Source organism: Macrotis lagotis, chromosome 2, assembly GCF_037893015.1.
Source record: "Macrotis lagotis isolate mMagLag1 chromosome 2, bilby.v1.9.chrom.fasta, whole genome shotgun sequence".
In the NCBI taxonomy this organism is placed as follows: Eukaryota; Metazoa; Chordata; class Mammalia; order Peramelemorphia; family Peramelidae; genus Macrotis; species Macrotis lagotis.
This window is the reverse complement of record NC_133659.1, coordinates 154,120,230-154,252,729: the sequence shown is the minus strand read 5'-3', so window position 1 is coordinate 154,252,729 and position 132,500 is coordinate 154,120,230. Positions and strand designations below refer to the sequence as shown.

General features: G+C 36.9%; 2 protein-coding genes, 1 long non-coding RNA gene and 3 pseudogenes across 15 annotated transcripts; 2 read left to right on the top strand and 4 right to left on the bottom strand.

The window, feature by feature from the left end:
• Window positions 1–7,753: 7,753 nt before the first annotated feature.
• On the bottom strand, window positions 7,754–8,259 carry LOC141511215 (large ribosomal subunit protein bL32m pseudogene; annotated as a pseudogene).
• Window positions 8,260–18,365: 10,106 nt separating this feature from the next.
• Window positions 18,366–20,492, bottom strand: LOC141511214 (transcription initiation factor TFIID subunit 9-like; annotated as a pseudogene).
• A 14,000-nt stretch (window positions 20,493–34,492) lies between these two features.
• LOC141511213 (creatine kinase B-type pseudogene) lies at window positions 34,493–35,926 on the top strand (annotated as a pseudogene).
• A 13,904-nt stretch (window positions 35,927–49,830) lies between these two features.
• On the bottom strand, window positions 49,831–71,026 carry LOC141513314 (uncharacterized). 4 transcript variants are annotated; one of them, XR_012475762.1, is made up of 4 exons: window positions 69,534–71,026; window positions 69,268–69,422; window positions 57,396–57,454; window positions 49,831–52,558 (listed from the first exon to the last, which is right to left on the bottom strand). It is a non-coding gene; the product is annotated as an uncharacterized LOC141513314 (long non-coding RNA). The 4 variants fall into 4 exon arrangements; XR_012475764.1 differs by having other exon boundaries at window positions 69,268–69,419; XR_012475761.1 differs by having other exon boundaries at window positions 69,268–71,026.
• CCSAP (centriole, cilia and spindle associated protein) lies at window positions 55,596–94,481 on the top strand. Of its 10 annotated transcripts, none has more exons than XR_012475760.1 (7): window positions 55,596–55,852; window positions 58,321–58,626; window positions 67,845–68,018; window positions 68,676–69,111; window positions 76,762–77,039; window positions 81,108–81,354; window positions 93,836–94,481. XR_012475760.1 is itself a non-coding variant. In XM_074223023.1 (7 exons), exons 5-7 carry the CDS (start codon window positions 68,748–68,750, stop codon window positions 81,282–81,284), a joined length of 819 nt encoding a protein of 272 aa, XP_074079124.1. In that variant the 5' UTR covers window positions 55,596–55,852; window positions 58,321–58,435; window positions 58,581–58,626; window positions 67,895–68,018; window positions 68,676–68,747; the 3' UTR covers window positions 81,285–85,210. The 10 variants fall into 10 exon arrangements, 9 of the variants coding, with proteins under 9 accessions (XP_074079124.1, XP_074079122.1, XP_074079119.1 ...); XM_074223023.1 differs by lacking the exon at window positions 93,836–94,481 and having other exon boundaries at window positions 58,321–58,435; window positions 58,581–58,626; window positions 67,895–68,018; window positions 81,108–85,210; XM_074223021.1 differs by lacking the exon at window positions 93,836–94,481 and having other exon boundaries at window positions 58,321–58,435; window positions 58,581–58,626; window positions 81,108–85,210.
• A 5,883-nt stretch (window positions 94,482–100,364) lies between these two features.
• On the bottom strand, window positions 100,365–112,420 carry RAB4A (RAB4A, member RAS oncogene family; the record flags this gene model as incomplete). Its single annotated transcript, XM_074220920.1, has 7 exons — window positions 100,365–100,996; window positions 101,754–101,895; window positions 104,356–104,451; window positions 105,732–105,886; window positions 107,001–107,063; window positions 110,725–110,839; window positions 112,318–112,420. Coding segments are annotated over 6 exons (648 nt in total), but the record flags the coding sequence as incomplete, so codon positions are not given.
• Window positions 112,421–132,500: the final 20,080 nt, after the last annotated feature.

Sequence of the window (132,500 nt, the reverse complement as noted above, 5' to 3'; positions counted from 1 at the left end):
TCCAGATTCATTTTCAGCTCTTCTCCCCTTTCTTTTATAATATATATAATATAATTGCTCTCAAGGGTAAAATTCTTTAAATATTATACAGAGAACTGAGTCATATTTTTAAAACACAAAGCCATTCCCCAATTGACAAATGGTCAGAGGATATACAAAGGTAATTTACAGATGAGGAAATCAAAGCTATCCATAGCCATATGAAAAATTGCTCATTAATTATTAGAGAAATGCAAATTAAAGCTTCTCTGAGGTACCACCCCATACCTCTCAGATTGGCCAATATGACCAGAAAGGATAATGATCATTGTTGGAAGGGTTGTGGGAAATCTGGGACACTATTACACTGTTGGTGGACCTGTGAACTCATCCAGCCCTTCTGGAGAGCTATTTGGAACTATGCCCAAAGGGCAATAAAAATGTGCATACCCTTTGATCCAGCAATACCACTACTGGGTCTATACCCTGAAGAGATGATGAAAAAGGGTAAAAACATCACTTGTACAAAAATATTCATAGCATCCCTGTTTGTGGTGGCAAAGAATTGGAAATTAAGTGAATTCCCTTCAATTGGGAAATGGCTTAACAAAGTGTGGTATATGTATGTCATGGAACACTATTATTCTATTAGAAACCAGGAGGGATTTGCATGAACTGATGCTGAGTGAGATGAGCAGAACTAGAAAAACATTGTACACCCCAACAGCAATATGGGGGTGATGATCAACCTTGATGGACTTGCTCATTCCATTGTGCAACAATCAGGGAAAATTTTGGGGTATCTGTGATGGAGAATACCATCTATATCCAGAGAAAGAATTGTGGAGTTTGATCAAAGACTATTACCTTCAATTTTGGGGGGGGGGGGACTATTATCTTATTATGTAATTTTGCTCTCTCTTATACTTTATTTTTCTTCCTTAAGGTTATAATTTCTCTCTCATCATACTCAACTTAGATAAATGTATACCATGCAAACAATGTAAAGACTAATAGACTGCTTTCTGTGGGTGGTGGTGGGAGGGGAAACAAGAGTAAGGGAAAAATTGCGAAACTCAAATAAAATCTTTTTATAAAAAAATAATAAAAAATGAATGTTACCTTCTCTCTCCACTAGGGTCCCCTGATGTTTCATTGTAATGTGAAGGTAACTGAGTTATTGAAAATTATACTTGCAAAGGGTAAGGTCTTGCAGATCCTTATAAGGTGGAAATGTTTTGCGTATGGGCCTATTGATATCCAAACTAGACTCAGAGAGAATCATTACCAGTTTGTTCATAGCCAATAAAACCAGAGATCTTCAAAGTATTCCTTTTTAAGACTTTGGTAATACCATTCCTACTGACTCTCAGAGCCTCCACACAAATGATGGAGGTCCCTTTGGCAATTCCCAGACCCCCCCATTATAGGAATACTAGAACTAAGTTCAGTTTCCTTAAAGACATTTAGGGAAATTCACAGTTTTATACAATCAAGGGATTTAGAACTAAGAGTGGTGTTAGCTGTATTGTCATTTCCCTGATATATCCCATACTTACCCTTAACTTCATCTTATACTTATATTGTCCCTGACACATCACAACTTTCCCCATTGTGGCTTCAATATAGCTTGGATTTTCATGAGAAGTTAAATGAGAATTGGGGGGGGGGTTTGAGGAGGTCACAGATGATATGCTAAGGTTAGCAGATGACACAGAATCTAAAAGCAAATACTTAACCCAGCTTTTACAATAAACACTAGTTATTTACTGTAAATACGTCATAAAAGAAAATTCAGAATATTTCTCAGTATGGGAATTTTATGTGGATTTTCCAGATCTCAGGGGAACTCCTAGCCCCTGTGAAATGGAAATAATAACTGTATTTTAGTTCTTTCCCCTTTTTTAACAGATAAACTCAGACATTGAGATCCAAAAATAAATTATTTTTCCAAAGTTATATGAGTAATCAAGGGGCTGAATGAGAATTTGGAATCAGTTCTTTTGATTCTAAATCCAAGGGTCTTTCCATTATCTCTTCTTGGGACTTTTGCCATCTTGCCTCAGTTACTAGAACTTTCCTCAGTGCCTGAGTCTTCCTCACACCAGAATGTTTATCTTCCCTCTGCATACTTTTTATTCTGGGGCATCCCTCCACCATGCCAACTCCTTTCTTCCACTGGTAAGTTTCTCTTAGAATCTTCATTTTGGAAAGGGACCCAAGCTGGCCCCAATCATTCTCTCCCTTGCTCTGCTTCTGACTCTGGATTTTGTCACCATGCCTGCTCTTCCCTCCTTGCTACCCCCTTTTTTGTTTCCCCTTTGTGTGTTGCCTTCTCTTATTGGAAAATAAATTTCATGAGGACATGAACAACAGTTCATTTTGTTTGTATCTGTAGCCCCAGAACTTAGCACAATGCCTGGCTCACGGAGAGTATAATGAATGCCTGACTACTCTCTTTTGGCTATAAATAAACAGTATAAGATGAAGTTAAGGGTAAGTATGGGATATACCAGGGAAATGTCAATGAGATGCTCAATCCCTTAATTAGATTTGGTCTGGAATTGGTCTACTTGATAGGATATCAATTTTCTTTGCTTTTAGGGATCCCTTGACCCATTGATAATACATTAAAGGTGATTTACTTCTAATTTTAGAGTATCTAGGCTCTATCCTTAGAGATGGAGACATGAGAAATATGAGAGAATTATAACTAAGGCAGGAAGGAAAGGTCAGTTTGACAGACCAAGGCTCCAGCTCTCTGGATTTTTTTAAAAAGGTTTTTGCAAGGAAAATGGGGTTAAATGGCTTGCCCAAGGCCACACAGCTAAGTAATTATTAAGTGTCTGAGATCGGATTTGAACCCAGGTACTCCTGACTCCAGGGTCAGTGCTCTATCCACTGTGCCACCTAGCCTCCCTGTCTCCAGCTCTCTGGAGGAAAGCTGGCAAAAGTCCCATGTATGCTCTCTAGAGAACCATGGTATCAGTGAACCAGGTCACTCCAGAAGAGTAAGGTTTTAGAGGGGAAGGCCCCAGAAATGGAAGCAGATAGAGAATAGCAAATAGGAGAAAAATGCTGCACAACTGAGAGTGAGCATGGTCCTTTTGAAGGAAAGCCTGCACAGCTAGGCAGCATCCTAGGCCCAGAGATAACTACAGAAGTAGAACTGTTGGGAAGATGTGAGTCCAGATCCCACCTCAGATACTTATTAGTTGTATGACCCTGGAAAAGGTCACTTAGCTTTTCTCTGCTTCATTTTTCTCAACTATAAAAGGGGAATAATAATAGCAACTACTTTTCAGGGATATTGTGAGGATAAAATGAGCTAACACATGTAAAATGTTTTGCAGTCCTTATAGTATTAAATACTGTTTATTATTATTATTATTATTATTATGGATAGTCATAACCATGAACAATGAGGATGAGAGCTATTACATAGAGAGGCAAACTTAGACTTTCCTCTTCATTGGTACTATGGAATAGAGAAAAGAAGGGTTATATGCACAGAGAACAGATAACATGTCTCTGGGAGGACAGGGGTGGGGGTGGGGTGAAGCTAACACATCTATTCAGCTTCTCTGAGGAAGCAGTTGGGCCCATGGAGAGTACACTCCTACAGTCCTCTATAAAATGGAGAAAATAATTCTAGTTTATTCTTACTATTATCACCATCCAATATTTTCTAAAAGTATTCAAATCCTGATACTTAATACCTATATGAATTTGAACCAGTCACTTAGCTTCCCAGGTCCTCATATATAAAATAGCAATGGCAGTGGGGTTGGGGGAGTTTAGATTACATGACCTCTAAGGTTTTATGTAGTGCTAGATCTAGGGTCCAATGTGTTATATAGTTTTGGAAGCAAATTAGTTTTCCTTTACTTTTATTATCTCTCCTTGTTCATTTCTTTCACTTTAAAGGAGTGTGAATTTGTCATTGGTTTTCAAAGCCTTCTCATTTCCTGAATGTCATGAGGATAAAAATATTCTCAAGATAATTTACCAACAGATTTATTTTCACACATCATGTTTCCTCTCTAATTGAAAAACATATCTAGATAGAAAATCATCTTTCTTGAAGTGATTATGATATGGGTATATGGGTATGATTTCATAGCTCCCTCTAGAAATAGATCAATGAATCTTCATGAAATTGAAGTAAAATCTTTAAAAATTCTATTGTTTCATATTTCGCAGTTGGTTCAGACCATAGGATTGGAAGAAAATAGCCATCTGTATCAATAACTACAATACTATTCTGATAGCAAACTCAGAATAATAGGGCTTGTGGGAAAAATAGAATGGAAGAGTGAAAGATTTTCTTTTTTTTTGAGAGGAATAGGATTGACTTTGGAAAGAATTATGATATGCATGAAAATTGGTTAGGAGAGTTTCCCAGGAGCCCCTTTCCTCTTTTAGGTCCTTCTGCTTCTCCTCAACCACTCAGCATCCTCATGGAATCTCCACTTCCATCAGCTCCTAGGAAAGCTGATAATCACTCCCATTAAGAGACATGTGATCAATACAGTTTAGTGTGTTAACCCCTTCCCCCTCATTATTTTCATTTTAATCCTTGACAAAGGAATAAATATCAGTAGCTCACATTTCTATAGCATCTGGGGCAACTCTGGAAGGAACCATTGAGTTAAGTAGTGCAAGCTATATAGTCTTTATTCATATGGGAAAAATTAATTCTAATTGTGGAATCTTAGGCATCAGTAAGTAGTTGAAGAATGTATCTGAGGATGCAAGGAGAGCACGATTCTCTCCAATTTTATGAAATCACATCCTGTGGTCTGCAAACCTGTGTCACTGATATAAGAGGAAGGGAGAGGGAGATAGGGGAAATATATACTAGTTTGTTCAATCGACTGATAAACATTCATGGAACCTGTACACTGTACTGAATTTTGGGGAGATAAAAAGGGAAATTGTAAATACAGTCTCTTTATTTTAGGAGCTTTTAATCAGAAAAAAAGACACTTCCTCAGAGTGCTTCATATCCCAAAAATTACTTCTTTTTCCAGCAGCCAAAATCCTGATACCCTATTAGGCAATCCAGTAATCTGATAGAAAGAATTCGCAGGAGGATATGAAAACTTTAGGATTTTGAATTTCTGAACTGGCAATTACCTCAAGGATCAGTTTGACTTTCTCACTTGCAAATTAGGAAACTGATAACAATCTAGATCTTAGTGGATGTTACCTAACAACCACTGGGGCATTTGCTTTCCTCTCTCAATTAGTTCAGTATCTGACCATATTCATCAGAAATGAGATGGGAAATTTCTAGCTGTGAGCTCTCATTATAGCCTGATCTCAGTATTGCCAGAGAGGGTGATTAGGTACCAAGAATGAATATGAGACTGATTTTGTTGGACAGAGGATGGTAGAAGAAAGCATTAAGTAGGGAATAATTACCAAAAAAAAAAAACCTTCTGGATCTACTGTGTAGAACTTGGAAAGGCCCCTGTCAATTTTGAATTTTTTTTTTTTAGGTTTTTGCAAGGCAAATGGGGTTAAGTGGCTTGCCCAAGGCTACACAGCTAGATAATTATTAAGTGTCTGAGGTTGAATTTGAACTCAGGACTCCAGGGCCAGTGCTCTATCCACTGTACCACCTAGCCACCCCAATTTTTAATTTTTAAAGAAAATCTTATTCCTTTTCAGGAATTGTGGTATTTTGATTTTCTGGGCTTGGTTTTTTTCATTTTTATTTTTTGTAACAAGATCTTTCTACTATAGACTTGCTCCCTTTTCTTCCTCCTTCAATTATCTTTCATCTCTTTTTTCTCTATAATCTATAATCTGAGAATCTACCTTACTTCTTTCAGCTAATTATTTAACACTTTTTAGTTAATTGGTATTTTCTGCCTATGACACCAGAGGGTGAAAATTAAATAGATATACCTAGGTAGTCAGCCTGGCTTTCTTGAATATCAGAGAGTGATTCAGTTAAGTCTGATGAATCAGACAATCTGCACTGTCAGATCTGGAGGGTGCCCCTTGATGGTTCATCAATCTTCTTCCCCTTGAAAATTATTATACCCAAAGTCTGGAGCCTATGAATTTAGATTTTTTTCCTCATCCAGACTTTATCCTTGTTTCTCAAGATACCAAGATTCCAAAATAACCTTATCCTCTCTTCAATCTCTTCTCAATCCACTACGTCCTCGTTCCTTTGGATCATAGAATAATAGAATCATAGCTCTAGAGATAGAAGGGACTTCAAAAATCATCTAAACCAGTCCTTTCATTTTACAGAAGAGAAAACTGAAGTCCAGGGATAGAATTCATGCACTATAATCACCTCAGTGGTGATTAGTCCATTGTGAGACAAATTAACTATACTATAGTATTACAAAGTTGTCACCCAAAATCACCACACTGGTGTCATGCCAGGCATTTCTGGACTCCTGTGATGTCTTTTGAATATGGGAGGGCAACCACATCCATGAGGTCAAGGATTCCTGCAGCATTCAGACTTCACCAGAAGCCCTGTTTCCTAGCAAATCAGGCCATGGGGTGAAACAGTTCTGGAAAAGGTAGTAAGAAAGCTGCCTTTGCACAACATTCCCCTCACTACTATAAACATAATGTGCAAGTCATGTCATCATGTATATGATGATATGGTCCTCTTTGAACATGAAGGACAACAACCTTTAAGATATGCACTACATCTCACAGAGTTGATATGAGAAAAGTACTTTGTAAACCTTTTCCTGCTATATAAATATTATTATTAATAAGCAGCATAAAAACTAGATTAAATTATGGAGTGTTTTAGCTGAAATGGCAGGGTATTTGCCATGGGGAAAAATCCTAATTTTTTTTCATTCAAGATATATTAGTTTGTATTTAATCACATTTAGAATACAGCCCTATGGTCTTTATTTAATCTTAGCTTCTGGATAGAAGACTAATCTAGGGTTCAAAGGATCTTTCACCAACATTCATTTGCTAAACAAACATTTATTTATTTAGTGCCTACTGTGCTGAGCCCTACTATTTTCTGGACACCACTAGAGATGTAAAGCTCTCCAGTGTCTTATAACTTGTTTATTCTTCATTCTTTAAAAAAAACTATGACATCAGGGAGGTGATGTCATGACAAGTATGTGAATTGGATTTGAGTGAAAGGGTACTGTGCTAAGTCACTAACCTCACTTTCTCCTTATGGATATAAGACTCAATCCCATATAACTACAATATACAATGTTACTGGACAAAAAGAGCATCCTGGAGAGCTATAGTCCCTTTTCAAGATGGCATCTTCCATCATCAAGAGAGGAGGTCAGCTTTAGAATTAGAGAACTTGGGATGGAACATAGTTACACAAAATGTATCTTTCTCACTTTTCCTCTTCAAGTTGCAACCTGCAAGTCAGGCTAGGTCCCTTGGTTTCCTCATATGTAAGATGAGGCATTTGAATTAGATGCTATGATTTAAATGCCTGAGAAGTTGCAAAAAATGGCAAACAAAACCTTGGATTATCTGTATGCAGCACCATCTCAAATACAATAAGGTAAAGTGAACAAGAGTCTCCGCTAAGATCTTAGTTACCCTTTGAACTCTTCTGATCTTTGAACTCTTCTGATCGATCCTTCAGCTTTTACTGAGGTGTTTCTTCTACACAATCTGTTTTCCATTATCTCCCTTATCAATTCATTTACCAATTATTTTCTATTAGAAGTCCAAGTTGGTTCTTTTTTTTTCCGGAGTCACGTTTTAATGAGAAATGACCTCTTTGGACCCTCCCCCCATGGCATCAATCCCTGACAAACCAGGACAGTCTCTTCCTCTCGCGTTCGATGATTCTTTTGCCCTGATCTCCTGCCGAGGGAATTTCTCCCTGGTATAATACCACAGTTTCAACAGTTTCCCCATCTGCCTCCTGATCTCAGCAGTCTCGTTGCGAACTTTCTGGTAGCAATAACCACAGAGGACATGCTTTTGTTTCAGATGGCCACATTCTGGGCACACATCTATATTATTCTTAATTTTAATTAGCTTGTTAACTTCAATTGTCCGTCTGTTCTTGGCGGCTGCCATCCAAACGATGCCATCTAAGAGGCCGGGAGCCTCGGCCCCCCTGCTGGGGTCCGGTGTCGGCCGCAGGAGCACAGCCGGACACTGCAGCACCAATGCCGGTCCCCAGGCAGCGAGGTCCGAGGGAAGCTTCTCCAGCCGGGCCCGGCAGTTCCGCAGCAGGCGAACGGCGGCCGCGGGCCACGAGGGCAGGGTGACCTGCAAGCGGGCTAAGGCCAGGGCCATGGCAGCCCTGAGAAAGGAGGGATCCAAGTTAGTTCTTCAGTTTTATTGTACTCCCTTGATTAAGATAAATATTTCTTGAGGTCTACTTTATCAAACAGAAAAGTAGCTGAGTGATAATTCAGGAACAAATCTTTATAACCTCAGTATGCATTCTTCTTTTCTATGAAAATTGCAATGGCTGTGCTAGTGAGGAAAACTGAGACTCTTTGACCTCTGTCCCACTTCCTCTCATTTGGACCGGACAATCTGGACTCTCCTAAACCCTTGACACATATGATGTCTCCTTTTATGCATATCTTCTACTTTGATTCCAAAATGGGATTTTATGACAAGACTGCGTTCTTCTGCAGCCTGAATTCTTGGATAGATCCTATCTCCCACTGCACATCAGTAGAAGGTTAGGTCTCATCTCCATTGTGGTCTTTGGTTTTATTTTTTTTTAAAGCAATATTGTTCTAGGTATTTCTGCTATATACTCATGCTGGCAAAATCTGTATATTAAAAATATTATGGGGGATTTGGGGATCAATAAAATGCTTTGAAGTTTCTTGAAGGCATCCATTCAGTTCTATTCCTCCTTTTCAGCCAATTGTTCATCTGTATTACCTAGTCAAGATTTATAGACTGTAGGACAAGTTCTATAAAGTATCAATTCAGATGCATGTTGAAATCTGGACAATAAAGATTCATTAGCTATTTTGTTTTTCCTATGTGGGCGGACAGGCCAAACTGCCTTTTGTGACTAGAGAGCTCTTTTTGGATGCACTCCAGTGTCTTAGGGACTTGACATAGTCAATACAATGTCCTCTGTAAAAAAGGAGATTTTGGAACATCTCATAATTAATCTCTAGGGAAGTCTTCCTCAACTGGACCTCCTCTCTCTGACAGTGAAAAATGCTTTGAGTGACTCTCCATATTTTAAGCCTCTCTTAATGTTTATTAGAGTCACTGGTTAATCTTCAAGTTATTCCTGCGGTTACATCTACAGGGAATACTGAATGATCTTCCTATATGGATGGGGGGATATTTTGTTATAAAAGAACTTATAGCACAGTGTTTTCTTCTACTGAGTAAAAAATTTCTGTGATCAACAAGTGGGTGACACAATGGGATCTTATATTCTCTATATCTTTCAGTCAATTGTGATATAATAAAGATTTAGATTGCTCAATATAATTTATGGAACCTGCATATTCTTTACTAATACTTTTACTGAGGATGCCTTCAGTTTATCTATATGACTTTCATAAAATTTGTATCAGTGAGATGATAAGTGTATAGAATAGTAGCTGTTGATATTCTTTTTGGATACTTTTTTGTTGTTATTATCAAAGAGATTTTTTGTTATCATGAGATTTTTTTTTACCCATGACTTTTACATCTCTTCCCTCTTTTAGAAACAACTTATTATAATAAGATTATACAAAGTAACAGAAATGAAACTAATTCAACTTAATTCAGCAAGTATTTATTAAGCAGTAGACCAGTCAATTAACAAACATTTGTTTAGTGCTATGTGCTAGTCACTGTGCTAAACTCTGTAGATACAAAAAAAGGGCAAAAATAGAGTTTCCAAAGAGATTGCATTTCAAGGAGAGACAACTTGCAAATTATTATGTATGTAGAAGGTATATACAGTATAAACAGGAAATCATCTAACTTTGTCCCCATATATGTCCAAAATGCTGTACTCTGTGTCAAGAATACAAGATATAAAATAATTTCAGCCATCAAAGAGTTTATAATTTACTGGGGTAAATACAACAGAAGTTAAGGGTTGAAAAGTGAATATATAATAACAAAGTTGAGATAGTGATTGTTGATTATCATTAAAAAAATAAGAATATGGCAGTAAAAGGGAGAAAGAAGATAAAATGATAGTTTGAGGAAATGGCAGGGTGAAGTGAAAGGTTTTTTTTTTAGAACGGGAAAAATCTGAGCATATTTATGGATAAGGAAGAGTGGGCAGAGGAAGATTGATGATGAGAGAAGAAACAACTAAGAAAGAAAGGAGGAAGAGAAAGAAAGGAAAGAAGGAAGAAAAAAGAAAAAGGAAGACAGACATGACTGAATAACAACAAAACTAATTCTGAGGCTATATCTATTATGCTATACTGCTTCTTTCTATATACTGGTGCTATTATCAAAAAAAGTAATTTTATGTCTTTTTTAAAAACAAAAAAATATTTTAATGTGGAGAAAATTAAATAATACAAACATTTTTCATGATAAAATATGAATCAAGAATTACAATTGGGGTGGAGAGAAATCATCATTATGGCCACTTTTTAGTGGCACAAGTAAACTCTGGCTTTCTGGGGTCAAGTAGACTATCCTTGCCCTCAGTAATCCAATGAAATTCAACTAATTTTTAAAACATCCATTATGCTTATTATATTGAATTCTGTGCAAAGCTTAGGTAAGACAGTGAAGTGAATAGGAGGTCCTGTCTTCATTAGACTTGACAGTCTTCTATGGGGGATAATACACATATATGTACACATGTACACATATACACACATACACATATATTACAAAGTTGAGCAAAATAAGTACATAAGACAGAAGTACAAAGTGGTATAAAAATTGTGAAATAATTGTTGCCATTCTTTCCAGCTCATCTTTTTACATCTTCTCTTCTACTTACCTTTTCAACACTGTTTCCTCTTCCCTATGACATTCCTGGTCCCTCCTATTCCCATCAAAACTTAAGCTGTTGGCCCTGTTCTTGCTAAGGGACAATGGTTATATCTATAGCTATGGTCTAAGATTCATCAGCAGCTAAACAATTTGCCACTGATAATCCCCTCCAGACTTAACTAGTCTATTTCTCAGAGAGCAGACCCAGTATGTCACTGGAACCTAAATCAATGCATCACAAGCATAGTAGAAACTAACTGGTTGCACTCTGCTGGTATAACCTTTGAGAATTGGCTCCCTTCTATATGTAAATGGGACAGACTTAGGTTTCCCAGTGATATAGTAGAGAGAGAATTGAACTCAGTTCAAGAAAGAAACCTGAATTTGAATCTCAGCTCAGCCACTCATTAGCTATGTGACTTCAGGGAAAAATCTCATAATACCACTGAGCCTTAGTTTCCTTATCTGTAAAATAGTTTTAACAATATTTGTGATATCTTATTTCATCTGGGGCAGTGAGGTGACATAAAGAATGGGGTACTGGGGCTAGAGTCAGAAAGTGTTGATGTTTGATTTTTTTAGTCATATTCAACTCTTCTGACCCTATTTGGAGTTTTCTAGGCAAAGATACAGAAGTAATTTGTCATTTCTTTCTCCTACTCATTTTACAAATGAGGAAACTGAGGCAAACCGAGTTGAGTGACTTGCCTAGTCTAACCCTGGATTTCAATTCACATCTTCCTGATTCTAGACTCAGTGCTCTGTCCACTGTTCCACAAAGCTGCCCAACTCAGTCAAAAAGACCTGAGTTCAAATTCAATGTCAGACTCTAGGCAAGTCACTTAACCTCTTTTTGTTTCAGTTTCCTCAACAGTAAAGTTTGGTTAATAACAGCAACTACCTGGCTGGACTATTTAGAGGAAAGTGTTTAATATAGTGCCTGGCATATAGTAGGCACCATATAAATGATTATTCTCTTTTCCTTCTATCTCCCATGAGATCTTGTCCCTTAATCATTTCTTTTCACACATCTTCATTATTTCCTAATTTACTAGGTCCTTTTCTGCTACCTACAAACATGCCTATGGGTTTACCCAATCATTAAAAAAATCTTTCCTTGACCCTGAAGCCATCTCAAGTTATTATTTCATATTTCCTAGGAAGCAGCATCTGTTTTCATGGCAATGATTTCCTCCCTTTCCACCCTCTTCACTCCTGTCTTAACTCCTTAACAGTGTTCCCTCTTCCCAATTGTTCATCTGAAACTACTGTCTCCAAGGTTACCAATGCTCTCTTAAGTACTAAATATAATGGCTTTTTATATCATTCCTCATCCTACTTGCTCTCTCTGCAGTGTTTGAAACAGTCAACCATCCCCTTTTCCTGGACACTTTCTACCCTCCCACATGACTTCCACAGTAACATTCTCTTTCTAAGAGTGAGACCATTTCTTCTCAGTCCTCTTTTAGATCATTATCTTTTTCCTATCCATTAAGTGTGAATATCACCATCTTCTCTATATTTTTTTTTTGGTGTGATTTCATCAGATCACTTTCCTCCCACCATAGGTACAATTACCAGTTTGAAGCAATTCCTGAATCCCAAATTTCTATATTCAATCCTAATTTCTCTCCAGAATTCCAATTCCACATTAATAAACCAGCTGATGGACTTCACTATCTAGATGCTCTATAGATTTCTAAATTTCAAGATATTCAAAATGGAGTGTATCACATTTTCCCCAAATTCTAACCATCTTCCAAACTCCCCTATTGCTCATCACCAATCTTCTGTTTACCCAAATCCAGAAAGTCAGATTCTTTATTAGCTCTACCTTCTCCCTCACCTTTCCATATCCATTCAGCTGCTAAGTTTTAATATTTCCATAATATTATCTCTTCTTTTTCTTTCTTTTTAAAATTCTTCTTGCTCTTTCTTCTCTTCCTTCTATTCTTTTTCTTTCTTCTTCTTCTTCTCCTCTTCCTCCTTCCCTTCCCCTTCCTCCTTCTTGAATATAATATATACACATAAAATCTCAGAAAAGGGAGGCCAAAGGACACACAGGAAACACCTGGCTTTGGAATTAGACCATTTTGAGTCTGCCAAATATATCTTCATGCAAATCACTTAACATCAGTTGCAACATCTATAAAATGAATTGAATATGATAACCTCCAAAGATCCCTTCTAGTTTTTAATCTGTGATACTATGGAATCTAACCTTAGAAAAAATTGCACTCATAGCTAAGGGGGCAGGATGGGGACTTGAAAGATTTCCTGCCATAGGTGGTTATTAAGCTTTGTTTATGGGCAATTCCTGCCTCACAGGGTTGTTTGGGGGGGAAAATTTACAAACTGTAAATGTGAGCTGGTAAAGATTTAATCAGCTGAATTTATATAACTAAGATACCTAATGGGTAATTTTTCTTGGGCAACAATGCCTTAGTCCTTAAGACAGGTCTAATTCTAGAAATTTCATGTGCAGGAGGGAGATTACTTTTATCAAGGAAAGTTTGGGGAGTGAGTCTCAGGTTACTATCTAGTCAATTTTTTTTTATTTCTGGACTGGGCTCTACAACCAGCAAATCTTGCTGAGTTTTTCAGGCATCCTTCATGCATTTATGGACCAATCTGTCACTCAGAGGTGAAAAGAGCAGAGTCCAAAAGCCCCCGTCTATGGAAGCGACTGAAGGCCCACAGCCACCATTTTTTTAAAACTTTTGAAATTTTTTTTAATTAGGAACTTAAGCAACAATACAGAAGGGGGGGGGGGCAGAGCCAAGATGGTGACAAGAAGGGATCCAGTCTTAGGCGCTCTCTGATAAAACTTGAAACTAAGGACTCTAAATAACTTTGGAGAGACAGAATGCACAGAGGGACCCAGTGAGGCAGTTCTCCTACTCAAGGTAACCTGGAAAAGAGTAGAAAGGCTCTGCTCCCCAGGGTCGGAGGGGCGGCCTACCAGAGGAGTGGCCCACCAGAGGGAAAGAACTTCAGCCTCCCAGAGGCAGCCCCAGGGCTCTGGGAGCCGCAGCTCACAGCAGCGGGGGGGAGTCCCCTGAGCCACCCAGGGAGCACAGGGAACAACGGGAGAACAGCGGGGGACCTCTGCCAGAGAGAGCAGGTGGAGCCCAGCCCTCAGGGCACACAGCAAGCAACTTGGTCTTTCTGTAGTCCAGACCCTGAAACAAAAACAGAAGTAGGCGGAGCCGGTAAGCAGGAGCCCCCAGGGCATGAGCCCATTGAGCAGAGGGAGGGGAGTGAAGAGAGACTGCAGAGCTCTGTCCTCTGCCCCTGGAACAGGACTCTGGGGTTCTGACCACATTCAGATCCTGATCTCAGTCTAGGCCCCCCCATAGAACAGCAGGGGCCCCCCCCTCAGCCCTGTGGCAGAGGGGGGGCCACTTATGGTCATTCACAGACCAGGAGGGAGGACAGAGCCTCACACATTGAGACCCTTGTGGGAGTGTCCCAAAAGCTCAGGAAGAACCCCAAAACCAGGCCCAGGCTGGGAAAATGAGCAAGCAGAGAAACAAGAGGAAGACCATTGAGAAATATTTTGTGCATGAGCCCAAGAAGGATCAAAATACTCAGTCTGAAGATGAGGAAGCACAAGCTCCTGCATCTAAAGACTCCAAGCAAAACAGAAATTGGGTTCAGGCTATGACAGAGCTCAAAAAAGACTTTGAAAATCAAATGAGGGGGTTGGAAGAAAAACTGGGAAAAGAAAGGAGAGAGATGAAGGAAAAACATGAAAATGAAGTCAGCAGCCTTAGTCACGGAAATCCAAAAAAATGCTGAAGAAAATAGCATGCTAAAAACCAGCTTAGGTCAAAAGGATAAAACATTTCAAAAAAGTTATTGAGGAGAAGAATGCCTTAAAAAGCAAAATTGGCCAGATGGAAAAAGAGATAAGAAAATTCTCTGAGGAGAACAAATCCTTCAGAGAAAGAATAGAATTCAGGGAGATTGATGAATTTACCAGAAATCAGGAATCAATACTTCAAAACCAAAAAAATGAAAAATTAGAAGAAAATGTGAAACATCTCATTGAAAAAACAACTGATATGGAAAACAGACTTAGGAAAGATAATTTAAAAATTATTAGAATACCTGAAAGTCATGATCAGGAAAAGAGCCTTGACATCATTTTCAAAGAATTACTACAGGAAAATTGCCCTGATATCCTAGAAGCAGAGGGCAAAATAGAAATGGAGAGAATCCACCGATCCCCCCGAGAAAGAGATCCCAAAAAACCAACCCCTAGGAATACTATAGCCAAGTTCCAGAACTCCCAAATCAAAGAGAAAATATTGCAAGCAGCCAGGACACAATTCAAATATCATGTAGCTGCAGTCAGGATCACACAGGACTTAGCAGCAACTGCATTGGAAGCTCGTAGGGCTTGGAATATAATATACTGGAAGGCAAAAGAGCTTAGAATGCAGCCAAGAATGAACTACCCAGCAAGGCTGAATGTCCTCTTCCAGGGAAAAAGATGGACTTTCAATGAACCAGGGGAATTTCAAATGTTCCTTTTGGAATGGCCAGAGCTGAACAGAAGGTTTGATCTTCAGATACAGGACTCAGGTGAAGCATGGAGATTGGAGGAGAGGGGGAAAATATGAGGGACTTAATGACAATGAACTGCATGTATTCCTGCATAGAAAAATGACACTGATAATACTCATATGAACCTTCTCAGTTAATAGAGCAGGGAGAGGAAGCTTTTATAGTTGAAGCACAGGAGAAAGCTGAATTCGAAGATAAAATATGGTGTAAAAATGGAGTCAATAGAAAAAAAGGGAAATGGAATGGGAGAAAGAAAAAGGAGAGGGGGAATAGGCCAAGATATTTCATATAATAAGATTTTTTTTATTACAATGAGCTATTGCAATGATATGGAAGGGGGGGAGGCAAGGGGGAATGAGGGAACCTTTGCTCTCGTCAGAGGTGGCTAGGAGAAGAAACAGCATATATACTCAATGGGGTATAGGCATCTGGAGTAAGAAGGAGGGGGGGAGCAGGGGGAAGGGGTGGGGATGTGAATAAAGGAGGAGAGGATGGACTATGGGGGAAGAGTGGTCAGATATAACACATTTTCTTTTTTACTTCTTGCAAGGGCCTGGGATTGGAAGGCCTGTCCATGACCATAGGGCCAGGTGGATTCTGGGCCTAAGGGGTGGTATGGGGGCTCAGGGCCTCTTGGTCCCAGGACCAGGGATCTGTCTACTGTGCCACTCAGCTACCCTACAGCAGAGTCAGAGTAAAAGGAGAGAGAAAATACAGTACATGGTAGTGGAGAAATAAGAAAGGAGGGAGTTGCGATCAGCAATGGCAACGTTGGAAAAATATGGAAGTAACTTTTGCTATGGTCTAACCATAAAGAATGCGATCCACCCATGACAGAGTTGTTGGTGTTGGAACAAAGACTGAAGCACATTTTTTATTATTATTATTATTTGGGGGAGGGTGCAGGGCAAATGGGGCTGGGTGACCTGCCTGGGGCCCATAGCAGGGTGATCTTTGGGTGTCTGAGGCTTGATTTGGACCAGGGTGCTCCTGGCTCAAGGGCCAATGCCACCCAGCCACCCCTACTATTATTACTATTTTATTTTATTTTGGGTTTTTTTTTTCTTCTTTTTGGTTTTTGCAGGGCAGTGGGGATCGGGTGGCTTGCACGTCACATGGCTGGGTGATTGTTGGTTCTACGGGGCTGGATGTGGGCTTGGGTTCTTGTGGCTCCAGGGCTGGTGCTTCATCCATTGTGCCACCTGGCCATACCTACAATTATTACTATTATTTTTTTATTTTAATTTTTTTTCTCTCCCCTTTACTTTATCACCCAAACAAGTCTACGTTCATGGGGGGGGGCGTATTTTGTTTACTCTTAAACAAGAATATTATATTAATGTAAAAAAATTGTACAAAAGGAGAATTAAAAAATTAAATTAAATTAAAAAAATACAGAAGAGAATGAACATGCTGTCTTCATCCTTCCATATTTCTTTCTTTTCCACCGTTGTAAATCTATGTACATTTTTGGAGAGCTGTAGCTTGTGTTTTTTAACTTAACATTTCACATACACCATTTGCATGTTTCAATATACCATACATATTTCATAATGGATTAAATACTGGATTTAAAGATCTTGGAGCTCCAGATCTGATAATAACTAGTAGTATGACCAAAGGCAAGTCATTTAATGTCTGTAAACCTGTTTGTTCACCTGTAAAATAGGGTAACAATCCACTTCCTGTGTCACTAAGCTAACTGTTAAAGTGCCCTATAAAGTGCAATATAAATGCAAACTATTGGCATATTAGTATCCATAATCTATTGAGCCATTCCCCTATTGTTGATTACTGGGGTTGTTTCCAATTTTATAAACCTTGCCATGACAACTATTGTAAAATAACTTTTTTTAGCTATTGGAGTATATTACTTGAAAGACTTATTTCACAAAATCTGTGCAGTTTTAGTTTTTGCTTTTAACAATTCTCTTCTCCTTTATGCCTAAAATTCAGATTCTCAACCTGCAGTGACTTTCCCTTTCCCTAGCTGGGGGAGGAGACAGAGAGTTCTAAAGCCACATCCCACAGAATGACTTTCCTTGTTGCCTTTGGGTACATGATGAAACAAACTCCACCCCAGGAAGCTGTGAACCAGCCTTCCATTTAACCAACTTCATGCCGTCTGGCCTACATTTGTAATACTATACCCATGAATATTTCAGTTCTTCCAGTATTATTAGTTGGTAAACAAAGATTGCAGGCTTAAAATAACAGTTAAATTGTTTAAATATCAAGTCTTAAAAGTGTTCCTTTCTGTCACTATCACTATGGATGTTATATATCTGTTGTACAAGACAGAGGAACATTTTATATTTTTATGACAATCCTCTTTTGCACTTAGGTGGGAAGGTCCTCAGATAGCAGGTAATGTTTATTTCTGAGGACATACTTGAAACCTTCCCAGGTTGGAAATACCTGCCAGAATATATGTTTATTCATTGCTTTAAAAAACTGAGGGTCACCTCCTTACCATCATGAAGCATCTCTTTCAAAATTGGACTGCTGTTGTTTTTGCTTAGATTTTGTATTAATTTCACTGCACTCAGAACATGATGTGGTTGCCTGTGAAAAGGAGCATTTGAAGAAGTTCATTTGGATCATGGTGACCTAGTTTTGAGAAGAGGGATGCTTGTTTTTCAAATGAGAAAATGTGTGGGGTAGGAAAGAAGGCAAAAGAAATTGAATCTTCTTTTCCAAAGAAAACACTTACAGGAAGCGTCAGTAATATCAGTAATTCTGTTGGAAGCTGGGTTTCCAGCTGAAGGATACTGAGCAGGATGGTTGTCCACAGAACATGATGGTGAAGGGTCTTGAATCCATGTCATATGAGGATAGTTGAATGAACTGGAGACGTTTGGCCTTGGATGTTCCCCAGGTCCGGCTTCGGCCCTTTACAAATTGTCGTAGTCGTCATCCTCTTCGTGCTTCCTTTTCAACGAGTTGGACGACTCGGCTGGGGTGCTCTGGGACGAGGAGGAGGAGGAAGAGGAGGAGGGGAGGAGGAGGAGGAGGAGACCATGTTGGTGGTTATGAGGGTGTTCTTGGAGCCGATGAGGGAGGGGTTGATGAGGACGTTCTGCACGGCGGGGGTGACGGGCATGGCAGCTTTGACGGCGGGGCCCTGCGAGGCCGGGATCTGCACCGTGACCCTCTGGCCGGCCAGCGACAGCGGCGTGGCGACGTTGGCGGCCACGGCCACAGCCACGGCCACGGCCACGGCCACGGCGGGCGCGGAGGAGGGCGCGCCCAGGGTTGGGGTGCCGGGCCTGCTGCTGACGGCGCCCACGCTCAGCCGGGGCACCGTGACTCTGCCCGCCGGGGCTGACACCTTCTTTGGGCAGGGACTTCAGGCGGTAGCTGGGCGCCGTCAGGCAGCAGCAGCCGGGGCCCGAGGAGAGCTTGATCAGCGGCAGCGGCGCCTGGTTCTTCTGCCGGGAGATGTCCAGCAGGCAGTCCCTGGGCGGCGGCGCCGTGAAGGACTGGGCGGCCCTGCCCTGGACGCCAGCCGCACGTCGTCCGCATCCACCGCGGCTTCTCGGCGTGGCTCGAGTACATCTTGGCGTCGCCCAGGATGGTGGTGACGTAGCGGAAGGCGAACTCCAGCATCTGGCTGATGACCCTGGGCTCGTACTCCGTGATGCCCATGTCTTTCGGGATCTGGGCCATCACTTGCGCGTCTTTGGGCGAGGTCTCGGGGCTCGCCATCTTGCCGGCTCTATGATTTCCGCTCCCCCGAGCCACCGTTGTTTAAGAATTGCTATATAGTCATTTGAAGAGATGATTTTTCTTATACAGCAAGTGAGTTTTCTAGTTAAGCTTCCGCTTCCTTGATGCTATTAGTTTGTCTCAAGCTGGATAAACGAGTGCCTTGAATTTTACACAGTAACAGTTCCGTTTGAAGAAACATCTACTTAACAAAGCAAACTTAGAGCCCATGGTTTGAGGGTGAGGGAAAGGATTGGAATGGCTTGGGAAGACATTTAATCATCATGCCAAAGACTGAGGCAGTTCCGGGGCCATAGATGGTATTCAATAAATACTAGTTGCTTAGAATTTTTAAAAATCTACCCATTCACAATATAGAGAATACGAATTTCTCTTCTTATGTTTAAGGACAGCTCATTTTTTCCCCAAGTTTCACATTTCACATTTTAAGCTACTTGTTCTAGGTTCTATAGCTGAGTGATATGCTGATGACTGGGAAATGATTTAGGAAGACTTCTAAGAAGACTGAAGGAGGAATCTGTATCATCTGTGAAAGAAAATAAGAAAGCAAGCAAGAAAGCAGGAAAGGAAGGAAGAAAGAAAGGAGGGAAGGAGGAAAGGAAGGACAGTCAAGACTTCCATTTATTTAGAGCTCATAAAAATCTAGTAAATACCTCCCCCATCAGAAGTTTCTTATCCCCTCAGCAAAACAAAGGGGATAAGCTATTGTCTTACTTATCTTTACATTTAACTCCTCTGAGCTTGTTTCCCAGAAAATAAAATTCGATTCACACTTACACTATCTCCCACCTTAAATGAATTAATGTATGCAAAACTTCAAACTTTAAAGTTATAAGTCATTTTAAAAAATTATTATAACAGAAAGACTGGGCTAATCTGGGATCCAAGGAAGAAAGACAAGATAATAAAATTGTGAGGTCCAAAATGATCTAATATGCAAAGAAAAAACCCACCAAGGAAGAGCTCTCAGTCAATAATCATTTATTAAAGGGATTGGACCCTTTCATTGAATGGGACCTCAGATCTTCCTCATGGTCTCATATGCCCCTTTCCCCCTAGAGTCTTATTTTTATAGCACTTTATACCTAGACACACAGAAGAGGCCATGTAAACTACTGAGTCTCACTGGTAGATAGACCTTGATCTTGAACCTCTAGGAGGGTTAGAAATGGTGCTTTGGTATGAGTTGTTCACAGGATGAGCAAGGAAAGTCATCATAAAATGGGCTTCTCCTTCTGTTGGCCAGGAGAGGGTGATCCAGAGATACAAATATAAATTGGGGGACTTTCCATATCACATCAAAACAACTCACCCAAGCTGGATTTGGTCGACAACAATCTTGTGATTAGGCAAGTGAACTTTATAACAGGGCAGTGAAGAGTGAATTTATAGTTTATGGTTTAAAGTTTGGAGCCTAATATAAGAAAGGGTCTATCTAATCTTATCTAACTATTCTGCTATGGTGAACAAATTCCTGCATTCTTACTCTTCCAGATCCAGTGATATTATAAACTACTCTCCTTTCCAAACTCCAGTTCTTGACTAATCCCCACCAACCTAAAATTTACCTCTCCAATATCCTACTTCAGATTTACCCTTGTGTCCTCTTCTGCTGATACAATTCTATTTGGGATTAGACCTTAGGCACTCCCCTCTGAGGGGAGAAAGGAGGATATGTCACCCATGAATATGAATTTCTGTTCCTTGTTCTTTTTCGTATGTTTTTCTTATTTTAGTTAAGCAAATTGGAAATAACTAAAACCTTGTGATCTGTGAATGACCAAGGGAGCAAATCACCAGAGTTCTGAAGCTAGAATTCATGTCAGATTTTGCAGCCAGCCAAACACCCAGGGCCCCAAGGAATGACCTTTGGGCTCAGTCAGTCATAATTGAGGTGCAATTTCACATTTTTATGTGAACTTGGTGGGACCAATACTATTTCAAGACTCCACTGTCTGAATCTACTTTCTTCAAGGCCCAAAATGGCATGGGGAGAGTGTGCCCCAGGTATTTGGGGGGGGGAGTTTTTATACTTTGAAGATATAGCAAAAAAAGAAGCACAATCATCCCTCCTCCCATAGCTGGGGGCACACCCTCCTCTAAACCACTTCAGTACCCTCATAAATGTTAATCATTGATACTTGGTTAGCATTGGTTGGAATTAGCCTCACAGGAGGATCACTGTGGAGAGAACCTACCAAAATGGAGACTTGAACCAATTGCTTTAGAGACAAGCACCACAAGCCCTCAGCAATCCCCCTATAACCGTAAAGGAGATATATAGCCAGTCCTGCCTTGGAAGAGGAAGTATTTATTGTTCTGTAACTACTAGGTACAGAACAGTGGAGAAGGTAAAATTTCAAACCAGATTTCTTTCTTGGTTAAAAAGTGTGCACAGGTAACTAGAGGACTTTCATGGTGAGGAGTAAATGATTCATATTGAAAAATGTTAATATTCAGCATTTCACTAGGATGAATATTATAGTCTTCCCTTAAATTATCCTGGCATCTCCCTTTATCCATTTCTCTTATTAATCTGTTCAATAATTTTTTTCTTCTCTTTTAATTACTTTAAATTTAATGAGTATTAAGTGCCAACTACGTAACCAGACTCTGTACTAGGTATTAGGGTTACAAAGACAAAAAATGAAGTAGTCCCTGCCCTCAAGGAGCTTACTTTCCAGTGAATTCTTTAAACTGGTTTAGGAATTCATAGAATTTGACTTCAATATTCTGATGGATCTATGATCTTACCAATGTGAATACTCTCCCTGACAAAGTAGATCAGAGCTTGTCTGCCCATTCTGTGCAGTTCTTGGGTATGTCTTCTCATAAATCTTCTATAGGAAGGTTGGGGATCCTAGGACACTTAGGTTGTTTCACTATTTTGCTCATTCAAGGGAAGCCTCAAACTATCTAGGTTCTAGAACTGCTAGGTCCAGATTGATTCTACATTTGAGGGTCTTGGGGAAGGGATATGGGAGAATGATAGGCTTGATTACACAACACAAGGAATAGATCGATTACAATAACATCCAATATAGCAGATAATACATAAAAGACAAAGGGTTAGTAATACTATGATCAAAGTAGAAGAAAAAGATAAAGACATCACCAATTTGGGGGAGCACCAACTCTGACCAGTCTGTGGCTGGGGGAACCTCGAGTTCTTTTCAGCAGCCTTGAGTCCCAACTGGGAAGGAAAGAAAGAAAGAGAGAGAGAAAGAAAGAAAGCTCCATGCAGAAAATATTCTTTTTTTTTTTAGGTTTTTTGCAAGGTAAATGGGGTTAAGTGGCTTGCCCAAGGCCACACAGCTAGGTAATTATTAAGTATCTGAGACTGGATTTGAACCCAGGTACTCCTGACTCCAGGGCTGGTGCTTTATCCACTACTCCACCTAGCCACCCCCAGAAAATATTCTCCCTGGGTGAGATTCCCCGAATGATAGGCTTGAAATATCTTTGAATATGTTTATCTTTGAATATGCGTTATCTCCTTGTGGCAGCTAGGAGGAGGAGTACCTGGCCTGAAGTCAGTAAGTCAGTAAGATCCCAGTTCCAATCCAGCCTCAGACACTTAGCAGTTATGTTACCCTGGACAAGTCATTTAACCCTGTTTGCCTCAGTTTCCTTATCTGAAAATGAGCTGCAGAAGGAAAAGACAAACCACTCCAATATCTTTGCCAAGAAAACTCCAGATGGGGTCACAAAGAATTGGACATTATTAAAATGAAACAGCAATTCCATTATTCCTAGGTCACCCTTTGAAATGTAAGAGGTAAGGTTAGCCTGTTGGTAGGGGCTCAGAGCTAAAGGTTTAAAAATATATTTTTTTAATTTTATTGATATCTTTTGTGTTAATATCACCTTCATTTAACATAATCTCCTTCTTTTCTGAGAAATTGAGCCTATTCATTATAACAAGGAATAAGAAGACATTAATACTTTTAGCAAAACTAACCAACACATCAATTGAGAGCTAAATATATGCAGTCTTCTATACCTAGAGTCTTCTCAGAGTTAAGTTTTAATTGATAGAAACACACAAATTCACATATTCTAAGGCAATCAGTTCCCCTACCCTGTAGTAAAAGGTGGAGCTAAGGGATAAACAGGCAAGGACTCCCTAGTAACCACACAGAAGATAGCTCTTACTAAGTATATTTGTCTCAAGGGAGCAACACAAACTACTACACTGAATATGAGATTCCCTAGTGGTTTAATTGGCTAAACTTGATTCACATTTACTATATGCTTCTCTATTTTATAGCACAAATTCTCTACATTTTTCTAGCAGTGTTCCTTGACTGAAGTCTTAAATAGGATAACAACAGAAAATTCTCCTCACCAATAACCCTATTGTCCCTATCCCCCATCATTAATGAATAATCACTTCACCCACATGCTTAATTGTTTTGGTCAATAGTTCCTAATCTTTTTGATTCAGTAATGTTCTTAACTGAATTTTTATTATATTAATTATAAAGGTACCTACATATGTTAAAAAAAAAAACCCAGTAATACAGTTATGGGTGAGACAGTCTACAGACAATATGTTTGCTTATTTATGACATTGAAGTACTGAATGAGACAGTGACTTGAGTTTTTCAATATTGGAAGTCTACTTGAAACCATGAATTTCAACCTTAGATATGAATCTATGTATGGATATTTGGAAATCAGTGGAAGCCTTTCTTATTCTTTTTAATTTCCAAGTGTACCAGGAAGTCTGTAAAGGCATTACAGGCAGCATAATTCCTGTTCCCAAAGACACAAGTCAGATGATATTTTTTTTTTGCCTCTGGAGACATATAGCTGATCTTCTATATTATTCTTTAATCTCTGAGGAGCAGCCCCATTTTTCTACCAATACATTTTTAAGTTCAACCCTAGGTAAATTTCTGCCTAATTTGGAATTGGTGTTATCTTTCTCAGTGGTGTACTCTATCACTTACCTTGGTTATTCTGGCACCCACCCCAGATGCTGCCCATTACCTAGGCCTTTCCTATGTACCCTAATGCCATTATAGTAGACCCTCCCTGCCTCCCTTTTCTCCAGGGAGGGTTAACAATGCTTTAGTAAAATCTCTGCTAATGGAAATGGGTTGGAGTAGGCTCTTCTTCCCCTACTCTCAAATACTAGGGATATACTCTCCCTTTCTAAGAAACATATTCATGTTGCAATCTCCCTCCTATGTTGCCTAACCCACTGAGAGGTCTTCTATGGAAAGGATTTCAGATGAGTTGGTGGGGAATGTGGAACAAATGGTAGTCAGTGGGAAAATTGCTTCTATATGAGTTACCACTCAAATGGAAGCATATAGGTGGTTTCCTTATTTCACTTCTTAGCAGGGCTTGCCCTGTATATTTAGACACATGCATGTACACACTCTTTCTTCATCTAACTTGTTCAATGTCAGCCCACTCCCAGTCTGTTGCCTAAGAATTCGCCTTTTGTGATTACAGAAACTGCACACTTCAGAAGTACTGCTTAGCTCCGCATGATTGTTATAAATAGCCACCTGGTAAGGCATCAATGCTGTATTGCTAATGAGTGGTCCATGACTTTCAAACACTACATGGAGATGGGGGAAGGGAAAACAGATGCTCTCTCCTTGGTTATTGACTAAAAACAGCTCTGTGCTCTGGAGCCAGAAATGAAGAATGTCTCTTCCCAGTTTGGTTTCTCCATTCCAAGAGTTGGCTCTTTTCACAGTTATCCCAACACAACAGACTGTCAATCAAGACAGGGTCTTGAAATTTTGCCAGTCCCCCTGTTCCTCTCTGGTTGAGAAAACAGAATCTCAGTATTTTTGTTAAGAATTCCAGGGGAGATGGGAACTCTAATTATCTGCACAAAGCTGTCCCAGGGAGATGACAGCATCTAAAAGCTATTCATCTTGGGGAACAATCATCTGCTGTTTCTATAATTAAGGACTGCAAGAGCAGAGTTGTAGATCTAGAGTCTACAATGTTTAGAAATTTCAGGAACAATTAGTCCTGGTTTTCAGAAACCTCATAGGATTCCTGGATGAAGAGAGCAGGATTTGCATGATGTATTAGTGATCAACGAGCACTCAACTGGGAGGCAGTAATTCTTGGCATAATAATAATGACAGTAATAAGCATGCTGATGAATCACATTTTTATAATGCTTTATATTTTACAAATCGTTTTACTCACAAGCCTATGAGGTGGGTGGTGGTGGAAGGATGACTGAAGGAGCCCCATTCCTGCAAAATGACTGCATATTATGAGAAAGACCACCCTCTCCTCATATCCTCTACTGAGTGGAATGAAAGGGGAAATCTCCATTTGATGGAAAAAAATCTGACCAGGTTCACAGTACTTGGCATGGAACAACTGATCAATAAATGTTACCAATTTTCTTATTTATACTGTTCTCAGAAATTCTAAAAGATGAGATGAATTGCCTGTAAATTATATAGCTATTAGATATCAAAGCTTCATAATTAGTATGTGACAGGGCTGAAACTTGAACCCAAGTCTCAAGACTAGTGTCCAATGCTATTTCCATGACATCACTGCCGACTTCCTAAAATAAGGTTTCTCTTTTGTCTGCCCAGTGGGTATATCCAAGTATGGTCCTTGATTCTTGTTTATAGCATTAATGAAATCACTAAAGTATGAAGTCCTTATTACATGAGTTAAGATTTTTTTTCTGGCATTGATGATGCCTCTTTGATGAGGTATATTGCTTTGACTTTTTTCGTCTACTGATCTCATATTTATAACAATTGTTTGATGACTGATAACTGATTCATAGCTTGTTACTATACCATTGGACTTAGTCTTTAAAAATGGACACAGAGAGTTACCCATGGATGCTAGAGCCTAGGAAACTGATATAATATAGGAGACATCAACTAGAGCAAAAATATATGGACTCAGACTCAAATTTTCTGGAGGGAGCAGTGTGGTTATTTGTGACTCCTTCAAGGATTCAAATGCATTGAAAAACTGGCACCAGAAGAGGGAGCCCAAACGGAAGAGCTCCTGGCCCAAGTAGTAAGAGGCCCTGGACAAGGTAGAGAAGAGTACTCAGACTAAGTTCTTGGTCCATGTATGCTAGTGGATTCAAGAAACATCCAAAGGCAGCTCTACAATGTTATCTTCATCCAGAGAACAACGTGTATGGATGATGAGAGACAAAGGACTCTTACAAAGAGCAAGTTTCTTTAAATCAGAGGTTCTTGATCTACTATTCACAAACAGCAAAAAGATTCATGGATAGATTTCAATGAAATTAGTTTCCTTTTAATTTAATGTATCTCATTTTATGGGTAGCTAGAGGGTTCAATGGATAGAGTGCCAGACCTGGAGTCAGGAACACTCATCGTCCTGATTTCAAATCTGGCCCCAGAGACTTACTAGATCTTAGGAAAGTCACTTAACCCTGTATGCCTCAGTTTCCTCTTCCAAAATGAGTTGGAGAAGGAAATGGAAAAATCGCTCCAATACTTTCTTTGCCAGGAAAATTCTAAATGGGGTCATGAGGAGTTGGACAAGACTGAAACAACTGAACAACGACAACATCCCAAAGCAAAGGACCACCATTCTGCTTTTTGACAGTGATCAGTGCCTAATGTATGAGGGTAGGGATAGAAGGGAGCAGTGTTTCATTGGTCAAACCTCTCTTATTACATCCTTATTTCAATTGAAGGTGGAATAGAATGGAATGGTTGCATCACAGGCATAGGTAATTTTTTTCTGAAAAACAAAAAGATAGTCTTAGGTCTCCTGAGGGCATCCCATTTCCATTGGGGTATAACTCACAATGACCCCTCCTCTACCACTCCCTGTTCTATGCCTTGGTTTCAAATTCTGTAGAACAGAAAATAACTAAATGTAACTAGAACAGAACTAGACTCTTTTGTTTTTTTAGAATTCCACTTCTATTTCTACAACTATCTCCCATTGACCAAGGTTTGCCTCAGGATTCCTATCAAAATGCATGTATTATGGATCAGTTTCAGTCTTTTAGCTTATCAAATTTTGGTTTGTGGTTTTGGGATTTTGTTTTGTTTTGTTTTTGTTTGTCTTTTTCTTTTTTGAGATTGGGTCTTCTTACCTCACCCAGATTGAGAGTCAGTGATCACTCTCAATCAGACCCCATTACTGATCATCACAGGAACCAATTTGACTGGACCAGTTTTTTACTGAACTTAGTTCAAACATTCAATCGGTTTAGCTCACTGCAGTTCAGAATGCTAAAACTCAAATATTTGTCTTCCCTAAAACAGGTCACCATGCCTAACATGAAATCTTATTAAAGGGTCCCTTTTAGGAATCACTGAAAATAAAAACGAACCAAGGGGAGCATTTGGAGGTGAATTGGATTCTTTGGGGGAGAAGTCAAGTAATTTGCCAAAACCTTGCTTTATTTCAGGGATCATACAATCCATTCACAGCATGAGGCAAATAATAATAACTCCACCTGGGAGAAAGCAGATGGAGAATGCAATGATGTTGATCCTAGGACTAAGGATAGGAACCTTGAAATATCATTCTGTGAAAAAAGTCAGGTAGGCCAAAGGATAAATCTCTACAGATATGTTAAGCATTTCATGACTTTTTCAGGTTAATTTCAATCATCTCTGATTGCCATCACTTTTCTAGATTCACAGATTTTAGATCTTCAGGGAACTAAGGCTAAATATAGAATGTAGCTCTCGTGTCCTAGCATTTGGTGTGATATTCAGCTGTGAGATTAATCCTGTACATGTTTAATCTTGAGTGCTAGAAAATGAAATGACAAGCTATTTTTTTCAGGTAGAATTCCACCCTCCTCCTCCATTCCCCCCCCCCCCCCATGAATAATTGAGCAGATGGTCTAGTTCCCCTGACACTCACACATGGTGTTTACAGAAACCCTAGAAAGTGGTATAATTAGAAAAATAAAACCCTTTTTCTTTTGACAGATATGAAATTCTACCCTCCCCTCCCAAAATGGTTTTGATTTTTACTTTTCAATAAAACTTTGTCTGAATGTACAGCATGAATATCAGAGTTAAACTTTTGATGAAACTGACAAAAATTATAAAAATAATAGTGATACTTAGATCCAATGGAAAGAGTGCTGGACCTGGCGTCAGATGCATAGAATTCAAATCTCAGCTTGGCCATTTGTTACTTAGGTGAATTTGGACAATTCATTTTCTTCAGGTCCCAATTTTCTTAATGCTAAAAGAAGGAATGTGAATTAAATCAGGGGCTTTTACTTTTTCCTCTGTCATAGACCCTTTTAATGGTTTGGCAAAACCTGTGAACCCCATCTCAGAATAATGTTTTTAAATGCATAAAACACACAATGTTTAAAAAATTTTTAAATACAGTCATCTAATTATATTGAAAAGATAAATTTATAACAGTAATATAGTTAGTGGCAGGTCTAATATTTGGCAATTTCTTTGTAGTGATGAGTGTAAATGATATTTTGAGATATCTGCGGTAACTGCAATGTGATACGAAAATGTTTGTGATAAACAAAAAATAAATAAAATTTGATTTAAAATAAAGAAAGTACAGACAAGCAACCAGAATTGAAAGTAACTTGTAGATGTGTTCATTTCAGCAGTACAATAATCAAAGACAATTCTAAAAGACATGATGGAAAATTTCATCCTTATCCAGAGCAGCATCTGTGGAGTTTAATGAAGACCAGAATTTACTATCTTTAATTTTTAAAAGTTGTCTTATATATATGTTTTGTCTTTCTATAGTTTTTTCTTTATTTTGATTTGTTTCTTCTCTCACAACATAAATAACATGGATCTATGTTTAAGCAGAATTATACATGTATGGACTATGTTGGATTGCTTTCTGTCAGGGGGAGGGGGGAGGAGAAAAATATAAAACTCAAAGTCTTGCCCAAAAAATGATGTTGAAAACTACCATTCTATGTAGTTGGAAAAATAAATAAATGAAAAATTTTTTAAAAAAGTAAAATATAGAATTTATTGCATACTTAAAAAATTAAATAGCACAAAATGGAGACTCAGTTGCATATACAATCCTCTTTTTGTGTTCTGTTTTGTGAATGGAAATGTTCTTTTTGGTATGTAAGTTCAGATTTTTTAAAAAATAAAATGCATAAAGAAAAAAAGAAAAATCTATGCTAGTTTACTACTGATGATAAAAATCACAGCTGCTGCTTATGCTACTTTGTTGCACATATTCATAATTAAATGATCTTACTATGATACTTCTCTGCAATAAGAATAATATGTTTAGAGAGTGTGGCTTAGAGATCTCAAACAACCTAAAGATAAAGAATGAGGTCTTTTGGCAGGACTTTTATTATGTCTCCTGGGTAGGTGCCCCCCTAGGTTGGTGGAAATAAAAATGTGAGTTTTTTTCTAATCCAAGTTCATGGAGCACCTGAACTCTATGTACAGACCCTTGAGAAGTCTATGAACCCCAAATCAAGAACCCTCTGACCTAGAGGATTCCTTCTATCTCGAAATCTATGATCCTATTACAATGAATGAGTGATCATAACTCTTCCATGATTCTATGCAATACCTTCATGTCTTTCTGCCAAATTTTCATGAAGGGTACACCCAAAGTACATTTATCTTATCATTGAATAATAGCTTTAGAGCTGAACTGAACCTCAGAGGCCATCCAGTCTATTCTCCTCATTTTACAGTGGAAGAAACTGTTCTAGAAAAGTTAAATGACTTTGTTCAAGGTCACATTGGTAGTGTCCGAAGTGGTATTCAATAGTTTACATTTATTTAGCACCTACTTCATGTGATTTAGGGTCAACAATGAAGTATCTCTTCTATTACCTCACCATCACCATCACACCATTACCACCAACAAATTTTTTCTCCAATCCACTGTTTACAATATTCTTCTAAGAAAGATTTTATTCCTTTGGACTTTGAAATGTCTTCTTTTGGGGCAGCTAGGTGGCACAGTAGATAGAGCACTGGCCTTGGAGTCAGGAGTACCTGAGTTCAAATCTGACCTCAGACAATAATTACTTAGCTGTGTGGCCTTGGGCAAGCCACTTAACCCCATTTGCCTTGCAAAAACCTAAAAAAAAATCTTCTTTTAAAATACAAATATCTTTGGAGGAAAAGAGGAGTGCTATTGGAAACTATTCATAAATTTGTATGAATCATTGCATAAGCTTAATTTTCCTTGACTGCTAGCTGCTAGGATAAGGGCAGTGAAGGAAAAGAAATTTAGGTTAAGGAGAATTTTAGTATGTAGAGTGACTTGTTGAGTAGAGTGGACCTGGGTTTTCTGTGATGAGAGGGTCATTAGGAGAAAAAGGTAAAGTAAAGGGGGACAGGTTAATGAAAGGAAGTCTATTTCCCTATTTTGTTGCTGTTGAGTCATTTCAGTTGTGTCCAATTCTCTGTGGCAAAATCTTGGCAAAGATTGTAGAGTGTTTTTCCTCCTTCCTTCTCCAGGTCATTTTGCAGATGAGGAAACTGAGGCAAATAGGATGAAGTGATTTGTATAAGGTCACATAGTGTCTAAAGGCAAATCTGAATTCACGTCCTCCTGACTCTAAGATCTGCACTCTATCCATTGGACACCTAGCTGTCCATTTTCCTCTTATTGTATAATAATATACTGTGCTGAATTAATTACTCTAAAATTGTTTAAATCTGTCATTCCTGTTTTATCTGTTAGACTGTGAGTATCCTGAGGGATGAGATCCTATCTTATACTTCTCTTTCATCTGTCACAGTATTGGACATATGGTAGTTATTGAAGAAATCCTGGTTGATTAAATGATTAATTGTTCAAAGAAGTAGATTTGACTCTTACATTTGGCAGACTGAGTTTGTGAGAGTCAGTCTGATGGGGAGAGAAAGTTTCAGAGTCATGAAGACCTCAGTTCAAATTCTATCTCTGCCACATCCAGGGGCAAGTTATTTGACCTCTCATTGCCCCAGTCAACTCTTTAAGACTTTTAAGTTGCAGACAATATTCTTTTTTTAAAATTTAATTTAACGCAAAGAATAGTTTTCAACATTCATTTTTTCCCCCTAAGCTTTTGAGTTCCACATTTTTCTATCTCCCTTCCTTCTGCTTACTTCACTCAGCATCAGTTCAGGAAAGTTTTTACCTATTTTTCTGGAGTCCATCCATTCATGATTTCTTACAGAACAATAGGACTCCATCACATTCATATGCCATAACTTGTTCAGCCATTCCTCAATTGATGGGATCCCCTCAATTTCCAATTCTTTGCCACCTCAAAAAGAGTTGCTCTGAATATTTTTGTACATATGGGTCTTCTGAGAATAGGAATTGCTTGATTTTTTTTTTACTTTGCTCCTAGATGAAGGAAAACAGGATGTGGGTGGGGTGAGTGGAGTGGAACTACTCCCTTCACTTAGTCTATTCACATTCACATCCAACTTGCACCACACACAAAGTTTCATGGTCCCTACAAGATCTCTTAGAAGAAAAAGGAAAACCAGCAAGCATAAATTAGCAGAACAAAGAAGAGTTTCCATTGCATGGGAACATGGATGGGTGACTTTATGATATGTGATTGGTAAACCAGATGATGTGACAGGTGGGCACAGGCTCAGCATAGGAGGGATGGGAGGGTTCTGTGATGGGTGTCTGTTTCTTCTTCACTAAATATTGATCAGAGGTGACAGAGCTCCACTCTAGAAGAGAGGAAAGAGTTAGTTCTTCCTCTCCCCCTGATCCAAGTGAAATAAAATCATGTTCATATTTGATGTCCTTTCATCTCCTCTTTCTGAATCTCACTTCCACCATTTTTATTCTCCTTACCCTCAAACCCTCTCATCTTACTGAATTTAAATCTGACCTTAGACACTTCATTAGCAGTGTGACCCTGGGCAAGTCACTTCACACTACTGGCCTCCATTTCCTCATCTATAAAATGAGTTGGAGAAAGAAATGGCAGATTACTCCGATATGTTTGCCAAGAAAACCCTAATTAGGTCCACACAAAAATTAGACTACAGAAAAACAACTAAATATCCTCTAAGTGAGATCATTTGGGTCTTCATGTGAGCATCTGGCTAAGTGAAGTTTCTCATAGAGGTATGGCATCCACACCTATCATCCCCAGATGATAAATCTAGCTTCCAAATAACTACTTGATTCATTCTCTTGCTGACTTCAATTAGCTGTCACTGAAGAAAGTGGGCAGAATAAACTAGTTTATACTGCCTGGTGTTTAGAACAACTGGGTCAACTTAATGCCCATTGAGCACCTTTCTGACTCCTGAGGGAGGAATCAAGGCTTAATTAGATACCCTCTCAGCAAAATTTGCATTTGAAGATAAATTACCTCTGTTGTCCAGATTTCAAAAAGTCTTTTGGAGGTGTTAGATCTGTGGGCAGTTGGTTAAAGAACTAGGATCATTATCTCTTTTTAGGCAAGCTGCCCTAGGGTAAGTCGCTTGTCATCACTGCAGGGTCCAAGAGATCTTGTTACAGTACCTCAGTTAGTAACCAGAGCCATTAGATGTGAAGGTGGGACAGGGTCATTTCACTGGGTCTATCAAGGTCATGACTAAGTAGCAATTTATATTTCTAATTATAACAACAAAGGAATGGGAGATAAAAAAGGCTGTATCTAAATGAAACCTTATTCATGATCCAGTTTGCTTCCCATTATTCCATTGCCTCATTAGCAGAATATTCTGGCTAATAAAGAGATAGCAATCTATAATTTTTGTCTGCAGGAAAGCAATTTTAGGAATTTATTAATTAAAAAAACCACCTTCTCTAGCTTTCGAACATTTCCCAAACCCTCAGAGACCAGAGTTAAATATTCCATAACATTGATTTAGCATTGTTGCCAATGGATTGATAAGGTCAAATCTGGTCAGACTGTCTATGCCCTCCCTTCTCCAATTCTAGTAACTCAGTGCTTTACCACTCCATCTGAAAGAGTTCAGAAACTCTTTGAAGCCCCTCTTCTATGTGACTTCTCCAATTCTATTTTATAGCCTAACATTCAAGTGTCAGACCAGATTAAAGTTCAAGTGAATCAGTTCTCATCATCAGAGTTCAGCTGAGAATCCCACTCTTACCCAATGCTGAGAAGGGTAAATTCTCAATCAAGATTTATCCACTGTTTCCTTCTCCATTCCTTCATGGGACTATGTTTCTACTTCACATATGCACCTATCACATTCTACTTTTTATAAATTAATTTGTGTACTTTAAAAAAATCCAGATCTGTGACCTGGAATAGGGAATTCCCTAGTGAGGAAATTCTGTAATTATCTTATAATTTATAATCTTAGGAGTTGCCTAAAATACTGAGAGGTGAGATATTTTGGAGGTCAAACAGCCATGAGCATTAAGAAGTCAGAATTTGGACTTACTGAACTCAGAGTCTGGATCTTCACTATGCAATCGTTCCTCTCTGTACATATCTTATATCCTTGATTATATCATAAGCTCATTGTGAGCAGGAATTGGGTAGGACTTAACTGCTTCTCCATCTAGCACAGTGCCTGCCTCAAGGTAAGCTCCTTAATGTTTTTTTGAATTTTGAATAAATATGTGTAAGGGTAGGTATTCCACTTCTGCCTCAGTTAATCTAATCACAGAATTCTGAGACATTTTAATTCAATCAATTGAATGTCTTTATTCATAGAATCTCTCATATCCTTCTCTCTACTCACACAACTTCAAATTTAATTCAGGCTCTTATCATTCCTTACCCAGATTATCAATAAATGAAGAAATATTTATTAAGGGGCTACTGTGTGCCAGAACTATGCTATTTCTTTTCTTTCTTTCTTTTCTTTTTTTTTTTTTTTGGTTTTTGTAAGAAAATGGGATTAAGAGACTTGCCCAGGGGCAGCTAGGTGGTGCGGTGAATAGAGCACCGGCCCTGGAGTCAGGAATACCTGAGTTCACTTAATAATTACCTAGCTGTGTGGCCTTATGAAAGCCACTTAACCCCAATGCCTTGCAAAAACCTAAAAAAAAAACAAAAACAAAAACAAAAACAAAAACAAAAGAGACTTGCTCAATGTCACACAGCCAGGCAATTACCAAGTGCCCAATCTGGATTTAAACTCAGAACCTCCAGGGCTCTATCCCTTGTGCAAACTAGCTGCCCATCAGCACTATGCTATTTCAATAGCTTTTTAAACCAGTCCCTCTGCTTCAAGTCTTTCCCCACTCCAATCCATTCTTCACTTACCTGCTAAAGATGATTTTTTGAAAAGTGCAGGTATGGTCACATCACTCCCTTGCTCAATGGGTTCCAGTAGTTTCCTAATACTTCCAGGACCAGGGTGACTGCGCCGGAGCTGAGCTGGCCCGGGCCCCGCAGCAGCATCCCGCAGCCCCCGCAGCGCCCGGCCTCCCGCCGCCATGCCCTTCTCCAACAGCCACAACATGTTCAAGTCGCGCTACCCCGCCGAGGAGGAGTACCCCGACCTGTCCTCGCACAACAACCACATGGCCAAGGTGCTGACGCTCGAGCTCTACGAAAAGCTCCGGGACAAGGCCACGTCCAGCGGCTTCACTCTGGACGATGTCATCCAGACCGGCGTGGACAACCCAGAACACCCATTCATCATGACTGTGGGCTCTGTAGCTGGAGATGAAGAGTCCTATGAAGTGTTCAAGGAACTGTTTGATCCTATCATTGAGGACCGACATGGAGGCTACAAGCCTTCCGATGAGCATAAGACTGATCTTAACCCTGACAATCTGCAGGGTGGTGATGACCTGGATCCCAACTATGTGCTGAGCTTTCGTGTTCGAACTGGCCGGAGCATCCGAGGATTCTGCCTGCCCCCACATTGTAGCCGGGGCGAGCGCCGGGCCATAGAGAAGCTCTCTGTGGAAGCCCTGGCTAGCCTGGAAGGTGACCTGAATGGGAAGTACTATGCTTTGAAGAATATGACCGAGCAGGAACAGCAGCAGCTGATTGATGACCACTTCCTTTTCGACAAGCCTGTCTCCCCACTCTTTTTGGCCTCAGGCATGGCCTGAGACTGGCCTGATGGCAGGGGCATTTGGCACAATGACAACAAGACCTTTTTAGTTTGGATCAATGAGGAAGATTACCTGAGGGTCATCTCTATGCAGAAGGGGGGAACATGAAGGAGGTGTTCACACGCTTATGCAATGACTCAACCAGATTGAAACCCTTTTTAAGACCAAGAACTACGAGTTCATGTGGAATCCTCATCTAGGTTATATCCTGACATGCCTCTCCAACCTGGGTACAGGCCTACGAGCAGGTGTGCATATCAAACTTCCTCACCTGGGCAAGTATGAGAAGTTTGGTGAGGTGTTGAAGCAGCTGAGGCTGCAGAAGAGGGGGACAGGGGGTGTGGACACAGCTGCTGTGGGTGGAGTCTTTGATGTCTCCAATGCTGACTGACTGGGCTTCTCTGAAGTGGAGCTGGTACAGATGGTGGTGGATGGTGTGAAGTTGCTCATTGAGATGGAGAAGCGTTTGGAGCAGGGGCAGTCCATCGATGACCTTATGCCAGCCCAGAAATGAGCAGTTGCACCCTTCCCCCACAATTCTGCGCTTCCTAATTTATTGGATGAATGAATAACCATCCTTTCCCCCCGTGGCACCCTGGGGGGCTCTGGATGCAGCCCACCTAATCATGCTGTAGAGAAGTCTTCCTTCCATCCTTTGGTGTTAGAGTTTTATTTTTGATGGCTGAGATGTTGCTGAATGCAGAAATAATAAACTATTGTTTTGGCCTGAAAAAAAAATACTTCCAGGACCAAATTTAGACATCTGTTCAGCAAGCAAAGCTCTTCGTAATTGGTTCCTTTCTTCCTTTTGATTCTTCTTGGACTATACTATCCTCCATGTAATCTAGGATCCAGCTACACTGCCCAACTTGCTATTCCTCGATTGCACCTGCCATCTTCCATGTCAATGCTTTTGTACTGGTTGTCCCCTCACCTCTGTCCCTTACTTTTCCTGGTTTCCTTCATGTCTCCCTTCAAGTTACATCTTCTGGAGACTTTTCCTGATTTCCTTATCTGCTAATGCTTTCTGCTCTCAGATTACCTCCCATTTATACTATATACTTACACACTGTATCCTTCTCTGACTACTTGGTTATATACAAATTGTCTTTCCATTAGAATAGAAACTCCTTGAGAGCAGGGACTAGGGATTTGCTATTCTTTGTCAACCCAGCACCTACTAGGTGACTTGGGCATTAGAGGTACTCATTAAATGTCTTCGTTGGAGTGAGTGGGTGGGGATGGGGGAAGTAGGATGTGTGGGAAATGCTGGTGCCAACTTTGAGTAGCTCTGAAGAAGCCAACTGTTAAACTTTCAGTGTGAGCATCTACACCTTGGAAATCAGCAAAGGCTACAAATAAAGGCTTGATTTACTATTTTGTTTATTGTCATGGCCTTGATCTCAAACTAAGACCACTAACCCCTAAAGGAGAATGCTTGCAGAAAGTCACATATTAACAGTATTTATACTTTATTCTATTTTCATCTATTTAAAAAATATTTCCCAATTAGATTTTAACTTGTTTTTTTGCCACTGTGTTTGATATCTGTGCTTTAGACATAAGAAATGCAGATTTAATGCAGATTAATCTTTACAAATGTGTCATATATATATATTTTGGGGGAACAGCTCATTGTTAAAACATTTACCAACACATACATCCTGGGCCCTGGCTATCCTTGAAAGAATTAAAAAAGAGCCTGAACTCTAAAAGAGCTCCTGCCTTTCCTCTTTCCACTAGTGTATAAGCAAAAATCCAGTAGCAATTCAAAAGGTTTTTAGTCCTTTATAATCTTTAAAATGATTGGAGGTCCCCCAAAGAACTTTTTATTTATGTGAGTTAAATTTAACAATATTTACCATATTAGAAATTAGAGCATCTTAGCATTATTATGAAAATAGTTTTGATTTCATGTACACCCCTGAAAGGGTTTTGGGGACTCCCAGGGTTTCATGAATGGAACTGAAAATTGGCAAAGGAAGACTAAAGTTTCAAGAGCATTATCTAAAGCACAAAAAGTGGAAATAAGTACAAAGAAATAGCAGCATTACTGACTTTGCCTCCCTTCTGTTCACATAGAATCATACTCTTAACTATAGGTGTTCTGCCCAAAGGAATGTTACTGAAACCTGAAAAGATATCTTGATGTTTGCAGGCTAGATTTCTATCTTAACAACCATGTCCTCTTGGAGCCTTTTGTTCACATATTTAATTCTGGTGTTCACAGACAATTAAGATGTTTTTTCTTTTAAGCAGACAGGAAAACAGTTACATCACACCAGTACATACCCTGAGAACCATGGCCTTGGTTTAAATGTTGTATTGCTACCTCTTGTTGTCACATTAGAGTCATTACGTATAGTAGTTTCTTAATTCTTAGTTCACTGTGTATCAGTACATCTAAGACTTCCATTATTTCTCTGAATTTTTTATATTTATTGTTTTTTTGCTATACAATAATATTCCATCAAATTTCTATGCCATAGTTCACTGGACCATTATCCATTTGATTGGAAATAACATTATTTCTAATTCTAGCACAGAAAGTGCTGCTATGAGTATTTAGGCATTTTTGGGACTGTCATTGACTATAGAGGTATATATCCAATAGTGGAATCATCAAGTCAAAGAGGACAGACAACTTAGTAAATTTTCTAATACAATTAAATTCTTTCCCAAAAAGCTTTATCAATTGCCAGTTTCATGAAACTTGTATCAGTGTACTTGTCTTCTCATAAATCCTCCTTTAATGATTATTTCAAACTTTCAACATCATTATCTTTGCTAATTTACAAAATATAAGGCAAAACTTCAGAGTTGTTTTGATATTTTCTTCCAATATTAGTGATTTAGAGCATTTAAAAATAATGGTTGTTGATCTTTTGTAATTCTTTTAAAAAACTATTCCTCTTTTGATTGTGTATCTATTGGAGTTTAGTCCCTATTGTACTTTAAATGAAGTACATGTGCTTTAATGTTTTAAGGAATTTTTATATACATTTTTTTTCAAAAGTGTTTTACATTTTGATTCTTTGGATTTTGACATCCTCCTTCCCCATTGCTGAAGTTGCATGTTACTAAGAAGCAAAGGAGTCATCACTGAGAAGACTGGAGAATAGAAGAAATTTCTTTTTAGAGTCACTTACACTTCTCCCAAATTTTTCTATACCCCTCTAAAGTTAAAGTTAAATTTTTTTCCCTTTAATACCTAAACCCTTAAATATAGTGTCTATTTAAATCAATCAAATCTATCATTCAGTATTGCTGACTGACTTTTCAGAGAAATTGGTATCACAAAACCCCAAACTTTTAATCTTCCCTCCAAAGTGCATCTGGAAATGTATTTTCATGTTATGTAGACTAAGTACCTGAAAAAGACAAACTCAGATAATTATTTCCCATCTTATTTTACAATTGCGTGTTGCACTCTGAAGTGTGCCTACCATACACAGATGTTTAATCTATTTATAAACATGATAAATGATGTCCTGATGGCCTTGCTAGGTAGATAATACACTACTATAAATTCAGTGAAAAGGAAACAGATACCCAGTTCTGGTCCTACTGCCCAGTATAGGTATCATTTACACCATAATCCCATTGGGCCAACAGCCCAAAACACTCCTTCTGAAGCAAAATGGAACCAGACATGATGTGAGTAGGGAAATTAAGTCCCTGAGGACCCCAACTGGATGAATTTGGAAACACCTGAGACTTTGTAGTGTCTTATTAATGGAGAGAGGGACAGAGATATTGACAGAGACAGAGAAACACAGAGAGAAATATTTCTGTTTTCTGTTTTCTTTGCATATTATATTTTTCTCCCCAAAGAAGACTATGTATTTCATTTTGGAAAATAGTGATAAAATCGAGCTTGCATTCTTATGATCATTTTATACTTTTGGTATAATTAAGAGACTAAGGAAACAAGACAGGGAACCATCCCACTCTTAGGTCAGAGGAGGAGACGTTTATAATCATGAGATCTTAATAATAACAGCAAAAAAAGATAAATTTTTGGCACAAAAAGTAAAAACAGAGAAAGGCTAGATCTGCTGCTTGGAGAAGTTTTGTTTCTTTCTATGAAGCCTCAAGCAAGTCACAGCTTTTCTTGGCCTTAGTTTCCTTAAGTATAAAACAAAGAGATTATTTAGACTATCTTAAACTCTCCATTTATCTTTAAATCTATGATTCTAGGATATTATATATATATAAAACTCCAATTTGTGTATGGGAGGCTCATTGGCAGTTAGTTCTCCACTGGCAAATGCAAAAGATTTTTGATGACCATCATTCTCTTGGTTTTAAACTGCTCCAAGCTTTCTAGGATGTCCCAGAAAAGTCTGCATAAGACAATACTGCTGCAAGTGTGGGACAACATGTCAAATTTTGCTTCTTTCTGATCCTGTATCCTTGAGTGAGATCATTGAGAGAGTTAGGGAGAGCAGCATAGATCTTCCCAAATTTATGCTGGTAATTGTTCAATCCTAGAAAAGTCCATAATTCTTCTGGGTGCTTTCAATGTGGCCAGCAGAAGAGTATGTTGATCTTTGAATTGGTGCTTATTCTTTGCTGAAATACTATGTGATCCACAGACTTGAAAGAGGCTCTGAAAAACTGGCAGCTATTAGTATCAGACTAGCTTATTTTAATCTGTTATCCTTCCAAAGGCAATTATGTCTTGTAGGTAGAGCAGCACTTTCATGGGATTCATACTGCTAACTCCATTCTCCATAAACTGTTGAAAAATAGCACATGCCTCTGAAATGTCTTGAGGCATATGCATAAACTAGAAAAAGCCTCCTGAGCAGATGATTTCTATTTTCTCTTTTTCAGTCAATAAATATTAAGTACCTACTGTGTGTCAGACAGTAAGAGAAATGCCACTATCAGAATTCCAAGGTAACCACTGCATAAACCCAAAACAAAATCTAGCCATTCAATACTGACTAGGAAGATAATCCAAGGTCTCTTGGATTTCTGGCTTTCCACTTCAGTTCTCTTGTTCAAAGCCCAGAAATCTACCTTCTCATGTGTTATTTGATATTACTAGCTGTGTGATATTGGGAAAGTAACTTAACCCCCTGGCCCCACAAAAACCAAATAAATGACTTACTACTACTTACTACTATTTGATAAACCCAAAGACCCCAATTTCTGGGATAAGAATCCACTATTTTACAAAGACTTCTGGGAAGACTAAGGAATAGTATGGCAGAAACTTAGACACAGACATTTTATATGCTATGTCGAGATAAGATTGAAATGGGTACAGGATTTAGACATAAAGGTTGATACTATAACCCAATTAGAAGAACAAGGAATGGTTTTTGTATCAGATATATGGAGGGGGGGGGATTTATGACAAAATCAGAGATAGAGAACATTATAAAATACAAAATGAATAATTTTGATTATATTAAATTAAAAAAGTTTTGCACAAATAAAACCAGTACAACCATGATTAGAAAGAATGCAGAAAGATGGGAAGCAATTTTCAGTTAGTGTTTCTGATAAAGATCTCATTTCTAAAATTTATAGAGAACTGAGCCAAATTTATAAGAATTCTTCAATTGTTAAAAAGTCAAAGGATATGAAAAGGCAGTTTTCAGATGAAGAAATTAAAGCTATCTATAGCCATATGAGAAAATGCTCTAAACCATTATTGATTAGAGAGTATCATATCACCCTATCAGATTGGCTAAAATGACAAAAAAAAGGAAATTAATCAATATTGGAGGGGATGTTGGAAAGCTGGGGCACTAATGCCCTGTTGGTGGGGTTGCTAACTGATCCAATCATTCTGGAGAGCAATTTGGAACTCTGCCCAATTGACAGAAATAAATAAAACTGTGCAAAGCCCTTGATCCAGCAATACCACTACTAGGTCTCTATTCCCAAAGAGGCAATAAAAAGGGTAAAAGATCCACATGCACAAAAATATTTATAGCAGCAATTTTTATTATGGAAAGAATTGGAAATTAAGGGGATGCCCATCAATTCAAATCCGACCTCAGACACTTAATAATTACCTAGCTGTGTGGCCATGGGCAAGCCACTTAACCCCATTGCCTTGCAAAAACCTAAAAAAAAAAAAGAAATCATGAATGGGAGGACTTCAATAAAGCCTGAAAAGCTTTGCATGAGCTGATGCTAAGTGAAGTGAACTGAACCAGGAGAAAATTGCCCACATTAACAGGAACTTTGTGTGATGATCAACTATGATGGACTTAGTTCCCCTCTCAGCAGTTCAGTGATCACTGACAATTCTAAACAATGTGATGGAAAATGCCATGCACATCTAGAAGAAAAGAAATTATGGAATCTGAATGCAGACCAAAGCAAATGATTTTCACATTTTTTTTTTAGGTTTTTGCAAGGCAAATGGGGTTAAGTGGCTTGCCCAAGGCCACACAGCTAGGTAATTATTAAATGTCGCAGACCGGATTTGAAGTCAGGTACTCCTGACTCCAGGGCCAGTGCTCTATCCACTGCGCCACCTAGCTGCCCCGGTTTTCACATTTTAAAATTTATTTTATGTTTTTTTTCTTTCTTATGAATTTCTTCCCCATTAGTTATAATTCTTTTTTATAACAGACTAATATGGAATCTGTTATATGATTATATGCATAATAATGATAATAATAACGCTTGTCCTTCATTCTCAAAGAAGACCATGACATTAGAGAAGTGATGTCATGACAAGCACATGAATTGGGTTTGAGTAAGGGAGTGCTGTGCTAAGCCACCAGCCTCACTTTCTCCTCCAAAGTCATCTGGGTCTAATGATCAGATAGGAATCAGTTCACTATTATGGAGAGGAGGCATGGAAGGGAGAGTAGTAGAAAACAGAGGAATTCAAAAGCTTAAAAAAAAGATGAATGTTGAAAACTATCTTTGCATATAATTGGAAAACACAAAATAAAATAGTATTTAAAAAAGAAATAAAATTTTCATCAGCACAAGCAAAAATAGACACTTTCTTGAATTATTTATGCTTCAGAGGTTCAAAAGATTTTGCTACAGGAAATGAATGAATGAAATTTGGTGTCTAGCCATAAAGATTGTATCAAAAGAAAGTAAAGAAGAAGGATGGAAAGAAAAGAAAAGCAGTTACTCCTATTTTCAAGGGCATTTTTATGTAGTTAATGTTCAAATTCTTGATCTTGGTGTTCTGCCAGGTGGGACTAGTAACCAGTTAACAGAGTATGCTTTCTATTCATTAAATGCCTCAGACTTGTTGGTATAATTGCCTATCAACTGATAACTTGAATACTAATTTCAGTGATTCAAAGCAAATTTCTTTTAGAAAATGTTGAATACTAGCAGGATATTGGTGGGAGTCAGACACACATTTGCAACAGCTGTATTAATCATTCATTGAATGTTCTTTCAGTTAATGTGGGAGTTATAAAAAAATTTTTTTCAAGGGGCAGCTAGGTGGCGCAGTGGATAGAGCACTGGTCCTAGAGTCAGGAGGACCTGAGTTCAAATTTGGTCTCAGATACATAATAATTGCCTGGCTGTATGACCTTGGGCAAGTCACTTAACCCTACTGTCTTGTAAAAACTAAAAAAATTTTTTCTTCAATTTTTTATCACATTTATCTGGTATGAGAAGACAGACAAATTATTTATGTCATCATAGAAAAATACAGCCACATTCTGTTGTAATGAAACACAGGATTTGTGAAACCGATGCCTGCTCTTTGAAGACTATATTCATGTTTCAAATTGTGCTATCAACTTTAAAAACTTTACTGATATATTTTGTTCTTATATCACTTTCATTTGTGAATATTTCAATCCTCTCTTCCCCTCCCAAGGAGTCATCCCTTAAAATAAAGAATAAAAAGGAAAGAGAAAAGAGCATTTCAGCATAACTAAAATATCAACCAGAACCCATACTATGTTCCATGTTGATAGCTCCCATCTCTAAAAGGAAAAGTCAGAACTACATTCTTCTAGTTTTTCCTTGGTGACAAGGATAGTAATTATAATAACATAGCATTCAATTTTGGTTTTATTTATTATTGTTCTTTCCATTTATACTATTGTAGTCATTTGTATTTTTTGTTCATGGTTCTACTTAATTTATTCTGTATCAGTTCAAATAAATCTTCCCAAGCTTCTCTGAATTTTTTGTTGTTTCTTAAGATACCATAATATTCCATCATATTCATATTATTGTCTGACTCTGTGTAGCCCCATTTAGGATTTCATGGCAAAGATACTAAATTAACTTGCCATTTCCTATTCCAGCTTATTTTACAGATGAGAAAATTAAGGCAAACAGGGTTAAGTGACCTGCCTAAAGTCACCACTAGTAGGCGTCTGAGGCTAGATTTGAGTATTCCTGATTCCAGACTGGGTGCTTTATCCTCTGGGCCACCTAGCTGCCCTTATCACATTAATATACCATGAATCATTTAGTCATTCTTCACTTAATATGAATCTCCCTTTCCCCAAGTTCTTCACTCCTATGTCAGTGTGGCTATAAATATTTTAGTGTATCTGGGAACTTTTTATTATCAACATCCTTAGTATATGCATTGCATGAGATCTCCAGGTCAAATGGTCTTAGTATTATTCCAAATTGCTTTCTAGAGGGGGTTCTATTTGGGGAAATTTAGTGTATTAGTATGCTTGTCTTTCCACATTGCCTCCAACACTGACTATTCCAATTTTTTGTTCTTTTTGCCAATTTGTAAGGTGTGAGATGAAACTTCAGAGTTATTTTTCTTTCCATTTTGTTTATTGTTGATGATTCAGAATAATCTTTTAGATATAGGTTGACAATTATATAATTGAAGTTGCTACTGTTATTTTTATTGACACATTTTATTTCAACAGAGCAGACAAATATGAACAAACTTACAAATCAGAAACAAATTATATTCTTCTAAGAATTGTTAAAATAAAATAGTCTCAAAAAGGTGATTCTGAATGATCAAATAATCACATATTTCTCTAATTTATCCTTTTCTAAAAGAAAGGCTGTATGCATTTACTTCAACTAATACCGATTCATGTTATTAAATTTGTTTGGTTGCCACTTTATATAGTCTTGATTTACATTAATATATTCATTTTATGTACATATGTATATACTTTCTTCACTCTGCACCACTTCAAATATCTTTTCACCTTTATCTGAGTTCTTTATAATTGTCATTCTTTATTGCAAGAATGTATTCCATATAGTCACCAAACTTTTAAAGGTTCACCATGTACTGTGCTAATGCTAGAGATACAAAAGGAGATATGTAAACAATCAGTCACATTCAAGATATATGTGGGATATTTGGAAGGTAGTTTCCAGGGAAGGAACTAGCAGTGGGCAGTGTAAGTGGGAGAAAGGCCTGCTGCAGAAGATGAATTTTTGAAATATGTCTTGAAGGAAGCCAGGGAAGCTAAGAGGCAGAAGTAAGGGAGAGCCATCATTCCAGGCATGGGGGACAGCCAGCTAGCACCCAAGTGGGAGATGGGAGAAGGAGTTTTGTGTGAGGAAGATAAAGTAGACTGAATACATGGAGGAGTATAAAATGTAAAAGGAATGGAAAGGTAGGAGGGACTGGGTTATAAAGGGCTTTAAAAACTTGCTACCTTCTATCATTTAACCTGGAATCTCTGGGAGGTGTGTTTGTGGGGGTGGGGTGGGAATGGAATTATTTGGAGAGGACTTGGAATCTTTTTTGAAAGCACTCTTTTTACTTTGTACTATAATATTCTTTTTTTTTTAGGTTTTTTGGTTTTTTTAGGTTTTTGCAAGGCAAATGGAGTTAAGTGGCTTGCCCAAGGCCACACAGCTAGGTACTTATTAAGTGTCTGAGACTGGATTTGAACCCAGGTACTTCTGACTCCAGGGTTGGTGTTTTATCCACTGTGCCACCTAGCCACCCCCAATATAATATTCTTTTTAGTGACTTTTACGTTTAAATTCTGCCTCAGACATTACTAGTTGTGTGTCCTTGGTCAAGTCACTAAACCCTAGTGCCTCAGTTTCCTCCTCTGTAAAATGAGGTGAAAAAGGAAATAGCAAATCACTCCAGCAGCTTTGCAAAGAAAACCCCAAATGAAGTCACAGAGTTAGACATGATTGAAACAAGTGAAAAACACCGAGTTCTTAAATCACCGAAAAAGGAAAGATGGCTAACCAAATGAGACATTTTGAAAATATCTGAAAGTATTTCTTTTGCTAGGTCTGTATTCTTTGAAAGATTTGCATTCCATGCATTTTGAAGATTTGACTATGCAAAATGACAACATTGTCAAAGAGATGAGTGTGTCAGCAGAAGCCACTCCAAAATCCACCATCTAGTGATTTTTTTTTTTTTTGGAACTGGGAGTTTTAGAATTTCTTTCTAAAAACTTCAAGGAGAAAGATGCTGAAAGGAATGGAGCCAAGTTAAAAGTTGGAGTGAGGGAGATGTTTTCTATCTTTATACCAGGTAGATAGGTATTGATTTATCTGGTAGTTTGGTCTCCCAACTTTCTCCTTCAAAAGAAACAAAACCTTTGGTCACTATTGCTGTTATGGCAGTGATGAGGTTTTTTTTTTGTTTGTTTGTTTGATTTTGCTACATTGATATGGCCATATCCCCATCAGAGTCAATTTCTAACAGTGGCCCTGAAAGTCTGGAAAGTGAGTTTTTCCAATTCCTGAGAGTAATTCTTTTGAACTGCTTGGTAGAATTTTCCTTCCCTCGGAGTGGAGCAGGGTAGGGCTAGAAATCTAAAGCAGGAACAGCCAGTTTCTACTACTGGTTTGCCAGACTCTGGGCTAATAGAATAAAATAGGAACTGTCCCTCCCTCTTTTGCTCTCTAATTCTCCCTTTTTTCATCATTTATTTCATTCTTTATATAAACAAACTAGCAACCACTAATCTTAAATACATGGTTATTATTAGCAATGTGGATTGAGGTTTGGGGAAATAGATAGGTCTAGGTAAGGCTACTAGGTGGTTCAGTGGATAGAGTGCTATACCTTGGATTAGGAAGACTTGTTTTTCTGAGTTCAAATCTGACCTTAGACACTAAACTGCTTTGTGAACCTTTGCCTCAATCTCTTCATCTGTCAAATGAGCTGGAAAAGGAAATGACAAAGCACAGGAATTTAGGTATTAAGTGAGAGAGAGAAATTCTTCTACATGACAATAAGACAAAGGTAATATCTGACTGAAGTTACAAACCAAGGCAATTTGTGATAGTGTTCTTATACCAGCTCAAATTGATAAACCGGTGTAATTCTAAGCAGAGATAAAATAATATAAGGTGAGTCAAAACATCTAGATGTGGAATAAATATGTTAAGACAATTCTGACCTAGGTCAGGGAGGTAGATTATAGTGTGTAACATGTAGAACCATTTTGGGTTCTTTGCAAGTGTTTACTGGCAAACTCTCCCTTTTTTGAATATAATATCCAGGTATTATTAACCTTATTTCAGGCATTAATAACTGAGGGGAGGGCCGCTATTACTCTGGCAGTGCAGATGAGGATTTACACAAGGAACATCACAGATCACCAAGGATAAACTTTAGGTGTCCCCAGACATTGTGAGCTTAATAGAGTAGTTCTTCAACCTTGTTTGTTTGGTTGGATTTTGCAAGGAAATGGGGTTAAGTGACTTGCCCAAGGTCACAAGTTCTTTAACCTTGTACAGGACATCTCTACCACCTCCACATCTCCTCACTCATCACAAACATTCATCCCATATGACTCATCACATATATTAACATGCTGTCATTAGATTTTTACGTATCAGTGCTATGCTCAAGGCAGTTGTGAACAGCAATTCTGTCTGTAATAATGCTTCAGTTTTATTACATTTTATTTGTTGAATCCTCATGAATATTTTGAAGATTTATATTTGTAGCATGAGAATTTGTCACTTTTTAGTTTAGAAAGGACAGATAGCTGACACAGTGGATAAAGTGCTGGGGCCTGAAGTCAGAAAGACTCATCTTCATTAGTTCAAATCCAGCCTCAGACATTTACTGGTAAGTCACTTTAACCCCATTTGTCTTGGTTTCCTCCTCTGTAAAATGAGCTAGAGAACGAAATGGCAAATCTTTTCAGCATCTTTGCCAAGAAAACCCCAAATGGAGTCATAAAGAGTCTGTTATAACTGGCCAAAGCTTAGAAAGGATAATGAGTTTCTGATTTGTAAATCTAATCAAATAGGTTGTAGATATCTAGATATTAAATAGATACTGGGGTAGCTAGATGGCGCTTTCTAGCTGTGTGACCTTGGGCAAGTTACTTAACTCTGCTTGCCTAGCATCCAGGAACATCTCTAGTCATCCTAATTCATTTCTGGTCATTGAACCCAGATAGCTCTGAAGAAGAAAGTGAGGCTGATTATTTAGCACAGCCCTGTATCACTCAAATCCAATCCATGTGCTTGTCATGGCATCACCCCTGATTTCATGGTCTTCTTCAAGAATGAAGTCAAACATCATCATTAAGTAGATGCTAAATTTTTGCAATCACTAGTAATATGTTGCACAATTTCTGCCACTTCATTACACAATCTTCATTAAATAAGTTCAGACTTGTTAAAGGTTTATCTTTCTGTAATTTCTGGCAGCAATGATCTTAAATTAATCCTTCTATTTCTTGAAACAAATTTGAACAATCCAGTCATTTATTCATTACTACTTTGTCAATGTATCATTTTTTGTTTGAGTTCATGTAAATATTGCTCATGAAGTATCCTTTATTTCTACTCCTGAATTTTGCCTGTTTCATAGTCTCCATCCGGAGGTGAACCATGCTTGGTGGCATTCAGCAACTACTGTGGCATATGCCTGTTGTCAGGGTTTAGGATTTCTTTGTGAAATGAGTTCTCTTTATTGAAAAACTAATTCTAGAAATTTTTTACCTTTTGATTGTTTGGTCTAAGAAAATCTATCATTCCTCTTCTTTTTTGGTAAAGGATAGCATGTTAATCTTTCCTTAGTTGCTAAGGGATGATGTACCTTATATTTCATTAACACTGTAAGGGATTCCCCCCTGCTGATTTTGATTTTACTATGCTAAAAAGTATATATCATGTCTAATACTAGACAGATACAAATTGCTTTAAATGTGTTTTTCCTGTTGTGCTGGGACCTCAGGGGCCTAGTTTGTCTCTTAACAAACACAACCTCAACTTGTTTCTTGCTAGTTTTCAGGATGTATGTGTCTTTGGTCTGAAGATTACCAAGACATTTTTATCATTTCCATTCATTCATTCAGTCTGACCTCAATAATTAAGTTCAATGTCTTCAGCCTATATCCTTTCTGGGTGACCATTAAGAATTTTATACTTATGAGGTTTAAATCTCATTTTGATATTGTTGGAGAAAATTAGCTGTCAAGTAGCTGTTTGATGTGATTTTCAGTGAAGCTTAAAATCTGATGTCCAATTAGAACAAATGATTACTATGTTACAGGGGCATTGCTCTCTTAGTCACTGTTGTCAAGATTTTTGCCAAAGTCCTCCTTAACAGGAGAAACTTTTACCTGGAAAATGATCATCTACCTGAGAGTCAATGTAACTTCAGAAAGAGCTGAGGGATGGTCAATATGGTATTTGCTGCCCAACAATTCTGGGAGGAATGCAAAGGGCAACAGCTCATAGCTCTGTATACAATGTTTATAGATCTGACCAATGATAATGTCAGTCATTAGGGTTTATGGAAAATTATGTCAAAGTTTGGTTGCTTGGAGAAGTTCATTGTATTGTGTTTCACTTTCATGCTTGCCCAGGTTCTGGATAACAGACAATGCTCTTGTACTTTCCCAGGCACCAATGGAGAGAAACCATTGCATGCTCCTCTACTTTTTAGTATAATGTATTCAGCCATGCCATGCTTTCAAATGCCCTCAATGAAGACAAACACGGCATCCAGGTCAGGTACTGCACTGATGAAAAAATTCCTCATCTGAAAAAGATTGCAAGCCAAGAGCAAGCCAAGACAAAAACGGAGGGAGTGTTGGATCACAATTTTCTGTTTGCAGGTGGTTAAGTAGTCAATGTAGCCTCTGAAGTTGAGATGCAACAAAGTATTCTCTACTGTTTGTACTAATTTTGACCTCACAGCTAACACCAAGAAGACACAGCTACTACATCTGCCAGCACCATACCATTCATTGGTTATAGCAAATGAAGAAGTTTTGAATGCTGTGGATAAGTTCACTCACCTTGGAAGTTTACTGTCCAGGGATGTACATATTGATAATGAGTTTGACACACTCATTGCCAAAGTTAGCCCAGTATTTGGGAGGCTCTGAAGGAAAGTGTAGGAGAGAAGAGGTATTAGACTGACAACCAAACTGAAGATCTACAGAGCCATATATTGGCCTCATTGCTGTATGTCTGTGAAATCTGGACAGCATGCCAGCACCATGCCAGGAAACGGAATAACTTCTAGTTGAATTGTCTTAGGAAGATTCTGAATCATCTGGCAGGAGAAGATATTAGACACTGAAGTCCTTTCTCAAGCTAAACTGCCAAGCATTCAAACTCTACTATAGAGAATGAAACTCTAATAGGTTGGCCATATTGTTCAAGTCAAACATATACTTGCCAAAAAGACTATTTTAGAGTGAACTCAAATATAGCAAGTGTTCACATGGTGGTCAGAAAAAGTGATACAAGGGCACTCTCAGATCTCTCTTAACTTTGGAATTGATTGCATGACATGGGGGATACTGGTACAGGACAACGCAACATGTGTGAAGAGAAGGTGCTGTGTTCTGTGAGCAAAGCAGAATTGAAGTAGCTCAAAAGAAATGAGAGATGTGCAGATTTAGAGAAACTAACCCAAATGTTCGCATGGTCTATTTGTGCCCAAACTATGGTAGAGCATTTCAAACTCATATTGGTCTGATCAGTCACAACTGAATTGAGTGTAACATGCTTGACTCTAATATAGTGATCTCATTTTGGTCTTTTTCAAGAATGAAGCTCACATACACCCACATATACACATATACTTGCTTTTCAGTCAATAAATCATCTTGGAGAGGACCACAGTTACTGAGTGTTAGTCAGAAGAGTTCCCTATAGTCTTTCAGCAAAGCAACAGTGTGTATACTACCTTTCATAAGAATGTATCCCTTGGACAATTTTGGGGTATCTACGATGGAGAATATCATATGTATCCAGAGAAAGAAGTGCGGAGTTTGAACAAAGACCAAAGACTATTACTTTTAATTTTAAAAAAATTATCTCATATAATTTTGCTATCTCTTATATTTCATTTTTTCCCCTTAAGCATATGATTTCTCTCTCAACACATTCAACTTCGATCAATGTATAGCATGGAAACAATGTAAAGACCAACAGACTGCCTTCTGTGGGGGGTAGGGGAAGGGAAGTGAGATTAGAGGAAAAAATTTAAAAAATCAAAATAAATTAAAATAATAATAATAATAATAATAATAATAATAATAATAATAATAATGATGATGATAATGAAGGTATCCCTTGGACATTTCCAAACAAAAGTTCATACTCATAATCTCATCAAACTTATCTCACATGATTAATCCTCCTCCTTACAAATAGTAAACCTAAACCCTTATAAGCTGCCTTATTTTCAGAAAGGTGCTTTATATGAAAACTTCAAAGCATGTTCCCTTAGGCACTTTGTTCAACAGGGTTCATCTCTCACTATAATACAAAAAGTCCATAAGACAAATGTTATCTCTGGGTTAAGCATCAGACTAATAGTTTAATAAATCAGTACTGAATTGAATTTAACCACATTTTCCCTTTCCCATACTAGTTCTAAATTGAAATTCTATTATATTGTATTTGTTCCACTTTAAGAAGACTAATCATCAACCAAATGATCATTTAATCTTCATTCTCCTGTCTCCTGCAGAGAGATTACATAGAAGCAGAGACTCTTCTGGAACAACACAGCTCTGCAGTGGAAGATAATGGAAAATAAAAGATTGGCATTTGTCCAGTTTTTATGATTCATCAGCAGCCCTCAAGGTTGCACACTTGCCATCATTTCAACATTTCTCTACTTGGTATCAGCACCATTTCCATTGAATGATTTTGTTGGATTATCTTGCTCTCCTCCTCCCTGCCATGGTTTTATAGGTTCATTGGAACACATAATTCCTGGTTAATGAAACTTTTTTATGCAAAAAGATATTTTTGAAACTCATATATGTATGCATATGTATACACATTGTATATATGAATCTTATAGATTCACACATATACACATGCATGTATTGTGAACATATAACACATGTATAGAGACAAGAGAGTGGAGGGCTCTCTTTATGTATGTGTGTGATATATATGTGTATGATATATATGTGTGTGTTTATGTGTGTGTGTATGTGCGTTGTGTATGTGGAGTGTAGTAAGACCCACCTGTGGTTAATGTATGCCCCTGAAACCTGTAAGAGATGCTATCTGTGTGTGTGTGTGTGTGTGTGTGTTGTGTGTGTGTGTGGCACTCTAAGGAAGCAGAAGAGACATCTTTAATCTGTTTTTCCTCTACCTTTCTTCCAAGTATATTATTATTCCTATCAGGTCAAGAAGCAGTCATTGCTGGTTAGATTCTTGTCAAAGTCCTTCACAATAGGCTGATCCTTCACTTGAAAGATGGTCACCCTCCTAAGATCCAGTGCGACTTCATAAAGGGTCAAGGAACAGTTGATACAGTGTTTGCTGCCTGACAACTCCAGGAAAATTGTCAGGAACAGAAGAGGTCTAAATACAACACTTATAGATCTGATCAAGTCCTTTGATACCATCAGTGGTGAGATCTCAAGGAAAATTATGTCAAAATTTGCTTTGCTGGATAAATTCATTTGTATTACATGTCAGTTTCATGTTTGTCAGGGTTCTAGAGATTTCCCAGTCACCAATGGAGTGAAACAAGGATGTGTCCTTGCTCCCATGCTTTTTAGCATGACATTACCAAATGCCTTCATCGAGTCTGAACACAGTATCAAGGTCGGTTAACACACTGATGGTTAATTCTTCAATTTGAAAAGGCTACAAGCCATGACCAAAGTGGAGGGAGCGTTGGTGCATGATCTTCTGTTTGCAGATGGTTTGTACACTCAATGTAGCCTCTGAAGCTGAGATGCGACAAAGTTTGGATCAATTCTCTGCTGCTTGTGCTAATTTTGGCCTAACAATCAACACCAAGGAAACAGGTGCTCCATCAACAAGCACCACACCATTCATTTGTGCAACCATAGATTACAGAAAATGGGGAAGTTTTGAATACTGTGGATAAATTCACTTAACTTGGCAGTGTACTTTCCAGGGAAGTACACATTGATAATGAGGTTGACACCCACATTGCCAGAGCTAGGTCAGTATTTGGGAGGATCTGAAAGAAAATGTGGGAGAGAAGAGATATTAGACTGACTACCAAATTGAAAGTCTACAGAGCCATTGTGCTGATCTCATTGTTGTATGCCTGTGAAACCTGAAGTATCTACTGGTGCCATGCCAGGAAACTGAATCACTTCCATTTCATTTGTCTTACAAAGATACTGAAGATCACCTGGTAGAAGATACCTGATGCTAACTTTCTTGAGCTAAACTGCCAAATATTCAAACATTACTATAGAGAGTGCAACTACATGAGCTGGCCATGTTAGAATGCCAGACATACACTTGCCAAAAAAACTATCTTATGGAGAACTCACAAAGGGCAGACGCTCACAAAGGGTCAGAAGAAGTGATACTTTGACACCCTGAAGAGCTCTCTAAAGAAATGTAGAATTGATTGCAGCATGAGACACTGGCACAGGACCATCCAGCAGAGCATGTCCTTATCAGAGAGGGTGCTGTGTTCTATGAGCAAAATAGAATTAAAGCTGCTCAAAGGAAAAGTGAAATACAGAAGTATAAAGTAAACGCCTCAAGATTTCATGTGGTCTATTTGTACCCGATCTGTGAGAAAGAGCATTTTTTTCAATACAGAGTTCATATTGTTCTGATCAGCCACAATTGGACACACTGTAATTTATCTCTAGCATAGTGATATCATTTTGGTCTTCTCTGATAGTGAAGGACAAGAACCAACTAGGATAGAATATTATATTGTATTTGTTCCACTTTTAAGAAGACCAACTGATCATCAACCAACTGATCATTTAATCTTCATTCTCTCTTTTCCTGCAGAGAGATTACATAAAAGTAGAGACTCTTCTGGGACAACTCCCTTAAATATTGTTCATTTAAGGAATATGATCAGATTCTAATTTTATCTTTTGGAGAGAAAAGAGGACAATTTGCTCTAGAACCAACATTTGACCCTTTCTCCATCTATTACCAGTTCCACAATGAAAACACAAAGTGAATAGTTAAAAAAAATCAATTTTTTTCAGATCATAGCAAATCAGAAATTAGAAAAGGAAAAATAGGAGAATGGGCAGCTAGGTGATACAGTAGATAGAATGCTGGGCCTACAGTCAGGATGACACATCTTTCTGAGTTCAAATCTGACCTTGGACACATACTATCAGTGTGACTCTGGACAAGTCACTTACCCCTGTTGTTCCTCTTCTGTAAAATAAGCTGGAAAAGGAAATGACAAGCCTCTCCAGTATCTCTGTCAAGAAAACCCTAAATGGGGGCAGCTAGGTGGCATAGTGGATAAAGCACCAGCCCTGGAATCAGTAGTACCTGGGTTCAAATCTGGTCTCAGACACTTAATAATTACCTAGCTGTGTGGCCTTGGGCAAGCCACTTAACCCCATTTGCCTTACAAAAAACCTAAAAAAAACCCTAAATGGAGTTACAAAGAGTTGGACAGGACTGAAATGAATGAATAACAGTAGCAAAAAAATATATAGGAGAATATATACCAGACAACATAGAATGAAAGAACTTTCCCTTTAGGAGATGATGACCCAACTCAGTCCAGTTGAATATGCCCCTCAGTCCATTCATGCAGCTCCATGTTACATTTTATTATTATACTCAATGGTTATATGGGTTATACTGTAGTCATAAATAAATATTAAATTCTATGTGTGGCCCTTGATAAGGTTTTGTTGGCCAATTCAGTCCAGAAGAGCTAAAAGGTTAGACACCATTGGTCTAGAGTCATAAACTGATATTAGGGACATGATGGAAACTACTGGCTCTTCACATGTCATCCCAGAATATTTTTCTTTAGCAACCTTAAGTATGGTTGGCTTCATCCATCTTCTCTTTCAAAACTGAGAACCAACTCAATAGTTAAAGGACACTTGAAGGCTGACCAGTTCCAAAGGAAAGACTGGCCCCAAAGAGTCCCCTCCCCTAAAAGGAGACTAGCTGAGACCCTAAGCTCTAGCCTTTCAAGAACTCTACTCCACTGTACTCATAAGGTAGGATCTATATCTCCAACAGTAAGGAGTAAGTCCCATAATAATGGGCTTTAGGGAAAGAGATTAGGGACTTAAAGCCTTGAAATGACTTAACCACATTAAGGTAGCACCAAATTTAGGTCTTACTGAGTTAATGATAATAAAGGACATAAGGCTCATTTTAAAGCTTGTAAAGTGCTATACACATTAATTTATGTGAGCCTCTCAACAACCTTGAGCAGTCAGTAGTATTTTCCTCATTTTACAGGTTAGCAAACTGATGTTCAGAAAGGCTGTGATAGTCTGTATGGAATAAAGTATCAGAGAAGGGATCTGAAACTAGGCTTTTCTTACTCTTGGTATTGGATCTAGGCCTGAGTTTCATTCTTGCCCAGTAGAACTCCATTGATTATCCTTTCCTGAGGACACAAATCCTAACCTCCATAAAAACCCAAACAACTCCCAATCATACCTTGGTGACCCCCAAACAAAGCATATCCTCCATGAAAACCTCAAATAGCTCCCAATCCCTATAGAAACCATACCACTCTGACTCCTATATCCTATAAAAAGACTTGTCCTTCACATTATCACTGCTCAGATCCAGCCTGTTTACTTTCCCTCAATAAACAGCTTTGCATTCACTTCTATTTCTAGCCCCATATTCCTTTTACCCAGGGTTCACCTTTTGACTTTTCACATAGTACAACACATTTTCCACTAACACACTTTTCACTTTGTCATGATAATATATTATTAAAGAGTCGTCTACTGAATTTTCTCTGTGAGCCATTATTTTTTGAGACCTTTTGCATATCAGAACAGTTTCTTCTTTCTCTTCCGGGGAGAACCTGAAGGCACTGAATTTTGTAAATGTGAATCACAGAATAACAGAATTTCACAAAGAATCAGAGAGAATTTGAAGATTAACCCTTAAAAACAGCTATATTGCTGAGGACCATGGGTTTGGGGGGAGGGGCAGTTTTTCACACAGGCATGTCTATTGGTTACCTATTTCTGATGTCACAAGCAAAAAGGTTACAGGGACACAATCTAACCAGACTCTCTAGGGAGACCTCATGGGGTTAGAAGTTTCAATATGAATTATTATATGAAAAGTTCCAGGAGGGAAGATTTCAGAAAAGGGCCAGGGAGGGTAAGCCAGGTAGATGAACAGACTTAATCATTTATGAATCTTATGGGTATCAGAGAAGCCCCCCAAGCCAGAGGTTTTTGAGTCTACCACAACTTGTGTGTGAGATGTGAGTCTGCAAACATCATTCAGGCCATGTATACCTGGAGAAGAAGGTATACATAAAAAGGTATATAGTCAAGAAGTGAGACCAGGGGACAATGGATGGACAGACAAAGCTGTGCTGGAAGCACTTTCAGAAATTAAAGGAAGGGCCTCCAAGATGTTGGGGGAATCCACTACTGGCATTTACAGAAAGACATGGTAAATAACCCCAAATGAAATTATTATGATCTATTCAAACAAAGGGAGAATCCAGACTGATGAGTTCATAAGACTTCAGTCTACTCTTTCAATCTGTTGAAATCTTATTGGATGTTACTAAGTAATAAAAAGAATAGTTAGGGAACAATGACCAAAAGAGGATAGTATGGAGATAGCTAGGTGGCTCAGTGGATAGAGCCTGGACCTGGAGACAGGAAAACCTGAGTTTAAATTCAGCTTCAGATACTTAATCTTTGTGTGACCCTGGGAAGTCACTAAACCTTATTTACCTCAATTTCCTCATCTGCCAAACAGGTAGGAGAAGATCATGGTAAACCATTCCAATATTTTTGCCGAGAAAAAAAAAAACAAAATGAGATAAAAAAGAATTATGCATGACTAAACACAACTCATTATCATCTAGTTCTCATCACCATATCTTGTTCATCAAAATATCATGGGAGGGGGCGGCTAGGTGGTATAGTGGATAAAGCGCCGGCCTTGGAGTCAGGAGTACCTGGGTTCAAATCCGGTCTCAGACACTTAATAATTACCTAGCTGTGTGGCCTTGGGCAAGCCACTTAACCCCATTTGCCTTGCAAAAAAAACCCCCTAAAAATATCATGGGAGACTTTTGCCAAATATCTTACTGAATTCTAAATATTACTAGTTATGGCATTTCCCTCCATTAATCTAGTGATGTTAAAAAAAAAAGGGATGTGAGCTCCTTAGCACTTATCTATCATTGCTAGATGGAAATGAAGTATAATGTTCCAACAACCTCTGAATTATGGGGAAGTCCTGAAAAAGTCCTCTGTTGTAGATCTTTGTATACTGCATTCATAAAATATAAAGGTCCCTTTTTAAAAGTGTTATTTGAGACCCCAGAATTAAAAGTTATACCATTGATTTAAAGGTCTAGGTGTTACTTGCTCTACCTTTGTAGTCTTGGTCAAAACTGGCAGTGTGTTTTATTGAAAAGAACACTGGATTTGGAATCAGGGTTTTAGGTGAAAAGCCCTGGATTTGTTATTTGCATCTGTGATCTTGAATAAATTAATCTCTTTGAGCTTCAGTTACCTCACCTATAAAATGACTGGATTAGAGTAGATTATTTCTTCCAGTTCTAAAATTATGACCTTATGCTGTTAAGCAGGGAAGAGAAGGCAACAAGCAAGCTAGTCATTGTGCTAAGAACTTTACAAACATCAATCTCATTTGATCAGGACAGTTCTTATAGCTACTAGTGTTCTCAAAAATACCTGTTGAGAATTAAAAAAAAGTTTTCTTTCTTAATTGTGGTTGACTCATCATCAACAAATCCATATTAAGTACATACTGTGCTTGACAAGTTTCTGAGATTAATTTTTGACATGTTCTATAGATTAAACCTGATAAAAATGACTTACACTTTGTCATTCTTGTAGAATTTGATGGGGAGTGGTCCATAATTGGTAGATACCAGCACCTATAATAGAATATATAAATATATATATATTATAATATTACCTAATACAGTGAAGATTAGTGGGGGGATTGTTGCTATTCAAAGGCTGAAAAGTTATGCTGAGTTCTAGGTCTGCATTGGTCTCATCTTGACCAAAGTCTAATTCATTATAGGAATACTCAATCCTATGTTCCTTGTAGGAAAGCATCTTGCAACTTTCTGAACATTTTTAGTGATAGGGAGCTTATTATTTATAAAGAAGCCAATTCTATTGTTTGATGGTAGTAGAATATACTTTTTCATCAAAAATTCTTCTGTCCCTCTGACATTTTAATGCCTACTGTACTATGCAGTAGGCATTAATGTTTTGTATGAGGAGAAGTAGAATTTGGGGAGTTATAAAGTTTAGATACAATACTGCTTTTTAACTTGTAACCAAAACAATATTATCTCATTTTTCAATGCTACACCAAGAAATCATGGTGGATTATGGTAGGATAGGAGAGACAAGAGAAACACATTCTGATAATTGTAATACATAAATTTCTGTTAATTAATTGATATGAAATTTGCAAAACAGAACTATTTTTAGTTTAGTTTAAAAGACAAAGTGGGTTAGAGGTTAGAAAGGAAAGAATCCAAGCTTAGGGAACAGAATGAGCAAAGGTAAAGAGGTGGGAAACTGAAGGGTGCAAACCCAAAACCAATTATTTCGGTCAGAGGTACTACCTTTTATCTAGGCTCCCACATTTGATGTGAACAACTATTAATCATGATGGAGTGCAGAATATGTAGCATAATAATAGCTAAAATTTGTGTAGTGCTTTAAAATTTACAAAACACTTCACATATATTATCTTATTTGATCCTCACAATAACCATTCAAGGCAGATGCTGTTATCATCCTCTTTTTGTTGGCAACAATATGGAAGATGAATTGAAGATTGAGAGGCTATGAAGATGGGAAGACTTGGAAGAACATTATTGAAATAGTCTCTCTGGGTATTAAAGTTTATTTGACACTAGTGAGAAGAAGGAGGACTCTGATGCAAGAGATAATGCAAAAGGAGAATTGACAGGAATGGTCACAGATTTAGTATGAAAGGTAGAAGGGAGAACTATTATAGCTAATACCAAGTTGTTTTAGAAGGCAGAAAGAACCAAGAGTAATGGGTGGCGGTTACCAAAAAAAGGTAAGTTTAAGCTTATTTGCAAGTCTCTTAACAATTAGAACTATACCAAAATAGAATTGGTTGCTTTTTTGGAGAAAATGATTTCCTCATCCTGGTCTTCCAGCAGAGTCTAGATGATTACTTATGTATATTACAGAGGCAATTCCTTTTCAGGAATTGTTTGGAGGAGACAGACACTTAAGTCACTTACAATATTGAAATTCTGTAATTATGATGTCAAATTGTGGTGCCAATGATAGAAATAATGAAATTAAGAGGAACAAGTTTCAGGGGAAAGACAGGATTTAGAAAGTTGAATCTGGGTTGGTAGTGAAGTGCCAAGCTGTCAAAGCTCCAGCAAAAAAAAAAAAGTAATGCTTCCTTACTTCTCTCTCTCTCTCTCTCTCTCTCTCTCTCTCTCTCTCTCTCTCTCTCTCTCTCTCTCTCATGTCTGTGCATTTGTGTGTATGTGTGTGTGTGTGATGTTGTAGTGGGTGGCAGTGGCAGTGATCAGCAGTGTCAACTACTACACAGAGAATGAGGACTGTAAAAAAAAGATACTGAATTTTCTGATTAGGAGGTCATTAATAATAATAAAAATGGAATAATAATGGAAAATAGGAAATAGAATAGGTGAATGCTGATGAGTAGAAGCTGGATTGAAGAGGCTGAGTAAAGAGTGGGTGGTAGGGGGAGTAGGGGATTTCTTCTGGTTGAATCATTAAGATGATCCCATTTCCTACAGACTCTTTCAGGCATTATATAGGTGGCTGGGGTGGGGGGAGGGAAGGGAAGTAGCAGTTAAATTAGTAGAAATGTAAAAAAGGATTTATGACAGTTTTTGAGAAAGATATATAAAAATATTATAGAAAGGTCAGTTATCATGACCATTTTTTAAAAATTATTTTGCTCTTTTCATATTGTTCTAGTGAAGTAGGCTTTTATCTGCTGCAAGTATGGTAGAGGTAGAATTCAGGGTGACAGGGAAGAGAAATAATTGGAATAGTCTCTGTAGGGAATGAAATAGGGAGTCAATAAGGAAGAGCAGAAAAAATGTTGAGTAGCCAGGAATCAGCTGAATTTACAGACCATATATTTGTAGCTAATAAGAATAACTTACATATACATATACATACACACACACACACAGATGTTTAAGGTAATAACTATAAGGTAGATTGTATAATAATTAGCCACATTGTTCAGATGTATTTCAGACATTAAAAGACTTGATCACAGTTAGTAAGTTTGGATGCTGGGTTTTGAATCTTGCTTCAGGTTTAAGACTCAAAAATTGTATTTTAACTCTATGCTGCTAAATACAGTCTTATGGTACAGTGGAAATAAGACTAGATTTGGAATTAGAGGATCTTGGTTCAAATCATAGCTTTTCTACTACTACTATCTGCATGACCTGGGTAAGTCACTTAGCTGTTTGAGTCTCAGTTTCCTCATTTGTAAATTGACAGTTTGATTAGATGACCTAGAAAGGTCTATCCCATCTCTAAATCTATAATCCTATGAATTTTTGTCAATTGCCACCTTCCTCTTTTGTACTACTGTTTAATTTTTGAGCTTTAAAGTGTGAATTTACTACATTGATCTATCTTAAACTTCCTTACCTTGTTTTGTCTTGCATTCTAGACTGCCAAAGTCATTTACCTCCATTCTGCCATTTATAGCATTAACTATAAATATATAAAACTTGGTGACATTCATATGTTTGGTAAGACTTCTATTTATTCTACTCATTAACAAAACTAAGATCAAGATATTTCATCTTTACAGTGTTTAGTATATGTATTACTACAGGAGAGTGGGCTTCAAAGTGATTGATTTTCATACTTGTGCTCCCCCCTCTCCTCATCTCAGTTGTTGAGATAAAAAAACAAAATGGCAGTTGACCAGAGAGATCAATTGTTAATTTGTAAATCTGTTAAACAAAATACAAAGGCTTGTTTATGATTAATTATCCCTTTACAAAATGAGAAGTTTCTCCAGTGGAATTAGGGAGCTTGACACTGGCTGAAGACTGACCATGCTCATGGTCACCTTTAGAAAGCAATCTGCCTATCTGCAGTTCTGTAGGTATGAATTACCCTTGTCACATGTATTCCCCTAGATCACTCTTAAGTTTGTGCCCATTCTTCTTAATGACACTGTGTATATTTGAAGGAGAATGAAACTGTGTTTATGGGTACAATGTTAAATTGTTACTGTTCTTCCTATGCCTTTGTTTTGAACTAATTTTGTCTCTGGCTGGTTATTAAAAGGTAGGTATAGCAATGTGTGGGTTCCTGAGTTTTGAGAATGTAGATCCACAAAGTCATCTTTTCCTAGGAACCCAACCTTTTAAGCAAGTACTATTTTGGAAGAGGAGTAGATACATTAGTTAACTCTATCAAAAGAAAAATTAAGAAGTCTGATATGACCTATTTTTAGCAAATTCATGTTGAATTTTAATTCTTACTATAGCCTTTTCTAAATACTCGTAAACAATACATCCTAGAATTTTCCTATTGATTAATGACAAGTTTACTCATATTTCTAGTTTAGTCTTTATTGTAATTTCTAGAATATAATTTTTTTCTCCTTAAAAAAGGGGAAACTAAACCAATTTTCAGTCTAGTTTCAATCAGTCACTAACATTAAGTGCCTATAGAAAAATTGATGAAATCAGTGGCTCAGATAATTAAGACATATCCATTAATTAAAGCCTTGGATAGAAGCATATTGTTTACCTGTTCCATTTACTGGGGGGAGGGAAGGAAGTATCTTTTTTTTAGTATTCTAAGAGACTCTAAAAATCACACAAAAAAATTTCTTGAGCACAAACTCTATGTACTGAGAATACAAAGTACAAAAGACCTTGAAGATTGTCTGGTCACTACTGTCTCATAGCTTTTTTTAATATTTAATATTTATTTATTCTCATTTTGTACAAATAATGCTTTTTTATACATTAATAAAATATTCTTGTTTAAGAGTAAACAAAACACCCTCTCCCCCCAAAAAATACAGACTCACTTGAGTGATAGTGTAAAGGGGAGAGAAAAAATTAAAATTAAAAAAATAATAGTAATAATTGTAGGTATGGCCAGGTGGCTCAATGGACAGAGCACCAGCCCTGGAGCCAGGAGCACCTGAGCCCATATCCGGCCCCATACACCCAACAATCACCCAGCCGTGTGACATGCAAGCCACCCCAACCCCACTGCCCTGCAATAACAAAAAAAAAAAAGAAAAAAGACCCCAAATAAAATAAAATAGTAATAATAGTAGGGATGGCTGGGTGGCGGACAGAGCATTGGCCCTTGAGCCAGGAGCACCCGGGTCCAAATCCGGCTTCAGACACCCAATGATCACCTTGCTATGTGGCTCCAGGCAGACCACCCAGGCCCATTTGCCCTGTAGCCCCCCCCCCCAAATAATAATAATAAAAAATGTGCTTAAGTCTTTGTTCCAACACCAACAACTCTGTCATGGGTGGATCACATTCTTTATGATAAGTCCATCGCAAAAGTTACTTCCATATTTTTCCACCGTTGCCATTGCTGATCGCAACTCCCTCCTTTTGTATTTCTCTACTACCATGTGCTATATTTTCTTTCTCCTTTCACTCTGACTCTGCTGTAGGGTAGCTGAGTGGTGCAGCAGACAGATCCCTGGCCCTGGGGCCAAAAGGCCCTGAGCCCCCCTACCATCCCTTAGGCCCAGCATCCACCTGGCCCTATGGTCCTGGACAGGCCTTCCAATCCCAGCCCCTTGCAAGAAGTAAAAAAGAAAATGCATCATATCTGACCACTCTCCCCCCATGGTCCATCCTCTCCTCCATCACTCACATCCCCCCCTTCCCCCTGTCTCCCCCCTCCTTCTTACTCCAGATGCCTATACCCCATTGAGTATATATGCTGTTTCCTCTCCTAGCCACCTCTGATGAGAGCAGAGATTCCCTCATTCCCCCTTGTCTTCCCCCCTTCGATATCATTGCAATAGCTCATTGTAATAAAGAAAAATCTTCTTATATGAAATATCTTGGCCTATTCCCCCTCTCCTTTTTCTTTCTCCCATTACATTTCCTTTTTTTCTATTGACTCCATTTTTACACCATATTTTATCTTCAAATTTAGCTTTCTCCTGTGCTTCAACTATAAAAGCTCCTTCTACCTGCTCTATTAACTGAGAAGGTTCATATGAGTATTATCAGTGTCATTTTTCTATTCAGGAATACATGCAGTTCATCATCATCATCATTAAGTCCCTCATATTTTCCCCTTCTCCTCCAATCTCTATATTTCACCTGAGTTCTGTATTTGAAGATCAAACCTTCTGTTCAGCTCTGGCCATTCCAATAGGAACATTTGAAATTCCCCTGGTTCATTGAAAGTCCATCTTTTTCCCTGGAAGAGGTCATTCATTTTTGCTGGGTAGTTGATTCTAGGTTGCATTCTAAGTTCTTTTGCTTTCCAGTATATTATATTCCAAGCCCTACGAGCTTCCAATGTAGTTGCTGCTAAGTCCTGTGTGATCCTGACTACAGCTCCACGGTATTTGAATTGTGTCCTTCTGGCTGCTTGTAATATTTTCTCTTTTACTTGGGAGTTCTGGAACTTGGCTATAATATTCCTAGGGGTTGGTTTTTTGGGATCTCTTTTTCGGGGGGATCGATGGATTCTCTCCATTTCTATTTTGCCCTCTGCTTCTAGAATATCAGGGCAATTTTCCTGTAGTAATTCTTTGAAAATGATGTCAAGGCTCTTTTCCTGATCATGACTTTCAGGTATTCCAATAATTTTTAAATTATCTTTCCTAAATCTGATTTCCACATCAGTTGTTTTTTTCAATGAGATGTTTCACGTTTTCTTCTAATTTTTCATTTTTTTGGGTTTTGAGGCATTGAGTCCTGATTTCTGCTAAATTCATCAATCTCCCTGAGTTCTATTCTTTGTCTGAAGGATTTGTTTTCCTCAGAGAGTTTTCTTATTTCTTTTTCCATCTGGCCAATTCTGCTTTTTAAAGCATTCTTCTCCTCAATAACTTTTTGAACTGTTTTATCCATTTGACCTAAGCTGGTTTTTAGCATGCTATTTTTAGCATTTTTTTGGATTTCCTTGACTAGGCTGCTGACTTCATTTTCATGTTTTTCCTTCATCTCTCTCATTTCTTTTCCCAGTTTTTCTTCTAAATCCCTCATTTGATTTTCAGAGTCTTTTTTGAGCTCTGTCATAGCCTGGTCCCAGTTTCTATTTTTCTTGGAGTCTTTAGATGTAGGAGCTTGTGTTTCTTCATCTTCAGACTGAGTATATTGCTCCTTCTTGGGATCATAGATAATGTATTTCTCAATGGTGTTCTTCTTTTTCCTCTGCTTGCTCATTTTCCCAGCCTAGGCCTGTTTTTGGGGTGCTTCCTGAGCTTTTGGGACACTCCCACAAGGGTCTCAGTGTGTGAGGCTCTGTCCTCCCTCCTGGTCTGTGAATGACCATATGTGCCCCGCTCTGCTATGGGGCTGAGGTGGAGGGGGCCCCCTGCTGTTCTATGGGGGGGCCTAGACTGTGATCAGGATCTGAATGTGGTCAGAGCCCTAGAGTCCTCTTCCAGGGGCAGAGGACAGAGCTTGGCAGTCTCTCTTCACTACCCTCCCTCAGCAAAATGGGCTCATGCCCTGGGGGCTCCTGCTTACCAGCTCTGCCTGCTTCTCTGTTTCCTGGATCTGGGCTAAGGTGGCCATGCTGCTCCCTGTGTGCCCTGAGGGCTGGACTTCATGTGCTCGCTCTGGCAGAGGTCCCCCACTGTTCCCCCATTTTGTGCCCAGGGCTCCCAGGGGCATAGCTCAGGAAACTCCCTCGCTGCTGTGAGCCATGGCTCCCAGCCCCCTGGGGCTGCCTCCAGGAGGCTGAAGTTCTTTAGCTCTAGCAGGCCACCCCTCTGGAGGGCCGCCCCTCCAACCCAGGGGAACAGAGCCTTTCTGCTCTTTTCCAGGTTACCTTGAGTAGGAGAACTGCTTCACTGGGTCCCTCTGTGGGTTCTGTCTCTTGAAAATGTAGTTAAAGTCCTTAGTTTCAAAGATTTATGAGAGAGCGCTTAAGACATGATCTGCTCTGGTCACCATCTTGGCTCCATCTCCTCAGAGCTTTTTCTCAAATGGTGGTGGGGACACAGGAATTTGCATCTAAACACAGTTAAAAAATAAAACTATATTCCTAATAACAACTATGAACAGAATTAAAGCATTGTTCAATGGAACCTACCAACAACTTGGTGGGCTGGTAGTAGAGAGAATGTGGAATATGGCATCATTGGATTTGGATTTTAATTCAGACTCTGTTGCTTTCATTCTAACTATGCTAAATGCATTATTTGATCTCTCATATCTCTGTTTCCTTTTCCATAAAATAAAACCACAGAACTATATAATTTCCAATGACAAAGTACATAATATGTCTTTTGTATTTTAAATTTTATCATCCTATGAGGTAGAGGGCAGCATAACCATCACTATCTTTAAATCTTTATCTCTATCTTTAAATGTAAATCCTCTTTTATAAAAGTTTCCTTTCCTTTGTAATGGTTGCTTGCATACTGATATGAGTTACCTTAAAAAAAAAGTCAGTCATGAGCTTTGAAGCTGTTACATCAAAGTAACTTTGTATACTTTTTTGTAGCTACTAAAGTCATATAATACAAAACACTCAAGGAATACAGTATAATGAAAAGTGGGTTTTCAATTGGCTGAGTTGGCCCAGTAGTACTGCTTTAGAGATCTTTGAATTTCTTAATAAAATGGTAATGATGATACCATTGACTTAGAAGAGGACAAGTAGTTTTGAAAACAAGACTAATCAACTAGCATTTTAATAATTATCACTGTGTTCCAGACACTGTGTGTGTTGGGGATACAAAGAAAGGGCAAAAACAATTCCTCAAAGAGGGTTCAGATTCCAATGGAAGTGGGATAGAAAACAACATGAAAACACCATCTATATAAGATAAAGATATTCCCCAAGAGAAGGCACTAACCTTTAATAAGAATGACAAAGAGTTTTTTTCCCCCAGAAGGTAGGATTTAAGCTGAAATTTGAAAGAAGCAATGGTAGGCAGGGAGGTCATGAGAAGGGAAAGCAAACCAGGTAAGGGGATAGCCAATCAATTGATCCAAAGTTGAGAAAAGAAGTAAAATGTGCTGACTCAAGGAGGGCAATGCTATTGGATCATAGAGTACTTGGTAAAGTATAAGAAGGCTGGAAAAGTTGGAGAGCCCAGGTTATGAAGGGATTTAAAAGTCAAATAGAGAATTTTATATTTATGTAGTTATCTTGGAAGTTTCAGGAACACATTGAATAGAGTGGGATGGGTGGTATGGTCAGATTTGCACTTTGGGGATATCATTTGAGAGTTAAGAGGATAGACTGGAGGGGGAGAGAGCCTTGAGGCAGAGAGAGACCCACAAGCAGGTGATTGCAACAGCCCAGGCATGAGGAAATAAGAGCTAGTGGTGCTTGTATGCTTTAGATAGAACAATGTGTACATGAGCTACATTAAGGAGGTAGAATTGATAGGACAGATTAGATACATGCAGTGAGGGAAAAATGAGTTGATGGTAGTTGTGAGACTGGGTGCCATTCACAGTAATAGAGAAGTTAAGAAAAGGTGAAGGTTTTGGAGGATTGACAATTCATTCTGTTTTGGATATGTTAAGTTTAAGATGTGTATAGAATATTCAGTTGGTGATGTGAGATTCAAGGTGAATAGAAGATTTGAAGCTCAATAAAGAGAGCTGAGAATCATTCGCATTGGAATGATAACTGAATCCATGAGTTCACTGAATCAATAATTGAGAGGGAGAAGAAGAGTTCAGGATAGCACCCTTGTTAGCCTCCTTGGCCTGGATGAATATATAGCAAAGTAGACTGAGAAGGGAAGAGGACCAGAAGAAACCCTCATCAGTGAAATTGTAGAGAAGAGAGTATCAAGGAGGAGTGTAGTTGACACTGCACTAGGTCAAGGAGGGTAGTTGATACTAGGTCAAAAGAGTAAGACAATTCTAAAAGATTTGCAATAGAAAGCTACTCATATTCAGAAAAAGAATAGAATCTGAATACAGATCAAAACATTTTTATTTTTCTAACTTTTTTCCTTCTTATGAATTTTCCCTTTTGTTTTGATTCTTTCACAATGTCAGTACTACAGAAATAGGTGTAACATTGTACACATTATAACCTATATCAGATTACTTGCTCTCCTAGGTTGGAGAGAGAGGGAAGGGTGAGAGGGAGAAAACGTTGCAAAAATGAATGTTGAAAAGTATCTTTGCATATAATTGAAAAAATAAATTTATTTTTTAAAAAGATTTTAAAAGATTCAGTAATTAAAAGATCAATAGTAACTTTGGAGAAAAGAAGTGACTTGAATGGTGATGGTGAAGGGATTTCAGCGTTCTAGAATGTATTTCCAATCAGTGTTGACTTAAACTAGGTGAAGCATGCTGAACCTGAAGTCAGGAGAAAACTATTTTAATCACATCAGTAGTATCACTATGGGCCAGAACACAACTTCTCATCTCTAAAATGAGGGAATTTTATTAGAATCTGATCTGATACAATGATTGGAAAAGCTGTAAGGTCCCTTCTATCTCCTGTGAGATGTGCCTTAACAATTTTACAGCTAATAAAACTCAGAAATCTCAGGCCAGTAACCTGCTTAAGGTCCAAAACAGATTAAGCGGCAGGCCAAGACTGGGACACAAAATTCCTCACTCGCTGTTCTCCTCACTTTCATTAGACTATGCTGCAAATCGATGTGGAGCGGCCTCTCTGGCACACCACTTTGGCCCCAGCTTTTAGGAGATCATCTAACTCAAATGACGAACATAGGCTAGATGCTTTTGAGTTTCTGCATTGGAGAGCACAGAGGGGGAGACCCTCTTTATCTGGTCATTCACTGAGCCTCATCACTTAGGTTATTGAGGGAAGAGGGCTAGTAAGGATGTGGGGAGAGCGGGAAGCTCTCTTTATAGAATACTCTGGAAGCAGAGGTCAGTGGCCCAGGGTTGGGACCTTCTGGAATGCGATACAATTATACATCTCTCCATCTTTTCTGAGCAAACCAGCCATGGATTCACTGCCACCCCCAAGGAAGACGGCAAGGGTGGGAGGTTGGAGGGGGTTGGGGGAGAAGTGCGGAGGGAGGCGTTTGTTCCGGGAGGGATTTAGGCGGCGCTTTCGCTTCTAATCTGCTTCGAGAACATCTGCCGCCGCTCCACTTGTCGGTGACATCTTGCTATGGTGGAAAGGTTTGGAGACTGCACGCTTCGGGGATCTGCCTGCGTTACCACCCAGGTCGCTTTGCCTTTGGAGTAAGGGGCTGAGCTCGCGCGGCAGGAAGGGAGAAGATCCAGGAAGGCTTGGCCGAAGGAGGTAAAAATGCACCCTTCCCCCTCGAACCTCCCTCCCAGCCCCTCTCCCCACCCCCTTCCTCACGCCCCCACTCTGCGGAATGCTCCTGGTCTCCAAGCCTCCCCTCCCCCCAGATGAAGCCCCTCAGAACTCCGTGGAGCACCTGTCTTGCAGCCGTGTCAGGGCTTCCCAGGTCCCTCCCCCAGGCCCCTCCAGGGACGTCACCCTCTTGCATCTTCCCTTCAGCATCCTCTTCGCCATACAAAGCAGCCTCCCTCGGGTGCCCGCGTGACACCCATCCGCTCCCCCCCACTTTGCCCTCCTCGCTTCCTCCCACGCCCTCCAGACGCCCCAACCTCTTCCTCCCTCCCTTTCTACCCCCCCCCCCCCCCAGATCCTCCTTTCCCCGGGCCAGAGGAGACCCGGGCAGCTGCCCGGGGCGAAGGGGGGGCGCCAAGCTCCTTCCCTCCTCCTCCTCCTCCTTCCTCCCGGGGCTCCTCCCCCAGGCCCGCTGCGCCATGTCCAGCCCGGCCCGGGGCAGCCGGGCCCGCCTCCTCGGGGCGGGGCCCCGCACTTTTAAACACAGCAGCGGGAGGATGGCGGGGACCAGCTCGGGGGAGGGGCGGGCCCCGCGCCCGCCGGTGACCGGGGCTGGGTCCCGGGCGGGGTGCGCCGCAGGTGGACGCGGAGCGAGGAAGCCGCCGCCGGGGAGCCAGGCCGAGGAGGCGGCGGGCCGGGCCGGGCCGGGCCATGCCTTCCGGGAGCAAGGTGAAGAGCGAGTACATGAAGCGCTTCCAGGACCCGCAGTGGGACGCGTGCGGCCCGTGCTACCGCGAGCTGCTGCGCTACCGCTTGAGCCGGCGGCTGCTGGAGCAGACGCACGAGCCCTGGCTCTGGGACGGCTGGGGGCCGGCCGCCGCCTCGGACGACTCCTCGTCTTCGGGCGCCGGGGAGCCCCCCGCGCCGCCCAGCCCCCGGGGGGCGGCCGCCTCGCCTCCGCCTCCGGCCCCGCCCGCGCCCCTCCGAGCCGGGGCGGTGCCCGGAGTGCGAGGGAAGGGGCCGGAGGAGGAGGAGGAGGAGGAGGAGGAGGACGACGCCGCCGCCAGCCTCCCAGGTGAGTGGCTCGCTTTGGCCCTGCGCGCTGGCCCTGGCCCGAGGACTGTCTGGGGGGGGGGGGGGCGGAGGAGGGGGCGGGGTCTTCTCCCTCCGGCACACCCAGGATCGATGGATATTCATTCCCCCCCTCCCCCTCCCCTCCCACCCCCGGTACCGTCTACGCCTCACTCTGGTGAGGGAGGCGTGCACCTCTCCATGAGCAAAACCGGCCGATCTGCTGTCTTCTGCTCTCGTTGCCCCGGTAAGGCTGCTGGCTCTGGCGTCTTAATCTGGTGGTTGCTTGGCTACCTCCACCAACCGCCTCCGCTGCTAAAGAACAATAAGAAGCTAGTTTACACACTCATTTTGTTCCTTGACGTCTCCGGTTTAATGCTGCTGGAATTTGAATATGAAAAAAAAAATTTATCTCTTATTTTTTACGTTTTTCCAACGACGTCCCTTCCTCTTCCCCTAGTCTGACTTTCGTTCCTTGAAACAATGAATACAAAAGAAGGGTGTGAGGCGGGATGGGGAACGAGGGAACAAAAACTAAACCATAGGCTGCCAAATGTTCCTCCCCATCCATAAAGCTCCATCTCTACAAACGGGAGGGCGTGTTGTCTACTTTCTTCAGGTCAAGTTTAATGACTTATGAAACTACACGGAATTTAGCTTATTTTTATTATTCGGTACATTTACATTTTTATAGTTAAGATGAATATTTGTCTGCTTTTGCCCACTTTGTTTCTCATTAGCTCTTGTACCGTTTTCCCATGCTTCTCTGAATTCTTCATATTCCCTGTTTCTTAAGGACCCTTACCCCATTACTTTGTTCTCTTTATTGTCAAGGGTTCTCATTCCATTACATTAATGTACCATGGATTTGTTTGTTTGGTCCTCCCCAATAAATGAACATTTATCATTTTGTGTGATGGGCTTGACGTGCTGATCAGAAAATTGTTCTTTCCCCTAAAGTTAAGAGGGAGTCACTAAAGTTTACTGACTGGGGATATGTATCACTAGAGTGATATGTGATTTAGCAATAGTAATTTGGCACCTTGGAGAGGGTTGATGACTGGAGGCCAGGAAGACCTTGTTAGGAAGATTTTGAAATAATCTGGATGGCAGATGATGGATAGAGAGGAAGAGAGTCAGGAGAAATGCTGTGGAGAATCTTCAAGATTTAGCAATTTATAAGATTTAAGTCAAGAAGGGAGAGTAAAGAGTCAGAAATTGACTATCAGGTTGCTTACTTGGATGAAGGTGTTAACAATCTACAGAAATAGGGAAATTAGATAAAAAAACTTCACTTACAGTTTAATGAGTTTTATGCTTTTCTCCCTTCCTTATGTCCTTTTTCTTTCTTTCTCTATCCTTTTCTCCTTTTTTTTTTCTTTCTCTTCTAATTTATTTACCTAAGCAATGTTGCTCAGTGGAAATACTGAATGAAAAACATTCTTGTCCTCTTTGCTTGTTTTAGGGTTAATTAAAAAAGGAAGAAAGCCTGCTCACCTTCCTCCTTTCCTATTTATTAATAGTTTGAAGCACACTGTTTTGCATTGGAATTTGGACCTCACCATTTTGCATTTTTTGTATTGTTCACAATTATAGTTGAGAAATGTCTAAAGAAGATGTGACTTGACCAAAGTCACAGAGTTAACATAGCTTGCTATAGAAACTAGATCTCTTGACTTTTAAACCCTTGTTCTTTGAATTCAACCAACAATCAACTTGATTTTAAACTCCTTAAGGGCAGTCAGTGCCTGAGGTTCCCTTTCATTTCTGTTTATGGAGAACTCGTCACTAGTTCAAGGCTGATTAAATTGAGTATTTTGAGCTGATTGGATTTGTTTTTATTGCTAACAATCCAAAAGAAGACACTTTAGTTTAAGATTGCCTTTGATCTTGAGGAACACATTTGGGAAATCTTAATTTATGTTATGGGTAATTTTGCAAAATTATATTTAATATAAGGCAGCTTTTGGTATACAAAGGACATTGGTTTAAAAGTCATGAAATTAGTTTCTGTGACCTTGGGCAAATCAGTTAAACTCTTTAGACCTTAAGTTTCTCATCTGTAAAAAGAGCATTAGTCTAAATCAGTGTTCTCTCAAGTAGGAGCCAGTTTGAAGCCAAGGGGTGTGTGATCAATGAATTAAAGAGTAGGAAGATGGTTTATATCTCATCCTTTCAGCAGTGGATGGACTTGTTTGCAACTCATTACCACCCAACTCACCACTCTACTTCCTCTTGTGCAAACCCCCAACCTTCTCCCTTCTGGATTGTGGTGGCACCCACAGTAGCAACAGCAACAGTAGTAGCTGAACGGATGACATTGGGAAAATTCCATGCTTTTCCCCCCTCCAATCTCCCAGCACAACCTAAAGGAAAACAATTTACAGATAGAGGTACTTATTCAAAAAGTCTAGAGGTCATTTTTCTCTTAGCCATACCTTTTAGTCTTAACAGTGTATATAACCAGTTAACATAAGAAACCATCAAAGTAGTATGGTTAAAAAAATGCAGCATATCACAAAAAATGGCCTTAGAAGGAAGAAAAAAAGCAGTAGTAATGAGGCAGATGGAGGATGGGTTTTTTGCTAAATTCTGAAGACCAAGTATTAGCTACAGTTTGAGTGGCAGTTCAACATATATATTCACGATATAACTTTGACAAGCAGGAGCATTCTTAATTATAATTGGAGAGGGCACATATCTTGCTTGCCCTTCCCCAGGATCTTCAGGGATTCCCTATTATCTCTAGGCAACTGGGTAAAATAGGGAATAGAATGCTGGACCTGAGTTAAAATTCAGACTTACACTCTTACTAGCTGGATGACTGGGCAAGTCACTTCATCCCTGTTTGCTTCATTTTCCTTAACTGTAAAATGGAGATCGCAGCAGTACCTATATCATAGAATTGATGTGAGGGTCAAATGAGATAATATTTGTAAAATGCTCAGCACAGTACCTGGCCCTACATAAATGCTTTATTCCCTTCCCCATCAAAGATAAAATTGCAAATTCTTCAGTCTGGCATTAAAAAACCCTCACCTAAGGACAGATTATAACCTATCTTTCCCTCCTGATTTCATATTATTCCTATTTAAGTCAAATTCAGTACTTGCATTTCCAGCTTTCAAGTGTATGTACTGTAGATTTATTCTTTCTATAGAATTCTTACCTTCCTTTGGAGTCAGTTTAGGTACTACTTCTTCCAGGAAGTCTTCCTTGATTGTTATTTCTACCATTTTTATAGTACCCATTCCTTTCTAAAATTATCCTGTACTTGTTTGTTTGCATTTGGTTCTCACCCCCCTCCCCATTAGTTTGAAAATTCCTTGAGAACAAAGTGATTAGATGTGTGAGGTGATTAAGAGGGAGGACTTGGAGAATGACTCAACTGAGCTTTGGGACCTGGATGACTAAAAAAGATGGTGGTACTTTTGATAAAGTTACAGGGAAGTTTGGAAAAGGTGTGGATTTGGGTGGGAAGGAATAATGAGTTTTGCTTTGGACATGTGTTTGAAATGTCTATGGGACAGCTAATCCAAAATATCTGGGGCAATTGGTGATAATGGGAGATTGGAGTGCAGGAAAAAGAATAAGTTTGGTTATTCAGTTCTGGGAGTCCCTGGCATAGAGATGACCATTGAAGCTGTGGAAGTTGATCAGGTCAATAAATGAGAGAGTGTAGATAGAGGAAAACTAAACAAAAGGAAGCAGGTCAGAATAGAGCCATGAGCCATTCTCATAATTAGTGGGTATGGCATGAATGATAATCCTGAAAAGAAGATTTGAGAATGAGTAGTCAGAAAGGAAGGAGTAAAATTGGAAGTAGAGATACTGGGAAAACACAGAGAAGACACTATTCAGGTTGGCCAATGGTATGGGATAGTGCTGCTGGGAAGTAAAGAATGCTAATTGAGAAGTCTTTAGATTGGGTAATTAAGAGATCACTGATTGGGAGAGTGCTTAATGATGAGGTCAAAAATAAGATTGCAGAGGGTTTAGAAGAATGAGATGAGAGGAAGTAATGAATTTTTTAAAGGAGTTGAGCTAAGAGATAGAAGAGAATGTAGTATGATAGCAAACGGGTAATGGAATCTAGGGAGTTTTTTCCCTTTTCAGTTTTTGGAATAAGGAGAGTATCATTTCATATGGAATACTCATGTTTGAATGACCAACTTTTGTCTTTGCCCATGTCTTCCACAATGCCAAGTTATTTAGAGCAGAATCATAAAATATTTAATATTTGTCTTTTAAAATAGCTTTTTTTGCGGGGGGGGGGCAAGGCAACAGAGTTAAGGGATTTACTCAACAGTCATACAGCTAGGTAATTAGCTAAGTGTCTAAGGTTCGATTTGAACTCAGGTCCTCCTGATTCCAGGGCCAGTGCTCTATCTACTGTGCCACCTAGCTGCACCTGCCTTTTAAAATAGACTTATATGAAAATTATCTTCTCTTTTAAAATTATAATTTTTATTATTGCTTTGTTATTGAATAATTTTATTATTTGTCTGGCTGTTCTTAACAAAATAATTGATTTATAACAATTGTTAAATATTGAGAAAAAATTTCTCATGTGCAAATTGTATCTACAAATTCTCTAGTTTTTTTTCTGTTCTCATTCCAAAAGAAAATGTATGGGTTGCTCAGAACTGAATACAGAACTTTCCCCCTTTAGATTTTTAGTGTTGGAACTGAATCTCATACTCTAAAATTTTATGTTCCTATTAGAATCGACCAGCAGATAAACATGTTTTATTATCTTGCAAATGAAAATTTCTAAGATTAAAAATTTACGTGCTTACTGTGGTTAAGGTAGTTGTTGGGAACACAATATTTCAAAATAAATCTTTGTGTAGAATATGTATGTATTCCAGGAGCATGTACACCAGTTGTGAATACAGGTTAGAATGCAAATGAGAGTTGGGGAAAATGCTTTAATTGAAAGGATGAATTGCTTTCGTTTTGAATACAGGTGTTTTCCAAGGTTTCATAGGGAAAGTGGCACCTGTGAAGGGAGGGATTTTTTAAAAAAGATAGCAAAGGGGAGTCTTATTTCAAACAAAAAATGATGTGAGCAATAGCAGAAAGAAGGTAGAAGATGCAGTTAAATTTGAGATAAGGCTGTATTAGGTAGATGCGAGTCATCTTGGGGAGGACTTTGAATTACCAGGATCAGTAGTTTAAACCAAATATGGAATTAATACTTAATATGGTAGGCACAAGGGGGAGTCACTGAAGATGTTTAAATAGAGGAGTAAGGAGATAATAGTGCATTAGGAAGATTTCCCAAGCTCATATGGAGGATTCTAGGATGGAAGGCCATTTAGGAGACAATTCTAGGCATCTAGGTGAAAAGAGCTTAAGATCTCAACTATGCCGATTTGCAGTGGGAATGGATATCTATAAAGGCTGTCCCCTTATACCACTGTTAAGAGACTGAATACTCATTTGTATAGATCATGGACCCAATCCTTCATAATTCATCTATTGGAAAAAATAATGCTCTGTTGTATAGCTTTACTGGCATTTAGATATGGGATAAAGTTTCAACCCCAGTACCTTTATTTTGGGAATTCACAACTGGTTAGCTGAGGTAGTAACCATGAAAATGCACCCATTATTATGATATGAATAGTTGTGAAACTAAGCAAACCTGGGTAAATTTCATTCAGGAGGCTTCCAGGAAGAGGATTGATACAGCAAGTCAGTTTATTTTGACTATTTTAAGATGCTAGGTAGGTATAAAAATTTTCTCTGAAATAAGGCATTAAGGTAGTACATGTGTTAATCATGCAGAATAATTACTGTTTTTGTTTTGTTTTATTTATATTTGCAAGGGAGTATTAGTGGACTGCTTCAATAGCAGTAACACTGGACTTGAAGTCCGAAGCCCTGATAATGAATTCTTTGGGAGACTGGTCCCAGAAACTTGTTCTAAGCTCCAGTTTCTTCATTTGCAAGATGAGGAAACTGTGATGTACCATCTACTTACTAAATGTGAGCTATTATTGTTATGTGCAGGGCTGAGATTTCCCTTTTCTATCTTGGGTACCATCATTCAGCTGGGCTTCCATGTTAAACACATTGAATATAGATTTTTCTCCTCTTTAAACTTTTCCCCAATCATATTTCTAATTCTACCATATCTTTCTTATTCTTTTTTTCTGTTACTACCTTGAGTCAGACCCTCATAACCACCTTAAGCTTTCAGTAGTCTTCCAACAGGTCATTGCCTCTCCTCTCACTTCCAATTCATGCTTCATATAAGATTTGATCATGTCCCCTCTGCTTAAAACTTTTAGGTAACTCATTGCCTTAAAGCCTGGTATTCAAAGTTCTCCATGATTGTGCTATATATTATTCTAGTGTTATTTCAGATTATGTCTCCCCAATACATATGCTCCAGTCAAATTAGGTTTGTGTCATCCATTCTCTTCCTTGACCATGTCCCCTAAGTCTGCATTGTGCTCTCATCTGTTTGTTGAAATCCTATCCTCCTTCTAGGACCCAGAAGACATATTGTTTCCTCTAGAAATTATTTGATCCCTAATTTCTACTCTTTCTTCTCCCCCTCCTTGAACTTCAAACTTGATTTTCAACCTGTCTTTATCTGCTTTATGTCTTGTTTTTTTTATTTGTGTATGTGACCAACTCCCTACTAGATTGTGAGTACCATGAGGACAGAGACTGTCTTGTTTGTCTTTGTATCTCTTCTAAACTCTCTTGCATAAGCAGTTGATAACATAATTTTTAAAAAATGCTTGTTTTAGTTGTTGAAGTTGATTTCATTTTCAGGATTTGGGAGTCCAGTTCTCATTCAACAATACATTCTTGCATTTAATGCAGAGAGATTAATACTTAAAACATCCAGTTTATATTCTATTTTATTTCTATTTGTATTTTATTTTAGTACAATCTTCAAGTTTTTTTCTTTTAAAAAGTGAGATAAATCCACATTTATTTTCTCTCCTATATTCTCCTCTCCTTTAATGAATAAAAAAAAGAAAATGAAAACACTCATAACAAGTATGTTTAGTCAAGTGGAACTTATTCTTTCATTGGTCATGTCCAAAAAATGCAAATCTCATTATTTTGTATTTTGAGTCTGTCATTTATTTATTAGAAGATGGATATTGTGCTCTGTCTTTAGTTCTCTAGAATTATGATTTGTCTTTTATCAATCAGAGCTCTAAAATCTTTGAAAATTACTTTTCTTTTTAATGTAATTGTATGTGACTCTTGGTTCTTCTCACTTTGCTAGTAGTGTAGTGTATTTCTGAGAGAAGGTATGAATCTAGCTAAAGTTAACTTAAATAGCTACTTGCTAAGTCAATGGTGCCTTTATTTTTTCATCAAACATATAAATTTATATGTAATCAGCTAGCACAGTGAAAAGAGTGCTATGTCTGCAATCAGGAAGATCAACTAACATCTAATTGAGCCTCAGATATTTCTACTAAATGTATGTTGTTGGGCAAGTCACTTGTTTACCTCAATTTCTTCAACAGTAAAGTGGGATCATTATAGCACTGACCTTGCAGGATTGAAAGTTGCCTAACAGAGGGCCTGACACATAGTAGGCCTTATACAAATTATTATTATTGTTATTATTATTTTTCTTTTGATCCATAATTATATGGTTTTTTTCTTTTTAAAGAAACACCTGGGAAAGAAATACAAGAAAAAAGTAAACAGCGGAAGAAAGTAAAAGAACAACAGACAGAAGTGAATGAAAAGCTATTAGAGTCCACCGAGCATCCTTGCCAACGTGCCTTGCTTACTAAAGCAGAAAAGAAACCAGCTAAAAGTCCTCAAAGACCAAGTAAAACAAAAGAGATCAAACATCCATTTGCTCTGTATGGCTGGGGAGAAAAACAGACAGATACTGGGAGCCAGAAGACACATAATGTATGTGCTTCCGCTTCAGCACATCAGGTGAGTGCCCTTGGGTGCTGAGACCCCTTTTCACCTCCTGTAGAGTAGGGATGGGCTGACAACACGTACCACAAAGTGCTGCTTTCCATCCACCATTTGGAACATTCCCACATAAATCTTTCTGGCTTTTGGGATGCAGCTGGATGAGGCAGACTAGCAAAGTCCAGGACTCCAAAGGATGTATGTATATAAGATCACAGTCAAGAGGTCAATTCATAATTCCAATGTATGGAGTGCTTTAGGGTTGTGATTTCTTACTAACAATTTTGTGGGTTTAGGTTTAACAAGAATTATTTTCCCCTACTTTAGAGGTGAGGAAACTGAGGCTTCCAAGAAATAAGACTTGCCCATAGATAACAGAAGCTAATAAGTTGGGATTCAAGCTTAGGTTTCCTGATTTCAAGTTCATTTTCTTTCTGCTCTACCACATTATTTCTTCCCTTTTCCCGATACAAAGATGCAATAAATAATATCATAAAATCAAGAAAGAAGAGATTCTTTAGGATCAGGAAAAATAAAAAAAACAACAGATAATAGATTCCAGGTAGGAAGGTCAATTAGAATCTGTAATAGCATAAGCAAGAAAGGACAAACAAATTGGAATGAGTACACAAAAGCAATGTTGACTCCAGAGCAGAGAAAAGTGAGATTCTTTGCTTTTGATTTTATACTCCTTGCTGAATGTAGATAGTCCAGAGGTAGGCCACAAATCTCCTAAGCATGAATAGGTTCCAGGAGCAATTCCAATAAAAGGCCAAATGTATCTAGATCTTGGGACTAAGCCAGTCAGAGGCAAATCCAGAGTTAAAAATATCTTTATATATTTATAATACACACATACACACACACACACACACACACACACACACTCTGTGATGCCACTCATGGTTTGTTTGTTTGTTTGTTTGTTTGTTTGTTTGTTTCTTGCTTGCTTGCTTGCTTGCTTTCTTGCTTTCTTGCTTTCTTGCTTACCTTCCTTTCTTCTCTCCCTCTCTCTCTTTCTTTCTTTCTTGGTTTTTGCAAGGCAATGTGACCAAAGTCACATAGTTAGGTAATTATTAAGTGTCTGAGGCTGGATTTGACTTCAGGGCTGGTGCTCTTTCTACTGCTCTACCTAGCTGCGCCCATTCATGGTTTCATGTACTGTCTGATGCAAAGATTGTATATATTGTTACAGAAGAATATATTTAATACTATTCTCACTAAACTACATGCAGACACTTGGGAAGAGAGCTTAAAACTCAGCTTCCTTTACATCGGGCTGCAGGAATTCAATAAATTAATTTCATATTGACTTTAACCCTTAAGGGGTAGCAGAAATCGTGGAAGAAAACTTCTTTCAGAGGGGATCAAGAAAAATGAAGTCACATAATTCTGTAAATAGAAAGAAAATCATATTCCAAATTTTAGCCCAGCAATGTAAAAGATTTATTCAAGGAAATAGCAACTTATTTTCTAATGCTTAGTGGTCCAGGAAATGGTATGATTTATTTATTTTTACTCTGAGTGAGCTATCATACTTGGGCATTATTCAGCACCGTGGGAAGACTGACACTAATCTCACCTTCTCCTTTCTTCATCTAACCTATCCAGCTAAAACTATCCTAATATATCTCTTCACTTCCCAACTTAAAACTTCCTTGTGCCCTATTACCTCCCTCCCCCTGGGTTCTGACTTCTTTTCCCTGCTCTCTCCATAATATATGTACATATACCTTTATACTTTTTCTAACCCAATATAGCTATGTGAACAGTTTTAGTGTCCTGTCTGGGAGTCAGGAAGATTTATCTTCCTGAATTCACATTCAGATCTTAGTTTTTTGACCTTGAACAAGTCACTTAACCTTGTCAGCCTCAATTTTCTCATTTGTAAAATGAACTGAAGAAGGAAATCACTCTAGTATCTTTGCTAATGGGGTCACAACAGTCAGAAAATGAATAAAAGCTATGCCAGTTTCACTGACCTCAGAAAAGCTTCATTTCAAACTAGTCTTTACCCTAAGTACAAACCAAGGCATCAGAGAGGTAAAAAATATAAAATGAATTGATACTACATTTTGAGAAGCATTAATTCCAGGTCATATTTAACCAGAATAGATTTTTTTTTGTTTTTTTGTGAGGTAATGGGTTAAGTGACTCACCCAAGATCACACAGATATTACATATCGAGTGTCTGAGGCCAGAGTTGAACTTGGGTCCTCTTGACTCCAGGGCTAGTGCTTTATCTGCTGTGCCACCTAGCTGCCCCTAGAATAGATTTCTTAATTCATCTAGTTTCAGAATTTGTTATGTATACTAGAATGAGTTAGAAAATGAAATTATGGAACACTCCTCCCTGAAAGGCAGCATGCTATAGTGGAGAAAAGCCCTGGCTTTGGAGTCAGAGTTACTGGCTCTTGACTATTCCTGCCCTAGTCCAAGTTACCTCCATGGGAAGGCCCAAGTTTCTCCTAGGAGTGAGAGAGTTGGACTAAATGGTGTCTCTCTGGCTCCTATTAGCTATAAATATATGATCCAAAGGGAACACAGGCTAAGATGTATCATAATCTTCCTGCATTGGTTTCTGCAATAAAGAGTCTATGAAACAGATTTCTTTCTCTCTTTTTTAAAATTTTATCCATAATGGATAAATTCCTGATAACCTTACATAGAACCCTTTCTCATTGTTAAAAAAAAAAAAAGCAAGCAAAGCAAACTAACCTATAAGTGATATCTGAGAGTGCTTATACGCTGGATTCCATACCTGGAGTCCATCACCTTTGTTGAGAGGAGGGAGGGAGGTTTCATTAATAGTCTTCTGGAATCAAAGACTAGTTCAATAGAGAGAGCACATGACCTAGAGACAGGAAGACCTGAAGTCAAACCTGACCTCAGACATGTACAAGCTGAAGTCCCTTAACTTGTTTTCCTCAGGGTTCTCATATAAAATGGGGGGTAATATAATATTAGCACCTATCTCCCAAGGTTGTGAGGATCCAAATAAGATAATTACAAAGCATTTATCAAGATGCCTGGCAAAGAGTAGATATTAGATAAGGGTGAGTTTTTATTATCTGAATTATGTCTTTTATTGCTGTTTCCCTTTACATTATAGTAGTCATTGCATAGTGTTATCTTGGTTCTGTTTTCTTCAAATTTGCATGTTCTTTCTAGCTATTAAAGTCCCTATGTGGGGCAGCTAGGGGTGGCCTTGGGCAAGCCACTTAACCCCGTTTGCCTTGCAAAAACCTAAAAAAAAAGTCCCTATGTGCTTCATGAATCATGAACTAGGATTCCTTCTGTTCTGAAATTCTCTGAATTCATTGTCAGACAGACAAATGGACATGATAAATGCTAGCAAATCTGTCACAAGTTCACCAATTTTAGTTTTTAGTTGTATTTACAAACCTGGGTCTGTGAAAATAAAAAGTCTTTGTTTTTTTTGGACTGGACCTCTAATTTTATGAATAAAGGGAGCTGTTGATAAGGCACTCCATCTACCAAAGCAGATAGGCACACCTCCTTTGCAACTCAATCTTAGAGAACTTTCTGGAGCATGGGGAAGAAGGTTAAGTGAATTGCCTAATGCTCTACAGTCAATATATGTCAGAGGCTATGCTTGAACCTCAGGTCTTTGTGACTCTCAGACAGTCTTTTTTTTTTTTTGTTGTTGTTGTTGTTGATGCCTCCCTAATTTATTTCATTAATTTATTAACTATTTTTTGTTTTCTTGTTTGGTTTAGACCCATGACTTCTTTAATGTGGAGTATTTTTGGCATAGGAACTCCCTCCACTGATGCAGACCAACATTTCTTCAATCTTAAAATAGTTTGGTGACCCTGAGACAAGAGGTTAAGTGAATTCTTTGTCCACTGCTATTATAACTAGTATGTTTCAAAGTCAGGACTGTCCACTATCTCATGATGCTTCTCCTTCCATTTGTTAGATACATATTAATCCTTATTTGACTTTGTTCTATTTCATGAATCAGCAGACTGGATTCAAGGGGGGAAAACCTCTTGACTAAAATAGTATCTTGTCAAAGCCAAGACAATTTGATTTATGATACTTAATTTTTTTAACCTTCAGATTCATGAATCAGCATTACGAGCCAAGAATAGAAGACAAGTGGAAAAAAGGAAACTGGTTATTCAGAGACAAAGAGCCTATTCTGTAGATGTGCAGAAACCCAGAAGGATCAAGCCTTCCTCTGCAGATAATCCATGGATGACAGAGTACATGAGATGTTACTCAGCACGAGCTTGATGAAAGAAAAATGTGCCAGATAATCTCCCTAAAAGTAGCAGGACATTGGTTCAGGAAACCAAATGATTATGTAAGATTTTCTTGGGGGTTCCCAAAAGAGTGCTTTTTTTAATGGATTCTGGTAACCTACCTCTGTAGTAGGGCAGATAGCTGAAGCCATAGACATTTGAAGTTATTCATGATGATCATTCCCTAAATCTTTGGTATTATTGAGTTTTTGAAGCATCTTAATCTTTGGAGAAAATGACATCAAATGGTTTTTAAGTGACAAGTTTTAGAAGATGCTTAGCAATCCGTATTTCCTAATTGTAGAAAGGGCCCATTCTCTTTCTCTCCTGAACACCAGCAAACTGTATAGAAAGTAAAATGGTTCCATTTTGCACCTAACACAAACTAATTTTCAATTATGAAATTTTACCAAGTGGAAGAATTAATAGCAAAAGAGCAGTTATGTTTGATAGCTGCTCTTCTCATCCCTACCAACTTGTGAGACAAGTTCTAGTAAAAGTTAAATTTATCCCATTTCTGTATCAGTTCATTTACCATTTCATACAGACAGTAACATTTAAAATTTTTCTAGGATTGAATTTCACTTTTTCTCCCAGTTGGTCTCAGCAGTTACCATTTAATAATTCAAATATATTTCAATTGAGAGATATCCATGCAATAAATATTTTAGGGTAAGACTGAAGTTTCTTTGAGTCAAAGACTGTCGCAAGTTTTCTCTCAAAGCACACCCCTAGTGACTTAGGACTTAGCCCTTTTTAAATCACCTATTTTTGTCCCTTGTGTACCAGATGGCTTTTTAAGACTAAAAAAAAAAAGGCTTCAGTGGATTTTTTAGAATTTTTACTCAAACTTAGAATAAATTTGTGAGAACTGAAGTTCTGGGACTTATCAGGAATGGATATCTTATAGAAATTATGTCAGGACATCAGGAGTATAGCCTCATTTCCACTTGCATTTGCTTTCCTTTCCAGAATTCACCAATAAGCAAACCTTGGCTTTATGCAGTGTTCCTCAGACTTACTAATTCACTGGCCTTTCTTATTTGATACTGTTATGGCAGGACCTGTGTCCTCTGTCTCATTTCAGAAATGAGGATTTGTTTTCCTGCTTATATATAAATGAATTATCTCAAGTTCCAAAATATCTTTATAGCTTCCAGCTGAGTTTGGACATGGCTTATTTCTCCATTTGTTAAGGATGATTGTGAGATCTGATTCTAAAGATCCTTAAAGGGAAAAGGAAAATTTGCATATGTAGCTCTAGCAGCCACAGTAACAAAAATTATGTGTTATCATAACAGGTGCTTTTAGATGTGAGACTAAACATTCCCAATCTTTTATTCTCAATCAATGGAATAGTTGAAACAACTTTAGTACATATATCTATATCTATATATAGATATATATATATAGCTCCACCCTTCATTCTATTTTTTCCCCATCCTCATCTGGTCTTTAAATATATTCTACTTTAGCTGTAAATATATTAAAACTTTGTAAACTGATTTCTGAATAGTAATAGCCTTTCTATTTAAGTGTGATTCTTGACTATAATATGGTTTTGAGGTTTGTTTTTATTCAGAGAGCTGTGCTAGTCATTGAACCGTGATAGGAGTTAAATGAAATTTTTTTTCCATATAGTTTCACCAAAACTAAATCACCAATGCATGACAGCACTTCTCGTGATAATTCTTTTAAAGTCATCATTAGTTTATTATGCTACAGAAACTGGAAGTACCAGGTATCCAAATGAATGTGGCACAAAAGTGGTAGTTGTATAAATGGATATAAAAATCAGTGTTTTCAAACAAATTCTCACCTGATTGGATTTAGAATTTAAACTTCAACTTTTTAATTGCAGCTGACAATCAGAGAGTAGTACTGTGTAATATAGGATTTAAATATCTATAAATAGCCTTAAAATCATTTTTAATTCAATATTTTTGAAAAGTCAGTCCTTTTTTAGTTTAGGAAATTGACTTGCATATAAATTACTACTGAAAATCCAGACAAGCCCACAGAAAGCTGAAAGCTAAAAATAATCAAAATGATTTTGTTAAAAACAACCAGAAGTATAATAAATAAAATTTTAATCCTATTTTTGATATGTACTGATAACTTACATTGATTTCTTTAAAAGTTAACTATAATAATCTTGTTAATTTTTTAGGGGTGTGGGAGGATACTGATTCAACCCTCCTTTCATTAGATTACAACTCATGAAACTTCCTAAGATTGTAAAAAATTCTGTGATCCTTCGATTCATTTCTTATAAACAAAATATAATTTCTCATAATGCAGTTATAAGTTCTCTGTGATAACTTATTAGGAAATCAGGTAGTATAAATTAATTTCATATGGAAGAAGTTTTAGACTGAGAATGTGATCTTTTAATATCTAGAATGAAAAGGCATCTAACTGTTGAAATGTGGATATGAGATTTTTCCTTCCCCAATTTTAGCTTTAATATCTTAGTTAAAATATTTTGCAATTAGTATATGACTTTCCTTTTGCCCAAGGTCCTTTTTCCCTCACTTTTAAAGTAGTAATAGAATTTTGAAAGTAAGGGCAGCTGTTTGTGTAAATAAGTGACTTTTCCCCCTTTTCTCCATATCCCTTAACATTTATTTAAAACAAAAACACAGTAAGGGATTAAAACAGTGAAAAACTTATCATTTATAAGGTTGTGCTTCTAGCCCTTCTCTTTCTAGAAATATTTCTGTACTATTTTTCCTATTGATTTGTTGTTTTTCTTGTCCAGTGTGTTAATAAAATATATGAAATCTGATGCTCTTATCTTAATGAAAAGATGGCTTATTGAAAAAAATGAATAGAAGACTCAAATAGTCTTTAACTTATTTGAAGACTCAGGATGATCTGTATTGAATCTGCTTAGGTTATATGTGCTTGGGTTTGATCCAAAATCAGTTGCTAAAACTGGAGGGAGATTATAGTAGTAGTAGTAGTAGTGTGCCTTACTTGGGGCGACTTTTCTGTCTTGGGAAACTAAATCATATCAAAGAAAGGTTCAGAGTAATGGCATGATTATTGCAAATTATAAGTGTCTGAAAGAAAATCCTGCAAAATTTTATTTACAAAGTAAGTATTGTTATATTATTTTCCCCAATTTCTAAGCTGTAACAATTCAAACTCTTGGAGAGCTGGGAACAAATTCCTAGTGAAGTGTCGTGATAGTCATATTTATGAGCACCCCAAATGTTAAGGGGCAAACAAAAGAGTCACAAAGTACATGCCAGAAGTGAATGTTTTGTTTAGTTGATTCAGTGAAAAATAAGAATTTTGCATTTCATTAGATTTAAAATAACAGTGATATAAGTACTTACAAAGCTTAAATTTCTAGTTTGCTTGGTATCAAACTTATCAATCTAATATGACCTGTAGACAGATTTTGTTACCATTTGTCTCTGGTACCAGAAAAATTGTGTAAAAGAAATTAGCATGCTTCTTTCAAACTTGTGCTTTTGAAAATTGCTTTGCTATTGTTTTAAAAATGCCAAAGGATGATAGGACATTTAATTGTATGACTGTGCTCAATATTAAACCATATACAAGAATTCTGTCTAGATTTAAGACCAGCCATGACCCCCTTAACACTTCAGAGGAATGTGGTAATTCTAGATTCCAAATGATTATTTTTCTATAATCCATACAGCTTGGAACTTGTTCAGGAAATGAAATGTTCTTTCTAGGAAAGAAAAAAAATGTTTATACTTACTTAACATGAGGTCTTTTGAATGATAATTTTATTATTGGTAATAGTGATAAAGCTCTTAGCTATTTTAAGGGTACTCAAAGGATATTTCTGAGCATAATTTCCCCACTTCAACTTCAGTAGATCATGCATTGAATGTAGTCTTTTAATGAACCAAACAAAACCAGGGTTGGGGAAAATTTTCCCGTGTTGAAATATATATATATATGTATATATATATATATATATATATATATATATATATATATATATATACATATATATATATATATATATACATATATATATATATATATATATATGTATATATATATATATATGCACTCTATTCACTTTAAATTCTAAGAAATGTAGGCTAGGCTAATCAAAGTTCTGGCAATGTGAATTTCAGGTTTTACTTTTCTAAGAGAATAGTATGCATTGTTTTTAACTTCTCTAATGTATTTACTTGTACAAATGTGAATAAAATTAATACTACAGGTAAAGAAATAATTTTGTGAAAACTAATTTTGAGTTGGTATACAAATAGTTGGATATTAAAAAGTATCAGAATTTTTAATTTTAAAGGTAACTTTTGTTTATTGTTGCCTTATTTTTTATACAACATAGTCCTTGACTACTTTATACTAGTCTTCTGTCTCTCATTCTTTCCCTCCCCAATTGAATCTGTATTTAATAAGGCTACTTGTTTCTGAAGGCTTCATTAGACTATGTAGAAAGATTTTACAAATCTATTTTCTATATGGAAAGACTTTGGACTTCACACCAATACAACCTACCCATGCCTTCTTCAGGGCAATTTTTGTCCAATTTTTTACATGAGTTCCTTACAGAGGATTAGTCAATATAATTTATTTCTCTTCAGATGTGAGCTAATTATACATGGGTTATACATGTGTTTTTTTATTTCATTATTTCTCTTTGATTTGCTTTTCTCTCTCCCCCCCCTTTTTCCTGACTATATACATTTAAAAATGAAAACTTTTTTTCCAATTAACAAAAACTGAATCTCACGACTGGCGGGGGGAGGAGCAGAAGAGAACAGGGAAAACTTTAGTAACAGGCACCCCCCCCCCCAAACCCAGAAACTTCCTACAATGTTCATGTCTAAAAAATACACGCCTCTTTCTTCACTCTTTAGTGTCCCATTACCTTCCTCAGGTTGGAAGTAGCATTTTTCATTATTAGTCTTCTGGAATCACAGCTGGCCACTGTTATTAGAATTCTTAAGACTTCTAAACTTGTTTTTACAGTGTAGTAATTTTTATACAAATTGTTCTCTTGGTTCTCTTTCCCTCTGTAATGGGGCATATAAGTATTCCCCAGTATTTCTGAAACTTGCCTCTTTATCATTTCTTATGACACAATAGTATTTTATTACTTCACATACATAATTGTTCATTTCCCAATTGATGGGCACTCTTTAATTGAAAACCCCTTAGTTTCCAATTCTTTGCTATACAAAAAAAATCCTACTATAAATATTTTTGTACAATGAGTCCTTTTCCTCTGATCACTTTGGGGATATAGGCCTTCTAGTAGTATTGCTGGTTGAAAGATATGTAGAAAGATGAATAAATTTTGGACCATATTTTTAAATACAGGTAATGAAGCAGAAAATGTATATTTATAAGACATTAAGATATATTATATATCTTAATGTCATATATATTATATATATATATATACTGGGGATATATATTATATATATATATATATATATATATATATATATATATATATATATATATATACTGGGGATGCATAAAATCATCAAGCAAAACAGACTATGTTCTCAAGAGGAGTTATACAATGAGGAGTTTAAGACAGCTGATACAAGGTGGAATATGGCAAGTAGGATGTCCAGAGAAAGTAAATACTATGAGAAATTGGAGAAGGGAGAAACCACTTTAAGCATAGGGAGAGCGGACCAATAGAAGATTTTTATGGAAATCTCATAGCACCTGAATTTCATCCTAAATTAGAAAATGGGATATTGTTAACAGGCAGAGATTGGTGTGGAGTTGTACATAGGGAACCTCTTTCAGGCTCAGGAGAGAACATAAGCAGACACACAGAAGGGAGAATACAGAAAAGAATGAATGTTCTCTGGTAGCTGAATTTGGTAGGAGCAGAGTAACTGAAGGAGAAGAGTAGAACAAAAGGCAAGTTGGAGTAAAATTGTGGAATACTTTCACTATTTTCCATAGAGCATAGGTGATATTTTATATAGCAGACGAGGATTTTTGAGAAGAGGAGAGGCTGGATCAGTGTAATATTACATTAGGAAGATTATTTCAATCAAAATGTGAAGTGATGGATTGGGAAGAGGAGATGAAACTGCATCAAGAACAGGTTATGATGGGACAGTGATCAGTGTTGGAAGGGATGTGTGAAATCTGGGACACTAATACATTGTTTGTGGAGTTGTGAACTCATCCAACTTTTCTGGAGAGCAATTTGGAATTAAGCCCAAAGGGCAACAAAAATTGGTCTAGCAATACCACCACTGGGTCTATACTCTGAAGAGATCATGAAAACGGGTAAAAACATCACTTGTACAAAAGTATTCATAGCAGCCTTGTTTGTGGTGGCAAAGAACTGGAAATAGAGTGAATGTCCATCAATTGGGGAATGGCTGAACAAATTGTGGTATATGTAGGTTATGGAATACTATTATTCTCTTAGAAACCAGGAGGGATGGACCTCAGGGAAGCCTGGAAGGATTTGCATGAACTGAGCGAGATGAGCAGAATCAGAAGAACATTGTACACTCTAACAGTAACATGGGGGTGATGTTCAACCTTAATAGGCTTGCTCATTCCATCAATGAAATAATCAGGGACAATTTTAGATTAATTGCAATGGAGAATAGCATCTGTATCCAGAGAAAGAACTGTGGAGTTTAAATAAAGATCAAAGTCTATTAGCTTCAATTTTTTTTAAAGTGTCTTTATGGGGGCAGCTAGGTCCCGCAGTGGATAGAGCACTGGCCCTGGAGTCAGGAGTACCTGAGTTCAAATCCGACCTCAGACACTTAATAATTACCTAGCTGTGTGGTCTTGGGCAAGCCACTTTAACCCCATTGCCTTGGAAAAAAAAAACCCTAAATAATTTTGCTAACTCTAATATTTTATTTTCTCCAAGTGGATTTCTCTCTCAACACATTCAACTTAGATCAATATATACCATGGAAACAATGTAAAGACTATTAGACTGCCTTCTCTGGGGGGTCGGGGGAGGGAAGCAAAGATTGGGGGGGTGAAATTGTAAAATTCAAAGAAAAAAGGAATGAAGAACAGGTCATGATGGGCTAAATTAATTTCCTTTTTCATTTAAAAACTTACTAGACTAGTAATGGAATGTTACAAATTTTTACCTACTTTTGGTGAAGCATTAATACAATCTGCTACACATTTTATTCTTGGGAATGTGAAGAAGAGGTGTAGGATTAAGTGAGTTTGGAACTGGTTGGATGGAAGGATATAAATAGAAGATATCAATAGTTTGATGTCAACTTGGAAGAAGTCTCCAGTAGATTTTAGTGATATGTAGTTGGTCTTGTGCTCTTCAAAATTTTAATTGATTTGGTTAAACACATAGTTGGTATGCTTATCACATTTATAAGTTACATAATGCTGGGATAGCTAATACATTGAATGAAAAACAAGATCCAAAATTATCTCAATCTAAGGCTAAAATAATATAATTATATAATAATTATAAAATAATTGAACAAAGTTTGAACAAAGACCAAAGACTATTACCTTTAAAAGAAAACTTATCTTCTACAATTTTGCTATCTCTTATACTTTATTTTTCTTCCTTAAGGATATGATTTCTCTCTCATCATATTCAACTTAGATCAATGTATACCATGGCAACAATGTAAAGACTAATAGGCTGTCTTCTTGGGGTGGGGGGAGGGAAGCGAGATTAGGGGGAAAAATTGTGAAATACAAAATAAAATCTTTCTTTAAAAAAAAAGGAAAAAAAGAAAAAAGTCAGTAAAACCAATAAATACCTTGAAAAATTCCATACCCATGAACCATTTTTCTACAAAAGAGTGGGATTTGGGGAAGGGGGTATCTTTTTCTGGGAACAAGCTCTTTTTAATTTTACAATGTTCAATTTAAATTGTTTTTGTAGTGTCTTCCTTTTATATTGCCATATTGTTTTTCTGGCTCTGCTTTACTTTGCATCAGTTCATTTTAACTATTTCTATGCTTTTCTATACATCATATTCTTTGTTTCACTGTAATATTGAATTCCATTAATGTAACATAATTTGTTTAGCCATTTCCCAATCCATGGCTACCCTTGTTTCCCATTCTTTGCTACAAAAAAAAAAATTGGTGCTATACATATTTTGGTGTATATGAAGCCTTTCTTTTCACCATATGAGGAAACTGAGGCATAAATGACATCCTTTGTCACTCAGTAAATTTCTAAGGAAGGATATGAATGTAGATTTCCCAGAAAAGAATAGTCAAGATGGTGAGGGGCCTCTGCCATGAACAGAGGATATTTAGCTTTGCTAAAAGAAGATGTAAGTGGATGGGTAGGAGATCTCACAACCATAGCTCAAAGTCAGGGAAAATTCCAATTACTCTGGATTGAGTTTCAACCCTCTATCCTAATTTTTTTTTTTAGGATTTTTTTTCCCTCTATCCTAATCTTATTGTATCTACTACCACTGCCCTCCTCCTGCACATAATATATAAACATGCCTGAAAAGACACTTATGATTAATTACTTTTTAAAAACATAATCCAATATTAGAAACCATTAAATAGGGAAAATGATATAGGAGTAATATCTTCAAACTTCAGTTAAGAATTAAGTGCAACTGTTTTATTCTCTCTCAAGATTATCAAGAATAGTCCTGGTCTCAGAGTCTCAGTCTGTAGTGGCTTAACTTCCTAACTTACTCTTGTGGAGCTCTCTCCACTTTCCTTTTCTCTCTCTGTCCCAACTTTCTTTCCAATCACACTTTCAAAAAATTGCCAGTATGGTGGGACGTATTTGAGTATTTGTATTTTCTTTAAAAAATTTTTTTTTAAAATTTATTTAAAGCAATGGGGTTAAGTAACTTGCCCAAGGTCACACAGCTAGGCAATTATTAAGTGTCTAAGGCTGGATTTGAACTTAGGTCCTCCTGACTCCAGGGGCCAGTGCTCTTATCTACTGCCCCACCTAGCTGCCCCTATATTTTCTCTTAAAAATGAAAACCATCTTTCCTTTTTTGACTACAACTATTAAAACCATCTTGAAGATCTTATCTCCCAAAGGCGGCCTATACCTGCCCTATCAGAGTGCTTTTCAGTGGGACTTCCTTCCTCCTATTAGGTTAAGGCTCCTCCCTTTCATTACTTCATTCTGCCATCTCTTCCACTCTCCTGTAACCCCTTATTCTTGCTGAGACTCTGCTGTTCATGCATATACTTGAGTAGCACTTAAACCCTTTTATCCTCTTATCTTCCCTCTCCTGATTTATGAACCCAAAGCAATCAAACTTATGATTGACTGAAAACAGGTTTTTTAGCATTAAAGTATCACATAACCAAGACAGTGTAACACCTCCACTAAATATATTTGAATGGGGGAATGAACTGAAATTCATCTATGTCTATCAATATGAATAGATCCTTGACTTTTAGAAAAGTTTTACCTGAGTAAAATTATAGAACCATGCTGCTCTACTATTTTCACACAAGCCATGATGTTTGGATTGACTTGCCTAAAGGATGCTCAAAGTTGAGGATAAGGCACCACTTCCTAAAATCAATGACTATTTCTCATGTTTGCAGGGCTTCTTTAAAATTAATTATACTAAATAAAATAATATTGACCGATGACAGACATTAACACTTTTTTTTATTCATTTCTAGCTAATCATGCTCAGAATAGGCTCAACTTATTAAGATTAGTAATTCATGAACAAACTCCAGAGAACCAACTATTTAAGGATACTGAAGAATTTCTGTCAAATGAATTTTTGCTCTTATTCAGACCCTAAGAAGTTTTAAAAAATAAGAAATATTAAGAGCTATTAGTTCTGTTTTGAAAAAACATATACAAATCAAAAAATATTGGGGATGATGCTGATTTAGAAAATCTGGGTGCCCTCCCTACTGGGTTGTTCAGTTTTCAGGTGTATCTGACTCTTCATGACCCAACTGGGGTTTTCTTGGCAAAAATACTGGAATGATTTGCCATTTCCTTCTCTAGCTTATTTTGCAGAATTTTAAGTGAATTCCAGGGGAACACAGTGTCTTAAGGCCAGGTTTGAACTTATGTATTCCCCTGCTCTACCTCCTGTGTCACCTAGCTACCTACTAACACTGTAGACTTTGAATATGAGGATACAATTCAATCATGTTGATTTAAACAATTATCCAAGATGTAGGTAGATCTCAGAATGTATGCAGAAAGTTTAACATTCTCCTTTTTAGTTTGAAATAATTTAACTGAAAAAATCTTCCCATGGGTCAGTGTACCTGCCCTGCCCTACTCAAACCACACAATAATCACTCTGGTCTTGAATATTATCTAATAAGTCTTTAAGGAAAGCTTTCTCACAACTAGGTTGACTGAATAACTGGCTTCCCCTACCCCTCCCATTTTTCTGGGAGTTCATATTAGTCCAGGAAATTCAGTTTATCTGTTTTGTTGTACAAAAAAGAATATCTGATAAGGTTAAGATATGCACAAGGAAAGATAAGTTATTGGCATAAAAATAAACCAAATGGAAATCAAAGGACTTTTTCATTAAAATGATTTCCCCTATCTTTATTTGTACAGGTTGCCCCATTAAATGACATTGTATACTTTTAAGTCCATTTCTAAGCTAGTCTTCTTTGTTGTATGGATCCATGAAATCTCAGGCTCTAAAAAATAATCTATATTGGGGACCACACAACAGATAGTAAACATTTTTTGAAAGAGAATGAGTGCTACAGAATATCCAGACAAATGCTATCATAACTTATTTGGATGTTATTAATGTAAATGCAACTAGGAAATATCATTGGAACATACCATCTCCAAGAAGAGCTGTTTAACATTGCTAGACGGTCATATGCCAGAAGAGGAGAGGGGAGGAATGTTAGGACAGGAGAGAGAACCTGTAGAAGCTGGCAGGAGACATGGGAAAGAGGTAGGGAAGGATGTAGCGATGTATCAAACCCCACCTGAAATCTGCTTGATTTCTTAAGTTCCTTCAAGTTCTTAAGTTCCTCTTTTGGGGAGGTTCCAGTGGCAACTTCTCTGGGTCTAGGTTTTTCATTCCAAGAGTAGGGGTTGGACTGTATGATCCCTTTTAACCCTAAATCTATTAATCCTGACTCAGAATTCAGAGAAACTAGTTCTGTTGACTACTTATATGAGCAAATGAACCTGACTGAATTTCTCATGCCGATCAGAATCCAATGACTCTGTTACTAGTAGTCTTGGAGAATTACTTGGGACACTCAAGTGTTAAAATGGCTTGCCCAGGGTCACATGAGCCAATATATTTCCAAAACAAAATTTGAAACTCTCTAATTTGGATCTTTCAATCCAATATGCTGCCTCTCATCTTAATATGTGTGCTACTTTTTTTTTTTGGCTAGGCAATGGGCTTGACTTTACCGAAGGTCACAGAGCTAAGCACTTATTAAGTATGTGAAGCTGAATTTGAACTCAGGTACTCGACTCAAGGGCCGGTGCTGTATCCACTTTGCCACCTAAGCCACCCCTATGTATGCTATTTGGGATCCTCAAATGGCAAAGCGTAGACAGAGGGAGTACTTATGATTGAGTGTTCAAAAGTGTTGGAGATGAGAAGTTCAGACAAACTATCCTTTCCACTAGAACCTCATTAACTCCCTGAACACTTTATTACAGAAACGGTATCCCTGATACTGAAATGGATTTTTTTCAAACATGAATTTTGCTTGAGTACCCAATAAATCATCCTTCTCCCTTTGGTATTACCTCTTTTGAAATAATTCATTTTGCAGAATTACTTCCATCACAATGTTGCATTATCGGCATATTTGCTATAATACATATATACGGTGGCAATTTGGCAATGAAGGGTTATTAAATTTACTATAACATATACAGTAACATTTGGCAATGAAGGGTAACTTTATTATTTTTCCAGTTGGCTGCAAATTTGAGATTGCCTTTCTGAACAAAGGGCAATAATAGCTATAAATGTATATTCTTACAGTGTATCATGAAAAATAGATCATACATAGACATTTGATCCTTGCTCTGGAATAATTTGAGCCATATGAGAATTGAAGAGAAAAAAATGTTCTATGACATATTGTTCTACAAAAAACATGCTCCTTTTAATTGCATTAATGTTTATCCTTCATTCTCAAAGATGACCTCAACATCAAGAAGGTAATACCATGAAAAGCAACCAAACTGGCTTTGAGTGAGGGCATGCTGTGCTAAGTTACTAGGCTCAAAACATACTTTCTTCCCATATGACGAAAGCAAAAATGTACTATATAAAATGCCTAGCTAAAAAGTTTATTGCAAATCCTATTATGAATTGCTAAAATTTAATTGAATATATCAATAATCTTGAGATTTATCTTTAAGATTGAAGTCATAGTCTTGAAAAACTTATGTTTCAAGTCTTAATCTTTCGCTCCCATCAACTTTTCTTCTTCCTGTTTTAACAATAACAATATTGATCTTGATGATTAGAATTTATGTAGTGTTTTAAAGTTTGCAAAGAGCCTTTCCATGTTATTTTATTTGGTTTTCACAAAAAGCTACTAATGGAGGTGCTATTATCTCTTTTACAGATGAGAAAGCTGAAGCTGAGAAGTTAAATGAATATCCTCCTTTATAACTTAATACTTTTGTTGGAAACCTCCTAGATTTGGATCATTTAAGATTGGAAACTTCCAGTCTGGAACCTCTTGTTTCCTGATTAATTTAGCACTTTCCTGCCAATGGAAAACCAAGGAGCTTCAACTACCCCTCTCTGTGAAACACCTAAACTGTCCTGAAGCTTGGAGTAAAAGATAGACCCAGGTGTCCTAGCAAAAGTTTTGTGTTCAGTTCCCAAATTATTCTTGGCAGCTGAATGGAACTACCGGCTCTAGGTAATTCATAGCTTCAATATTAGATCATGCATACCACATTCTCAAATGTTAGATATGTGTTTGTTTTCTTGCACTTTTGCCTAGGCCATTAGCTTCTTGAACTTTCTCATTTGTGAAGCTGTGGCTTTGCTAAATGAGGTTGCTGTAGATAAAAAAAAAAGTACCTTGTGAAAATCAAAATGGAACAGAAAATTAAGATGGTGATGTCCTAAGGTTTCAGAAACTGTGCAGTGCCCAAAAGGTACACACATCCCCTTAATAATTGTGGTTAAGAATGAAATAAAACACTTCTTTCATTTTATGTGTATCTTTTCCCCAAAAAGCTACTAAGTTGTTAGGACATAAATATGTATTGTTTGGCCCTAACTATCTAATAAACAGAACTGTTAGGTTTTTGTTTTGGCTTTTGTGTCATGAAAAAAATTATTGAAACTCTTAAGGGTACCAGAAAATTTGGGAACTTAATGTAATGATGAGTAAAGAACTGTGAGAGGAGAGCCTCTCTGTAAAAAGTAATTGGACTCCTTCCTCCTTTCATGACTTTAAGGCCATTGTGACCTGTGACCCAAACTTCCTGATGACATCTCCAATATTATTCTCTTATTCTGCTTTAGAGGGAAACTGGTGTGTGTGTGTGCGTGTGTACATGTACTAGGAGGCATTGGAAAGGGTAAAAGGATTACAGACTGCCACAATTTTGGAGATGTCAGTTGCTATCCCAGTTTGGAAGCTTTTCTTGATGCCCCTGGCTCCCTTCTATAATCCCTTGGAGTTCTTTAGTTAGTGGTTAGATTGCCTCCCTCCCCCACCAAAAGATCGAAATAACAAAGGTTTGCTTTTTTCTCTATCATTAAATGTTCTGTAGTATGTCTAAAAATGGAATCTAAGCTGCTAAATGAATACATTTAAAGCTAATTAAAGAATTAAAATGGTTAGTAGTTGTGATATAGGGGAAAGAACAGGGGTTTGCAATCAAAGGACCTGGGTTCAAATTCCATCTCTGATGCTTACTGGGTACTTGGGCAAGTCACTTAACCTCCCTGGGCCTCCATTTCCTCATCTGTAATATGAGTGAGCTTGGCTTCAGTGGTGCTCCCAATTCTAGATTTATAATTCTTTGAATAAAATTTGATATGGAGGAAAAAAGTCATTTGAGATGTTGGAAAGGCTCTTAAAAAGTTTACTATAATGCATACATTTCTCCCATGCAAAGAGAGTAAGCAACAAAATGATGTAACTCCTACCATTTTTTTTCTTAAACTAGCTGTGACAAAATAGTACAGGAATGGGTCAGTCCATTGCAGTAATTTTAATGGCAAGACATCATACAAGAGTGTTGTTGCCAACATTAATACATTAAATACAGCTGGCTAAGACAGGAATGAGTTTGTATAGATATAAAAATCTGTCCCTATTAACTGGAAAAATGGTCCACAACAGTTATAAGTAAATACCTTTACAAAATAAAAATTTGTCTCAAGACAACTTCAGCAGAGGATAGCTTTAAAATTTAGGACCACACACACACACACACACACACACACAAATGTATATGTATGTATATGTATATAGGTGTATATATACATACATACACACACAAATATATATTTTTGACAAATGGTTTATATATCAATTCTGATGTGCAAAACTGGTTAATAAATCATTCTTAAAATTCTTTTAAGAGCAATCTTTTTTTAAGCAGATAATTTCACAGCTCCCTAAGAAAGCTTAGGCATCTCAATTAGAGATAATTTTGAAACAAGATATTTTAAAACCCCTAAGATGATTTAGATTATTCAAAATTTAAAATAAATTCAGTTGAGATCTATCCATAAACTTCCACTTTAAAATAATAATAAGAAATAACCAAAGTAACAGTGATTTAGAAAGAGGAATTGTTTATACTTTCATATTGGGTCAGAAACTTGTTAAAAAATAGTCAATGAAGATTCTTCAGCCAAGATTGGCATAAAGGTAAAAGAACAATTATGATAGCATACAGGTCAAATCTGAAAAGAACAATTGAAAAAAACTGAAAAAAGACTTCATCAAACTATGGGGTTGGAAAGTGACCATTTTACTCTCACTATAGTGATTTGAAGAGGTAACATACTACTCTGTCTGATAAGACATAGGCAGGATAGTAGATGGTTGTCACACTTGGATCTATCTGAGAAGAGATATGAGATGGGGACAATGGCTAAGTTATTTCCCTTGTCAGTCTCAATTTCCTCATCTATAGAACGAAAGCATTGGATGAGATGGCTGGCTATGAATAACTGGTAAATATTTAACAAAATAAATGGAAATTGCACCATAGTATTATATGTTCCTAAGCCAATGTCGCTTGGTAGGGATCTTTTTCTGACTTGGACACCCCTCAACTATTAGATAATCTTACTTTAAGAATCTCATAACAGTGTAATTAATACTAGGCAAGACAATTAGCCTCTATGTACCTCATTTGCCACTTTTTTTTTGGTTTTTGCAAGGCAGTGGGGTTGAGTGACTTGCCCAAGGTCACACAGCTAGGAAATTATTTTAAGAGTCTGAGCCAGATTTGAACTCAGGTACTCCTGACTCCAGCCAGTGCTCTATCCACTGCACCACCTAGCTTCCCCAGTTCCCTCATTTTTAACAATTGGGGGTTGGACCCCATTACCACTAAAGTCCCTTCCAGTTCTAAATCCTATGTTGTCAGTGACATTTTTAGCTTTTGTCTCAATGTAGAAGCCTATCATTTCTAACAGGATATAAAATACCTTACATTAAGATATAGATTAATATCATTCAAAAAGTGTCATAAACAATCAGAATAGAGCATATATTCAATTAAAGACACAGCAGATTAAGTAATAAAAGAGGCAGCACTAGGTGGAGGCCAGGGATCTAGTTTTAGATTCAAGTCCCTTCCTCTAGACACTAGCTACGTGACCTTGGGGAAGTCATTTAGTCCCTTAGGCCTAGTCAGGAGCGGTCAAAGTTCCCCACCTGAAGCTTTCTAGACTGACAACATCATAAATCTGTTAAAATTAAACATGAATTCACAATGTACAAACACATGAAATTAAGGCTTTCTTCTCAAGAGTCTCATTTCATATTTTATATGAAACCATATTTATAAATAAAGCCCTAAGGGTAAAAATGGGAGTTCTTTTAAAAAAAGGTGGAAGACCTTCTGTCTGAGGTAGTAAATTCCCCATTACTGAAATTACTCAACAAGCAGAGGAATTCTAGGAGAGGGGAAAAGGTAGAAATATATTGAGGAAATTAGGTGACATAAAGCAAAAGATATTGATTAAATCTATTTAAAAAAATGATTTAGTACCACAAGCAATTTAAATTTTTTATTTTGTCAGTTCTCTTTAAATGATGAAGTTGCCAAATGAAGAATCAAACTTTTATGGGTTTAACTTCTCAGAATATTTGGAACACTTTGAATATACCAGGTTTATTTTGAAGCTTCTATTTCAGAACCTTAAACACTTGTGGAAGGAAGATAAGCTATAGTTAACAAAGGGAATCTCTTATTTGTGTGAAATGTGGTTCTCTCTTGCTGCCTTTGTCCTCAGAAGACCTTCTTTAACTCAGTGGATAAACTTAAAAGGCATCTCTTAAAAAAAACAATTCAACTATTCTTTCAGTGTTTTTCCTGCAGGGGGGCCTAGTGCTCAGAAGAGCAAAGTATATGGGTGGCTATTCCAGGACTATTCAAAATTCATAAAACTTTCTAGGATTGAAATAAACATGGCATATCCTCCACAAATGTTTTAGTGTAGATCAGAATAAAGAGAAATGTTTTGTGCATTTAAAGCCAGAAAATCAAACCATGTATTCATATAGTGGCAATCCTAGATTCTGAACAAATGTTCTTGTGAATCTAATGAGTTTCTGATATGACTGAACTCTTACCTTAAAGTGGCTAAAAATAAGCACATGTTCAAGATATATGCACACCATTACAAAATTTCTTTATAAATAAGATGCATTATACAGAAATTACAAGAGACAGCATGAAACATTCTAACAATTAAGTATACCTACTTAATATACGGGGATTGGGAGAAAATTTCAGGCAAAAATGGCATTAAGAATGTAAATGTCTTAAATACAAAACATTTTAACCATGTAGTTTTTCATGAAATGCCTTACTATTTATTAGTGGACCACCAATACTTATGTTCTACTTTTTTAAAGGACAATTTTTTTTTCAGTTCTAAGCCTAAAAAATTAGTCTTTTATAATAGCAAGATAAGGGAGGAAGAAATATTTTAGTTCTTAGCTTTGTAACGATTGCATTAGAAAGGATTCTTGTATAGGTTACTTTATATCAATATGCAGTATTTTTTTTAGCCTTAGAGGGAGGATGCTGAGAGTTTAGAAACTCAGCCACATCCCCCTCATGGTAACTGTGGCCAGATCATCCTTTGTATGAATTCCCTGGTTAGATGTTAAACCAATGGAAAAGTTACAGAGTAACAAAGAACATACAGTTGTGCGCAGCATGACAATAGAGACACTAACAAAAAAGATAATTGTTGGGACATAAGTTCAGAATTCATATGAATCTTTTGAACTAGACAGAAAACAGACGCAATATATTGCAGTATGAAATAAATCATGAGTTTCTAATTCTAGCATCTGAATGCTGGAATAGCCCCATTTAAAATATTGGTTTCCTTGGCTAGATTTCTTAGAGTTTAAATATATCCTCCATGACAGCTACACACTTCTTTGAAGCAAAACCATAAGAAGTCAATTTTAAAAGTAAAAGTTAATCCACAATTCTAATTCCAAACGGATCTCATAATTTTTTCTTCTGGCAAGTATTGTAGAATTTTAATTCTGGTACCATTTAGATAATTCAGAGGGGGTAAAATGCAAATGCTTCTTGATAGTTTCATAACCAGTATTTAATTACTGGAATAATTAACGCAGAACAATTTCTTTCTCCTATTCTTGCTTCCCTGTAGCTAGAGTTCCTTAATGAAAAATCACCCTGGCTTAGTTTACCAGAAGTTTTTATTGTTGCAAAGAGGCATATGATAGCCATTTTTTAACAATAGAGTCAGTCTACTTTCTATCCCAAAGTTTTGTTTAATCAGAATTAAAAGTTCTTGTATTTTTTTTTGTATTGACATGAAATCTTGTCATATATATTTATGATTCCATGCAAAAAAGCTATGTAAAAATATTGAATCCAAGTTGACAGATTCTTTAAAAGTGAGGGGTTAAAAGAAAAGAATATTTTGAGTGAAATACATTTCCTTAATTTAAATTGCCAAGAAAAATATTGAGAATCTCATTCAGCATGTGGATTTTTTAAAATAAGATACTGAAGGCACTAAATATAAAGCAAAAATGCTTAAAACAAATACACATTGATTCTTTCACCAAAATCACCATTCCTTTGTCTCTTCAAACTTGGCTTATTAGTAAAGCAGCATAGCATGAGTCTTTTAATGAAAGATCAAGTGAGATTAACTGAATGACTGCTATCAGTCACTTACAAGAAGGAGAAGTCACCAGAAAAGGAAAAAAACAAGAAATATATAAGATGATGAATATTTTTTGTTCTTTTAGTACCAGACTTAAATAATATTGCATTTAACTATAAAGAAACATTCCACTGAATATATATACCTATATAAGTATTTTTGCACAGATTCCTTTAAAGAAATATTAAAATGATATAACAATTCTTTTTTTGAAATTGAAAGTATAATTTATACTTTGATAATGCCATGTGAATTAAAAAACCACAGAAATGTGATAATTGCAATAAGGCATCTTAGACAGCTTGAACTCATGAGTGTTTGTATCATGTAGTTTTGACTCATACCTGAGATACACAGAAAACTAATCACTATGATTTTAAATGAATTCCATGAGAGGAAAAAAAACCCAGAAGAATGGAAGCTTAGATATCTGGGGAAATTAAGAATTTCTTAAAATTAGTCTAATGTAATAGTTTTCTAAAGAATGGTTATAAAATAACAGCATAACAGAATAGGGACATTGATGCTATGATGCTGATTAAACAAACCAAGCATATGATTCAGATTCAAGTTATCAAGCTAAATGGAAAAAAAGAGCAGACTAGAAACATAAATGAAGAGTTCTAAAAATCCAAGGTCAAATGAGTTTTGTAAAAGGAGTGTAATATTTTTGTTTAGTATGGCTAAGTGTAGAAAATACTTCAAAAATCAACAGAAACCTGTAGAGGTGAATTTTCAATGGAAAATCATTTTCCAATTTTATTTTCTTGTATTAGTGAACTTTAAAAGTAATAACCTCGTTGTATTTCAAGTGTAAATCACGTAAACATTGTGTAGCATGTGGCAAAAAAAAAATTAAATAGGAAATTCTCTGGCCATCAATGCCAGTGGTTTTATATTTCAGGTCATAAATATAACCAAATGTGCAATACAACACAAACATGATGATAAAAAGCACTCCTCACAATTAACAAATTTTAGATCATATGATTAAAAAAAATATTAAACTGCATTTAGTGCAACATTCTATTATATCATACATCATATACCATGCTTTGAAAACTTACTGCACTACAGTATATACAGGCAGGATACAGCAATGTTTAAATGAAAAGTGAAAGGGAAAATGTGGAGCAGAAAATTTTTACATCTCTGTATACATCTATTTGTACTGTCCATTGAATTAGATTTATTATATAATCTGCTGTGCCATAGTGACTATCTTGCATAACACCTTGAAGTACTTTTATTTTTCCCCCAGCAATGGTCTACTTCAGACATAGGGTGGAAAGATCGTGATAAAAACGGCAGAACCTTGAAGCTTCATCAGTTGCTTCCCAAATATCATTTGTATATAGAGCTAGAAAATATTAAGAACAAAACAAATCATAACTATGTGTTTTAAAACAGATTTTGCTGAGCATGTGTACCATAATAAGAAATAAGTATGAAGAAAAGTATGATAAAAAATTACATGATTTACATTTAAAACTAAATAAAGTGTCTTTTTGTTAAGGAGATTTGAACTCAGATTTTCATTAGTCCAAGAAAGATAAAATAAATTTATGTTTTACCAACGACAGAGCCACAAATTGGCTTAAGTAAATTTTTCAGATAATCTATTACTTAGAATTAAAACATAAGATTCACTGTTTAATGAAAATAACAAAAATCTCCAAAGATTTTGTATAGTAACATAATTAGAGAATGTTTGAGTATGCTTAATTTAAAAACATAAAAAGTTAATAGTTAAGTTTCCAGGATAAAGCATCAAGGAAGTTTTTTTTTTCATTTAGGGAAACAGGACAGGCAGATAAATTTCCTACACATTTAAAACATTTCTATCAGAACAGAATCACAAATACGTAGCTGGAAAGGGATCTCAGAGATCATTTAATATGATTCCCTCATTCGATAGCTGACAGTTGAAGTGGCAGAGGGAGGATTGCTTGAGGGCTTCTGGCATCAAGCTCTCTATCCCACAACCCCTTCCTTCTTTTTAAGTCATAACATACTCATGAGCAGTCATTTATGCAAAGAGCTATGTAGCTTGCAAAAAAAGATTCAAGCTAAAACATCAAAAGAATGAGCAAAGCGATCTTCTTGCTAAAGCCTACCTTAGGTTTCTATAGTGTCCAAAACTTTAACAGCCGCACTCTTGAGCACTTTGGGCTTGTGCACGACGGGGTGATCTGAGCTGTCTTAAGGCAGCATCTCCATATTGAATACCTGAGCCCATTCTTTCTGGATCCAGTTCACCTGGGGAATCAACCAATATTTGGTTGCAGATACAAAGGTGATGAGTAACACAGTCCCTCATATACTTTATAAACCATGAAAAGTTGTAAAGAAACATGTCCATTAGTAATTATTATATAAATTAGGGTATGACTAAATGTAGAGGAGTGGAATCAAACATAATGGCATAAAAGAGTCCAGGAGGAAGAGATCATTTCTGATTGGGGAAGAAGGGAGAACAATTTAGGGAAAGCTACATAAAAAGGTGTTATCTGAGCAAAGCTATTAAGGAATAGAAGTATTTCAACAGGCATAGATGTGAGTGAAGAATCCAAGCTTGGGAAGCAGGATATGGAAATGTGTGGTGGTGAGAGAGGTTGGGATGAAATCAAAGAATGACAAGTGATCCAATTTCACAAGAGTGCTATTTTGAAATAATACTGGTGGAAAAAAGTGGAGGCAAATTTTTAAGAGTCTTCAATGACAGTTTAAGGGGGCTCTATTTTATTTCCTAGCTAATGGAGAGCTACTAAAGAGTTTTGAGGAAGTTGAAATGATGAAACATGTATATCAGAAAGATTAATTTGGCAATTATTACAAGGATGGATTGGAGAGGAAAGGAACTGGAGGCAAGAACATCAGTTGGTAGACATTTATAGAAGCCCAGACAAGAAGCAATTTGGTCTTGAAATAGTTATGGTACTGACAAGTAGAAGTGGAAAGAAGTGCCAGATACAATAAGTATTGTGGAAGTAGAACCAATAGTATTCTATGGCAATTGATTAGTTGGGGTTCAAAGAGAAGGGGGAAGGAATATGGGGAGAGATGTAGACAAATTGAGAGGAAAAAAGAGAAGGGATGAAGAGATAGAGAGAATGACTAATGAGCAAGGTCTCTGACATAAAAGGAATAATATTGGTAAGTTATGTTTCTGTAATGACTTATCCACTTAACATTTTATCAAAATAACACCTTAAGAATCCTAGATTTTATCTTTACATTTACAAACATAGGTGAAATCAAAATTCTATTTAATCTTTGAGAAGCATTTAATTTTCAGACATGTTTTAAGATAACAAACTTAAATGGTCTAAGAATACATTAGTATGTAATAAAATATCCTATACAAAACTCCATGTTGTGTTTAAAGTCATTTAGTATTTTTGTTAAGGTTTTTTTTTTTGCAAGGCAAATGGGGTTAAGTGGCTTGCCCAAGGCCACATAGCTAGGTAATTATTAAGTGTCTGAAACCGGATTTGAACCCAGGTATTCCTGACTCCAGGGCTGGTGTTTTATCCACTGCGCCATCTAGCCACCCCTAAAGTCATTTGGTTATTAAACTAATGTAAGTGCTTACTTTTTTATATGAATTTAAATAATATTTAAAATATATACAAATTTATACTACTAACTCCAGATAAATTCCTAGTTTTAAGATTTAATTATACAAGATTAATGTGTATAAATGGATAGTTTAGTTACAAAGGCTGAATAAGAAATCTGTTTGAAAGAACTAATTTAAAAGAGAATCAGATTTTTCTGGAAAATGAAAACTGATTCAGTGAGATAAATTTAAATTATTTTTAATTTGATTTGCCTGAAGCAAAAAAGTGATCAATAAAATGAGTATACAATAAAGTAAGTTAAGCTTCATAGGTCAGCAGATAGGCTTAATGTGATATATCTTTATCTATATCTATTTACATCTATACACACCAACACAGATAAATGTATGGCCTCCAGTTAGAAACTGCTTTAATCAAACAGAATGTGCAACTCCTTGATATTACAAAATAGTTTTTCTAATATTGTTTCCTGCCATAAAATTGCCTTTACAACTGAATTTTAAAGAATCGGTCCTGATGAGAGAAGACTATAGCAAATTATTTTTTTTGTCTATTCAATGAGTTGAAGAAAAGCTCTGATTGAAATTAAAAAACCCCCAAACTCCAAAATAAAATCCCAAATATTTTCATTACTTTTAATTTTAAAGTTGTTTTTTAATTTTCTACCTCCCTATCTCCTATTTAAAAAAAGAAAAATAAAAACCTTATAATAGATTTGCATCATCAAACAAATTCCCCTATCAGCCATGTCCAAAACATATTTTGTTCTGTACAATGAATCTATTTACTTGTCTAGTTGTATAAAGCTATTATTTTACCAATAGAAATATTAATCTCCACAGTTGAGGGAGCTTTATTTTCTCTTTACTATATCTGGTGGCTAAGTACTATGAGAATATAAAAGTCGTTGGCATTAACCAACTAATGGCAATTTTTGTTTGACAGTCTACATGAGTACAATATGCTTAAATTTCTCCTGAAAATACTGATAAGCAATGCTTGTCATATAACAAACATATATAGTATATATACATCCATACACATAACACATATAAATATACAATATATAACTCTTTGTAAGGGGAGAGTATAGAGCAAAATTTATCAAACATTTTATTCATAGAAAATTTTTTACCTGATTCAATTTTATTGAGTATTTTTCTTGCACACTGAACAAAGGCTTCTTCTACATTCTCCCCTGTTAGTGCACTAGTTTCCAAAAACATAAGCTCTACATTTGATATAACAAAAACAAAATACAAATCCCAATTAAAATAATGACAGTTGCTGAGCTACTATCAAATTTGTATGTGATATTCTCTTAAAAAGAACAATAGAAAGGTAATTTCTGGCCTAACACTTAGATTGTCCAAACATAATTATAATTTAGTGAAATTTACATTTCTTTGCTATTTAATTGTAAACATAAAAATTCACGATCACCTAAAGTTATTACATAAGAATTTGTTGACAAAATTAACTAAAAAATGTCACAATTTATCCTACCCGAAGTTAACAAACAAGAACATAGTTAAAATTACTAAATAATTTCCCTTCAATAACTGAAACTAATTTTTCCTCTAGGTCTTGTATAAGACAATGCTGAAAGTAGAGAATTAGGTACTTAAATAATTTTTATTTTGAAAATTATATTTTTTATAGATCCATTATTTCACCATTAAAGATTGTTTCAAAGATATTTTCATTTATTGTGTTTGTAGTCAGTGGAATGCAAAAAGTCTGTTTGTGTATGTATCCATGTATTATCAGATTTTGAGTTCCTTCAGAGCAGGAACTGTCCTACTTCTCAATTTCTTTTTTTTTTTAGGTTTTGTTTTGTGTTTTTTTTTTGCAAGGCAAATGGGGTTAAGTGACTTGCCCAAGGTCACACAGCTAGGTACTTATTAAGTGTCTGAGGCCAGGTACTCCTGACTCCAGGGCCGGTGCTCTATCCACTGCGCCACCTAGCTGCACCCCCTACTGTCTCCAGTCCTTAGGATTTCTTTCTTTTCTTTTCTTTTCTTTTCTTTTCTTTTCTTCCTTCCTTCCTTTTTTTGGAGTAGGGCTCCCGATCTCCCAAACCAGTCCACCCATATAGAGGCAGCCTGGTCACTTCTCCTTCTTGGGGGTTCACCATATATAACTGGGTATCAGAATTAGTATAGATGCCAATCAGTTTCAACCCCATTGCAGTTCAGAACATCCCAACTTCAGCTGTCATTTATTCTATGCCTCTTTAATTTCCTTTCATAAAATACTTTATCAGATCTGTTTACAAATAGAAAAATACTTAGGCTGCTTGAGCAGTTCCCTTTTCTCATCCCATTGGTTATTATAAATGTGTTTTCTTAGGTTTTAATGCTATGCAATAAAGCACTGGAATCAGGAACTTTGTCTCCTCTTCTTACATTTTAACAATATAGTAAAAACCTATATTGTTAACCTTCGGATACATATAATATTAATAAAAAAGTAACATGGAAATAAAATGGGATTTAATAATCCCCCTACCATTTTCCTGGGCAAACCTGGAAGCTTCTAAGAAAGTAACTTCACGATCTGCATCCAGATCTTTTTTGTTCCCACAGAGTATTATGACAATATTTTGACTTGCTAGCATTCTTGCATCTGTCAACCAATTAGTAAGTGCATTATAGGTTTCTCGGCTACAAAATATAAGATCACAAAATTAATATATAAAGTCTGTAAAATATAATTTAATTTTAAATAAAGAATATTATAAAATATTTAAAAGATATAGTTATTCAACATCCTTAAAATGACATTAGCCCTAAAACAATGAGTGAACTATAATAGGAATTTATAAAAACAAAAAGAAAATCCATGTTGATATTCTGTCATCACTACCTTTGTTTCAATCATTGGAAAGAGAAAAAATAAGATGTGCATCTAAGAGTATAATTTGGCTCACAGATTACTAAATTTAAAGAAGTACTGGAAATTTAAAAAAAATTCAAAAGACCAAGCATTGCATCAGTCATTGCAACTGATTCTTCTAATTAAGAATCTAATTTTTTTAATTTCAAAGCTTTTCTGACTAATATGTCACAGGTCAAAAAATACATGAGTTATCAGTATATATATGCTAAAAAATTGATTTAAACAATCATATTTAAGTGTTTCCTGTGAGTATAATGTTTGGGCAGGGGTACAACTTTCTTTGGTTGAAACTGATAAGTGAGGAGTTCTAAATGCACAATCTCTCTCTATTACCAATCTTTTTGTTACAGCATGCCTGACACAGAAAGCAAATTGTGGGAAGTGAATGATAAGGTCCACTTCCTGGTAGTATTCAAGACCTGTAAGTACTCTCTCAATAAATTGACTGTGTTTACAAAGGAGGATATATTTATCTGAAAGCAAACTACTCATAAGGCCTAATGTGTCAATTTTCAGAATGCTTTAGGGAACTGTAAAATAGCATGTGAAGAAATGCCTTAAAATAATGTTCTTTTTCTCATCTAAAAGCACATGTATATAAACCTACAGGCAATTTATGAATAGTAATTCGGAGAACAGTATGTGCACTGAAATAATGCTCTATTTTATAGAAACATATGGAAATAACGAAAGGTGATGTAACTTGCCAAAGGCCACAGAGTAAGAATCAAATATATTTATTAAGCTCCAAATCATACAAATTGAAGTGTAAAAAAAAATCCATCACAAATTTCTGAAACTAAAGATGCTTGAATTTCAAACTATGAGGAACAGAATATGAAGACTACACTCTTTTCCTTTAAGTAAATTTTGTATTACCTGGTAATGTCATAAACTAATAGAGCTCCTGCTGCACCTCTATAGTAACTTCTTGTCACAGACCTGAAAGAATTAGATGAATTTTATTAATAAATTAAAAAGTTTTCACTAATGTTCTAAACAAGATGTTTCCAAAGAAAGAGAAAAAAGGCAATGCCTTTTAGCTCTAGGAACTATAATTTATAAAGATATATATATTACAGAAGGACTTGCATATTCTCTCAACATTAGAAGAACAGCACAGTTAAATAACATCCCTATTCTTTCTACCATATGAAAAAGACACAGTTACCTCAAAGCAGCCAGATATTTCAATAAACTACATATAGAGAAGCTCTCTGAAGACATAAAAGAGTTAAGAATGTTGTCTATCTTGAAAAATAGTAAAGAAACTTTAATAAGGGGAAATGCTGGAAAGAAAACCAATTCTTAAAATATCATAAATAAAAACATCATAACAACCAAGGTGTGTTTTTATTTGTTAAGAACAAGTCATACTAATTGAATCCCTTCTAAAGTAGAGATTATGTTTAGGCAGAGAGCAAAAACTATTAGTATCTTGACTTCAACTAGAGACATACATATACTATAGACTATTTTCAAAATTTGATTAGCCTTATGATGAGTAGTAATCAACTTAATCAGCTAAAATAAGATTCACTTCCTCAATGCCCTTTCAAGAAATCTGTCCCATGTTTACAAAGTGGTTTTAATGTTGCTAATTTATAAGTTAGAAAAGTTTACCTATCACTGATTCAGTGCTTCAATTCATTCTTTCCTATTCCTAGGCTCTAAGATATCTTATCAAGTACAGAAGTCCTAGCAATATAGAACCAAAATTACATTTGAGAATAGTGGCCATTTTTTACCCTCCTAAAACCTCTCCTCTTACAAGCTTCATTAATTTTATTTGGTGATAGCACTGTTTTCATAGTTACTTTGACTTGATACCTCAGATTTATCTTTGACTCTTATTCATAACCAGACAATTTTCAAATCCTATCATTTTGTTAGTGTAGAAATTAAAGAAAAGCTGCTGGTGATTAAAGTATTTGTAGTAGGGAGATCTGGAAAGTTAACTTGAATCAAGTAAAGAGCCAGATGTTGGTGTGGTCTATGCTCTACATTCACTACAAAAAAAATAGTTCAAAATCTTTTCAAAAGCTCCTAGTCACCTCAATGCTAGACACTTAAAAGAGGGAGGGAGTTTGGAACTTCTATCTTTCATAAACTATGAGGTCATGCTGGTATGTATGTAAGGCAGAGGGGAAATTAAATGTCTTTCCTATCCCTAAACTCCACAGTGCTACTAGAGTACATGAGAAATCACATTCAAGAGCACTGGTCATCTTTCTTCCAATAAAATAAAAGATCAACAAAACAGTCACTTTAGGTTGGAACCTTGGAGTTGTCTCAACTCTTCCCTCTCTGTTTCTATTCAATAAGTAGTCATTGCCTATTTTATCAGCACTATCTCTGTCATTTCTGTTCTCTCCTTCCTACTCACCTTGCCATCACAATTTTAAAGGCTCTCATTTCTCAATTGGCCTGTTATAAAAGTTTACCAGTTGGTCATTCTGACTCATCTTTTTACTCTTTAATCCATCATAGTTATTTGTCAAAGTATCACCATTTTAACTTCCTCAAAAATCTTTGGAGATTCTTTGTTGTCTATGGGTTAAAGTAAATATGTCTTCTTCAGGCATTTAAGGCCTGATAAAATACAGCTAGCTCCAAACTACCTTTGCTTTCATTCTACTGTCTTGCAAATTTTTTTTTCCCACTCTATTGACTCTCAAACTTAATCGCTCCCTAATCTCAATCAGTCTTATTTTGTTTCTGTACATGCTTGTTGGCTATCTATTATGCCTGGAATGTACTTCCCTTACCTCTCTGCCCATGGAAATTATACTATTCCTTCAAAGTTCAGTTTCCCTATAAGTATCATCTTTTCTACGAAGCCTTCCAGTTATCACTCCAGGTAAAAGTTATCTTATCTCTCTCTCTCCCTTCTCAAATTTTCTTAAAGTTCTCTGGATGGAATTGTTTTACTTGTAAGTCTAATTCTGACTATGTGACTATTGAATGATTGTGTAAGTGGTTGGATAACTATATCCAAAGGCTAATTATCACTAAATTTCTAACACAGGAAAGTGAACTGAGTATTTGATAAATGTCTTTCTGATATCTTTTTTATTTTTTTTTATATTTTTATATTTTAAACTTATAAATATTTATTAAACTTGTGAAGTATATTAGTTTAGAAATTCTGGCTAGTTATTTTTCTATGATAAAATACATAAAAGATTTTGGCATGTTGAAGAAATGGTAATATATATTCTTAAGTTCAACAGAGACAAATAAGAGTGCACTTAAATTCAATAATAGAAATAACTGGGGGCAGCTAGGTGGCGCAGTGGATAGAGCACCAGCCTGGAGTCAGGAGTACCTGAGTTCAAATGTGGCTTCAGACACTTAATAATTACCTAGCTGTGTGGCCCTGGGCAAGCCACTTAACCCCATTGCCTTGCAAAATTAAAAAGGTCAAGGAATGATGACCGAACATCTTCAACATTAAAAACTTCTTTCAATGACTAAAATTATTTACATTAAAAAATAATTTCATAATCTGTAGGGGACAATTCTGCAGGGTATTATGGCAGTTGTTCTGATTTATATCTGGCCACTAGACCTAGATGACTGAAAAAAAGAAAGGGAGGCTAGTGACTTTACACAGTACCCTCTTACTTAAATTCAATTCACTTGCTTATCATGACATCAACTCTCTTTTGGTCTTCTTTGAGAATTAAGGACAAACAGCAACAATAATTATGGTAAGAATGTAGACTCCCCAGGATGGTATATTCTAATGCATTAATGATTTTTGGAAAAAGACCCATTTTTCATCCAGTTTACTTTACCAAATGTATTAATTATATCCTTGATTAAAATCATTTGATCTGTATTAAAATGTAAGTACTTTACAAAATTTCCATCTGTTATTTCTTTAGCTAAAATTAAAAGGTATCACTTTTAAACAACATGTCCAATTTCAGCAATCCATCAGGAGAAGGAAATGGCAAACCACTCAAGTATCTTTTGCAAAGACAGTCCCAAATGAGATCTCAAAAGTGTTGGCATGTGACTAAAACAACTGAACGACAATAAAAATCCTATATCTGGACCAATGTACTTTATATAATAATCCACTTTTCTGCATTAAAATAGGAGAATGAACAAAATTTAACTTTTGATGTTCCTTAGCATTAGGTCAATATTATGAATTATAATTATAAATCAACAACAATTTGAGAAAGTTTAAAATACAGCATGAAATAAGGACCCTAACACATACACTAAAGAAAATGGAATTTTTGGCTAAACCCTGAAATTTGATTTTATCTCTAAAAAAAAGTCAAGGAAAAAAATAGGTTTAATTTATGGAAAAAATTCATCTTTATGTAAAATTAGTAATGAAGCATTCTTCCAAAATTTAAAATATTAGGTGCTTTCAGTGGTGCATCTATTTTCATACCACTAACAGACCCTTTAGGAAGCAAAATTGAATTAAAAAAATTTTTTTAAGTTAAAGCAGTTACCTAAGGTGGAAATTTCTGCATTGAAAGAGCACAGCTGATTTATAGGAGTAAATTTGTAAGAAGTTGGAAAAGGAAAAATAATGATTTTAATTCTAAGAAACATTTAAAATAAAATTTTAAAATACCTGAATCGTTCTTGTCCTGCTGTATCCCATATCTGTAATTTTACATATTTACCACCTACATTTATTATCTTTGAACCAAACTCCACACCTATGGTGTGATTTGAATCATCTTTGACTAAAAGAAGAAAACAAAGACAAAAAAATTTTAAATTTAGAAAACATGCTTTACAGGTTTTACAAAACAAAGTTCACTAAGTACATTCCATATTTGGAAAATTGGTCTTTCATTATTCTTAAAAAACATTTTTTTGGTAAAGTTTTGAGTTTCACAGTTTCTCCCTCCCCTCAACAAAAGAGCAATCTAATAACAGTCATATATCTGTTTTATATATGTGCATATAAATATAACTATGTTAATATATATATATATTTAAAATTCCTTACTCTCAAAATAAATTCTGTCCCCACATTTTATGTTAAGTATTGAAACCAGGTACTATATCTTTATTAAAAATTGATTATATGTGGCCTAACTGATAAAATTAAATAATAATCAATAAAATTTGTTTATTTTCTTCTCTGCTTTAAAAAATACAAAGTTTGTGCCTTCAAAGATTTGATATATTTTTTTCCTTAACATTATTTTGACCTAAGTGAAGCATCACATGTTATCAAGTCTAAGTTTTGAGACGGCTGGCTCTCATTCAATTTTTTTTCTATTGAACAAATTATTTAGATATTCTCAAACTTTTTAACATATGTGGGTAAACAAACAAGAAATGACATCTTGCAAAGGTACTTTTAAACTTTCCCAGTAAATCTGACTTCTGAGTATAGAAAGAGAAAACTGGGTGCTCCGTAATAGAATCTTGAGGGACTTTCAAAATTAATGGAATAGAAAGGTGAAAAAAAAGAACCACCTTGAGATGGTTGTTTGCTTTTTCAGGGGAAGTGGTGATAAATCAGAAAACTGGGTATACTCACTGGAGATGTCACTGGTTTCTGTTATTTTTTTTAAGCACCAGGATCAAGTAAAAAAGCTTTCTGTTTCATTTCCCAAGTATGTAAACCAAATTTAACATTATAGCCTACAGTTTAACTTCTACCCATCTTTAAAAACAGAACCCAATTTATTCAAACACACCATTTCTTTCTTTGACTTAATGTCAAATTTTTACCAAAGATACTACATCTTTAACTATATCTCCAAACCACCATTAGGAGATCCCAATCTTTTAAACTTCCCCTCTCTTCTACAAAACATGGCCAGATAGGGCCAAAATACAAGGTTTTCTCTAGCCTCTCTCCCACATTTGTTTATCTCAATTCATTCTAAAACATATTTACCTATTACATATATGAAATATACTTTATTATATATTCAATACAATATTGTTATGAAATTTCACTATACAATTTGTAACATTTATATAGTAAGCCCTCAACCAAATGTCACAAAAAATATTACCAAATTTCTTCTTTCATGTAATTTCAAAGAAAAAATTCCTTTTAAATCACAGCTGCTATTCTAGGAAAATATTTTTAAAATTCTGCTGTAAATTGACATGAATAAAATGGCCATCAGAAAACAGTATATATAACATACATACATATGAACACGTATGAACAAGAAACACATAGATAATCACTTACATTTTTTTTCTATAAACTGATGAAGTAAGCACGATTTGCCAGTTCCTGCATTTCCAATTACCAGGAACTTAAATAAAAAATCTAAAGATAAAAAGGATATGAAAAAATTATTTCAGAGCAACAAGTATCAATTTGTTTTTAGACTATGATCATATAGTATGAAATCAAATGAAAAGGGGAAAAGTGAATGAAGATTAGTTCTAGCTTTTTCAACCTAAACTTTTGTGAAAAAATGATGAATTGGTATAGTGCAATGTTCGTTAACTTTACATACTAAGACTAGCAACTGAAAAGTTTTCAGATAAACTCATTTCTCTTTAAAAACCACGCCCCAAACAGGAAGAAAGTTCTTATATGAAATGAATAAAAAATCAGTTAACAATGATTTCATATAGCTCTTAAAACTAAATTTGCTCTGGTTGCCCTCTAACTTCCCATCTCTAGGAAAAAACATACAATATTTAGCATGACATCTCTATCTAGTTCTCTTAAATTCTGGTTCATACTAGTTCCAGTTTCAACTCATATTACCCTTTTTCACCCATTTTCCAGTCCTGCCTAATTGTCGATAACCGATTCCCACAGCTCCAACATTCTACAGCCTATTAGCATGCCTTTGCACAGATGATACCCCACATCTAGAATGTACCTCTCCTCACCTCCACTTTTTATTATTACTAACTTTCTTTAAAACTCAGTTGACATTGCTTACATCAGGGGAACCATTTGTATACCAAGGGTCATATGGATATTTATAACATCATTTGAGGGCTATATTTGGTCAAACCCCTAAAAAGTTACTAGATTTACTGAATTTCGAGTCCTGCCTGCCTTGGCAATGCCAGACCAACACAGTGGGCTGGAGGTTCATCCCCCCCCCCCCCCCAGGCTTATATGAAGTCTTTCCTGATCCGATCATTTTAGTTATTTTCTCCTTGAAATTTCTTTATAGAACAGCACATATTAAACTCTCTCCAAGCTTCTTTTTTCCCTTTAGTGATTCTATTTTATCAGGAAATGAAGCATTGACAGATGAGGATGATTAAAGTAAACACTGAGAGGTTAAGAGACATGTCCAGGCTCATATAGCCAGTATTTGTCAGGAAAATACTTGATTCCAGGTATTCCTGGCTCCGAGACCAACTATCTATCTACTGTTCAATTAGGAGGCAATACTACTCATAATGTTCTATCATCCTCACTTAAGATTCTAAATTGAAGTTGCCCTTGAATTCTCTAATTGGAAAGAATGTTTGCCAGATAAAAAAGTTGTTTCTAGACTTATTTGGCCTTGTAACTGAGTTGATTTTTACCGTTCTTTGAAGTCAATAATTTTTACCATTCTTTGAAGTCAATAATGAAGTCAATTAAATAAGTTGTTTCATTTATACATTTTATTCCCTCTTTGATCTTTGATTCTGATCTTTCCCCTCACAAAAACAAATCAATGATCTGATCATATAAAATTACCATTATCAGTGCACAGTCACTTGTCTATAAGAATATAATCATTCATTTTTATGTCATTTCTTTGGTGCTTATCATGCTTAGATCCATCTCTCCTTCTGAATAAAGTATTCATTAAATATATATATATATGTGTGTGTGTGTGTATATGTATATATGTGAAGTTTACACACACACACACACACACACACACACACACACACACACACACACGCTACAAGTCTTTAGAATCTCATTTCTTTCGCCTAACACATACTTTCCAATGTAGTTCTCACTGACTTTACCTTTATCTCAAAATTCCTGAGTATTAAATTATGTATTGGTTTATTTACTTTGGAGGGTCATAGAATTTCTCCCTCTCTGTAACTGTTGGTACAAAAGGTGCAGTTATCTTCATGGTGATCTTTTATTTATTTTTTAAACAAATGACTGGGTCCTTCAAATGGTCTTCTATTAAATGATGCTTATTTTTAATTTGCATATACAAAAAAATAAACTGTTATCTCCATTATATTCTTCTCTGAAGAAAATCCTTGAATATTTTTTTTCCATTTAACTACAGCATCCTTTTGTCTTGTTTCATTTCTAACAAGAATGTCAATTTTTCTATGGCTCAGGTTTTCTGGCAGTAATCCACTTGTCGGAACCTATGTATCTCATATATAGAGTACCTATGATTCTAATGGCATTTATACATTGTCTAAAAATTGTGTGATTGCTATCATATTATGTCATTCTTCTGTTAGTCTGCCACCATTTCTTTAAAAACAGTAGGAGTCACAAAGGACAGTGACCTCATACCATATTTTACTTTTCTTATTTTTTATTTTTTGGTTTCATGGGTTGTCATGGCCAAAAAATTCATCATTAAAAGGGCCATATACTGATCACTAGCATGTACATATTTAGATATGTTGGTCCTTGGAAAGCAAACAATCTTTTTGCCAGGACCATCCTCAAATCTTTTTTTTTTTTTTAGCTTGGTAAAGCTTACTCTTTATTAGCAACCTCTGAGTTCCTAACATCATTTGTATGACATGAAGAAGTACTTCTGGATATTCAGTTAGATAATAAAACAGCAGTTCCAGCATTATTCATATTTTAGAAAGATGTTGCAAATGGATAAGAAACTGATTCCAGAATTCTATAAGAGAATGGGTTAGATTGCAATGCTTCTTCCTGAAATAGATACCCATTAAAAAAAATCAATATTCTAGTGATGTGAGAAATGGAATAATGGAATAAATGGAATAATGGAATAATGGAATAAAATCACAGGCTCCAAAAAACTAATGTTGCAGGTCACTCATAAGACAATGGAGAAGAATGTAAATAAGCATATGTAAGCTAAAACATACTGCCAGTGAAAAACTTATTGATGATGATGATGTCTTGAACCTTGTTCTTAATTTAAGGCAATGGGGTTAAGTGACTTGCCCACAGTCACACAGCTAGACAATTATTAAGTGTCTGAGGTCATATTTGAACCCAGGTCCTCCTGACTCCAGGGTCGGTGTTCTATCCACTGTGTCACCTAGCTGCCCCTTGTCCCTTGTTCTTGAAGAAGATAATGACATCAGAGAGGTGATGCCTTGACAAGCAGATGGACTGGACTTGAATGAGGGGGTGCTGTGTTAAGTCACCAGCCTTATTTTTTTCTCCTCTGGAGTCATCCAGATCCAAAGACTAGATATGAAGCTGGTCTGTGAATCCTCCCCAGTGCAGCACAATAGAGTTTAAATATGATTGAAAAATGTTTAACAAAATAAATAGAACTATAGTACAATATAGATAATATTAATAGGTGGTTTTCTAGGTCAATATCCAACCTGCAGGAGTCAGTCTCTGTTTTTCTATTTAAGTTTAACATCAGTGAATTGGACCATCTTTCTCTTTAAAAGAAACCAATTGCCTACTTATCCCAGGGGGTATGTGAAGCAGTAGCTTGGTTAGTAGGATAGCTCAGTTTGGATCTTATTGATCTTTTTTTATTAGTCTCAAAATTAATTCATTCTCTTCCCAGCTTGGGAACCAGGATAAGAAGGATCAATCCCTAGACCCTTAGCATTGCTGAGCCAGGAGGGGATGCCAGCTTTTCCTAAGAATTAATCTAAGAGGCTTTCTCTTTGGCTCCAAGACTTTTACTTTTTCCTTTGTTCACAGAATCATAACTTCAATCACCTTGCCCCTAGGCAACTGGGCATCCTGAGACTGAAAATCTGTTATATCTAAACCCTAGTTCTTTTCTACTATTTCCACCAAAATGTGATGCTCTGGTCTCTTAGCCAATACCTTTCCCTCAGCTTAACCCTTTCTACCACTTATTAAAAAACCACCATTCTATTGCTTATATTCAGGCAAAGAGAATATAAAAATCCAAAACTAATACATCTCATTAGATATGTGGAAGTATGTAGTAATAACAACCCAATCCCAGACCTGATGGTACCTAACCTTTCTAACCGGAATTTTTAAATAAAATTTCCTCAGTGCTAGCTTGTCCTGTGGAAGAAACTCCCCACTCCCCAACCTTAGTTTTCCCTTACCTCCTTTCTAACAACCAGAATGGCGCCCACCAATTTGGAATCAGTCTTTCTGGGTATTTTCTGTCATGTTCTTTAGTTCATCCTACAATCCAAATTCTCTCTCAGCAAATGAAGTTTATTAACAGCATAATAGCTAAGTCTTGTAAGCTTCCCTAGCTAATATCCACTGTTTAGTTTTCCTCTTTACCATGCCTCCCTTAATGATATGTTTATAGCTGGAAGGATCTAGTTAAATCTCATCATTTTAGAGAGAAGAGTAATAAAATCCCAAAATGTTCAGCAATTTGCCCAAGATCAAGTAAATCATACATAAATCCAGGATTAGAATTTAGGTTCCTATACTCAAATTAATTATACTTTCTCTTATATCATACTGCTTCCTCTTACCATTTTCAGGGTGGGCAGCAGTGAGGGAAAGAAATATGTGTGTATATACATATATGTGTATATACATATATTTTTACAAAAAAATAATTATGAATCTTAGAGATTCACATGAGTTTACCATATTTATTGTAATATATCCTGACAAAACCTCCTAAGGCATGCCACAGGCATACTTGCCTTTTCCCACTATCTAGTCTCCCTTAGAAGGGAGACACAGTACAGTGAATAAACAGTGACTTTGGAGTCAGTGGACCTGAGTTCAAATGTTTATTAATACCTGGGTGACAATGGGAAAGTTGCTTAACTATGGGCCTCACTTTCATTTCTGAAATGAGCTTGTTGGACTGAATGTCCTCTAAAGCCCATTCCTGCTATTGGTCTATGTTCCTGTGCTCTGTAACCCTGCTTCCACACCAAGTTTAGAAGAATGGAAAGAAAAAGAGCTAGATCTAGGTGAGGAATGTGGTCTTAGCATTCCAAGGCACACCAAATGCAATTACCACAGAAACATTCTAAAGGGAATTAAAGGAATATTTTTCTGTCATTTTTTTTGAGAAAATTATCATGTTTCCCATGCTGAGGAAATCACAAATTCTTTTTTGTGATATGAATAAAAAGGAATAGGTGATGGAGAGATGCTGGGAGGATGGAAAGTGGATATTCAGATACCTTTTTCTCCTATCTTCCCTTCCTCCTTCCTTAAGGGGGGGACGACTTTGTGATTGAATAGGAAAGTCCTAGACTAACCTGAACTTAGACTTAGTAGAGACAGAACTAAGTTATAGAAAAAGTGAGGTTTGCATCTCCCAACAAAACACCTTTCCTAGAATCTCATATCTCCTCTTTGTCCAGAAAACTCAAGCCTTCCTTTTGCCCTCTATCTTTCTAACTTCCCCAACCATATTCAGGGTGGTCCTCTTGATCAAAAATTTTCCCTAATATTTATAACTGTCTTTTTTATTATATCTCATGGTGCTTGGCACATATGAGTAATATATCAATGCTTTTTCATTCATTCATAGCGAACCAAAAAAAATCTCTTAAAATTGTAAGAGATATTAGACATAGCCATAAGCTATAAATTTGATATCCTAAGTGAAATGGATGACTTTTTAAAGAAAGTACAAATTGTTGAAACTAAAACAATATAAAATTGATCATTTCCCCATCTTAACTTTTATTATAATTTACTCTAATTTCTAAGATCTTACCCACAAAATAAATTTTATGGGATAATTTTTTCCAATATAATATCTAATTTCCCTCCCTTCCTTTCTAATCATACTAATTTAAAATTTCATTATTTGTTTTCTAGACTATTACTGTAACATCCCAACAGGTCTCACTGTCTCTTTTTTCTCTCCTCTTGAAATCATCCTTCACAGATCTGTCAAAATAATTTTCCTAATGTACTCGTTATCTTTACTCAGCTCCTCAAAATCTTTAATGGCTCTCTGCTGCCTAACTGATGAAATATGGATTCTTTACCCTACTGGTAGAACCTTTTTTACCCCATTTGTGATAGCAGCTCCAATAGTGTGTTAAGTAGAAGTGGTGACTGAGCACTCTTGGTTTTGTTCCTATTCCTAGCTAGCATTTAAGATCCTTCATAATGTTGCTCCATCTTGACTTTCTGAATTTATTTCATACAACTCCCTTTCGTTCTGTGCTCACTCAAACTATTCTTATCCTTTGCTGCTCCCTTCTGCATTAGTTCTGGCTATCCCTTTCTTTGCACCTGCCTGTCTAAACTTGAACCTCTTAGGCTATAATCTTACTGAAGTTGTGATTTTCATTTTCCATCTTTGTAACCCATTATACATTTGTTGATCTAGTTCAACTGTCTGATGTCTTCTCTCTAGTCCCTTGCCCCCCCCCCCCCCCCCCCCCCACTGATCTTTCCCTTCTAAGCCTCAGCTTTTGGATTACTCTTACCATCTGCTGCTTTCACTCTTGGTGAATAGAACTGGAGAAAATCATAAAACTGAGCTGGATCCATTACAAATGTATGCTATATAATACAAATTAGGCCATCATATTAGCAAGATAAACCTTTTATACCCCTCTACCCAACTAACTAAATCCCACTCATATCATAGTTTTTCCAGACTTTTTCATCCCTCCTCCCATCAAATGAGATAATAGTCATGAAGCCTTCTCTCAAAAATCTGGCTTATAGTACATACTATAGAAATATTTGTTCCCTTTTCAACCCTCCTATAACTGCCTACATGCAACCCTCATATTTCACTGAAATCACTGGGACCTTTTCACAAAAGCTCCCTTTCCTCCCCTCCTGGTCATTTCATATCACTCAGATGCCTCCTGCTAACTCCACACCTCACATAAAGATGTGGCCATTATCTCTGCAGGTACAAGAGATCTGATTCCATCCTATTCACTCCAGTAGACTAAATCATCATCCCTACTCTCCCACTAATCTTCCCTTTCTACTAGCGACTTCCCTTGTCTCCTCCTTATTCTCAAAAACCTCTTAATTCGTTCATTCCTGCTAGCTATCATCTCCCTCCTTTTTGTGACTAAACTCCTTGAGAAGACATTCTACAATCTATGCCTCTATTTCTTGGCCTCTCCCTTTCTTCTGATTTCTCTAGTTTGACTTCTAACCTCATCATTCATGTGAAACTGCTTTCTTCAGAATACTCAGTGATCTTTTAATTGCGAATTCTATTGGCCCTTTTCAGTTCTCATTCTTTTTTCCAGATTTTGATTACACTTACTTTCTTCTGGTTCTCCTACCTAAGTGTTCCCCTGGATACAATTATCAACTCTATGCAGAAGATTCTCAGATTTATTTAATCAGACCCAATCTCTTTTCTGACTTCCAGCTTCACATCTCCAGTTGCTTATTAGATGAATCAAATTGGATGTATTGTGAACACCTAAAACTTAATGTGTCAAAAATTGAATTCAGGATCTTTCCTCCCTCCGGAGCGCCTTCCCTCTTTCTAATTTGCCTATTTTTATTGAATATACAACCATCCTCTCAGGCATGCAACTAGGAGTCATCCTTGACCTCTCATTCTTACTCTCTAAACTTTCATATGCATCCCCTCCCCTCACCTGATACTGTCACCATTCTGATTTTGCCCTCATCATCACACATTTAGATGGTTACAACAGCTCTCTGGCTGGCTTCTCTGTCTCATATCTCTCCCTGCTTCCATCTATCCTCCACACAGATGTTAAATCTTACAAATGTGTCCATTGTCACCTTCCTGTTCAATAAATTCCAATGACTATTACTTCCAGGATCAAATATAAAATCCTACTGGACTTTTAAAATCCTTCATAACCAGTGGAGCTGACTTATCCATCGGTGTACGACAGCCTATGTCTTTTTTTCCTGGTCTTATATTTTTATACCTTTACTTCAGTTGTAATAAGCACAAGCAACTATATGGTGCAGTGGATAGAACTCTGGCCTTGGAGTCAGGAGGACAGGAGTTCAAATCCAGACTTGACACTTAATAGCTGTGTGAGACCTTGGGCAGTCACCTCAATCTCAAGGTGCCTAGGGGACAAGGTGATTCAAGTTAGGAATCTGTGAAAACAGAAAAAAGTGGAAGTCTTGGAGCCAAAGAGAAAGCCTCTTAGATTAGTTCTTAGGAAAAGTTGGCATCTCCTCCTGGCTCAGCAATGCTAAAGGTCCATGGATTGATCCTTCACATCTCAGTTCCCAAGCTGGGGAGAGAATGAATTAATTTTGAGACAATTAAAAAGGGTCAATCAGATCCAAACTGGGCTATTCTACCAAACAAGGTACAGCTTCACATCTCTTTTGGGATAAGTAGACAATTGGCTTCTTTAAAAGGGAAAGATGGTTCAATTCAAACTTAAATAGAAACACAGAGACTGACTCCTGCAGGCTGGATATTGACCTAGAAAACCACCAATTAACATTAACTATATTGAAATACAGTTCTATTTATTTTGCTAAACATTTTTCAATCACTTTTAAACTCTCTTGGACTGCACTGGGGAGGCCAGCTTATAGCCACCTAGTTTATGCCAAGAAAATTCTTTAGAGCAGATGAGAATGTAAAAACATTTGAAAGGAACAACTCTACCCTAGTTGTAAGAAGGTCAGCAATTTCACAATGTCCACATTTATATGCCATTTTACAGGTTATAAAGTGCTTTCCTCACATCCATTAAGCAAAAAGAAATAATTATCCTTTTAAAAAAATTAGTAAGGGGCGGCTAGGTGGCGTAGTGGATAAAGCACTGGCCCTGGAGTCAGGAGTACCTGGGTTCAAATCCGGTCTCAGACACTTAATAATTACCTAGCCGTGTGGCCTTGGGCAAGCCACTTAACCCTGTTTGCCTTGAAAAAAAAAATCTAAAAATGTAAAAAAAATCTAAAAAAAATTAGTAAAGTGGAGGTTCACAAATGCAGTATTCAGACAAAGTTATCTACAATTTTAACCTAAATCTTCTGAATTCAGGATCAAATGGTACTTCTATCACTACAAGAACCAAAGCATCACTACTTCCAATACTGATTGGTGGAAGAAACATTACTCTCTATAACTTGGTCGTTTCCCTGTAAGGAATTAAGAAGGCCATCCTTGGGACTTAATCTAGAAAGTCAGAAGCACTACAAATAAAGAGATGTGGCTAGGTGGCGCAGTGGATAGAGCACCTGGAGTCAGGAGTACCTGAGTTCAAATCTGGCCTCACTTAGTAATTACCTAGCTGTGTGGTGTTGGGCAAACCACTTAACCCCATTTGCCTTGCAAAATCCTAAAAAAAAAAAAAAATCCAAAAACAAAACCAGAAAAATAAACAAAGAAAGCCAAGGCCAGTCTATATGGAATCAAGATTCTGGAAGATTTAGGGGAATTCCAATTGCTCTTAAAGAGATGCAAATCTTTCTGAATATTACTTATTGTTGTGGAAATGAAAGTAGTATTTTAATTGTATTTAATTAGGAATTGTATCCTTTTAAAACCTATCACAAGTAAAAATTATTTTTATTGCATTTTATGTTACATACTTGGTCTAACCTAGGTCTGACCCACAATATCTGATGTTTGTTGGGGTATTGGTTAAATCCATTAATGGTCAATGGTTAAATTTATTAATAAAGGCGGGGAGAAGAGTGGTGGAAGAGAGAACCTAGGGTGACTGGATAGGGGGACCCTGGTGCCTTGTGGCTTGTGTTGCTCTCTCAGTAGGCTATGACAGACACTCCCATAATGTCCTCTAGAAACACAATGGATGCTTAAGGAACTTGACAAAGAGGAAACAGCAAAAATGTGGCTCTTATAGTTTTATAAAAGTTGGGTCAGTCTCCAACAATATTAAGGAATATTAAGATAAAGTGTTTTTAAATGTTTGGTAATTAGAAGTAGAGGTAACTGCTTTTTATTTTTAATGACCATACCTTTAAGGCAGAGGAAAAGCTTAAAGATCTAATAACAATACAGGTGAAAAGGACAATACTAATGGAGGCAATGAATGATAGAATGAATATAGTAATTCTGAAATCCAACATAGAGGTTTAGAAGAATTGTCTTATATTTTGTTAAAATCAGGAAGAAATGGAGTAAAAAATGAGGAGTAGGAACTGGTAAGTGATGGGGTTGAGTAAGAAAGAATGCTTTAGACTAACTACCATTATTATTTTTTTAGTATGTTATTTCCCAGGGAGTGACTTCTTCCACAGGGAAGGTAGAGAGTGCATGAAATTTGACTACCAAGAAACTTGGGAGGTTGCAAGAGAAGTTTAAATAGCAAATAAATGAATTAGAACAATGAGGTTAATGAGGGTACAGATTTTTATTTATACTGATTTCTAGACTATGGCTATAGATTTGGATGAGTGGTCTTGACAGGACTAGACAATTTAAGGTGAAGACTAATGAAGAAATTTTACTGGATGCCTCTCATGATATATTCAGGTTGAATTCTGGAATGGACTGCTTCATCATCATACCCCATGTTATCAAGAGTTGAGTGTCCCATATCCCAGAGACTTTTTCTGATAAATACTTTCCTAAGGAGGTCTCCTCTGACCAAAGTATCCTGGATCTAGTCTTTCTTTCAGGTAGAGTCACCTAATAAGGATAAATCTACTTTTAGGCACAATCCATTCCTTCCTTATTCAATTCCCTGGGTTGATTTACCCAGAACTGGAGTTTTCTGCTTTGTACTTACCCCCCCCCCATTTCCCAGTAATCTGGGGAAATGATTCAGGTTCCCCTTAAATGACAGTTTCCTTCCCTCTGGAAAGGTTCTAACATTAAAAAAAAAAGTCTATAGGACCAACAATTGGAATTAATGGGAGATACTTTGCTTTTTAAGGATAGAGATGTAAAATAGGAATACTGAAATTCTGATTGAGTGGCAGCACAGTCTGAGTCCCAGTATTAACTGAGGTTCTGGGTTAGTTGGCAATTGAGAGGCCTATGACCCCTTAACAACCTTGCTATCACACAAGATTCCTAACTGATCACTAAAACCTATGAAGAGGACTGGTGCACCAAAAGAACTGGAGCTACTGTCACCTGGGTTTTGGATCTAATATTCTTGTTTGCTGTGGTTGTTTTTAACATCAAGATATCAAGTCTGAACTTTCTTTGACATTACTCACCTTATGAGGATTATACTTGTAAAGGACTTTTTATTATTTTATAATTTTATTGCTTGTTTTAAGGTCTTCTTCCAGTGTTGTCTATGCTAAAATTCTACTTGAAGCTAGAGTTATTTTAAAGTCATTTAAGTGGTAGAAGATACCCCTGGAGGATTTAAGGATTCTTGCCCCCAAGGAGAGGGATGTGATATGAACTGTATGAAGAAATGGCCCTTCCCTGCCAAGACAAAACTCCTTTATATGTCCTTTATCATTCCATCCCATAATCTCCAGGAGATTGTTCCCTTTATGATTATTGCTCACTATTCTTCAATTGCTCTCTACTAGCTGCTTCCTATTGTCGGTTACAAGCCCATGTCTTCACATCTTCAAAAAACCCCTCACTTGGTCCATCGACCCCTGCAAGTTATCCTCCCAAATCTGTTCTTTTTGTGGCTAAATTCTTTGAGAAGGCCATCTATAATCAGTGCCTTCACTTCTGTCTTCTCACTTTTTTCTGAGCTCTCCACAGTATGTCTTCCTCATTCTATTGCTCTCTACAAAGTTAATGACTTCTAAATTGCCAACTCTAATGACCTTTTCTCAAATCCTTCTTGACCTCTGAACCATTTGATATTGTCAATCAACCTCATCTTCTTGATGTTCTCTTATCTCTTTGAGATAGAAGCACTCACTTCTGCTTCATATCCTACTTATCATTCTTTCTCAAGCTCCTATTATACTGGATGGATATTCATTCAGGCCTTCCCTGTCCATTAACCAAAGTGGTTGCCCAAGGTTTATTTAGGCCTTCTATATTATTTTGCTTGGTGATTTCAGGGATTAAATTATCAACTCTATGCACATGACTTTCAGTTTTACTTATTCAGCCCTAATTTCTCTCCTGACTTCTAGTCTCACAATTGTTTTCAACTGCCTAATGAATATTTTGAACCAGATATATCTTAAACTTAACATGTCCAAAACCGAACTTATTATCCTTCCCTCAAACTCTTTCCCTTCCCTAACTTCCCTATTACTGGGCACTACCATCATTCAGGCTCACAACTTAGGTGCTCTCTTTGATTCCTCAATCTCTCTCATTCCTCATATCCACAATCAACTACCAAGTTCTGCCCATTTGTGACATCTCTCATCTCCCTTCTCCTCTCTGATACTATTCACACCAGGAATATTCTAATAACCTGAAGATTTGTCTTTCTGCCTCAAGTGTCTCCCTACTTCAGTTCATATTCCACTAAAATGTCAAACTGATTTTCCTAAAGCACAGGTCTGACCCTTTCCCACCAGTTACTACTTCCCTCTTCCTCCTTATTAAATACCAGAGTCCCTTATTACCTCCAGGATCAAATATAAATCCTTTAGCTTTTAAAGCATTTCATGATATGGCTTACCTTTTCAGTCTTCCTACTCTTTCACTTCCTTCCATGAACTCTATGATTCAGGATCATAGCCTTCTGGCTATTCTTTGAACACAACATTCAATCTTTTGACTGAAAGCTTTCAATGTCCTCCATTCTTGGAGCTCCCTCTGTCCTCACCTCTACCTCCTGGCTTCCTTTGGGTCTCAGTTCAAGTTTCATAGTTGGCAAGAAACTTTTTCTAGTCCTCCTTAATCTTAGTGTCTTCCCTCTGAGATTATTGTTAATTTATTTTATATCTACCTTGTCTGTCCATAGTTGTTTGCATTAGACTGTGAGCTCCTTAAGAGCAGGGAATGCTATTGTCTTTCCTTTTTATCCCTAATCTTAGCACAGTGCCAGGTATATGGTAGGTGAGGGCAGCTAAGTGGCCCTGGAGTTTGGAGTTTCTGAGTTCAAATCCAGTCTCAAACACTTGACATTTATGGGCTGTGTGACCTTGTACAAGTCACTTAACCCCATTGCCTAACAAACAAAACAAAAATATTGCAAACCAACCAACCAACCAAAGAAATGCTTGGTGACTTATGTCACCTTCCTTTTGAGGAAACAAGGAAGCTATTCTCAAGATCTGGCCAATTCAGAGACCTTTGGGAAGAAACCCAGGCTTTTATGGAATCAGAGCACTAGAAGTTTTATTAGAATTTTCATTGCCCTGCAGGGATGACTTCTGGTCCAAGTGTTGTGATAGCTGTGATTAGTTTTTTGTTTTAATTAACTAGGAATAGGAACTTTTGTAATCCTACAGAGACTATGAGCATGATTCTGCTCCCTATCTGCCCCCCCCAATTTATAATCCCAAAGTGCCTCGTTACATTTCAATGTCTAGACTGAATCTTGGGGATGGCCTGAGTTAGGTCTGGCCCACAACAAATGGCAAGGAGAACCTGGAATAGTAGTACTCTGATTATATTTTGGTTATATGAAAGAAGTATAAATAAGTGGTTATCTAAGAAGAATATAACATTAACATATATTTGACCAAACCTTCCTTTATTTGGGAGGTTTTAGAGGAAAAACTTTGTCCCTTCTTTTTTTTTTCCCTTCAAAAGTTGAGGGTTAGTCTGACAAGTTTCTTTCTCGATCTATTATCCTGGAATCCTTGTAGTTTTCTCTTTTCTGTTAGTATCTAATGCACTAAAAATTAAAACAATTTATCTTTTTAAATTTCCTATAAAATTTGACCTAAATTTTTGGTTAACCAAAAGCATATATATTGCACATTCTTCCAAAGACAATGGCATAATTCATTTTTGAGATCAGACTGACTCAATGTTGCTGGAAAAAAGGAGGACTGATTTTCAAAGTCTTTAATAAAAGTTTATCAATGTTATATATTCTATTATAGATATTAGATACATAAGAAGTCCATTAGTTGATTAAACTAATTCCAGAAGGATCAATTCAATTTCTTCATATTTAAGGGAGAGAACATCAGCTGTTTCTCAAGCACATACTTGCCTCAATTCTTACATTCTGTTAATGTTGAATTCTGGCATAAAATATGAGAGGTTCCTAAAGAAAAAGTAGTAGCTGATATTACCTTTAACTAAAAAGACACTGCTATCATTATCATAGTAATAGTTTAAAGTGTTTTGAAATTACAACCCAATTAATAATCTTCTTACCATGAGAAAGAACAGAACAAGTTAAGTCACTGTCCTTCCAGTCTTGCTAAGGGTCCACACTACTTTCTCCACGCTACAACTTTCAGAAATACACTCATTATGCACTGAAAGGTTTCCCTTTCCAAGCTTTACAGATGCAGCATAGTTGATAAATGTTGTGATGTAAACCTCAAGTATTAGTACTTTCTTTCAAAGCTGCAGAAACCAAGATTCAAAAAGGTTACTGCTCAACAAGTCAATCAAAGAGTAAGGAGTAGAACCCTGTCTTTTAGTCTGATAGTCACTAAATTATTATTATTATTATTATTATTTTAGTTTTTGCAAGGCAATGGGGTTAAGTGGCTTGTCCAAGCTAGGCAATCATTAAGTGTCTGAGGCTGGATTTGAACTCAGGTACTCCTGACTCCAGGGCCAGTGCTCTATCCACTGCGCCACCTAGCTGCCCCTCACTAAATTATTTTTGATAGCACCTCATCAGTAAAAAAATTTTTGAGTATACATCCCCAAATATATAAATATTCATTTACAAATTATATACATATTACTATACCAATAATTATTTACATTATAAAACTTACATAAAAAGACACTTTGAAATGAAATAAAGAGGAAATATTGTATGACTAGAGTCAAAAAGGAACCAGTAGAGTATATAGAGTAAAGGAAGTTTTTATGCATTAGGACAAATCACTTTGGCAGCTGGACAGATGATGGTGTGTATATTTGTGTTAAGGGGAATTGTAGAGAGGGTAGGGTAGCTTGAAGCAGAGAGAAAAGAAGCTACTGCAATAGTCCTGGTGATAAAAGTGATTTTATGAATAGGGAAAAGGGGTACAATCTAAGAAATGTGGAGAGAAAACAAAATTTGGTAACTGATTGGATATGTGGGGCGTGGGAGTATAATAAGATGAATATGACATTAAGTTTGTGAAATTGGAGTGACTAGAAGTTGGCGTTCCCAGATAGTTAACCAGGACACATGTAAAAGAGGTGAGTTAGGGGTGCCAGGGGAGAGGAGAGATAATTTAATGAGATCTGAAAACTGCTGAGATAGGGGGTCTCACTGTACCCAGCACCTGCTATCACCAGTTTGGGGTGAGAGGCAAATTTTCTCAATGGCACCTACATGGTACTAAGCTGAGGTTAGATTATAATTGACCTGAGAGATCAATGCTTCACACTGAAGGATAGTCTGGAAGTTTATGAAGGAGAGGGCCATAATAGGGAGGGTTACTGTGGAGAGGAATGATGGTGGGTGTGGTTGTGATGGAAACAAGCAATACAATTAGCTGTTTTGAAGAGGGAGGATGAAACCCATATTCCCATCTTCTGATTGTTTGATTATACAAGTCCTTAGGGGTCAAGCCTGGCTTCCCACTTCTCTAGTGGTTTGTTCAGACAGCCCTAATTATCAGGAAGTTTTTCCTGACTTCAATTAGTTGATCTCAGCAACTTGCATCTACTGTTTCAGATTCTGCCCTATAGGGCCAAGGACAGCTCTAATCCTTCCTCCATCTGGCAGCCCTTCAAATGCTTGAAAAACTATATCATGCATTCCTTGACCCAGTCATTCCTCCTTTCTCCAAGCTAAACATATCCAGTTTTTTCAACTGATAACTTAAATCTTGTACTCGATTCTTATCATCCTGTATTCTCTTCAGTTGCCAGTATCCTTAACTTAAAGCTGAATACAATATTCTAGATGAAGCCTAAAAACCTACAGCAGACTATCACTTCTCTAGGCTAGAAAGCTATGCTTCTTTTATGCAGCCCCATATTACTCTGGCTTTTTTGGTCTATCACATCACACTGCTGACTCATAAAGATATTACAATCTACCACAACTCTTGAGATCTTTTTCAGAAAAAAAAATTGCTTTCTAACTATGCCTCTTTCATCTTATACTTGTGAAGTTGACTTTTGTATCCAAGGACAAGATTTTACATTAATCTCTTGAAAGTCATCTTAATAGATTCAGCCTGATGTTCTTAACCTGGCAGGGTTATCTAGTGGGTTAGCTATACCTCTAAGTTTTATAATATCTGTAACCTGATAAGCGTATCATCTATGCCTTTATCCAAGTTATTCACAAAAATGTTAAACAGCACAAGTTCAAGCACAAATCCCTGGGGCACTTCACTGGAGTATTAGATATTCAACTAACTAACAACTATCTCTATATCTGTAATGTGAGTTCTGAATCCATCTGATTATTTTATCATCTTATTAATTTCTCTATCTTCTCCATGAGAATAGTACGAGTAAATTAATCAAAAGCTTTATGAAAATCTAGGTCCAGTTTGGCATTCCTTTCATCTACTAGTTTAGAATGTTTATTAAAAAAATGCAACATATTTAGCCTGGCATGATGGTACCATGCTAGCTTTTTATAATCTGTTTCCTTTCACCAAACACCTCCTCAATAATCTGTTGTACAATTTTTCCAAAAATACAAGTCTTACTCATTGGTCTAAAGTCTGCACACTTGAAAGTCAGAACACAAAATGCTTACAATGTTGTCATAACTCTATTTTCTAAGATCTATCAAGTATCACTGATGAATGAGCAATCATCATCTATTAGCTCCTTCAGTGAAAGATAAGGCTTATCGTCATCAAGGGAACTAAATGTTTTTGTAGTTTCCTTACTTATCTGGAATATCAACTCATTGTTAATTTCTGTGCCACCATTTGCAGTGTAAAAGTCATTTTCCTTTGCATAGAAAACAGAAACAAGAGTTGAACACCCCTGCCTCCTGTTGTAAATTATCATGGCCTCATCTATTGCTTCTTTTTTCCTCCCAATATAATTAAAAAACCCCTAAACACAAAAGTATCATTCTTAGCTTTTTGGGGGGGGGCGGGGCTGGGGGGGCGCAATCTCATCTACTTCTGGGTTTTAACTTATCCTGATAGTATTTTTTTTTACTTTTTTTTTTGCAAGGCAATGCGGTTAAGTGGCTTGCCCAAGGCCACAGATGGGTAATAATTATTAAGTGTCTGAGTAATTATTAAGTGTCTGAACTCAGGTACTCCTGACTCCAGGGCCAGTGTTCTATCTACTGCGTCACCTAGTCACCCTGATAGTATTTTTATAGGATTGTGCTATCCTCTTCTATTGTACTTGGCCTTTTTTCTATTTTCTTTTAAAAATTTAAGTTGGTGGGGCGGCTAGGTGGCGCAGTGGATAGAGCACTGGCCCTGGACTCAGGAGTACTTGAGTTCAAATCTGACCTCAGACACTTAATAATTACCTAGCTGTGTGGTCTTGGGCAAGTCACTTAACCCTATGGCCTTGCAAAAAGAACCTAAAAAAAAATCTAAGTTGGTTCATGAGTTCATGGTCTCTTGGGCCAAATTCTATTTTTCTTCCAATCTGGAGTCATTTCCCTTTATGTTTTCAGAATTTCATTCTTGAACATCTTCAATTTCTACTCAGCTGATTTTCCCTAAAGCATTTTAATCCATGGAATTGTATATATCTTTCTTCTATACACCCCCCCCCCCCCAAATACTCAGGTTTTCTCTCCTGTTTTAGCATGACCTTTAAGATGAAGTGGTTATTTCTTCTAAAGGTTCCCATAAGTTTCACCCCAGTGCCCAGTTCCTCCATTTGAGAATCAGATACAGAATAGAATTACCTTTCACTACTTTAACATTTGAAGGATGAAATTATCCTAAGGCAAGTAAAAAAGTGATTAGCTTTCTTATTTTGGACAAAGCTCAAGCTTTTGTTTATATAACTGACACCCCCATCAAGACTACATCAGATTTGTTTCCCAAACATCTTTCTTCTGTCACTTCCATTTCTCCATCATGAGTTGCATCCCAATATTCATGTACATCATTCTAGCCCTAAAGTGGCTCCTAGATTTCCTATGAAGTCTGCCTTCCCAATATACCCCACTATACCTCCTTTTACCTATCCTATTTATTTTGAATAATGTACACTCATCCAAGTCAGAGTCCAGTCATAGATTTCATTATTATACTAAATCTCAATGATACCTCTGAGATAAAATTTGCCCTTTGCATCAAGATCACCAGTTCCTCTTATTGCCTAAACTTTGGGCATCTGGGTAAAAATATATATGGCCACTGGCTCCTTTTAATTTGAATTCATGGAGCTTAGCAGTGTCTGGCTCATAGAAAGTGCTTAATATCTGTTATCTAGACTGAACCAATGGGTGTCTCAGTTACTGTTCTTCCTTCTTTGTGACTGTTCTTAATAATAGTTAACTTGGGAAATATGCACAGACAGTGTTGTCTTTCCCATTCCTTTTAGTTTAAGTATCTTTTGATTGGAATTGCAAGACACTTAGTTATTACATTCTTACCAGTTTTTGCTACATGTACTACATCTCTGGCCAGGAATCCATCAGTTCAATATTATAGTATTTCTGGTGATCCATATATCAAAATTTCATTCACATACCTTCTTAGTTCTTCACTTGAAAAATTATCATTTCTATTTAACGAGCAATAGTGAAAGAAACACAATGAATGGGTGTCCTTATGGTTTAGTTTCTTCTCTGACTTCAAAATCAAAGGTAATGCTTCTCAAGTTGGTCTCAGAAGTGTCATTTGTCCTTAAATGAATCACTAAAAGTCACTCGTTTCAATAATGTATTGGAAGATATTTTTCTGCTTTGAAATTCAATTTTACTTTCAAACAACGATCAGTCTTCTCTCTTTCTCCCACTACCCTTCCCCCCAGTAATCTGCCTTCCCTCCCACTGAGAAAACAAGAAAAATAAAAGCTGCATAATTAAACTTTCTCATTGGCCATGTCTAAAAACAATGCTTCGATCTATTCTCTTCAGAAAGTGGGCAGCCTGTTTCATCATGAGTCCTCAGGAATTGTGGCTGGTCATTGTGTACATCAAAATTCCCAAGTTTTCTGGCATCTATATATATATATACACACACGTATTTGTTTGCTTTCATTAGCCAGGATATCCCTTCTCACTCTCCCATTCCTACATTGCTCCCACTCCTACCTCCAATCCTACCCTCAACCCCATACCATAGTCAATCCAACCAAATTTCCACATTGCAGGAGTCCTAAAAAATATTTGTCTGGAACCGAGTACTTCACCTCTCTAACAGGAGATAGTATGTTTTATCATCAATCATTTGGAATTCCAGTTGGTTATTAGATAGAGAAGAGTTCAGCATAATAATATTCTATTATATTGACTTGTTTATCCATTTCCCAATTTATGGACACTCCCTCTTTGCTACCTTGAAAAAAAGCTATTTTTGTACATTCTGAGAATTTATTTTGTTTAAGACTAATAATCTTGCCCTTAATATACTCTAATTTTCACTTCCACCTCTCCACTCCTATTTTCATGTTTTGAATGAAATGAATTTCTGTATTCAACTGTGTGTGTGTGTTTATATTCTTTCTTTTGACAACTTCAAGTGAGTCCTCAGGAATCCACTCAAGATTGAGGCTCAAATATCAGCTACTCCAACCTCCTAGCGTATTGGTGAATCTACAATATGTGAGATAATCTCCCCATACCTTCCTTTTTCTCCCAATGTATTCCTCTTCCTTCCTCTTTCCATTCTTAAGATCAAGACATAATCAGAACTACATCCAGTCCTTGTCTAATATGATTCCATCCATGAAACCTGATGATGATTTGGATCAAAATGGACACATATTATCTCCCTATATCTAACTGTAAGTAGCTTAAACTTGCTCAGTTCTTTAAAATTGTTCATTTGTGATTGCCTTTTTATACTTCACTTCTGTGTCTGCACTTCAAATTCCTCCACAGCTCTGGTTTTTTCATTAGGAATGCTTAGAAGTCTTCTCCTTCATTAAAGGCACATCCTCCTGTGGCATTATATTCAGTTTTTCTGGGTAAGTTATTCTGGGCTGTTAAATTATGTGTGATCCAGAAAGTGATTCTTTGATACTTAGATTCTTTCTGGCTGCTTGCAGTAATTTTTTTTCTATGACCTGGAAGTTTTCCTTTTGGGGCTTTCAGAATTCAGTAGATTCTAATTCCACTTTGCCCTCTGCTTTCTAAAAGATCTGGGCAGTTTTATTTTAAAATTTCTTGAAATATGCTATTTAGGCTCTTTCATTGATCATCCATGGT

Excerpts from the sequence above, each read along its gene's own strand:
- CCSAP (XM_074223024.1), top strand. The coding sequence starts at position 68,748 with ATGCCTTCCGGGAGCAAGGTGAAGAGCGAGTACATGAAGCGCTTCCAG. Across the intron at positions 69,112-76,761 it reads CGCCGCCGCCAGCCTCCCAG|AAACACCTGGGAAAGAAATA; the intron begins GTGAGTGGCTCG and ends TTCTTTTTAAAG. Across the intron at positions 77,040-81,107 it reads CTTCCGCTTCAGCACATCAG|ATTCATGAATCAGCATTACG; the intron begins GTGAGTGCCCTT and ends TTTAACCTTCAG.